At 40.5% G+C, this 144179-nt stretch overlaps 3 protein-coding genes and 1 long non-coding RNA gene across 5 annotated transcripts; 3 read left to right on the plus strand and 1 right to left on the minus strand.

The window, feature by feature from the left end:
• Positions 1 to 7523: 7523 nt before the first annotated feature.
• LOC143612000 (uncharacterized) lies at positions 7524 to 92237 on the plus strand. The gene is made up of 7 exons (XM_077086088.1): positions 7524 to 7934; positions 82636 to 83115; positions 83285 to 83434; positions 89869 to 89979; positions 90794 to 90838; positions 90994 to 91430; positions 91508 to 92237. Exons 1-7 carry the CDS (start codon positions 7652 to 7654, stop codon positions 92135 to 92137), a joined length of 2136 nt encoding a protein of 711 aa, XP_076942203.1. The 5' UTR covers positions 7524 to 7651; the 3' UTR covers positions 92138 to 92237.
• Positions 20807 to 45241, plus strand: LOC143612001 (uncharacterized). Of its 2 annotated transcripts, XR_013149879.1 has the most exons (5): positions 20807 to 20957; positions 21594 to 21704; positions 31121 to 31168; positions 43909 to 44345; positions 44423 to 45241. XR_013149879.1 is itself a non-coding variant. In XM_077086089.1 (4 exons), the coding sequence occupies exons 1-4, from the start codon at positions 20822 to 20824 to the stop codon at positions 44022 to 44024; spliced, it is 411 nt and encodes a 136-aa protein (XP_076942204.1). In that variant the 5' UTR covers positions 20813 to 20821; the 3' UTR covers positions 44025 to 45241. The 2 variants fall into 2 exon arrangements, 1 of the variants encoding a protein (XP_076942204.1); XM_077086089.1 differs by having other exon boundaries at positions 20813 to 20957; positions 43909 to 45241.
• Positions 92238 to 101451: 9214 nt separating the features above from the next.
• Positions 101452 to 102326, minus strand: LOC143612002 (uncharacterized). The gene is made up of 3 exons (XR_013149880.1): positions 102228 to 102326; positions 101660 to 102096; positions 101452 to 101578 (listed from the first exon to the last, which is right to left on the minus strand). It is a non-coding gene; the product is annotated as an uncharacterized LOC143612002 (long non-coding RNA).
• A 21769-nt stretch (positions 102327 to 124095) lies between these two features.
• LOC143611999 (glucan endo-1,3-beta-glucosidase-like) lies at positions 124096 to 128784 on the plus strand. The gene is made up of 3 exons (XM_077086087.1): positions 124096 to 125210; positions 126072 to 126400; positions 128666 to 128784. Exons 1-3 carry the CDS (start codon positions 124156 to 124158, stop codon positions 128698 to 128700), a joined length of 1419 nt encoding a protein of 472 aa, XP_076942202.1. The 5' UTR covers positions 124096 to 124155; the 3' UTR covers positions 128701 to 128784.
• Positions 128785 to 144179: the final 15395 nt, after the last annotated feature.

Here is a 144179-nt window from a genome sequence, read left to right on the forward strand (position 1 = left end):
AGCTTTTCCGTGGCCCGTTCAAAATTTTCTACAACGGCCAAACGGGTATGTTCACCGTCAGCCAGAAAAAATTGAGTATGGGGCTATTCACCGAATTTGACCATTTTTTCGTTCCTGCAGACCACTATCGAATATTTTATGACCCTACGAAAGAGTCGGATAAATTTAAAGTCCTTAGAGCTTTCCCGTGGCCCGTTCAAAATTTTGCTAATACGGTCAAAGGGGTAGTTCATCGTCAACCCGAAAAAGCTGAGTATGGGGCTATTCACCGAATCTGACCATATTTTCGGTCCTGGAAACTTCCATCGTATATATTATGACCCTACGAAAGAATCATATCAATTTGATGTCCCTTAATATTTCCCGTGGCCCGTTCGAAATTTTTCTATTACGGCCAAAGGAGTATGTTCACCGTCAGCCCGAAAAAACTGAGTATGGGGCTATTCACCGAATCTGACCATATTTTCTGTCCTGGAGACCTCTATCGAATATTTTATGACCCTACGAAAGAAATCGGATCAATTTGTAGTCCCTAGAGTTTTCCCGTGGCCCTTTCAAAATTTTGCTACTACGGCCAAAGAGGTATGTTCACCGTCAGCCCGAAAAAGCTGAGTATGGGGCTTTTAACCAAATCTGGCCATATTTTCGGTCCTGGAGACATCCATCGATTATATTATGACCCTAAGAAATAATCGTATCAATTTTATGTCCCTAAAGCTTTCCCGCGGCCCGTTCGAAATTTTGCTACTACAACCAAAGGGTATGTTCGCCGACAGCCCGAAAAGGCTGAGTATGGGGCTATTTACCGAATCTGACCTTATTTTCGGTCCTGCAGACCTCTATCGAATATTTTATGACCCTATGAAGGAATCGGATCAATTTGATGTCCCAAGAGCTTTCCAGTGGCCCGTTCGAAATTTTGCTACTACGGCCAAAGGGATATGTTCACCTTCAGCCAAAAAAAGCTGAGTATGGGGCTATTCACCGAATCTAGCCATATTTTCGGTCGTGAAAACCTATATCGAATATATTATGACCCTAAGATAGAGTCGGATCAACTTGAAGCCCATAGAACTTTCTCGTGGCCCGTTTGAAATTTTGCTACTACGACCAAAGGGGTATGTTCACCGTCAGCCCGAAAAACTGAGTATGGGGCTATTCACCGAATCTGGCCATATTTTCGGTCCTGAAAACCTACATCGAATATATTATGACCCTACGATAGAGTCGGATCAATTTGAAGTCCTTAGAACTTTCCCGTGGCCCGTTTGAAATTTTGCTACTACGGCCAAATGGGTATGTTCACCGTCAGCCCGAAAAAACTGAGTCTGGGGCTATTCACCGAATCTGACCAAATTTTCGGTCTTGGAGACTTTCATCGAATATTCTAAGACCCTACGAAAAAGTCGGATCAATTTTAAGTCCTTAGAGCTTTCTCGTGGCCCGTTCGAAATTTTGCTACTACGGCCAAAGGGGTATGTTCACTGTCAACCCGAAAAAGCGGAGTATGGGGCTATTCACCGAATTTGACCATTTTTTCTGACCTGTAGACCGCTATAGAATATTTTTTACCCTACGAAAGAATCGGATCAATATGATGTCCCAAGAGATTTCACGTGACCCGTTCGAAATTTTGCTACTACGGCTAAAGGGGTATGTTCACCGTCAGCCCGAAAAAGCTGAGTATGGGCTATTCACCGAATATGGCCATATTTTCGGTCCTAGAGACCTCCATCGAATATATTATGACCATACGAAATAACCGGATCAATTTGATGTCCCTAAAGCTTTCCCGTGGCCCGTTCTAAATTTTACTACTACGGCCAAAGGGGTATGTTCACCGTCAACCCGAAAAAACTGAGTATGGGGCTATTCACCGAGTTTGACCAAATTTTCTGTCCTGGAGACTTTCATCGAATATTTTATGACCCTACGAAAGAGTCGGATCTATTTGAAGTCCTTAGAGCTTTCCCGTGGCCTGTTCGAAATTTTGATACTACGGCCAAAGGGGTATGTTCACTGTCAACCCGAAAAAGCGGAGTATGGGGCTATTCACCGAATTTGACCATTTTTTCGGTCCTGCAAACCTCTATCGAATATTTTATGACCCTACGAATGAATCGGATCAATTTTATGTCTCAAGAGCTTTCCCGTTGCCTGTTCGAATTTTTGCTACTACGGCCAAAGGGATATGTTCACCTTCAGCCCAAAAAAGCTGAGTATGGGGTTATTCACCGATCTGGCCATATTTTCGGTCCTGAAGACTTACATCTTATATATTATGACCCTACGATAGAGTCGGATCAATTTGAAGTCCTTAGAGCTTTCCCGTGTCCCGTTCAAAATTTTGCTATTACGGCCAAAGGGGTATGTTCACCGTCAGCCCGAAAAAACTGAGTATGGGGCTATTCAAAGAATCTGGCCATATTTTCGGTCCTGGAGACCTCCATCGAATATATTATGACCCTACGAAAGAATCGGATCAATTTGTAGTCCCTAGAGCTTTCCCGTGACCCATTCGAAATTTTGCTGTTACGGCTAAAGGGGTATGTTCACCGTCAGCCCGAAAAAGCTGAGTATGGGGCTATTCACCGAATCTGACCGTATTTTGGGTCCTGGAGACCTCCATCGAATATAATATGACCCTACGAAAGAATCCAATCAATTTGATGTCCCTAAAGCTTTCCCGTGGCCCGTTAGAAATTTTGCTAGTAAGGCCAAAGGGGTATGTTCATCATCAGCCCGAAAAAACTGAGTATGGGGCTATTCACCGAATCTGACCATATTTTCGGTCCTGGAGACATTCATCGAATATTCTATGACCCTACGATAGAGTCGGATCCATTTGAAGTCCTTAGAGCTTTCTCGTGGCCCGTTCGAAATTTTTCTACAACGGCCAAACGGGTATGTTCACCGTCAGCCCGAAAAAACTGAGTATGGGGCTATTCACCGAATTTGACCATTTTTTCGGTCCTGCAGACCTCTATCGAATATTTTATGACCCTACGAATGAATCGGATCAATTTTATGTCCCAAGAGCTTTTCCGTGGCCCGTTCGAAATTTTGCTACTACGGCCAAAGTGATATGTTCACCTTCAGCCCAAAAAAGCTGAGTATGGGGCTATTCACCGAATCTAGCCATATTTTTGGTCCTGTAAACCTACATCGAATATATTATGACCCTACGATAGAGTCGGATCAAATTGAAGTCCTTAGAACTTTCCCGTGGCCCGTTTAAAATTTTGTTACTACGACCAAAGGGGTATGTTCACCGTCAGCCCGAAAAAACTGAGTATGGGGCTATTCACTGAATCTGACCAAATTTTCAGTCCTGGAGACTTTCATCGAATATTCTATGACCCTACGAAAGAGTCGGATCAATTAGAAGTTTTTAGAGCTTTCCCGTGGCCCGTTCAAAATTTTGCTACTACGGCCAAAGGGGTATGTTCACTGTCAACCCGAAAAAACGGAGTATGGGGCTATTCACCGAATTTGACCATTTTTTCGGTCTTGCAGACCTCTATCGAATATTTTATGACCTTACGAATGAATCGGATCAATTTTATGTCTCTAGAGCTTTCCAGAAATATATTAAACGCCTTAATCGGATATACAGTAATTACAGGTTAACTTTTAATCAATTTGTTAACGAATTTATAGCATCTAATCTAAATTTGGTCTATGATTGCAAACAACAAAATACACACTTTATCACAAGTTTGAGAACAAAGGACTTATATTCAATCATAAAAAGCCAAACTCAACTGTAATTTCGTAAAAAACATAAAAAAAATAAATTTATTAATCTAGGGTTTCTATTCTCATATTTTTTTTTTGATCAAGTTTGTAGCCTTTTATATATAACACAAACCGAACTACATCTGGATAATGGGTAAGCGAGCAACAAGCTGCGCCGCTATCCCCTTTTGAATCTCAAAGCCTATTCTACTATATATAAATCTTTGGTTCCTCGGGCTCTGCGAGTCACTGTAGACCACATTCTACACCCGCTCCAAGAAGCGAACCGCCTCGGGAGCTAGGGATCCAAAAGTGTCGAAGGCAAATGGAATGAACACGTGCTGATTCTCATATTGAATCTGAATTTGTAACCTTACCTGAAATAAATGGCAACGGTTGTGGATAGGAGTCAAATAAACGGCTGTGGATTGGCGATTAGATGGACGTCGATGGTGGATGGGGAGGCAGAACGATCGAGTGTTTATCGGGGCAAAGGGTAGAATAGTCCTCTGAATCATTCAGCTTGATTTTCAATCTGATTGAATAAGTGGTAAACTGAGCGGTTCAGATGTGTGATTTTAGCCTACCAAACACCCTCACATATGAGCGAATCGGATTTGTCAAACAAACACCCCCTTATTCTTCCATAACTTCGAGTTGTCCTTGTGTGTTACCAAAACAGTATTACTACTGTACTATTACTATTATTGTAATTGTATTCACACTAACATTTAATTCACATTTCCAACTAAACTTTTGCTCTAACGACATATTGTAATCGTTACAATTTAACATTTTATGGTCCCACGTTTAAAACCTGAATTAAAAGAGTTTTCTTATAGTTGTGAGTTTCCTCATTGATGGTGTTCCTGGTTGAGTCATGCTTGAAGCGTCAAAATCAATACGGACGGTTGATATCCTGTTTCATGAAAACTTGCTCGGGTAGTGGGGGTCGTTCTGCCGTTTTCTTTTCAAGGTTGCTTTGCCTTTGACTAGTATTTATTCATCTAGCATCATTGTTTTGAAAATTAGAACATGAACAATTAAGACAACGACGAGCAGTTTAAATTGTAACAGGGGCTATTTTTAAGAATCATGTTGGACGAGAAATATATAGTTATTCATGTCTCTTGAATTTGTTTGATCAGTACTATTTGTAATTTACTTGTTGGTAGGAGGTAAGAGAATAATGAAAATGTATTAATAGCAAATGGCTCAAAGGTAAATTAACGATTTCTAACGTTAATAATGAAATGAACATAAATTCAAGTATTTGTACACATGAAAATAATATTAATAACTTGAAAGGAATAATTTATGAATAACAGTAATAGTAATAGTTATATAGATGATGGATGACAACTTTATTAAATTTGATCATGCGATTACGCGAAGAAAAGTTCGCAGAAAGTTATAGAAATTGACAGCTTAATATGTAGACTTTGATTAAAGTATAGAATACTGAAATAATGTTTAAAATCGAGGTTGTAACATAACTAACACAAATCAATGATAAATGTCATAAATGAAAAATAATCTTTTAGGAAAATCAAAAATTTAAAACGGGTCAGTTTTCAGGTTCGGAAATTGACGAATGTCACACGCATGAACCTAAAACCTCCCATTTGAATCATGATTCTCGTTTCTTGGTTAGACCTTGCGGAGCATAAACAATCAATATGAAACATTTGAAATCAAAAGCCTTCCATTCCCATTAATGAGAGCATTATCATATGACTTGGTGGATATCTACACAAAAGAATTAGGATCCCAAACGGCCATGATACCTCCCGAACGAGAAAAATTTTCATTTCTCTCTCATTATAGACAATCCCATTTATTTTTACCGTGACAAACATAATTGATACCGTCCAAATACAAGTCGACTCAGGACGACAACAATCGGGTTTTAGAAACCGAATGAAAATTGTTTTAAATATGTTAAAAACTATTATAATAAGTTATACGGGTAAAGTTAAAATACAAAGGACAACAAAAATGAGAATGGTGAGAAGAAATTCAGTCCATTAATCTAAGATTTGAATGGCTGAGATTAATTTAATAAATAAAAATTGATGAAAAGAGCATGAAGGTAATAACCCACATTTGTTGACTTTCTCACCCCACATGCAAGGCACATGTCAATTCCCCCTATCATTTTAAAATGTTCACAACTTTTTCATACGACATTATTTTTTTAAAAAAAATTCACCATAATAATAAACATTTTTTTATCTTTAATATGAGTATCATATTGTTATATAAAAAAATTAATGGGTTTTTTAATTGTGTTTTTTTTGTTGTTCATTGTGTCATTGTGTGATATGTTGTTTCCATTGTGTTTTACGTTTCAAGTCATTGTGTTATATATATTCACCATTGTGTCTTACGTTTTAGGTCATTGTGTTATACGTATTCACCATTGTGTCTTACGTTTTAGGTCATTGTGTTATACGTATTCACCATTGTGTTTTACGTTTCAAGTTATTGTGTAACATGTATTAATCATTGTGTTTTATGTATTAGATAATTTGTTGTTATTTTATCATTATTTTTACATATTATTATTGCACAACGGTGTTATTAGTATTTAAAAAACATAATGATGAGTTGAAAGACACAATGATGAAAAAACACAATGACGAAAAAAGACACAATGATAAGCGAAAAGACACAATGGTGTGCGGAAAGACACAATGACGAAAAAAGACACAATGATAAGCGAAAAGACACAATGGTGTGTGAAAAGACACAATGATAAGCGAAAAGACACAACGATAAGCGAAAAGATACAGTGACGAAAAAAGACACAATGATAACGAAAAGACACAACGATAAGCGAAAAGACACAGTGACGAAAAAAGACACAATGATAGCGAAAAGACACAATGGTGTGCGAAAAGACACAATGACGAAAAAGGACACAATGGTGTGCGAAAAGACACAATGACGAAAAAAGACACAATGATAAGCGAAAAGACACAATGGTGTGTGAAAATACACAATGATAAGCGGAAAGACATAATGGTGTGCGAAAAGACACAATGATAAGCGAAAAGACACAATGGTGTGCAAAAAGACACAATGACGTGTTTTTTGTTTTAAATTTTATATAACAAAAATCATACTCATATTAAAGATAAAAAACGCTTGTTATTATGATGAATTTTTAAAAAAAAATCATACGAAAAAGTTATCAACGTTCTAAAATGATGGGGGTATTAGCATGTGTCTTGCATGTGGAGAGAGAAAATGTGTACAATTACTTCTATACCCTTTTTCTTTTGGTCTCCACTTGACACATGTCAATTATTTATGGTTTCTCACACTTCTCATTTTTATTACCCTTTGTAGAATAACTTGACCCTAAGTTATACAAACGCCACTATTGTTTCTGTGTTGAGAGATTAGTATTTTTAATTTAGTGTCAGTATCTTAATGAACTTAACTCATACCAACCAAATCCACATTAGTGCATCGTCGCGTACAATGCATCGGGTAAAACGCTAGTTATAATTAAATTTAGCATTTAGTCCAATCCGATGGCTACGGTTGTACGATTTTAAATGCGATTCTTAAATTTTAACAACCACCACAAACTAATTCAATAAATCTTGAAGGTCTTTCAACTTGTTTATTTTGAAAATGAGGAGTTTGTTTTCTGTTATTTAAGCAACAACCTGGAGTTAGCAACTCCAACAAGGAAGGTACACAACAAAACCCAATACTCTTTCTTTCGAAATTACCTTTCATAATTATTCAGATTAAATGACATACATATAATTCGTGTTCGTTTGTATAATAATCATCCTCAGAGTTACAACAATATCCATTCCCTTCTCACGTGAATGCGGCTAGCTTTGTGTCGATAAAGCTGTCCGGTGTGGCTAATTATGTGCCATGGGAGAAACAGATGTGGAGCCTCATATTCAGCCATGATATGCTTGGTTTTATCGATGGCTCGATAAAACAACCTAGGGAAAATATTAATGTTTCCAATACCAAGTATCTGGAGTGGAAAAGGTCGGATGTCCTAGTGCAAGGATGGATCTTTGGTTCGTTGAGTGAGGGTGTGATGAAAACTGTTGTCAATGAACTCATAGCTTTACAAGTTTGGCTAAAACTAAGGAACAAATATGGCCCTGTTGATCGTCCAAGCGCCACCGCTACCATTTCCAAAGACAGGAATAATAAAGGTATATGGTTCAATCATATAGACCATGACAAATTACACTACTCCTGTATTAATCTCTCATATTAATAGTTTCTTGTTTCTTGCTAACTGTTTTTCATGAATTTTCATATGGGAATAGAATTCAGTAAGTACATCCCACTACGAAGAGTTATTCAACGAGGAGACTGGAATAGTGCTCAAGAATTTTTTGGCCGGGACAAAGATGCACTGACTGCTAAACTCAATGATCAAGGACGTAGAGCCCTTCATGTTGCAATCGGAAATCTTGAAAATATTTCGTTTCTTGAGAATCTCCTCAATCAGATAAACCCAGAGTTACTTCCGGATCTGGTCGACAATAAAGGTGGTAATGCTTTGCATTATGCTTTAGTTGTTAACAACAAACTGGCGGTACAGAAGTTGGTCCAGAAAAACCCAAGTTTATTATTCAGTTCCGAGAACGGGTATAAATTGCCTCTCGTCTATGCTGCTCTATGTTCCGACAGGACCACTTGTCTTTATATAGTTCGAAAGTGCAAAGAACATATTAGCCTCATCGAGGAAGGATATCTGAATCCCTTTGAGGGAGATCATGGTAAAAGGATTCTTGATAATACGGTCATGGTCGGTGAAGAGGTAGGTCCCCGCAAAGCCCAGTTGGACCCGCAAGACACACCTTGATGAGGTACGTATGCGCAAAGACCAACTGGTTCCGCAGGACCCACCATGCTCAGAGAGATGAAGACCTTACACGCAGTAAGCCAGCTGTTCCCGCAGGAAAGCCTCCCTTGGTACAGTACCCTGCCTGTTCCCGCAGCTATGGGTACAAGCCAAGAAGGAAGGCTACCCGCACTAACAGTAAGGCTACACGCACAAGGCACCAACTCTTATACTTCAGCAATGTCACCTGAAGGAGGAATGAGCAAGGCGGGAATATTCCCGCCCAAAAGAGCCAGTCCGTACGCTTCTGGAAGATCTTTTGTACTATACATGCCAAGGTATGGACAAAATAGACAAGATCTGACCAAAGCAGCCCATGAACCAATCACAGGGTGACAGCTCACCGACAATAGTACGAGGAGGAGCACGCTCCAGTACAAAATGTCACTGTCAGCCGCTGCCTACCAACCAACCCCCATCGTGGCACGTACACAGCCCATGGTTGGTGAAAAAGGAATACTATACAGCTGGCCATGTCACTATCAGCCGTTGCCTACTCACCAACTCCCATCGTGGCACGTGCGTAGCCTGTAGTTGGTGGAAAAGGAATATTATACAGCTGGCCGTACCTGCTTGGAAACCTACCTTCGGCTATAAATACTCCAACATCTTGGAACGGTATCATTATCTTATATCATCTGATATTATCTTATCTTCTCTAGCTATTTCTCTTAATATACACTTATATTCAGAGCAATCTAGTCTGATTCTCACGCCGGAGGGTGGTCACAAGGAGGAACCCCCCCCCCCCCATTCTCAGTGACGAGCTCACGGTGTCTGTTTTGCAGGTCAAGAAGAATAACCATCTTTGCCGGACCTAACCCTCGTGGGAAACATCTACTTAACCCTAAGATTATCCGTAATCTGCCGGGGTCACTTAGTGTTTCTTCATTGGCGCCATCCGTGCATAAAAGCTAGAACTAATTCTCTTTTTTCAAAACCTCTGGAAAGATGGTTAAGGTTACTCCGATACCAAGGCCAACGAGTGACCAAGAAACTCCGGTAACCACAACCCCAGCTACTGGGGGAACACCGGTGAGTACACAATTTTTACGAACACTACCCCGGCTACCCAAGCCGGGGCAAGTGCAGTAAACAATCCTCCCTTGGGATTCATTGATACCCAGTTGGAGAAGCAACAGACGAGGCTCCCCCGCCAAACACTTGATCAAGTTAAAGCGTGGGCGGAAGCACGTCAGAAAGAATTCCAAGCTGAGTTGGACGAACGTTTACGTTCACTCCAACAGGCTAATGACGAATTCGGAAGCACTCGACAACAGCTCAACATGAGAAATGATTGCGAGTACTTGGACGATGATTGGGAGGAATCCGACAGTGACGCAAACCCTCACCATAGAGCGAAAGGGAAGCATAAAGAAACGGACTTCAAGCCGAGAAGAAATTTTGGAGAAACCTTTAAACCAAGGAACGCGGGGGGAAACCCACGTGACTTCTCCAAAACGTTCAGGCCAACTGTTGCAAATGCGGGAACGTCCAAGTTTGCAAGGGATATTGCGGAAGCAATCGCCCCGAAAAGTGCCAAACAGATGTCCAACATCGGCACTTATGATGGCATATCCGACCCAGACGATCACTTGAACAGATTTGTAGCGGGGGCAACCGTCAGCAACTGGACGGAACCCACGTGGTGTTATATGTTCCAGATGACGCTGGTCGGAGCAGCCAGAGCATGGTTTGATCGTCTACCAGTCCACCACATCTATGATTGGGCGGACTTCCAGCACAAGTTCAGCCAGCACTTCAGTCAACAAAGAAAATATACTGAAGAGCAGTGGACAATCCTCAACTGCGTTAGAGAGGAGGATGAGTCTTTACTAGACTTCATCACTCGCTTCAACTCAAAAAAGCTAAGTCTGGGCACCATAAGTGAAGATCTTGTTCGCGCCGCTTTCATCCAGGGCGCCGAATACCCAGAGCTTATCCGCACGTTGACGGGTAAAGACGGCATGCCATCCACATGGGATGCCATCATGACGGCAGCCAAGCGCTTTGCCGAAACGGAGAAGCAACTGGGTAGGAATCTTCCCCAGAACACAAACCTCTACACGCAGAAGACCAGAGAAAACAACATCCGGACCGCCCGGCAAAATAAAAAGAGGAAGCTTGGTATTTGGCAGTCAAGGGTAAACTTTGACACCTCATCCAGCTCTCGCCCTCTATTAGGCGGAAGGGATAACACGCACTCATCAAACCGAAACCCTAGATGGACGCCACTCACCAAAAGCGTCACGGAGATATTTGCCACCGAGAAACTCCCATGGCCAAAAGCTCCAATGATCCGGCAGCGCCATAACGCGGATCAGAGCAAATCCTGTGACTTCCACGGGACAAAGGGCCACACCACCGAGGAGTGTACATCTTTGAAGGATGTTGTCGAAACATTCGTCAAAGATGGAAAACTTACACACCTTGTGGCATCAATCAAGAATGGAGGGAGGAATGATAATCGGTACAAGGGCAACGGACAAAAGCCTGTTGACATCAGCATCCACATGGTTCATGGTAACGTCAGAGGAAGAAAACGATGAACGACAGAACCATGTGCGTGGAAGGAAGCTGAAGTGCGCTTCCCGCGAGTGCCAGGAGGGCCCAACAAAGAAGGCCCTATAGTCATCAAAAGCCAGCTGGGGCACTACATCACTTCCCGCACTCTTGCTGATAACGGCGCCTCGTCAACAGTCATGTACAGGCAGTTCTTCGACAAGCTAGACGACGAAGACAAAGAACGGCTGGAAACGGTCTATGCCTCGATGGAAGGGTTCGATGGCAGCACAAACACCCCCCTGGGTATCCTATCTTTCCCTGTCACTCTCACGGACGGGAAACACTCCCGCACAGAAGACGTGGACTTCGTCGTAATGAGGAAGCCACACCACACATACGACATTCTCTTCGGGAGAGACGGGATGGCAAGATTCAATGCCGTGGTGTCTTCAGTCCACGGCATGATGGGGTGGCCAACAGCTGAGGGTGTAGCGATGATCACCGGTATTCCCCAGGTATGCATCGCATCTGTCTCATCTAAACCCAAACCAAAGATGGCTAAACCAACCATCACCGAACCAGAAGAATGGGCCTTCAATGGCAAATACCCTGACCAGGCTGTTACCATTGGCCCAACAATCACCGATCCTACACGCACCTTACTCAAACGCTTACTGCAGAAAAACGCTGACATCTTCGCGTGGATACCAGCTGACATGACTGGTGTACCTCGAAGTAAGGCAGAGCATAAGCTCAAGTGTGACCCGGCTTTTACGCCAGTCATACAAAAGCATCGAGTAATGGGGCGGAACAGGCTAACGCGTGTAGAACCCAAGTCAAGGAACTCCTTGACGCGAGCATCGTACGCGTTAGCAGATATCAAACATGGGTTGCAAATCCCGTCATGGTACCGAAATCTAACAAACAATGGCGCATGTGCATAGATTTCAAAGACCTACACAAAGCATGCCCCAAAGATTGTTACCCGTTACCCGAAATTGACCTTAAGGTAGATTCGTTAGCACCGTTTCGCCTTAAATGCTTCCTTGATGCGTATAAGGGATACCATCAAATCCACATGGCCGTTGACGATCAGGACAAAACCGCATTTCGGACGCCCGATGGCACATTTTGTTATCAAATGATGCCATTCGGACTTAAGAATGCCAGGTCCACATACCAACGCCTGATGGACAAAGAGTTTCATGCCCAAATTGGGAGGAACTTGGAAGTTTACATGGATGACTTGGTCATCAAAAGCCTTGAGCCAGAAGCGATGTTGAAAGACATCGAGGAAACTTTCAACACGCTCAGAAAGATAAACATGAAGCTCAACCCGAGCAAGTGTTCTTTTGGAATGGAAGAAGGGAAGTTCTTAGGAGTCATCGTTACCAAAGATGGCTTCAGAGCGAACCCTGAAAAGGTCGAAGCCATTATCAAAATGGAATCACCTACTACCATCAAACAAGCTCAGACACTGAATGGACGACTAGTCGCACTTAACCGCTTTTTGGCGAATCATGCGGATAGATCGTTCCCATTCGTGTCAACATTGAGAAATTGTTTGAAGAAAACGCACTTCCGCTGGACACCAGAAGCGGAAGCAGCTTTTCAAGAGATTCGGTCACACTTGATCGAACTTCCAACGCTCACAGCACCAGAAGCGGGGGAAGAGTTAATCCTGTACCTCTCCGCCACAGACAGAGCAACAGGGGCAGTCCTGCTAGTAGAACGAAAAGGCATCCAGATGCCCATCTACTATGTTAGCCGCGTCTTAACGGACGTGGAAACCCGGTACTCTACTCTGGAAAAATTAGTCTTAGCACTTGTACAGGCTTCACGCAGGCTAAGACAGTATTTCCAAGGTCACCCAATCACCATTCTCACCAACTTCAAACTTGCGAACGTTCTAGGCAAACCCGAGTTGTCAGGACGCCTAGCCAAATGGGCAATAGAATTGGGAGAATACGCGATTAAGTACAAGCCAAGACCAGCCATAAAAGGCCAGGTCTTGGCCGACTTTATTGCAGAAGTTCCCGCTTCGAGGGAGAAAGAGTGCCAGGAAGAGGCTCAACCCTCTCCAGCACAAGACATTGATGATGTCTGGCGACTCTACACTGATGGAGCAGCCAACAATGAGGGTTCAGGCGCAGGGTTGAAACTAACCAACCCAGCAGGCCAAGAGTACACTTACGCTATTCGACTGGATTTTCCAAGTACGAATAACGAAGCAGAGTACGAAGCATTCTTGGCCGGGTTGAGAATTGCGCGTAAGATGGGAGTGAAAAACTTGGAAGCCCACGTGGATTCCATGTTAGTAGCCAACCAAATAAACGGGACGTACACGGCTGTGAACGACACAATGGCCCTGTACCTCGCACAAGAAAAAACCCTTATGCGCGATTTCAACGATTGTAAAGTCATACACGTCAAGCGAAGCGAAAACAAATCTGCGGATGTGTTAAGCAAGCTTGCATCGTTAGCCTTCACCCACTTGGGAAAGGACATCCGCATTGAACTCCTTGGAGCACCATCAGTCTCGCACAAGGAAATTTGTGTCATCCAAACCGGTACGGAAACGTGGATGACACCAATCATAAATTACCTTGTGGCGGGTACACTACCAGAGTCAAAAACACAGGCAAGAAAGATACGCTGTAAAGCACTGAACTATCAACTCGTCGATGACATTCTTTACAGACGTAATTTTCTTGGCCCACTCCTAAGATGCGTGGACAACCAAGATGCTGATTACCTCCTAAGGGAAGTACACGAAGGCATCTGCGGAGTACACGTAGGTCCACGCGCTGTTGTAGCTAAGCTAAACAACGCGGGATACTTTTGGCCGGGGATGCATACGGATGCGCTGGCATACATCAGAAAATGTAGGTCTTGCCAGCTCTACGCACCCAACACGCATCGCCCGAAGAATGAACTTGTTCCACTCACCTCCTCATGGCCATTCCAGAAGTGGGCCATCGATGTGACAGGCCCATTTCCTACAGCAGCAGGGAACGTTCAGTTTCTAGTGGTAGCCATCGACTACTTCACCAAGTGGATAGAAGCAAAACCCTTAGCCCAAACAACCGCAAAACATATCAAAAAATTTATTTGGGAATTTATTATTTGTCGTTTTGGACTTCCACATAATTTGGTGAGCGATAACGGCACCAACTTTGCTGACAAGAAGCTACAAACGTGGCTGGAAGAACTTCAAATCACCAACACCTTTACCTCAGTGGCACACCCGCAGGTAATGGTGAGGTGGAAAGAGCAAATAAGAGCATCGTCGACGGCATAAAGAAAAGACTCTTGGAACATAGATACGGCTGGGTGGACGAAGTTCCACACGTCCTTTGGGAAAACAGAACGCTGAAAAAGGCAAGTACGGGAGAAACCCCGTTCAGCCTCACCTATGGCACTGAAGCCATGGTCCCGGTCGAAATTGGTCTACCCTCACCAAGAGTCTTGACTCAACCAGAAGACAATGATGCAGAAAGACGGTTAGACCTTATGCTAATCGAAGAACGCAGAGACTTAGCCGCAGCGCGTGAAGAAAATTATAAGCGACAAATGCAAAAGTACTACAACACGCGGGTAAAACTCTGCAACTTCAATGTCGGAGACTACATACTACGTAACAACGAGGCTTCGAACCAAGAGCGCCCAGGAAAACTGGCCCCGATCTGGGAAGGGCCATACATTATCAAAGAAGTTTTGGGAAAGGGCGCATACCGGCTCGAAAGGCTCGATGGCACCCCCATCCCAAGAACATGGAATGGAGCTCAATTACGCAAATGTTACACGTAGATCAATTCCAAACTTGTAAAGAAAAGGCCTAGAGCCACTTCTAATGGAAATGATTCTCCTTTATCACATTGTGTTGATAGCCTTACCTTTATACTTATGAACTTTCCACACTGATATGCCGGTATTCACCGCATAAATAAGTGTGCAAAGAAGTAAGTCGTTGCGTGTGGAAGGCGGCAAAACCCGCATAAACATAAAAACGGTAAAAATTTCTAAGGAAAAGATGACGAAAACCTTCACGCAGGTCAGATATAGGTAAAGTTTGGCCATCCTAAGTGAAGGTGACGGTCTTACCCGCACAATCATGATAGAGGAAGCAAAACTTTAACCTATTATCTACCACGTTGAAAGGTTAACTTATCCCAAATACTTAAGAAATTGCTAAGTTAAACTAAAATATGCATGAGCAAAACATATAAGGTTTACAAGGCAAAAGCATTAACAAAACATTTATATTTCATAAAATTTCCAACATTACAGGAATGGCTGGGTATCTACCCGCCTACAAAATATAAATCTATCCTAGCAGTGGGAAGGGATATAAAGGTTCAAGCTTCAGGACCACTCCCTCCAAACCCGCTTGAACCCGCACCATCAGTTGGGTGTGGCGGTTCAAGGAAAACCTTGAGAATAGCTAGCCCATCATCAGCAGCAACAATCTCGTTCACCTTCTCCACCACCGGATGCGGGAAGGCAGCATACTGGTTCACTGCTTGGTCATAAGCAGCTTCAGTGTCCACGTCATAAAGAGGGAAGTTGGAAGGCGGGATGCCCTTCTCAACAAACCCTAGACCAAGCAGGAAACCAGCCTTTTCCCCATCCTCATGAGAAGCGTTGAGGGCTGCGCTCATGACATCGTCATAAGATGTGTTCGTGAGAACCCGATGCACAACCTACAAAATAAAAATATATCAAACTTTTCTAAGTATAAAGAAAAGCGTGAAGAAACTACGGAACTACGCATACCTGCGACAACGCTTCTCGTAGAAGCCATTCTTTGGTGACCAGAGCTTCCTGGACGGCAGCTTGAGCTTGATCACGGGAGCGTTCGGCTTCGTTTTTGTTAAGGTTGGCAAGCAACACATCTTTGGTTGCAGCCTCTTCAACGCCCTTCAGCTTACGCTCAATGCGGTCAAGCATACCCCTCTGGTCCAGTAGCTCTTGGAGCTTCTTGGCATCTTCCAAGGCCAAAGCATCATGAGCCTGCCGGAGCTCTTTTAATTCGGCTTTAAGCTCTTCGTTCTCTGTGCGCAAAGGCTCAGCAACGGCTTCAGCTTTGGTGGCCCTCTCGGTTGCGTTCCGCGCAGTTTCCTTAGCCAACCTAAGCTGTTCGTTAACAGCTTGGGTAGCCTTGGAACGGGCCTCGTGCCGGGCCTGAACTTCAACCTCGAGGTCCTTGAAGACCTTCTCCTTTTCCGCAGCGATGGTCGAAAGTCTCTTATTCTCCTCCCGGATAGCTCGCGCCTGAGCCACTTCCAGGCTATGCGCCGTCTTTAACTTGTCGTTTTCATGACAGAGCAACTCGACGCGCGGCTGCATCCGGGCAAGGAGAATTCGAAGCTCGTTGGTTAGCCTACCCTCCTGGTAGCTAGCCATTGCTTCCCCCAACGCACCACTAGGGGCGGCGTGGCGCGCCCATTCAACACAATCCGCAGCCGTACGGAGGGTCGTTCCCCGGCGGATACTCCACCGTGGAGCATACACCTCGTTGGAATCACGAACTGCAAAAAAAAAAAAAAAAAAAAAAAAAAAAAAAAAAAAAAACAGTTAAAAAGAAAATGATAAAAGGGATAATAGGCCAAAATAACCCCACGCACCTGTAGGGTCGACAACAGGCCGGTAGCTACCAAACCCATCACCGGAACCTAAGGGATATCCATCCAAAAGGTCAAAGAGATGGGAAGGAGGCAAGGAATGGCTAGAAGCCCCAACCCTGAACATACCTGAGGAACCGGCCGTAGTCGCCGGCGCCAGAGGAGGCATGGTAGAGGCCGCCGCGGTAGAGACCAACGGAGGTGAACTCACTGGAGGTGAACTCACAACCGTGGCCGTCCCTGCAGAAGAACCCGCAGGAAAAATCACCGCCGGCTTAGTGAAGGATGCGGTGAAGATGGCACTGACAGCTGGCGGGGATGACGTCACAATTGGAACAGTTGCCTCAACGGGATGAGCAACTGAACCAATACTGCAAACAGGCGCAGTCGCCTGGGTCATCGCCTCGGGTAGGTTGACCAAACCTACCGTCGTGGGTCCAGAACTGCTCCTTCCCGCACCACTCTGGAATGCGGTTGCATCCACGCCCGCATGAAGACAAGATATTAAATATAATGGCGGAAAGAAATGTGGTTAAGATAAATGAAATTTATACTTACGGGTTTTCTTGAGCTTGAAGGTTCTGACAGACGGGGACGAACCCGATGGAGCCGGCCTCTTCATGCTGGTCACCGTCGTCGTACTGGGCTGCTCGGAGGTGACAGCTTTCTCAACCTCCGAGACAGTGGTCTCACCATCACCAGGGTTCCCCGCCGCCTCCTCGCTTTCGGTCTCCGAATCAGACCGGTTCCCCTGATCGGCAGTGGAGGTAACCTTCGCCTTGCCCTTCACGCCGGCAGCCTTCTTCTTCCTCACGAAGAAAGGACCATCTGCGGATTCCTCATCAGAAGATGACAAAATTAGAGGAATTCCAGCAGAGGTTTGAGCATGAAGAGGGCGGGGGTTAAAGAATCCCTTACCTGGCCGCGTGGCACTCAGAATCTCGTGGCCCGGCGGGTAGACCTCCACGAACCGATCCGCTATCTGCTCCAGGATGGGCAACTCGTTCTCGTCAAGATCACGAGTACCCAGCCGAGCGGGACCACCACTCTCCCGCGGTTGCAGAAGTGATTGTAAGTTGTTCCCCTCTGAAAATAAAAAAGAAAGAAATGGTTAGAACAAAAACCCTAAATTGGCAAATAAGACGGAGCATACCGTAAGGGATAGAGTTCAAACCGTATTCGAGGACGATGGGTATCTGCGGCGTCTCTGCCCCGGCATCCTTCCATACCCGGCTCATCCCGAGCATCACCATCCCAGACTCCGCAAAGCGGTAAACCGGAGTCTGGATCCGGGAGATCTTGGTAAACCATTCCGCCTCCTGGTAGTTGGAGGCGTGAAGGTTGGGGAGTGCTCTCCCGTTCTTGAATGTCATCGCAATAGGGACGACACGGGTAGAAATATAGAAGAACTCCCGTTTCCAAGATCGAAGACTGCGCTCGGTAGCACAGATCTTCAAACCCTTGATCCGAGTGACCAAGGTGTACCAGCCTTGGATGCACCTCCAAGAGTAGAAGGTCATCAGGCGGTCGACGCGGGGCTCAACACCCAGAATGTGGCACAACCATTCAAAATGGCGGATCTTAGCGATCACCATTGGGTGTACCTCCGTCAAGTGTACACCGTGTTTCTCCAAAACACGGTATACAAACTTCGTCAATGGGAATCTGAGATTCCCATATATGAAGAATGCGGCATATACCCCTATCTTGCCCTTGGGGGCATCATACACCGCCTGATGAGGCTCTGGAAACGTAGGCTCGAAGGGCTCGAGCATGAACTTCTTGACGATGTACTGATACAGGTCAACGGAAAGAGCACACTGGCACTCGCCAGCAATACTCTTATCGTCCTTGTCAGACGTAGACGTCGGGTTCTCGGAATACACATCAGACTCCTCGGCAGTAGCCTCAGGATCATGAATGGAAGACATGTTTTGGATGTAAAGAAGAACGATTTCAGGAGAATGCTCGATAAAAAAAGTTAGAGTATTCGCCGGAAATCGCTTAGAAGAAGAAGAAGGAGGTGAAAGTGTGAGTTGAGATGCATCCTCTCCCCCCTTTATATACTCATCGAAATGAATGCGATGAATTTAATGCGGGGGAGAGAGAAAAGCGCAGGCGCAATGAGACGACGACACGTGGAAAGCAAGCTGGCAACAGCTGTCGACAGGACGCGTGCCGTAAAATTCGCGCCCACGCGCCCGAAAACTCGCGCCCACGCGCCTGAAAAAGCGTCTAGAATGACCATATACTGTCACGTCGCCATAACTTCCTGCACGTCCTGAAACTGTCAGAAAAAACCGTCAGGAGACGCTAACATCCCTTCAACAGTTTGGACTGTTCTTATCCTTTCACCAACTCTTCAAATTTCAAAAAGATTCAAAAAAGATTCAAGAACAAGAGGGACTATACCCCCTTACCTTGGGAAGCAAAAAACCATAAGACAAGTGCGGGTACAGTGTCAAGGCGAAACCCTTCACATACTTAGCAATTGCAGGGAATTGAAGCCAAGAAGGATCTTATGGGCCATGCTTGCGGAAAGGGTAATAACACCTTTGCATGGCGGGAACGTTGAGAACCAGCTTGTGTGAAACTCCAAGGCGGAATTGGTGGTTTAACATAACTGATCACTATGTCCAAAACTACCAAAACCTCGTGAAGAGCCTATACAAATAAAACTCAACGCTCCCGACTTGCGAAGAGGTTAAACACCTACCCGCATCATAACCAAAGATCAGGCAGAAAAGTCGGGAATTTCTGCAAGTGACATTAGGAAAACTGCGAGAATAATCCTCACGGAAAACCTTAAAAAACAAAACCTCTTTAAAAACCCCTTGCTTAAAGTCCAAAAGTTCACCTCATTAACAATTAATGAGAAGAACAATGGACTGGGGAGACTTGAAGAGGTAGGTCCCCGCAAAGCCCAGTTGGACCCGCAAGACACACCTTGATGAGGTACGTATGCGCAAAGACCAACTGGTTCCGCAGGACCCACCATGCTCAGAGAGATGAAGACCTTACACGCAGTAAGTCAGCTGTTCCCGCAGGAAAGCCTCCCTTGGTACAGTACCCTGCATGTTCCCGCAGCTATGGGTACAAGCCAAGAAGGAAGGCTACCCGCACTAACAGTAAGGCTACACGCACAAGGCACCAACTCTTATACTTCAGCAATGTCACCTGAAGAAGGAATGAGCAAGGCGGGAATATTCCCGCCCAAAAGAGCCAGTCCGTACGCTTCTGGAAGATCTTTTGTACTATACCTGCCAAGGTATGGACAAAATAGACAAGATCTGACCAAAGCAGCCCATGAACCAATCACAGGGTGACAGCTCACCGACAATAGTACGAGGAGGAGCACGCTCCAGTACAAAATGTCACTGTCAGCCGCTGCCTACCCACCAACCCCCATCGTGGCACGTACACAGCCCATGGTTGGTGAAAAAGGAATACTATACAGCTGGCCATGTCACTATCAGCCGCTGCCTACTCACCAACTCCCATCGTGGCACGTGCGTAGCCTGTAGTTGGTGGAAAGGGAATATTATACAGCTGGCTGTACCTGCTTGGAAACCTACCTTCGGCTATAAATACTCCAACACCTTGGAACGGTATCATTATCTTATATCATCTGATATTATCTTATCTTCTCTAGCTATTTCTCTTAATATACACTTATATTCAGAGCAATCTAGTCTGATTCTCACGCCGGATGGTGGTCACAAGGAGGAACCCCCCCCCCCCCCCCTCTCAGTGACGAGCTCACGGTGTCTGTTTTGCAGGTCAAGAAGAATAACCATCTTTGTCGGACCTAACCCTCGTGGGAAACATCTACTTAACCCTAATATTATCCGTAATCTGCCGGGGTCACTTAGTGTTTCTTCATTCGGGTATTTTGGTGAGCTTTTTTTATCCATGTTACATGGTAGACTTTAAGTTATACGTATCAAGCATTTTACTATATTCGTCAGCTATGTTGTGTTGATATATACACAAGCCTCAAGCAAATTTAAAAAGAAGTTATTTGGTATTCTAAATTCTACTTGCAGATGCTGCATATGAGATGCTAAAGGACTACCCTAAACTGGCTGGAAAAAGACACTTTGATTTTGGACATCTGTTGTGGTTTCTTGCACAAAATTCGGACGCACATCCGAGTGCCAAAAGATACAACTTCTACCAGAAATTTGTTTATTCTCGTAAGTTTCTTTTGTTTTCTCTATGTTTAATTTTCTCATATCGGATCTACGTTTTCAAACCATGCTATGCACATAAACTGTATATAAATTCTTTCCGGGGGTCAAGTGGTCAAGAAGTGTTAAAGGTTTCTAGGTCAGCTGCAATCCATCTACAACACACATTCTCCGGGCACGATCTCTGGTTTCGCCTTCTTTTATCCTCTTCGATCTTCCTCCTCGTTTTTAATCTGAACAAAATCGGCCAAGTCCCAAATGGCTACATCTACAAGTGGCAGAAACCCAAGCAGATTTTTCCGTGGATTAAGACGATCCTCCATGGATTATAGGTTATTTGATTAGGATTGTGAGTGTGATATGTTGGATTCTTTGCCACATCTGAGATGGCGGAACACCTACTTTTCATTAGGCTTCATATTAGTCCCAAAAAAACATTCTTTTGGTGAAATCAACTAAACACGCATAAAATTTATGCATCCAGAGCTAATTAACCACCACCAACAACTATATAAGAATGTACAATATTTGTTAAAATAATAATTTCTCAAGCCCCTGAACCTAAAACATAACTTTAAAATAATTATTGTAATTCTCGAATTTGCTTCACCATCTTATTTGCATTTTATTTTCATTTTGAAGATGTTCCTGTAAAGAATTGCAGCTTAGGCAATACGCGTAAGACCCCGGATATTGAGAACCAAGAGACATACAAAGTCAATCATGTCACGTGGACGAGCTACGTATACCCTGGTTAGTGACCCCAAAAGTCTGATAAAATCTACCATAAAAATTCTATTCCATATACATTAATTTATTGTAAACCTAGCCAAACGGTTTGGGCGGGTTGGGTAACGGTTAAAACGGGCAGTGACTAGCTTGGGTTCGAGTCATAACGGAGTTTAGAACAGTTTCAGTGATAAATGACTGGTGTAATTTGTTTTGCGGGCATCCAAGATAAACTCTAATGGTTATATTAAGATGCACGGCAAGAATTTGAGGCTACATTTGAATATTGAATTGATATAACTCACCATAAACGAAAACGTATTTGGCTAACTCCTAAACACTTTATTGATCAAGAAAACTAAACTCCAAAACTAATTACAATCTCTTAGAGCATTCCCAGCAAGCCTCCATATTATTGTGAGTGAGTTTTCTATATTATATAGAGTAGTTGTAAGTTTGGAGAAGATACAAAAACTTTGGAAGTAAATTTGAAGAAACAATGTTCACTCTCTATAATTTTTTAATATTTTCTTAAAGTGGTTGTGAGTGGATGAAAGAAAAGATAATAATAAAAATATCAACAAATATTATATAATTTGAAAAGAAGAGAGAAAACGTAGTGTTTTTATTATAATTATAGAGATGGAGATAAAGATGTTGCAAAGAATCCTCTTATATGCTTCATAATATCTAATCATATATATGTTTATATAGATTAACCTAATTTGTTAACAAAGACACCATATAATTACAAAACAATTAGCAAATACAATAGAATTAGCAAACATAACCAACTATGACCTAGTCATTAATATTGGCCCATCAAGTTCACCGACTTGTGACTTAAAATCCGAACTTACCAACAATCACACCTAATTTCTAACTCGAAATAAGTGGTTCTTCATGTCCATATTTGATTTGTCCAAAATCTTAACCATCTCGGCTGTCTCAATCCTCATCATCTCGGTCTTAATCTCCCGAAATCCTTTAGATTCATTATTGTGTTCTTTCGGCTCTCCTCCTTAACTCCACCACCTGGTGACCATGTCCCGACCATTCCCTCGATCGCATGAACTCACAAATCCACTCCGTGGGTTGTGACTTGTTAAAGCAAAATACTATCAGATAATAAGATTCCACTAATATCCACTTGATCGGAGGATATAATAAAGATGCGAGAATGAAGATGAGGGTATGTAAAAGAGAACCTATGCAGTTAAGAGTATTTCATATATTCTACACACACATATATATAGGTATATATATATATATATATATATATATATATATATATATATATATATATTTGATTTCTTTGAAAAACCACTTTGAATTTTAAAAAATCGAATGAACTCAACGTAACAATTTTTTTTACATATATGTAATATATGTGGGTTACATGTACGTAGAAAATTTACAACATTTTTACGCACCGAATCGAATTTTTACATATATATATATATATATCGGAAGTTTAAATTAGTGTAATCACTATACATCTTTATTCTCTCTCATACTTAATTTGTTAATTATATTTAATCTCAACCACATAATTTAACCTATTTAATCTCTCTCATACTTAGCCTATTTAAAACTTAACAATTTCTCAAATTATCTCCCTCCCCTATATATATATATATATATATATAAGCTAGCGTCGTAGCCGTAGTGATTTCACTAATAGTGGTGCCATGCAAGGACTGAGACCACTTCCTATTTGTGTCTTGATGGTCCTCAAGTTGTCTTGTAGATCTACCTGGAGGGTCGCTCTGTTATGTCGATGTAAAGTATAATCGTATTCACACCAATTAAAGATTAAGCGTATTCACCTTTGTTTATGATGATCATTACAATAATTTATGCTTGTGCGATACCTCAAATCTATAGTATGATACTAACCTTTTGTAAATACTTGATCGACGATCTAGTTTCAGACATTTTGTCTGTTTTACATAGCTTTTACCTCGATACAACATTTTTTTTATAAAACATTTGGACCTATATTTCCTGTGTTTATTTACCATTATGTGCTACGTTTCAAGACGAAACGTTAATGCTAACTTTCTTCTTCAAAAATAAACGTTAATTGACTATACACTTTGTATGTAAATCTTTATGTTTGTTAGTTGCAAGGAAACATTATTTTGACTATACCCTTGCATATGAAAAACGATGTTTCACTTAAATTTGATCAAAGTTTGGACTATACCCTCGACTAGGGTCTGGGCCATAATAATAATAATAACATAACTTAAGCGGAACCTCTACCGAATACAAGTACTTGGAGTTGAACGATAAGGTTGAAGCATCACTTCTACTCTATGTCGCACACTAGAGCTTAAATCGTCGAAACTTCGAGGCTGGGGACTCGTGGCACAGTTTACGAGGTGTGTGTGTGTGTGAAATGTGTGTTTTGTTGTGAGATTGGAATGAGTCATGCACCCCGTTTTATAGGCTGAAATCTCACCAATCATGTGTCACGATAACCTATGAGAATGGTCATCGCGTAGCGCGATGACTAAGCATAGTTCGGGTGTTGTCACGTGGACTTCCACGTGTCACGGAACCATGGGGTTACATCACATATGGACTTTGGGCTTGGTTCACCGTGTAGCATGACGCCGCGATGGGGTTTTGTAAGGCTTCCGTAATGCATCGTGATGGGCTTATTTCTTCTCCATCGTGTTGCACCAAAACTTAAATTTTCTTTTTTGGCCCTTCTACTTCCAAAAAATACCATGGTGGCTTTCTCCTTATAAGGAGCTCATTAGTTTCTTTTTCTACCAATGTGGGACAAACCCACTTTCTTCTTCACATTCTCTTTTACATATTTTGGGTTCCTCATCTTTTCTAAGTCGTCAAATTTGGACCAAAATTTTCGTTATGTTACGTTATGCAATTAGGGGTGTTTCACTTACAAGTCCCCCAGTCAGTCGGTATGATTATTCGATTCGTATCGGCTGACTTGCAAAGTAGTTGATTATGTAAATTTGTATAATTTGAACTCGTCGATGAAATAACTTCTATAACTTAATCTGGTGGCTTCTGTAGCTAGAACGTTGTGATATGAGTAGTCTCTTGGCGACTGGTTCTTCACTTTAAGGTCTTACTTCTATATGTGTGAACTTAATAGCGCATTTCTTTGTTTTGTATCACTTGACTTGTTCTTCATATGTGTTAGAGGACAAGGCTTTGTTTATACTATTACACTTTGTTTCTCACTACCTTGTTAATTACATTTTTCCCGCACGTCTCATTACTACGCCTTTGTCGACGTTTGACCTTTCTTGACTATCGCGTACTGCTCTAGTTCTCGTTCGTATTAACCACTTTGAAGTTACTTGTCGTGTCTTTTATTAACTATCTTCACGTCTTTTTAGGATGTATTCGTATGGATGCAGATATAACGATGCGATTCTTTGACGCATGCCCCTTCTTATTCTTCTTGTGTATTGGAAGGAAAGACTTTGCTTATACTATGATTCTTCTTTTTGTTGAGTGTAGGTATTTTTAATTTATCTTCATAACAACTTTGTTGAATCTTTATTTTGATGCCTTGCTCTTTCCTCCTAACGTGTAGATATGTCTAGCTTTCTCGCCACGGATGTAGCTACTTGTGTTGACCATTTTCATATCTTTCATTGACTCACTCCAGCTGGTTATTAATATAATTTTCTAGAAACGTAGAGAAAGTTGATAAGAATGCTTCTTCTTCCTTGGTAATCATCGTTTTCCTTGAAGTCTTTACTTTTCCCATCATTTCAACACGCAACTCGTGGTTAATAAATTATCACTTTCTACGATGGTTAAGTTTTCTAACTTCATTACTCAGTAGTCATACCTTACCGAAAATCAACAAAAGATCAAAACTTTAAACGTGATAAGGGAGGAACAGGTGCTCCTCTTAAGTGCTCTAACTTTCACCAATCGTATATTTTCATTTTATAATTTACACTCTAAGCTACGCTAAACCCCTTAATCACATACAACACTCCCTCCCTCTAACAAAGAACCCGCCATTATTTGAGTTTTAAGTCAAAGCTTGACTCATTAAAGATCCATTCTTGATTGGGGGGAATGAGATGGACACTTCCATTGATTATGAGAGTGAGATGGGCAAGAATGAAGACATAAGTCGTGTTTTGTGATCTGTCATTTAGGTTATCATTTACCCTATGGCGACAACATGTGAGCAACATAGGATCAAAGAAAGCGACATCCTTGTTTCTTTTCAATGGCTCTAGACTATAGAGAAGTAAAAAAAGATAATAGCCAAACCTATAGTAAAAAGCAACCACATTTTATCTTTTTTATTTAAACCAGAATATAGGAAAAGTAAAAAACAAAAAATTTCAATCTATATCGAGAACGTGTCTTCGTCATGGAATTAACCTGATGATGTTGTTCCTCTTATTGTTTAATGTATAAAAGGTATAACCTTGGAATTTTATTGATGTATTTTACAATAGTTACATGAGCTATATATAATAGTACAAGAAGCATAATTACAGAAAGTGTATCAATATAATAACTCATACAATCAACATAAAATAAAGAGAGATATGGGAAATCATCCCATATCGTTGACACCCCCACCCCTCAAGCGAGCAGGCGGAGGAGATACGTGAAGCTTGTCGCGAAAATCTTCAAAGAGAGGTCTCGGCAATGGTTTAGTAAAAATGTCCGCCACCTGAAGCTTGGTAGGAACAAAACGCGTGTGAAGCTTCCCTAATAAAACAAGCTCGCGAACATAGTGATAGTCAATGTCAATATGTTTGGCACGCTTATGTGAAACTGGATTTTGACTAAGAAAAATTGCACTCAGATTGTCACATAAGATAGTCGGACGACCGGTCGGTAAAGCATTTAAATCACGTAGAAGATGAGTAACCCAAATGAGCTCAGCAACAGTGTTGGCCATGGCCCAGTATTCCGACTCACAACTGGAACGAGAAACTGTGGGTTGTTTCTTAGCACTCCATGATACAAGATTTCCACCAAGAAAAATGGAATAGCCATATGTAGAACGACGAGTTTCGATGCAACGAGCCCAGTCGGCATCCGAGTAGCCCAATAACGAACACGTAGGAGCGTTAGAAAAACTTAATCCATAAGTCATAGTCCCTTTGACATAACGAAGAATTCGCTTAACAAGCTGAAAATGATCAACCGTGGGAGCATGTAGAAATTGACTTGCTTGATTTACAGCATAAGATAGATCGGGACGAGTGATCGTGAGATATTGTAATGCTCCGACCAAAGAACGATAATGGGTTGGATCATGAAACAGAGTGCCAGCGGAAAGAAAAACATCCTGTGTACTCAATGGTGTTGCAATTGGTTTGGAGTCGAGTAAACCGGCACACGTAAGTATATCATGAGCATATTTGGATTGACTTAAGAACAAGCCAGTAGGAGTATGAGAGGCTTCAAGCCCTAAAAAGTAACTCAATGTTCCCATGTCTTTGATAGCAAATTCAGCAAGCAAATATAAGAGACATGAGCCCCTAGAAAATACAAAAAGAGAAGGATCTGATTGACTGCAAGGAAAACCTTGAGAAAGGAAAAAAGTACTTAAGCGTTGAAACCAGGCGCGTGGCGCTTGTTTTAGATCATATAATGCATTTTTAAGACGACATACATGATCCGGAAATTGCAAACTTTTAAAGCCAGGGGGCTACTCCATATAAACCGTCTCACTTAGAAAACCATTTAGAAACGCGTTTTTGACATCCAGTTGATGGAGATGCCATTTACGGGTTACCGCAATAGATAAAACGACTCGAACAGTGGAAGCTTTAATAACCGGACTGAAAGTATGTGAGAAATCAAGGCCGGGTATTTGATTGAAACCTTGAGCAACTAGACGAGCCTTGAGGCGATCTATGGTACCATCGGCTTTGAACTTTGTGCGAAAAACCCATTTGGACCCCACGATGTTTGAAGACGCGGGACGTGGAACAAGATCCCATGTTTGCTGATCATGCAAAGCTTGAATTTCCTCATTCATAGCTTGTGTCCAGTGAGGATTTTTTGAGGCTGTTTTGAAACCACGAGGTTCTTTAGTGGTAAAAAGAGCATGATGCAAGCGGGAGGAATCGACAATGGCGATATTAACTCGATGTTTAGGTTTAAAAATACCTGCCTTGGCACGGGTGACCATGGGGTGGAGGGAGGTGGACGAAGTAGTGTTTGATGGTGGTGGTGTTGTATGCTGGTCTTGGGTTGTAGGGTCTGGGGATTATGGATAGCGGGTCGGGGATTGAGATGATGTAGGAATATTTGGTTGGGCAGCTTGGTTTGGGAAAATTGAGTTTGCAGGTAGGTGAGGTTGGGTCGTGGTTAGTGTAGGTGAGTTAGAATGTGTCATGGTAGTGGTGTAGAGTGTGGGTCTATGCAAACAGGACATGGGCTGAGTGGTTTTGGGTTTGGGGTAGATAATGAGGCAGGGGGTGTTATTGGTTAAGTAACAATAGGGCTGTCTTCATTGTAGGTAGTGAGGAGAAGTTTAGTGAGATTAGTGGGAAGAGATGAGGAGAGAAAAGGATAACATGTCTCATCAAAAGTTGCATGCCGGGTAATATAGATGTGAGAAGTTGTAGGATCCAAGCACCGATATCCTTTATAACTGGAATGGTAACCAATAAACACACAAGGAATGCTTATAGGAGCAAGTTTATGGGCTGAATAATCCCGTAGAAAAGGATAAACACGACAACCAAAAACCCACATATTCGCATAGTTCAGTTTTGAGTTATAAAGTAACTCAAAAGGTGATTTATGTTGTAAAACTTGTGACGGTAAACGATTTATAATATAGGTTGTTGTTGAAAACGCATCAACCCAATATGAAGCTGGAATATGGGCATCAAATAACATTGCAAGTCCGGTTTCGGTGACATGCCGATGTTTGCGTTCGGCCCTATCATTTTTTTGAGGCGTATAGGGACACGAAATCTGATGATGAGTACCATTTTCATTGAATAATGATTGAACATGATGATTCATGAATTCTCCGCCACCGTCACTTCAAAATATTTTTAGTTTGGTGGAGAATTGATTTTGGACAAAAGCAACAAAGGTTTTTAGGACTTGTGGAAATTCACTTTTAAATTTTAGTGGATAAAACCAACTAAATCGTGAGTGATCGTCGATGAAAATGGCATAATAACGATAACCATCCACTGAGGATAATGGTGCGGGTCCCCATAAGTCACAATGAACCAAATCTAAAACATGTAAAGCTCATTTCTCATTAATATCGAAAGACAAACGATGTTGTTTAGAAACTTGACAAGACGAGCAAACACCCGGATTAGGTAATATCGAAGTTACAAACAAACAACCATTTTTATTTAAAAAGGAAATAACATCATACCTAAACGATTGTGCCATAACTCAAAAGATGCGCGGAGCTTAGGAGTGGTGGCTACATGCGCTTGAAAATAAGGACTTAGGATATAAAGGCCATCCTCACGTCTACCGCTGCCCAAGATTTTCCCGGTTAGATGATCCTGGAGCTGAAAAAATGACGAGAAAATAAAACATCAATAGGATAGTCATCAGTAAGTTTGCTAACCGAGAGTAGATTTTTAGACAAATGAGGAATGACAAGAATATCTTTTAAAGGAATGTTTGAAATAGTTTTATTTCCAATATGAGAGACCGAGAGGGTATTACCATTACCAAATGCAACCTTGCTTTGACCTGTGTAGGGTTGAGCATGATCTATATGGTGAGTGAAAGGAGCCATGTGAGCGGTAGCCCCCGAATCAACGCACCAATCTGGCAATTGATCATTAACATTGCACATGGAATGGAAAGCTTGTGCAAGATTTACATTGGTATGAGGAGCAGTGTGTTGTTGAAAAGTGTTTAGGTGAGGACATGAGGAGGCATAGTGACCATTAGTTCGACACAAGTGACGATGAGGAGAGCGTGCAAGATTTGCATTAGTATAGTGAGCAGCTTGTTGTTGAAAATTTGCTAGTTGGGGACACGATGAGGCATAGTGACCCTCGGTTCGGCAAAGCTGGCGGTGAGGAGGGCGCCTACCGCGACCTCCCGAGAAAGTACGCCCACCCCGTCCTCGACTACGAGATGGGGAACTGTTGTTGCGGGAAGAATGCTGCTGAGCATTAAAGGCAACATTAGGCGTGGAAGTACCATGTAACGAAACGAGAAAAAGTTCATGGCTCTCGGCTCGGGAAAGCAGATCCCAAAATGGAGGTAGAGGATAAACAGCCCGTTGGGCAGTAGAGAATCCTTCAAAGGCAGGCCCGAGGCCACAAAGAAACCAATGGGACTTGTCAGACTCGGTAGCCGGTTCAACAATGGCTGCAAGTTGGTCGCAAAAAGATTTAAATTTCTTCCCATAATCTGAAACAGAGAGGGTACCTTTCTTTAACTGACGCAAAGCATCCCAAAGATTTTGAGCACATTCAATTGAATAAAAACTGTAGGCACGCTCAAGAGTTGTCCAGAGATCACGGGCAGTGGTGACCCCAATTACCTCTGCCATGGCTTCCTCGGTTAAAGAAGATTGGAGAAGAAGTAAGATACGTTGATCTTCTTCAATCCAAGTGGCATAAGCGGGGTTTGGGCATGTTTTGCCATCAGTGGTGATATCCGGCGAGGGTAAGAGAGATGTGCCATCAATATGCCCGACAAGTTTTTGGTGAGAGAGAAGGGGATAAGCTTGGTTTTTCCATTGCAAATAATTGGTGGAGGAGAGCTTAATAGTAAGCATATGAAGGAGGGTGGTCATGGATAGAGTTGTTTCAGGGGTTGAAGATGCCATAGGAGATGGTAGAAGAGGGGTAGGGAGAGCGGCGGTGGAGAGAAAAAATTAGGGTTAGGACCGTATTGTTTGGCTGATACCATATAAAAGGTATAACCTTGGAATTTTATTGATGTATTTTACAATAGTTACATGAGCTATATATAATAGTACAAGAAGCATAATTACAGAAAGTGTATCAATATAATAACTCATACAATCAACATAAAAAAAAGAGAGATATGGGAAATCATCCCATATCGTTGACATAATGCAGCGTAAAAGAAAAAAAAATATTAGCCTATGGCGATGACACGTCGTCGGTACAACTAACAAGTTTGAAGAAGCCTATGCAGACAACTTAACTTGTCGTTGCTGTAGGTCTAACCCCGATCGTCATTGACTCGTATATTTGTAGTGAGATTACATATCTATTTCTCTCAACATAAATTTGTTAACCAACATAAAACTTGCATTCCTGTATTAGCAAACTGAATATCATTATAAAACATGATTGAAATTCACTTAACCTATCAATTCAAGACACAACTTATGGTCAAAATTGAACTCTTTGGAAGAATATTAATTTGAGCTACCATTTAATGATTTCTGTAATTTTATTTCTATATATTTAAATAACATAATCTGGTTTCTTGTGCAGTCGCTAAGAAGATTTTTATCAAATTTTGGGATGTTGCACTTCTACATGGTAATTAGAACTCTAATTTCTCCTCCCATTGCAATAGTTTATTGTTGAAGAGGTATGTACCCGCCTCAACACCGAGCAAGGCGGGTCAACCCACAAGATATAGACAAGAAGCTTGAAATAAAGACATTATGAAGGCACAAAGCCAAAACCTACGCGCACGGCGCATATCACATATGCTCACGCATATCACATATGTTCATGCATCACATGCTCAGGCATCATATGCCCAGGCACCACACATGCTCAGGCATCATATGCCCAGGCACCACACATGCTCAGGCATCATATGCCCAGGCACACATATGCTCGCGCATCACATATGCTCACGCATATCACATATGCGCGTGGCGCATCAGCGCGCGGCGCATCAGCGCGCAGCGCATATCACATCTGCGCATGAAACATCTGCGCGTGAGAATAAAGAGAAGACCTCACGCATCCTCAGGATTGGCGCATATCACACATGCACATAATCAACCTCGTCCTTATCCAAAGCAGGATTAGGGCAACCTTGATTGTGCACGTCAGACAACCTTCCAGAAGGTATCTTTTTAAGGAATAAGAATATGCTGATGTTGACAGCTGCCAAATGAAAGGTGGACAACTCAGCATAAACCATGTGCTAACACGTGATTACAACCAATGAAAAAGCACCAGGTGTCCCCAAGGACACGTGGCGCCAAGCAATTGGAGGAGGCCAACAAAACCCTAATTGGGTCTGAGCCCAATCAGTGGAAACCCTAGCACTATAAATACAGCATCAACCCCACAAGGAAGGATCATCAGATATCACCTGACAACATACAATCACAGAGTATTCAGCTATTAAGCAATACACTCTAAATTCCTTACTCTCACATATTATTATCTTCTCCCACAAATACTTATTCTCACACCGGAGGGTTACCCCAAAGAGGACCCCTCTGTCCCTTTCTGAGGGGTAAGTTTACGGTGCTGTTCATTTTGTAGGTGGAAGAACCCGGATCCAAGAGAAACCATCGGTGAAATAGCATAATCACATCCGAGGAAAGTAGATCGTCTACCAGTGAGTCGATCCACGTTTCTTCATTGGCGCCATCCACTGTTACAACGGCAATCAGATCTCATCAGATCTATATATAAAAAAAAATCACCATGGTTTCTGGCGTTCATAACGTTGATCAAGTTCTGGAGGATATTGAACGTGAGGATGTTAATGAGGGACAACAGTTTCTGAGGGTGCCGCGTGATTCTTCGCGCACCACCAGTAACCGTCCCTTCATCACAACTCCTCACGGCCAGACTGAAACTCCTCCAAACGATCTCACGTTACAAAATCTTGCCGGCGCGAAACAAAAAGGACCAATGGGTCCAGAAGATGAAACAAATGATCCTAAGAATGGCTCATAAACGAGCAGCGGCGTCTAATGGACAAGTACAATGAGATGGTCAAACAGAAAAAGCTAGCCGACTTAACACAAAGGCAAGCGCTTGATAAGCAAACTGTTCATGGAACAAAAAGGCCGCGCGCGCCGGAAGAAGGACATTCTGTTCACACTGCACACACTGAGTTCAGTGATGAGGAAGTGCACAGCATGAGGAAGACGCGAGATACTCATGCAGGAGGCTCACAGCTCCGCGCGCCTGTGAACATGGCGCCTGGAGCCAGAGCCGATCTGGATCTGCACATGCCGTACAGCCCACCAGTTAGAGGGCAAGTGGACGTAACCACACCGTATAGACCAGCCATCTTGGTGAAACATTCAAAGTTCACTGCGCGCATCGCACAGGCTCCCATCCAGCAGAAAACCAAGATGCCAAGTGGTTTGGGTAAATATGACGGCACAACAGATCCAGACGATTTCTTGCAAGGTTTTTACAACACGGGAAACCTAGAGAGCTGGACGATGCCAACATGGTGTCACATGTTTGCTCGTTGCCTCACGGGCGCCGCGCGTGTCTGGTTCGAAAGCTTGCCGACTGGGCAAATTGATGGGTTCGAGGAACTATTGGAAAAGTTCCAAGCCCACTTCGTACAGCAGCGCAGACACACGCGCGACCCTGATGACATCATGCACTGCGTGCGCATGAATGATGAAACGATTGAAGACTACATCACTCGTTTCAATCAGGAGTCTCTGGCAATCGGAGGTATAACTGAGCAACTCCTGCGTGTGGCCTTTATACAAGGCGCGCGCAGTGATCAACTCCGCCGAGCTCTCGTAAGCAGAGATGGCATGCCCACCACGTGGGCCAAGTTAATGGAAGCATCGCGAGTTTTCGCGAGGAATGAAAAACAAATTGCCCAAGATAGGGCAAGAGAAAGAGCGCATCAAGCTGAGTCACCGCGCAGCAAAGAAAAGAGGGGCAAGCAGAACTATGTATGGTCCAGGTTGCAACCAACCAGTTTTTCTTCCGCAGAAAAGCAGGCGCAACCAAGCTCACCCCAGCCCCAAAAAGATGTTCGTAATCGCGGGGAGGGTGACAGGAGGGAGGGCGGCAGAGATCCTAACAGACCTCTGCCAAGAATATGGACTCCCCTCACTAAAACGCCTTCACAGGTGTTAAGCACTGAGAACGTCCAGTTCAAAAGCCCCAAGCCACTACATTACAAGGGACCATCAGACAGTGGCAAGTACTGTGAGTTTCACAAGTCCACAGGACACAACACTGATGCATGCCACCACTTGAAGGATGCAATTGAAAAGGATGTGAAATCAGGCAAGCTGGCTCACCTGGTAAAAAACTCAAGACTAGAAAATGAACAACCAGAAGGAGCCTCTGCCAGCAAAAAGTACAAAAGAATCTGTGTAGCCGAGGGAGGAAGGCAAGGGCAAATATCAAGAAAGAGAAGCGCGCAAATCCAAGGAGATTGGCGCGAGCAACAAGTCATCTTCCCGAGAATCAGGGGAGGCCCTTCCATCAGCAGTCCTCTTGTCATCACTACACACATTGCTCATTACGAAGTGTCAAAAGTCCTGGTGGACACTGGCAGCGAATCAGACATAATGTATGAGCAATGTTTCAGGAAACTGGATCCGGCAGACCAAGCAAGGCTTGAAATTGTGAATGCACCGATCTTTGGTGTTTCCAATGAAATCATTCATCCCCTAGGTCAAATACAATTTGAGCTAACTATGGGGGATGAGAAACACAAGCGAGCCGAAGTTGTCAACTTCTTGGTCTTGCCCACCACCTCTTGCCACAATATGATCTTGGGTAGGGGAAAGATTGCCCAATTCAACGCCATACCGTCGCCAGCGCACGGCGCGTTGGGGTTCCCAACACCAACAGGTGTAACTTTTGTATACAGAGATCATTTGTGCGCAGTGACAAGTACTCCGCGGGAGGGGAGAATGAAACTTCCAATGGCAGACAACGCGCCAGAGGAATGGATTCTCAACCCAAAATTCCCGGAGCAGAAGATCACAATTGGCGCAACGATATCAGACGACACGAGGTTGAGAATGAAAAGATTGCTCACAGCATATATGTCGGTCTTCGCGTGGCAACACTCTGATATGACTGGGGTTCCGCGAGACCTGGCGCAGCATTCTCTCAACACCTTCAAGTCTGTAGAGCCAATTGCTCAAAAGAAGAGAGTCATGGGGGATGAGAAAGCGAGGGCCATGAATGAGCAGGTTGAGGATTTACTGCGCGCAAACATCATCCGCCCGATACGATACCAGACGTGGGTAGCCAATCCTGTGATGGTAAAGAAAAGTAACGGGTCGTAGAGGATATGCATTGACTTCAAGGACCTCAACAAAGCGTGCCCAAAAGATTGTTACCCCCTCCCAAACATCGATGCAAAGGTGGACTCCGTGGCGCCATTCAAACTCAATTGTTTCCTGGATGCCTACAAGGGCTATCACCAGATTCAAATGGCACCACAAGATGAGGACAAGACCGCATTTAGAACCGACAAGGGTGTTTTTTGCTACACAAAAATGCCCTTTGGTTTGAAGAATGCGGGCGCCACCTACCAATGACTTATGGATGCCGTTTTCAGCGAGCAAATCGGAAGAAACCTAGAAGTCTATGTGGATGATTTGGTGATCAAGAGCAGGGAGGAAAAGCAAATGCTCAAAGACATCGAAGAAACCCTTGGGCGCCTAAAGGAAGTTAACATGAAGCTCAATCCGAGCAAATGTACTTTCGGCGTACTAGAGGGAAAATTTCTAGGTGTAATGGTCACCAAGGATGGTTTCAAGGTGAACCCTGAGAAGGTGGAGGCCATCCTTGACATGCCCTCGCCATCCACCATGAAAGAAGTCCAGAAGCTGAATGGTAGATTGGTTTCAATCAACAGGTTCCTAGCGAACCATGCAAGCAAATCTACCCCATTTGTCAACACATTGAGGAATTGCTTAAAGAAAAGCCAATTCAAATGGACTCCTGAGGCCGAGCAAGCTTTCAGGGAGATAAAAGAATGTTTGATAAATCTGCCCGCGCTCACAGCTCCACTTCCTGGTGAAACTTTGACATTATACCTATCAGCAGGAGAGCGCACCATCGGCGCAGTATTATTGGTGGATCGCAAGGGAATCCAAACGCCAATATACTATGTGAGTCGGGTGCTGACAGATCCTGAGACGCGCTACTCCATCATGGAAAAGTTAGTTTTATCACTAACACACGCGTCGCGCAAGCTTCATAGATATTTCAATGGTCATCCCATTGAAGTTCTGACTGGTTACAACATCCAGCAAGTTTTGCGGCGTCCCGCACTCTCAGGAAGGCTGACAAAGTGGGCGCTGGAATTAGGCGAGCACACGATCGCCTATAAGCCCCGTCCAGCAATAAAGTGACAAGTCTTGGCTGATTTCATTGCCGAGGTCCCCGAAGGAAAAATTGAAGAGGCTCAGCGCGAGGTAGATCCTCCGCGAGCAAATGATGAAGAAAATGTTTGGAGATTGTTCACTGACGGAGCTTCAAACAATGAAGGGTCCGGCGCAGGCCTCAAACTGGTGGATCCAGAGAATCATGAATATACTTACGCCATCAGGTTGGACTTCAAGAGCACCAACAATGAGGCTGAGTATGAAGCCCTGCTGGCTGGCCTGCGCATCGCGCAAAAATTCGGAGTTAAAAATCTAGAGGCCCATGTTGATTCATACTTGGTAGCAGCACAGGTCAATGGCCTTTATGATGCCAAGGAGAACACCATGCCTCTATATCTAGAGCAGGCGAAAAAGCTCATCGAGCAATTTGACTGCTTCAGAATCATTCATATTCCGCGTAGTGAAAACAAATCTGCAGACGCGCTGAGTAAGATGGCATCAACCAGTTTTGATCACTTTGGCAAAGATGTCAGGGTAGAAGTTATGAGCAACCCGTCGGTGGTAGCGAAGTCTGTCCTGGTAACTCATACAACCCCTTCATCATGGATAACTCCAATAATGGAATTCTTGAAGGAGGGAAAGGTACCAGATGATCGCGCACAAGCGAGGAAGATAAGACACAAGGCGCAGAACTATGAACTGCTTGATGGTACATTATATCGACGTTCTTATCTTGGGCCGCTCATGAAATGCCTAGATGCTGAGGAAGCAAGCTATGTGATCAGAGAGATACATGAAGGAATCTGTGGAATACATGCTGGCCCGCGCATGGTGGTTGCCAAGGCAATGAGCGCAGGTTACTATTGGCCTGGCATGTACTTGGACGCTCTAAAAGAGATCCAAAAATGCAAAGCATGTCAGAGCTATGCGCCAAACACCATGCGGCCAAAGAACAACTTGATTCCGGTGACCTCCGCATGGCCTTTCCACAAATGGGCAATCGACATTGTGGGTCCCCTACCGCAAGCGCCTGGGCGAGTAAAATTTTTGGTAGTGGCAGTAGACTATTTCACAAAATGGGTTGAAGCCAAGCCACTAGCAAAAATCACAGCCGAAGTGATAAAGCAGTTTATCTGGAGCCACATCATATGCCGTTTTGGCTTGCCCATGGAAATTGTGAGCGATAATGGCAAGCAATTCACTGACAAGAAGATATCCAGCTGGCTCAAGGAATTGCGCATCAACCAAATTTTCACTTCAGTTTATCACCCTCAGGGGAATGGACAAGTGGAACGCGCTAACCGAAGCTTGCTGAATGGACTGAAGAAAAGGTTAGAGGGAGAATCCCATTCTTGGGTTGAAGAGCTACCTAATGTCCTGTGGGCACACAGGACATTAAGCAAAACCAGCAATGGCGAATCCCCGTTCAGCCTAACCTATGGAACAGAGGCAATGATTCCAGCAGAAATTGGATGCCCATCCCATAGAGTGCTCATGATGAACAAGATTGATAACGAGCGCGAAAGGAGGTTGGATCTCAACTTACTTGAAGGGCGCAGAGAGGCGGCTATCATCAGTGAGGCCAAATACAAGAAAAAACTGGAAAAATATTACAACCAGCGTGTGAAAGAATGCCACTTTAAGAAAAATGATTTTGTCCTTCGCAACAATGAAGCTAGCCGCGCGATACCCCCGGGAAAAATGTCCCCCAATTGGGAGGGACCTTATCAAATCTCAGAAGAATTGGGGAAAGGCGCATATGCTTTAAAAGATTTGAATGGAAAGAAGATCCCGCGCGCATGGAACGCGGCACAGCTTAGAAAATGTTTCATGTAAATGTCAAGTTTGTAATCAAGGCTTTTTAAGCCATTATGAATAATGATACGCGCTATCTTCTCTTAATGTGGATTCTATTACCTTTTGCATACATGTTTCACACTTCCCTTTATTAATTTTGAGCAATATGATAACATTGTATTGACATCAAAATGAAATAAAACGAAGTAAAACATACATGCGCGAGCTTCAAGCTCAAACGCGTTAACGAGTCTTAACTCTAAAACGTCAGGGCCTTAGCCCAATTGTACTACCTTTTGCATACATGTTTCACACTTCCCTTTATTAATTTTGAGCAATATGACAACATTGTATTGACATCAAAACAAAATAAAACGAAGTAAAACATACATGCGCAAACGCGTTAAAGAGTCTTAACTCTAAAACGTCAGGGCCTTAGCCCAATAATGTGAGCCTTAGCTCAAATCACTCACAACATCCATCCTACATACTGCGCAGCCTGACCATAAAACACCTAAACACAACTAAGGCAAAGCAAATGCCAAAACATAGTTGTTAAGGTCTCAGGTTGGGGTCGCGCATGAAATTGTAGTGGATATCTGAGTAACACATTGACGCGTAAAGGCTAAAAAACTCATAATTCCATAAACGCGCGATAACGTCGCGCAAAAGAGGAATAATGAAAGCGCCAAGACACGTGTCAGCATAATCAAGATATGGCAAAATCACTTACAATATGACAAGGTTTAAGTATAATAAATTCCTTACAACCTTGTTCTTATTCCAACGTGCAAGCATATCTTATATTCAACAAGCAAACATGCGATATAAAGAGATGAATGGGAATGCGCAAGATGCGAAGAAGGGAAAAACAAAATTTCATTCCAAAGCATTGAAATTTACAAGTTTACAAGATGAGATACAAACTACAAAAAAAAAAAACATGAAGGGCTTCTCAAGTCTCCACGTTGACATCAGCCTCTTCATCATCCTCATCATCGCCCTCGGCATCTGGCGCATCCTGCTCCTCATCTCCAAACTGACCATAGTCAAGTTCTTCGTCTTGAATGGAGTCTTCTAGCACAACAGTGTCAGGAGCAGATCCTTTGGCCACGCCAGAGCCGCTAGCAACGCCAGCATTCGCCGCGCCATCAGCGCCGCCGCCAGCCCCCTCGCACTCGTCAAGTAATTTCTTTAGCGCGACGAGATCGGGCTGGTCAGCAAGCGCGGATATCTGCAAATCATAAGCAAAAATATGAGTACAAAGATACTTGGAAAATAAATCAAAGTAATCTCATTAAAAGTTAAAATACCTGCGCAAGGATGGGAATGGGAGTATTCATATACTTCTCCCCCATCGCGGCCATGTCCGCGCAGGCAACGGAGCTCTGATAAGGGTACTCGGATGGGTTCTTCTTCAGCATGCCATATTCGTAGCCATCCGTAAACCCTTCAGCTCGCCCCACCAAGCGCGCGGCAGCGTTGCAGTCCATCACAAGGGCCTGAAACTCGTCTGAGTATTTCATCGCGAAAGCGCAACGAGTCATGCCCTGTGAGACTAGCCAGTGGCGATCCTGCGCGAGGCCAGCAACAGACGTCTCGAGGGCAGGAACCTGAGAGTTTAATAACTCAACAGTTTCCTTAGTCTTTTTTAGCTCCTCTTTGTCGGACGCTGCTGCCGCCAAGATTTCTTCTTTTTCCGCCACCGCAGCATCAAGTGCTTCCTGGCTAGACGCTGCCGTCGCCAGGGCTTCATCTTTATCAGCCTGCGCGGCCGCCAGCTCCCTCTTCAGGCGCGCAACCTCACTCTCCAGTGATGATTTTTCAGTGATACACTGGACAAGAGTTTGGTCACGCGCCTCCGCCTCCAGCTCCAAGTCGCGCGCTCTGCGCTCGTACTTGGACGCATCCGCCTCTGCCGCCTGCAGCTTCTCCCGCGCCGCCTGAAGCTCATGCCCGCGCTTCACGAAGGCGCTGTTGGCACTTGCTCTGTTCTCACTGAGCTCGGCTTGGAGCTTTTCAGCTCTCTCGCGAGCATCAGAAAGATGCCAAGCAGACACCTTAGCCTCTTGCTTGGCTTCCGCAAGAGTATCACGTACTTTTACGTAATCAGAGCGAAGCTCTTGGGAGGCAGCAATGAAGGCCGACCCAGCAAACATATGATCATTGAGCAGGTCGTCGCGAGCGCGGTCCTCCTGGAACCTCCTTTCAGATGGAGGCACAGCATGAGCCCAGAATTCCGCACACACCCCCATGGACTGAAATGTGCTATCTTCAGTAATATTCCATCTCGGGCGGTAAGTGTGATCGGCTTCCTGCAAAAACAAAGAAATTATCTAAGTCATCAAAACATTAAGATGGAAGTCCGCGCAGCGAAGCAAAAAAGAACCTATACCTGTGGGGATGAAGCAGAAAAGTCAGCGCCAGCCCCACGAGAAGGCTCCGCCGCGAAACCTCGTGGCGCTGCAGGGCTGGCGCGGGCGCCATCGGAGTCTTCAACATGAACCTCCTCATCCTCCTCTGAAATAGGTCTCTTCTCCTGCGACCTAGAATCAAAATCGGTCTCGCGAGGAGGGCTGTGCGCAGGAGGAGGTGAGGGAGGTCTCGGCGCCGCCAGGTCGGCGCGCAAAACGGCCTCCTGCTCCTTAGTAATCCCAATAAGGGGAGATTCATCGCTTGCAGGAGCAGGAGCAGATCCAACGGCGCTGACGCCAGCGCCAGGAGTGCCGCCAGAAGCTTGTACGCCAGCTACGGCTTCTATTAAAAAATCAACAACAACAAATGGTTCATGACTTGATCTAAAAGAAAGTCAGAAAAAAAAGAGCGCAATACGTACCTTGGCGCAACTCCGTTCGCGAAGCAAACATCGCCATGAAGTCCATTCTACCCTTCTTTGAGGGTAAAACAGGGGACTTCGAAGCGACCTCCGGCGCAGCCTCGGCATCTTGTTGCGCGGTCGCCGGCTCTACAAACATTTGAGTGAGCAAAGATTCATTAGTAATTCTATCAGAATCGCGCTCATAGAACCATAAAGATAAGCAAAGAATAAGCAAAGTATACCTGTCGAGGGCGCAACACCGCTTCCCTTTTCCGCCGCGGGAAGGGAGGAGGTAGCGCCACCATACCTCAAGTGGACAGGAGGTCTGCCCACTTTTTGAGGCAGGGAAGCCAAGGAAACCCTGGTGGTAAACTCCTGGGTTTTCCCAAATCCCCCCGCCTGAGTAGGAGGATCCTGAACAACAGGGGCAACATCTTTTTTCTGTTTCTTACTGGCCCCTGCGCCAGTTTTCCCCTTAGCTTTACGCTTTAGTTGGGGCGCCTCCTCCTCCTTTTCCTCTTCCGCGAGCTCCAGCTCGTAGTTTTCGAGCGCATCTACAAACACACGCAACAGAATTGTTAGCAAAATTTGGAATTATAACGGAAAATGCATAAGTACAAAGGATTACCAGGCGCATCGCTGTCGAAGACAAACCCCAGATCAACAGGGATGAACATGTCATCAAAGCGATCGGGGAAACCAACCTCCCCAGCGCCGAGCGCGACGGAGCCACCCTCCATATGCTCATCATATGCGGCGTGGATATACTCCTTGGTGACTTCACAAAACAAGTCAAATGATATCAGCAAAAAGAATTATATTCGCGCAGAAAAAAAAAGCTATGAGATAAACTTACATAACCCGTCGACTTGGATAACGGGCTCAAGCGCGCTGTCCGCCCACCTCTTGCGCATACCAACCCCCACCAGCGCCTCCTCACAAATGTTCTTGGCGGGGGATGGTTCAGCGGTCAGCTTATTAACCCAGGCGCCAGTTGGGTTCTTGAGGACACCCACATCCGCAGGCGCAGATGTGATCGCGCGCATGGTCATGCGGATGGGGATCACACCAGCCCTTATATAAAAAAACCTCTCAGACCAGTCATGAAGGCTCTTGAATGACACAGTGGAGCACTTCACCTTCTGACTGCGAGGAATAAAAGAGAACCAAGAGTCTTGGATCTTGGGCTTGTAAAAAAACTGAAAGCGCCGAGGGGTGGGCTCCTCGCGCTGGGATTTGCACATGAACTCAAAGTGAGTCATGCGCACAAGTCCAAACGGATGGACTTGGGATATATGAATCCCATAAAATTTAAGCACCGCACCCACAAACCTTGTCATCGGGAGACGAAGGTTGCAGTGGGTGAAAAAATGGCTATATAGGGATATATAGCCGGCAGGCGGGTCCGCCGCCGTTTGCCCGGACCCAGGCAACATACAGCCAAACAGGGGGGGAAAACCCTGAGAGGCGATGAGGCTGTCAAGATCCGCCTGCCTCAGTTTGCAGGGGATTTCATTCCACCTCTTCACGGCCTTGGTCCTCCCTACCTCCTCCGATGAGCCCTCAGCAGCCTTCTTCCCCTTGCCGGTCTTCTTCAATGTAGACATTACTAACGATTTTCTACGGCAATGGATGGGGGAGATTGTGTTGTCTGAACTATCAGACATACAATTGTAAAATCGAACAGGGGAAACTTCTGAAGAACAGATAGCTGGAAGCAGAACAAAGATAATCGGAATACAAGGAAAGAAAGAAAAGCTCAGAAGAATAAACAAGAAGATGAAGGATAAAAAAAAACTCTAAGGGCTGGCTTTTATAGGCCCAGGAGAGAGAAAAATTCGTGCTGATCGGACTTCACGCGCCACCACTCGCAGGTGTGAGCCAACGCGAGCGCGACACGTGTCCCTGACACTGTGTGAGGGGACACGAAAATAAACTTTACAGCTGCTGCCAGAGTTCACGCGCCACCACTCGCAGGAACGGACCAACGCGAGCGCGACACGTGTCCCTGACAGCATGTGAGGGGACACGAAAGGCAACTGTAGCACCTCGAGCACACGAAAGGTCTGACACGTCTCCATCAATGGCCCACGTCAGCAACAACCAACCACGTACAGGGACGATTCGATTGCAGCCAAAAGGATAGAAATTCGCGCAACGATGAATAATAAGAAGAAAAAGACAAACCCCTACTAAAAGAACAAACTGTTAAGTCTAATATCTATCTTGCCTCGCTCGCGCGAGACAAGACACACATTAGACTGGGGGGGCTTGAAGAGGTATGTACCCGCCTCAACACCGAGCAAGGCGGGTCAACCCACAAGATATAGACAAGAAGCTTGAAATCAAGACATTATGAAGGCACAAAGCCAAAACCTACGCGCATGGCGCATATCACATATGCTCACGCATATCACATATGTTCATGCATCACATGCTCAGGCATCATATGCCCAGGCACCACACATGCTCAGGCATCATATGCCCAGGCACACATATGCTCGCGCATCACATATGCTCACGCATATCACATATGCGCGTGGCGCATCAGCGCGCGGCGCATATCACATCTGCGCATGAAACATCTGCGCGTGAGAATAAAGAGAAGACCTCGCGCATCCTCAGGATTGGCGCATATCACACATGCACATAATCAACCTCGTCCTTATCCAAAGCAGGATTAGGGCAACCTTGATTGTGCACGTCAGACAACCTTCCAGAAGGTATCTTTTTAAGGAATAAGAATATGCTGATGTTGACAGCTGCCAAATGAAAGGTGGATAACTCAGCATAAACCATGTGCTACCACGTGATTACAACCAATGAAAAAGCACCAGGTGTCCCCAAGGACACGTGGCGCCAAGCAATTGGAGGAGGCCAACAAAACCCTAATTGGGTCTGAGCCCAATCAGTGGAAACCCTAGCACTATAAATACAGCATCAACCCCACAAGGAAGGATCATCAGATATCACCTGACAACATACAATCACAGAGTATTCAGCTATTAAGCAATAGACTCTAAATTCCTTACTCTCACATATTATTATCTTCTCCCACAAATACTTATTCTCACACCGGAGGGTTACCCCAAAGAGGACCCCTCTGTCCCTTTCTGAGGGGTAAGTTTACGGTGCTGTTCATTTTGTAGGTGGAAGAACCCGGATCCAAGAGAAACCATCGGTGAAATAGCATAATCACATCCGAGGAAAGTAGATCGTCTACCAGTGAGTCGATCCACGTTTCTTCAATTGTGTTTTAATACACAACATAACATCACGAAACTTTCGATCTTTGAAGGGTAAAGACCTGATTCTTTTATGTAACTTCACAATTAAATTTTTGGTTGCCATTAATTGTATAGTTCCGCATATCAAGCACCTCCACAAGGAAAAAGTGGAACACAATATTTATCTTACCGTACTGAAGTTTATATGTGAGGAAGCTGGTAAATTAGAATATGAGGGTTATAATGATTAGTATAAATATGCACTTATTTTGGCCGTGGAAAATAATACTCCTGAGGTAATAGAGCATATCACCCAATTGTTTCCAGAATCAATTCAGACCTTGAACGATAAAAAGTATTCACTTTTACAACTCTCGGTAATCAACCGCTGTGAAAATGTCTACAAATTTTTGGAGCCCGAAATAACGTATAACAGTGATTTGAGAAGAAAACTCATATCCTCCCACGGTGTTAATATTTCGCACCTAGCTGGAAAACTAGCACCTCTAGACAAACTCAATATAGTAACTGGTGCAGCATTACAAATGCAAAGGGAGATACTGTGGTTTCAGGTGAAAGTGTTGTCCGCTATTCTTTAAAAAATGAAATTACTTTGAATTTATGTGTCGTAACATCTATCGACTTAGAGGAAGTAAGCAAGCTATTGCAGCCCAGAGAGAGGACACATGAGAACGAAGAAAACGAAACACCAAGTATGGTGTTTACAAGAGAACACGAGGATTTGAGACAAAAAGGTGAAGAGTGGATGAAAAAAACAGCTGACTCATACACAATTACAGCTGCACTTATTATTACAATTGTTTTTGCTTCGGCCATCACTGTACCAGGTGGAAACAATGGGGATACTGGAAAAGCAATCTATAAAACAAAGCCGAGCTTCATCATATTTATTGTATCAGATGCAATCTCATTGTTCACATACACCACTTCCTTGCTACTGTTTCTATCTATCCTCACAGCGCGTTATTCATATGAAGATTTCCTCTATAAACTGCCTAAGACATTAATACTTGGCCTTGTCATGTTATTCTTGTCAGTGACAACCATGTTGATAGCCTTTGGTTCAACATTATATATTATGTCAGGGCAAGAGAACATGTGGATCTTGGTCCCAATTGGTGCATTAACATGTCTTCCAATTGCTTCATTCGTGACACTGCAATTACCGTTGCTTGCTGATCTCATCTCTTCAACATATGGTCGTGGAATCTTTCGTAAACGAAGTGAGCTTAGTTGCTTAAAGACCCATGCAGACTAATAAATGAGGCCATATAGTCACAAGTTCCAACGTATCTATTGTAAGTTGTTGGAGTTATTTGACAATTGAAGTTGAATTATGTGTGAGTGTGCTTTGAATAAAGGAAGAAGTGGTTATGCCAACTTCCACGTGATCAGTAAAATAGTATCTAAATTTGTTATGATATGTTTTTGAACATTAGATGTAAGTCCATATGGAGAACAAAAGCCAATCTTTCCACATATCTTAGTGTAGTATCATAAGAGAGAATTACTTGTTTCGTTTTTCAGGTGTACTTTTGTTCATAATTTACAATTAAGTGGATGCTCTTTTAGTAACTTATGCACATAGCATTTATGTTGTAACATCATAATACACCACTTCGGTTAGGTGTAACCCCAAATTTGAAAGCATGTATTTTTCTTTTTCTATTTTAAGTATGGGATGCAAGATATTATTCTATATATACTTAGCATTCTGCCCATAACATGATCATCAGATCATATAGTTGAGCTTGAGTAGGGATGAGATCAGGACCGTATCCGTATCTAAAATCAGTAAATCTTGGTACTCATACCAGTACCCAAATTATATGGTACGGGTACGGGTACATGTACTTTGGGTACGCTACTCTCTTTGGTACCTTTTTTTTTAAATCTCCACTAAATTAGGTAACGGTACGATATTGACAATCAAATATCTATAATACCAAAACCGTAATACCATAACGAGAACCATAATACCGCAACCAAAACAGAATACCAAAACTAAAAATGAAGCAAATCAACCATAATATAAAATCCAATTTCTTTTCCTTTTCTTTGTTTATTGCTTACTTAATTTCTATATAAAAAAAAACAAGAGAGACAATTAATACATGTTATTCAATTAATGTACACAATTACACATATATGAAATAAAATATACGAATACACAATATATGAATATATGAATACACACATATAGATTGAAAATGAATATATTCAACTAATATATATCATGTTTTGAATATCCCGCTTGAAAGTTAAGTTATAAAATGTTAGAAACCTAATAAAAGCCCCTACATATTCTAAACGGGTACCAGTACCCGTAATACCCGTACTTGTACCCGAAAGTACACGTACTCATAATCAGTAAATCTAGGTACCCATACCCATACCAAGTAGACATCTAAGGGTACATGTACGGGTACAGGTACATGTACGAATACTGAATAGGTACGGTACAGATATTTAGGAAAAAATGCTCATCCCTAAGCTAGAGCCAATAGGTTCTACACAACAATCTAGCAATGGGCTCGACCACTAACAAATTATAAACACGATCAAAATTAAAACTAGAACCCAGCAAAACACTATCAACCAATCGAACTACATAAATATATTATACTTGCAACAAATAAAACAACATTATATACCATTATATATCCATATACGTATGTACTACTAGAATTTGTAATTTATAAAATCTTAGTATAAGCAGTTAAATACCAAGCTTTAATAAAATTTAAATACAAATACACTTTTCATTCTTAAAGCTTCATATTTTTTTAAAAATTACCATTACTTATACAAAAGTTACATGTAGTCAGCTTCTATTACATGTCTATATAGTTTTACAAATTTCATTATTCCTACAAAAAATAATCTTATAACCTACCCCTAAATGACCTACTATCACTCTTTTACCTTCTCAAAATGGGAAATTTTCTCAAATAGGAAATTTACCTTTATGGTGTACTTAAAAAAATAAGTATTTATATGGGTACCTACCGTACCTTTACTTACTTTTATTAAGTTTAAAAAGAGAAAAAAGAGACATACTTTTTGCTCTCCCAAAACGTTGGTTTTGTTGGCCATCGTTGTCCCATTTTCCGGTTATACTTTGCTCAATGCTGCTTTGTTTGATATGGGTTCCTTCGGTGTAGACGATCAATTTTGGTTCTCTTGGTGTAGACGAACGATATCGGTGTAGATGATTGATTTTGGTTCATTTGCTGTGAAGACGTGTGACACATCGATTTTATTCAAGTTTTATAATGTTAGTTTGTTATTTTTTATTATGTGTTGCCTTTTCATTCACATATAAATTAATGGAGAGAAAGGTGAAAGAGAAAAAGAAAGTGACAGAAAATTAAAACTGTTTACCATTCAACCATTTTTCTTGAAACATGTGAAAAGGTGATGTAATCATTTGAGCTCATTAATAGAAAAAAAAGAATCTCAACCATCCATTTGATACATCAATGGCTCATATATGGTTTTCAATTCTACGGTGATTTTTTTTAACCATCCATGTATGTGTGTATAACTTAATCAGTCCTATGTATCATTGACTCAAAGGTTATAAGACCATCTCAAGAGATGGTGTTTTGTAGGTGTTTATGTTTTTCAAATGGCAATAGGCCCGCAAAATATATCATCTCTCCTATTTTCTCTTCTCTCTCCTTCTACTCACCTCACATATTTATTCTTAATACATTTTTAACCAATAATCTTAATTACCCTATCTCCTCACATCATATCTTAACTCATCCACATTACCATTTTTTTCTTAAGAATCTCTTATTGTAGATGCTCTTAGGGCCGGCGCAAGTGCATTGTTGGGCCAAGCAAGGGCTTGAGGCCCCATAAATATAAAGGCCTCCAAATTTTCAAAAAATAAAAAATAAAAAATTAATTAATATAGGAGGTTTTTGCAATCACGAGCAATTTTGAGACAGGAGAAAAAATTTTTGAACTGAATTCAATAACTCAGTTTAAATATATTGACTTTTGAGGTTGGTAATTACTTTTATCCCTATTTAATATTTTATTTGCCAATTTTAACACCAAAATTTGCCATAATTAGTCATTACTATCCAATTTATAATCTGTGAGCTTGTATTTGTTTCTTAGAAACTTAGTTAAACATTACACATTAGAACCATTAGTTGAATACTTAAATATTATTACTAACAACTTAATGCCAATTTGAAAGCAAAAAAATTAATTTTGTGTAAACATTGTTCACACACAAAAGATATGTATTTGTTAGAACTATAGCTTTTTTGAGACTTTTGATCACATGTGTGTGTGTGTGGGGGGGGGGGGGGGGGTGAGTTTTCTTTTTTAATCTCAATAGGGGTTGTCGACATTAGTAGCCGGTAATAGCCCCAAGAGGGGTTGCCACCGTCTAGCCTACCTCGGCCACTTAATCACCACTATTAATGTTGATAACCCCTCTTGTGATTAGAATGAAAACCAAACAACCCCCCCCCCCCCCCCCCCAACATGTGATCAAAAGTCTCAAAAAATCCCTAGTTTTTTAAAAAAACACCACGCATACCTTTAAAGAAAAGTAACGCTACCAACTATAAACGTGTTAGTTTATAGTTGTCAATCTCTAACCAAGCTAAAGGAGGAGATTTTATACATAAAAATAAATTTTTGAAAAAGCCTCCAACTTGATTGTTAGCTTGAGGCCTCCTAAAACCTTGGGCTGCCACTCAGTGTTCTAAGTTGTATATGTATTATATCATCGGGGATCCCAACTAGTTTATAAACCTGGAAGTAACGCAAGGTTAGGTTTTAGCGTACAAAAAATATGTTAGGTAGCAACAATACCTACAACAACAAGGCGGTAGTGGTCAGCCATGGTTGCTTATCAACCGTAAATGGCTATGATGATGCTTCGCATTTTGGCGTGGCGGCGTAATTTGCAGCCATCATGCGGACCTAAGCCTCGGGTTGACAATTTAGCATATAAATTTTACGCACCGCTTATGTGATAATTGTTGTTGGTTTCAGCCGTCTATGGTGGCCGTGGCGGCTGATGCATTGCATGTGTTGCGGAAATTGGGGAGGTTATGTGGCTCCGTCTTCGATGTATAAAAATGAAGCTTTTTAATTAATAATGGGTCAGTTTGTGTGAGTAAATGGGAAGGCCAATGTTTGTATTTTTTTCTTTCTTTTGTGTCAAATGGGTTAACTAATTCATCGGCTATAACATAATTTTATAGCACTTTTGGATGTTGAGGTTAGTTTGGTGTATGCTTATGTGTTTGCTCCTCATTTGTGTTGCTGTATTCAAGTAATGTAGTTGATGTGTAGCTTCATATACATGAAATTTAATTTTATAGTATTCTGTTTCTGTGCTTTTATTGTTGTTGAAATATTTATGCTAATCTTTTAATATTACATTTCTATTTAGAAATATCTATGATAATTTTAATGGTAAAAAAATATACTTGGAAATTCTAATGAAATTTATTTAACAAACTAACGGGTATACATGATACCTGACACATACCTGACGGGTAATGTGCCGGGTATGAGACTGAATTTTACAACCGGGTATGGGTATAGAATTAGCAATACCCGGCCCGAACCCGTCCCATTGCCCTCCCTACTCCTAAGTGCAACGTTCACCTCTTCTTACGTGATACGTCGACAGTAGCAATTGTTCCGTTGTTGTCGTTGGTTTATTAAAAGTGTCACACCCCCATACTAGGCCTAGGCGTGTGACTCGATAGTTGGTACCACATTTGTAAATAAATCAGAGTTACGGTTAATTAGCGGAAGACTTATAAAATACAAGGATCAAAGTTATAAAATATTTACATTACAAAAGTTGGAAACAAGTTCCATTTGTGTTTACTTGTTTTAAGTTTACAAAACCACCATTTTAGTTATATTAACATTTAACAAAATTTATCTGAGCCATCGGATTCTTGAGCCTTCGTCCCTTAGCTCTAATCTTGGTTACCTGCAAAATGTTATAAAAATACGTCAGCAACGAATGCTGGTGAATATGCTGACGCGAAAAACATTTCCTTTTACTTTGTTACCCCTCGAGGGTTACGCGTGCCTCGGCCCATCTTGGCTTAGAAATAACAAAGTTAACACAATATCATTATAAATTCGAGCCTCTACCTGGGTCACCCCAGCAAGACACCGCAGCGTCCCGACGTACTTAGGTACCATGAATATACACAAGGTCATTCTCACTCGAACATACTTTGGTTCGGCCCATCGTGGCTGGAGGTCGTGACCAGGCGTGGTGCGATGTGCCCACCGCATTTTACCACAAATGTAAGGATCCAGACAAACGTATACTACAGCCTGAGGGCTAGGCTTTTACTCTTATTCATAATGTTTTTAGAGACACTTAGTCTCATGTAAAGTTTTACACATAACACGTTTATTTATTTGAAAACAAGTTTGTAAAAGTGGGGCGTATTCACCTTTGATCGGGATCGGTTTCCAACACCGTCCTTGCGTAATCTTTCTTGCTATCTCGCACCTATAGTACGAGTATAACTTTTATTAGTCGGATATACAATCCGGCTTAAGACCTTTAGTCTTATTACCTCGATGAACCTTTAGTTCATTTCTTTTACTTTAAAACCTTTAGTTTTAAAAAGCAATATTTATAAACATTTAGTTTATTATAATTCCCAACGTTTATTCTTTTCTAAGAAACGTATTCTTTTTCTTTTATCATATAAGAATATCTTTATTACTTATATAATAATTATAACAAAGAATCATATATATTTCACACACACACACACACACACACACATATATATATACACTTTATTTTCTTTTCTTTGTTATATAATCTCTTTTTATAAACATCGAGCATAAATCCAACTTAGGGCATTAAGCCTTTATAATATTTTATTATTATTTTAGTCGGGTAGTAAGCCTTACCTTTCCTCGGCTTAATATTTCCTAGATACTCGAGCAACACTTCTACGCCGCTTAGCCTTTCCAACACTCGTCTTGATCGCCACTTCACTTTGGCACGCAAATCGAGGCACCAAATCTTCTCGGCACGCACTTCGAGGGGGTCGCCGGGTTGTAAAAACGTCACCACCTTCTTGCTCGGAATGTCGTCGGGGAGTGGTACGAATATCGAGGTATGGCACGTTTATCGAGGAATCGGGGCACGGTTTTCGAGGCAGATTGTTGGCACGAATTTCGAGGTGTAGAGAGATGTTTAGAGAGAGAGATGTAAGCAGATTTTGGTGTGAATTGTGAAGACCCCGGACCTGCTATTTATAGGCAAAATCTTGGATCCTATCGCGAAACGCGATAGTGTAAGGCCCCGTTACCGGTAGCCCTACTTTCGTGTTGGATTTACTCATAAACGTAGTTCTAAATATCAGAGTTAATTAAAACATTCATGGAACATTAAAAACATTCAAACCATTAGTTTAGTCAAGGGCGCTGTGAACTGTAATTGTGAAAAGGTTGGAAGATCTGGCCAAAGAAGGTGATAGCCCTGTAGATTCGTTCTCATAACCATAATTCTTGTCTTATCGAGCATTCATAGTCATTTAAAAACAAAACATAGTCTTTTAAAATAAAACATCATAACAAAATCTTCAGATGCCAGCTTCGTCCAACTCTGTCATGTGTCCTCCTCAAGCTACCTGCCTCATTCTACTCACCTGCGTGCATACTAAAAGTCAGCTACGCTGAGTGAGTTATAGTTAATCACGTACTCATACAATACCTTCTTACATTTCATACTTAACCTCTTAACTTTCTTTCATACACACATAAGTGCATATACTTTCATTCTTACCTTCATACTTTATTTACATACATAATCATACGTTTTAAAGAGCCCTTCGCCCTATAACCTCACAGATATTATAAGGGTCTGGTCCCTGACATCATAGATATTATAAGGGTCTGGTCCCTAACATCACAGATATTATTAGGGTCTGGTCCCTAACATCACAGATATTATTAGGGTCTGGTCCCTCTTCGTTACCATACAACCATGCCTTTCCTTCGTTTGTTAACTTTATCGCATTCACCGTTTACGGTTATTCCCTTCTTAAGCTGTGCACGACTAACTGTATAATAATTATACGTTTCAGTAAACTATCACTACACATATCGTCTTTCTAGTTTAATCATTACCCTCAACGAACGGGGGTCCGGGGGCAGCGCCCCTGGCAGCGGGGTTCTAGGGGCGGCAGCCCCTAGCGGGGTCCAAGGGGCAGAGCCCCTGGCTGGGGTTAAATTTTATTTTCATTAACTGTCTTATCACATTTTCCATTAGCATTTTGAATCATTGAATAATATGCTACTTAAAAGTTCAAGGGTTTATTTGTAATTAAATCATTCTTTTCTAAGTCCAGGGACCATTCTGTCATTCTGTTAAACTTCTAATTCGTTACTTATCCTTAAAGAACTGACTTACCATGACGAACTGGTTCTTGTAACGAATTGGAACCTTTAACGAACTGGACTCTTAACGAATCATTCCATGTAGCGAACCAGTCCAAGTAGCGAATTGGACCTTCTAATTCGTTATCTACTTTAAAGAACTGGTCATAACGAATCAAGGGTGATTCGTCACCCCTTTCCCTTAACGAATTGAACACGAACTGTAATCAGTTCGCTATGTTCCCATGGACGAACTAGCTAGCGAATCACCTTTAATTCGCTATATTCCTGTAGCGAACTAGGGTTAGGTCAGGAATGTCAGAACATTCCCTGACATTCCCCCTTAACCTCGTACCATTTTCCGGCGCCGCCCTTCCGGCGCCGTCATTGCCGGAAAGCCGCCGGAAAAACGCGATTTCGCCAGAAAAACGGGTTTTAGCTCGTTTTTCACCGTTTTTCGTCCCGTTCAATCCAGATCTGAGCTAGGGTGACTCCTAAGCTCATCATAGGTTCGGTTTATACCCGAATCCACCCGGATCTCGTGACTTAAACTGTTTAACGGTGTCGGCTCGTCGTTTCATGATTATATCTAACGGATTTAAGCTCAAACAATAAAATACTATCATTACCTCGGGTCGGTTCTCGGTTTCCTTCTTGATATCGGTTTAGAGAGAGAGAGAACTAGAGAGAGAATCTTAAGTGTGTGTTTTGGATGGTGTAAGGGATATGTGTAAATGAATTAAATGGAGGATTAAGGGTATATATATTTTTGATCATGGGCTTAAGCCCATGGTCTTTCCTTCATTCCTCCATAACCCAAGTCTATAACCCACATCCATTTACCCAACACAAGTCAATCTCGTATTCTATTCAACTAAACCGATAACGACCAGCTATAAAATAAACGAACTTTATTTTATTAATATAACCGAAAGTAGGATGTTACAGATAGGCTCCTTGTCACCCATCACGTAGCGCGGTGTAGCTCCGCATTGTCACCACGTAGGTCTGCCACGTGTTGCTACGTGGCAGACGGTGTGCCACGTGTTAACACGTGGCGGACGATGTGTCACGTGTTGCCACGTGGCAAGAGGTGTGCCACGTTTGGACACGTGGCAGTCTTCTGCCAGATGTGTCGGGACACGTCATCGTGATACGCGATAACGTAGATCCACCCAGCGATCGCGTATCGCTGTTGACCCTTCCAGAAGGTTTGACCAAGCCCCATCGCGATACGCGATGGCTTGTCCTTTGTCCCCATCGCGTAGCGCGATAGGACAAGAAAATAGATTTTTCATTTTTTTTAACTTTGGAGTTAGAATTTGGCAGGATTAGTCCCTTAGCTTTGGAGAGTTGTCATTTTTGGCACAAAATTCCCGTGATGTTACATCCTCCCCACCTTGAAATAAATCTCGTCCTCGAGATTGCTTCACGAGAATAAGTGGGGGTATTTCTTTCTCATTTCAGACTCGAGTTCCAAAGTATACTCGGGTCCTCGTCGGGAATCCCATTTTACTTTCACTATTTTCAAAGTTCGTCTTTTGAGCTTCTTAATTTTTGAATCTTCGATTTGAATTGGGCGCTCAACAAATTTTAAGTTCTCATTAATTTCAACATCTTTTAACGGCATCGAGAGAGATTCATCGGCTAAACATTTACGCAGATTTGAGATATGGAATACATCGTGTATCCCTTGCATTTCCTCGGGCAGTCGCAATCGGTATGCGACGGTACCAACTCGTTCGAATACCTCGAAAGGTCCAACGAATCGAGGACTTAACTTCCCTTTCTTGCCGAAGCGGACTACGCCTTTCCATGGCGAGACTTTCAAAAGAACTTTATCACCGACATTGAATTCTAACGGCTTACGACGGACATCGGCGTAACTCTTTTGGTGATCACGTGCCGTCTTAAGTCGTTCCCGGATTTGGATGACTTTGTCGGTAGTTTCTTGGACTATCTCGGGTCCGGATAATTGATTATCTCCAGTTTCAGACCAACACACGAGCGTTCTACACTTTCGACCATACAACGCCTCAAACGGTGCGGCTTGAATACTTGCATGATAACTATTGTTATATGAAAATTCCATTAGGGGTAAGTGGTCATCCCAACTTCCACCTAAGTCTATCACGCAAGCTCGGAGCATGTCTTCCAACGTTTGAATTGTTCTTTCGCTTTACCCATCGGTTTGCGGATGATAGGCAGTGCTAAGGTTTAACTTCGTACCTAGCGTTTGTTGGAAGCTTTTCCAGAAGTGAGACGTGAAACAACTGTCTCGATCAGAAATAATGGACAACGGTACCCCATGTAGGGCCACAATATTGTTAACATAGATACGATCTAATTTGTCCATTGAATAAGACTCATTGATGGGTATGAAGTGTGTGGACTTTGTTAATCGATCCACAATTACCCAAATTGCATTATGTTGTCGAGCCGTTTTAGGGAGTTTGGTAATGAAATCCATGGTAATCAACTCCCACTTCCATACGGGAAGTTCGGGTTGCTGAAGCAATCCCAAAGGCTTTTGGTGTTCAGCCTTGACTTTCAAACATATCAAACATTTCGGGACATGCTAAGTGACATCCTTTTTCATCCCGTTCCACCAATAGTTTGCCTTAAGGTTATGGTACATCTTGTCGCTCCTGGGATGCATCGTATATTTAGACTTATGGGCTTCGTTTAATATCTTCTCACGCAATCCTTCAACAATTGGTACCCAAATTCGGTTCCCTATTCTAAGAATGCCATCATCACCTTTGACTAACGAGTCGATGGTGCCATTACGTTTTTCATCAGAGATTTGGTTCTCGTTGATTGCGTGAGTTTGAGTGGATTTGATTTGGTCAACAAGATCGATTTGAAGTTCTAGCCTTAACGCTGGGACTCTTTTTGGCTTTTCTTGCTCTTTACGACTTAAGGCATCAGCCACAACGTTGGCTTTACCTTCATGATAAACTATTTCGCAATCATAGTCGTTGAGAGTCTCCATACAGCGTCGTTGGCGCATGTTGAGCTTCTTTTGATCAAAAATGTGCTTTAAGCTCTTATGATCAGTGTACACGGTAAATCTTACTCCATAAAGATAGTGCCTCCATATCTTAAGTGCGAAGATTATGGCGCCTAACTCTAGATCGTGAGTCGTGTAATTCTTCTCGTGTACTTTCAATTGACGAGAGGCGTAAGCGATTACTTTCTTGCGTTGCATCAATACACATCCCAAGCCGGAATGGGACGCATCGCAAATGACAACGAAGTCTTCAATACCTTCTGGCAAGGCTAATATGGGAGCTTGGGTAAGCTTTTGTTTGAGTATATCGAACGCCTCTTGTTGCTTTCTTCCCCATTCATATTTGACGTTCTTTCGAGTCAAGGAGGTTAGGGGAACAGCGATTTGAGAAAAGTTATCGATGAACCTTCGTGTAAGACCCCAAACCGGTAGCCCTACTTTAGCGTCGGATTTACTCATAAACACAGTTCTTACAAATCAGAGTTCATTAAAACTTTCGCGGAATATAAAAACTTTCTTAAAACATTTCATATCAAAACACGTCTTGTCTTAAAACATCATTTTGCCTTTCAAAATAAACGAAACATTAAACTTAAACATCTTGAGTCTTCCGATGCCAGCCTCTTATTCAGTGCCACGTGTCTCCTCAAGCGAGATGCCTCCTCCTACTCACCTGCGTGCATACTAAAAGTCAGCTACGCTGAGTGAGTTCTAGTTAATCAAGCAACTTATCATACAACCACTACATGCATCATATACGTATCCGAAGACACGTAGTCCACTATCTAACCTGCTTACCTTACCACTTAGCCTCTTATTTACACCTACCACCTTACCACTTTGCCACTTTAATAACGTATAACGTTATGCCACTTTGCCACTTTGCCACTTTAATAACGTTTAACGTTATGCCGCTTTGCCACTTTGCCACTTTAATGACGTAGTCACGTATAGGCTTACCCTACCACGTACTATCGTCATGCCACTATCACTCTTACTACACCCTTGCCACTTCTAACACGCTCTACCTCTACTTATCTACAACATGCTTCATATCATTTACATAATAAGCAAGTCACATCATAGCATACATACACACTAATAACCATTTGGCAATCACTGTCCTTGGCGATGCGTGCAATATCCGAAGATCGTTCACGCACCAACAAGTATTATATAATAGCTACCTCGTATAACATCTATAGCATACACTTACCACTTAAGGTAAGTGTATTCACACTTCACATCGAGTATGCACACAGCCCCGAAAACGTAACAAGGAAATGGGGCTAGAAACTCACCTGAACTCTGCTTCTTCCTTCGATAGTTGTAAATCCCTTCTTTAACTGAGCTCGGCTGACTGTATAAGTTACACGTATCAATACTCGCCTGATTTAATCTGGTGGCCTAGTATTAGCTTACTTTTACTTATCGTTTTTAATTTATTTTCTAATCGAACTTGACTTTAGGCGAAGTTAAACCTTAGGCGAACTTAGCTTTAGGCGAAGTTAAACCTTAGGCGAACTTAGCTTGGCAGGCGAAGTTAAACCTTAGGCGAACTTAGCTTTAGGCGAAGTTAAACCTTAGGCGAACTTAGCTTTAGGCGAAGTTAAACCTTAGGCGAACTTAGTTTTAGGCGAAGTTGTCATCAGGCGAACTTAGCTTTGCAGGCGAAGTTCATCAGGCGAACTTAGCTTGCAGGCGAAGTTGTCAGCTGCAGCTACTGTTCGTCCTTAATCATCTTCGTTTCTTAACCAAATAACTCGATTTAGGTATCCACGGAATCGTCTGACCAGCGCCTACAAACCCCAACCATCAAATCGACCTAACATCGATGTTTAAAGGGTGCGATTTAGGCATATAGGTTACGGGTTCTTTTATCAATCGATTAACCCATCAAATCGTAACCATTTTCAGTAAGTTTAGCTTTGTTGGATTCGTTTTTACCATACAAACACAGATCTATCATTTCTATACTAATCCAAACCTAAACGAACAAGTTCTCGATATAAACGTACCGTAAATGAGTCGAACTACGAACACGAGCTGGTCTTGTTGCTTTGGTTCGTCACGACGATCTAGCACCAACGAGCTCGGGTCCTCGCCTTTGGATCTTGGTTCGGGTTGTGTGTGTTTTGGAGTGTGTAGAGATTAGGATGGATAAATGGATGGAATGGAAAGGATTGGGGTTTAAGGGGGTATTTATACTCCTTTAAGCCTATGGACCGAAGGCCATATTTCCTTTTGATCCATATCTAATCCCATCTAATTATCCTACTAAGTCTTCATATTTTGCTATTATTATTATTATTATCATTCCACTAACTCGTTTATTTCACCCGACAAAATAATATATTAAATATTACTTTAGAAATTTCGGGATGTTACACTTCGATAATAGCCGGTCAATCCCAAAAAGCTTCGAATCTCGGTTGGCGACTTTGGAATCTCCCACTTAGAGATAGCTTCAATCTTAGCGGGGTCTACTTGAATTCCGTTAACGTTGATGATGTGACCAAGAAATTGCACCTCGAAGAACCAGAACTCGCATTTCGAGAACTTGGCTTACAATTTCTCGGCTCTAAGAGTTTCAAGTAACGTTCGAAGGTGATTCTCATGATCGGCCTTAGACTTAGAATAAATTAATATGTCGTCGATGAACACGATCACAAACTTATCTAAGTAAGGCTTACAGATACGATTCATCAAATCCATGAATGCAGCCGGCGCATTAGTAAGTCCAAATGGCATGACGGTGAACTCATAATGGCCGTACCTTGTTCGAAATGCGGTTTTTGGAATATCGTCGGATTGAACCTTAAGCTGGTGATAGCCGGAGCGGAGATCGATCTTGGAAAAGAAGCTAGCACCTTGGAGTTGATCAAACAAATCGTCGATTCGGGGGAGTGGGTACCGGTTTTTGATCGTAACTTTGTTGAGGGCTCGGTAGTCTATGCACATTCGCATGGATCCATCCTTCTTCTTGACAAAAAGTATCGGCGCTCCCCATGGCGATGAACTTGGTCGTATAAATCCTTTCTCGAGAAGCTCGTCAAGTTGTTTCTTCAGTTCTTTCATCTCGGTTGGTGCGAGGCGATATGGAGCTTTGGCGATTGGAGCAGTACCGGGAATGAGATCGATTCTAAATTCCACCTCGCGGTCGGGAGGAATGCCGGGGAGTTCTTCGGGAAAGACATCAGCAAAATCGGAAACAACGGGAACGTCTTTGATTTCTTTGGGTTTAGATTCTTCGGTGACGTAGGCCATGAATGCTAAGCATCCTTGATTTAAACATTTGTTAGCCTTTATCATAGAGATTAGGCTAACTTGGCCAGCGTCCTTATCCCCTTTGATTCGTATGGTACGTTTGTCAGGGGCTCGAAGTTCAACAGTCTTGCTATTGCAAAGGATACGGGCATGGTTGTCGGATAACCAATCCATACCCAATACAACATCAAAACCAGCAAGAGTCATGGGCAACAATTGGATGGGTAAAATGTAACCGGCTAATAAGATTTTTCCGTTTTCTAAAGCTTTGGAGATTTTAACAATTTCACCACTAGCGGTCTTGACGCTTAGAGTTTTATTAAGTTTGATTAAAAGTTCGTTTAATAGACTACAAAACTTATAATCTATAAAACTTAAATTGGCTCCTGAATCAAACAAGACTCTAGCATAGGCATTGTTAACAAGGAACGTACCGGTAATGGTTTTCCGTGTGTCGACCGCTTTCTTGGTATCCAGGATGAAAAATCTTGCATTGCCCTTCTTGGGCTCACTCTTCTGACCGCTACCACCCGCACCACCAGTCGCGGGCTTATTATTGGGGCACTCGAAGCTAAGGTGTCCCATCTCCTTGCAGTTGTAGCAAGTCATCTTCTTCATCCAGCAATCAGCCGTGGCTTGGCCAAATTTGTGACATGACTCACAAGGACGGGGAGTTAGATGGCATCGACCCCCATGGTATTTCTTGCAAGTTTTGCATTGTGGGATGCTAGAGCTGAAGCCAGACCCTCGTTGGTCGACTCCCTTACCCTTGAAACGGGTATTTCCATCCTTCCTCGTATCTTGCATCGACACGACCTTCTTATCTTCCTCTTTGTTGCGGATCATTCCGCCCATTAGGTACCCAGCCAATTCCATCGCAGAGTCGGCGGTTTGAGGCAAGTGCGACCTCACCATGTCACGAATTTCCCGCGGTAGCCCCCATATATAGCGTGTAACTTTGCTGGATTCCGGGGTAACCAGCTGGGGCACCAAGCGACAGTATTCGTGGAATTTGGTATTATACTCACGAAGGTTCGTTCCGACGACCATGTGAGCTAGGAACTTGGTTTGGATTTGGTCTGTTTCATGCATCGGACAGAATTTTGACATTAACAGTTCCTTAAACTCGCTCCATGACAAACTATACATAACCTCCCTTCCCCTACTTAACAATAACGTGTTCCACCATTATAAGGCCTCGCCTTTCAACATCAAAGCCGAGTATTGAATCTTCTCTTCATCCGAACACTTGCTTGTGATTACAATCGTCTCCATTTCTTCAAGCCACCTTACAGTCGTGATGGCTCCCTTATCGCCGTGGAATTCTTATGGCCCATAATACTTGAAGTCTTTGAACGTACATCCACCAATATTAAGCTTTTTGAATTCTTGGCGAACGCCTCCATCAACGTTTGATTCATGTACACTCTCATCTATGTGCGAGGGTCTAGGGCGGGGTTTGGAAACAGATTTTCGGGACGGATTTACAGAATGAGAGTGAGAATGTTTCGTTTGTCGAGACTGGGACCTAGCCATTGATTCTTCCCTAATGGCATCTTTTATCATCTTTTGGATTCGTTCCATAAATTTTTCGGGAATTGGATCTTCTTGTTCTTTTTCAGGTCCTTTTCCTTTTTCTTTTTGTTTCTCGGATTCTTTTCGGGAAACCTCAACGTTATTACTTTGTTGAGACATTTATCTTTTTCTTTCTATTCTTTTATATCTGAAATTTATCGAATTTCTTTATTAAACACACATTTATTTCAACATTTGTATATACCATACATGGTATATACAAGGATTATTACAACACACACTTATATATATACATTCATATCCTATGTATATATATTTTCTTATCCATACAACACATTACAAACAAACTACATTACACACATTTATTAGAGCACACACACGCTTCTTCTCTTGAAATACACCATTACCACCATCATTTCAGTCCTTCAGAAATTTCTTGACAACCTTTGTCAGTTTGTTGCATTTGTGAAGAAGCTTCTCTCCTATCTTCTTCTTCTTTTTCCTTTCCTCAGCCATCTTCTTCTTCCAGTCATCAGTCTCGTGCAATGCGCGATCAAGGTGTTCCTCGTACGATTGTGGAATGACGTCGGGGTATCCATATTGTGGCAGTGGGTCACGGTAACCCATGTAGGTTCCTGGACGGATCGTACACGGGATGTCGCTAACAACGCAGGTGCGGAATCCCTGCGCAGGTAGATACGAGTGTAGAGAGTGTAGAGATCGAACACACGAGCAATAAACCAACCACGTTATATTGATAGCAAACACGTGACACGAGGTCACTATTACAGAGAATATCACGTAACACTCTTAGTGAAAACACTGAAACGAAACCTAAAACAAATCAACCCTAAACTGTTTCGCTGAAACAGTTTATATACACGACAACTTCGCCATTGGCGAAGTTGTCAATAACTTCGCTGATTCAACAAGTTCGCCATAGCGAACTTGTTGACAACTTCGCGTGTTACAAACTAAACATAATCAAAACATAATTACATTACAGACTCGATTACAAATGCTAGACTATGAACTACTAACAAACATGTACCAACAGACTCCCCCTTGGCAGTAGCTTCATATCTTGATCTTCAAATCTTGAGTCTTGTAATCTGCACCTCTACGCGTGCGCCCCTTCTCTTACACATACCGACACTACCCGTTGATATTTCCTAGCTTGATCCTTCCAAGCAGGAATGTAGAAGATCTTCTTCTCGTTGAGCACTTTCAAATCAGCCTGCGACAGATTAACAAGATGCATCGGGTCGTAAACCCGAAGTACTTCTTGTTCATCCTCATCTTCCATTACCGCCTCAGCTGTCTCACAATCCACGTACCACCATTTTAGATCTTTGAGCACGTCCTTGGGCATGAGCTTCATCGGTACTTCTTTAAGGCACCGGATCGGTTTGTACTTCATGACCATCCAAGGTTTTCCATCAACTCTCAGACCTCTATCCTTGTCTTCGACAAGTTTCCCTTTTTGTGGTTTCAGTAGCTCAAACTTTTTCTCTTTAACGCACTCTTTCCACACGATCTTCGCGATGATTCTAGCCATGTTGTCTTCACTTCTATTTACCAATCCCAATCTGGCTAAATCTTTTACTTCACATTCTGGTAGTGTGTTTAGAGATCTCAACTTTCTCAGGAAGTACTGAACGCCATCGTATCTCTTGATCACAAAGAGCCGCAGCTGCTCGTCGTATAACCAGCAGATAATACCTTTCTTGGCTTCCGCGTATCCCTTAATATTGTAACTTTTTCTGAACATCTTAGGGACCGCCGGCTTCTTCGTTTTCACGAACCAGTGGGCACAACCCTCCTTCCATTTCGGTTGTTCCTCCCACTCAGCCTCTTCCTCCACGTTCTCATCACCCAAACCTGGTCTCTCGACCTCCGGAATCTCATGTTCCACGGAGTCATCAACAATCTCACCTTCTTCCAACACGTTTTCAACCGTAATCTGCTCTCCAATCCTCTCGATCTCATCAACTGGCAACACATCATCTTCAATCATAAACTCATCATCCTCCTCATCCAACTCTTTCAATGCGTCGATCACATCTTCAACATCAGCATCATCATCAACCGCTACAACGTCGTCACCAGCTGCATTTGTAGACTCCCCCTCAGTTGTGGAAGCCCCAAGAGCCTGAGAGGTTCTTGGCAGCTCACCACCTGCACCGGAAGGTGCATTGGGATCATCGTCATGATCTTCTCTCCTTTTCGTCCTCAACTCATCACCCCTACAAGTCTTCTCCCCCTGAGATGCCAAGAATGCCTTGAAGGCATCTATCACTCTTCCGTGTTCAACTAGGAGAGCTGCTTGTAGTCGATTGGATTCCACTAGGCTTTGAATGGTCTTTGACTGTTCAGCAACAATCCGCTCTAGCGAAGTAATCCTCTCAGAATCTGATGTAGGCAATGGAGTTGGCGGGACATCAGTAGCAGAAGTGACCGCAGGTGGTACACTTGGTAACCCTGCAGTTGTAGTAATGGTCGACTCAACGAATCGTGCAACTACCACCGGTGGATTAAGCGGTTGGGGTGGTAGAGACACAACTGCTGGTGCCGACGTCTCGACAGCAGTAACCTGTGCTGTGGAAGGAATAAGAGACATACCAGACAAGGCAGGTGGAGCAAAACGTACCAGCCTTGAAGATTCTCCAGCTCCCGAACCCATACCTCTCTGTTCTCTTCTTGAACGTCTAAGCACAATCTGCACTGCCTCCTCTTCATCAACTTCTTCCTCATCCTCGTCCACAGTTCTCGGCCTCTTACCCGTAGTCCTTTCCCGAGACACCATAAGTCGTCTCGCCTCAGCAAACGTTTCGTCCAGATCGGAGTCAGCTACCGAAGTAGCTGCTCTAGTAGCATCCATAGACTGAGGACCCGAGACATCCATATCAAACAAACCATGTCCACCAAAAGCAGCATCTAGATCAACATCTTCAGCAGTAGACACAGCATGAGATACAGTAGCTGGCACAGCAGCAGAGACAACAGTAGATACAACAGGCGCAGCTGATACAGCATGAGGTGCTGCCGCCTGATGTGGTTGCGGATCTCTGAACTCGTCCCCTCCTGCAGGAACATACTCCGGGTTGATGAGATACCCGAATAATGGAGTATGCCTGGGACGCAGCTCAGGCTTGCTACGAGTGCTCGAAGTGCGGCACTGCGCAAAGATACGTTTCGTCACGCATTCGACGTATCTGATTGGGCGTCTCTGTGGTAGCGACGGAGCGACATGATTCAAAATCATCTGCAAGAAACGAGGATACATAGTGAATCGCTCGCGCGCCACAGCCCGTCTCTGACGATCGATCTCGTAGAATATTAGCTGACTAAAAGAATATCTGCGGTTGTAAGTCAGCGCAATCATGGCCGATTGCATCGTCGCGCCCATCCCGTCTGTTCCTGCCTTCCTGCCGGACATGCATACAATCAACACATGCATCAGGAAGCGCCATTGATCCAGCAGAAACCCTTTCCTCCTCTGCGAGTCCCCCAGCGGACCCGAATAACCCATCCTCAAATAAGCTCCATCCCGGAAAGGAGCCACGAACTCCGTTGGGTCATCTCTTGTTTCTTCACCGAACTGCAGAGCCAACCGTATGTCTTCCGAGGAAAACTGTATGTTATGACCATTTACGGTTGCTCGCATCACCGGAGGCTCAGGCCTGCAATCATAGTACACTGTCTGCCAAAAGTCTTCAATGTTAGGCAGAGAAATGGGCAGTGTATTAGTGAGTGCGTGAAAGACTCTTGATCGCAGGAGAAACGTGATAATCTCCCTGTAGTCTTCTACGCCTCGTGCGTCTGGATCTAACGTGATGTACTGGTTATGGGCTGGAAAGAATTGTCGTTGCTCATCACCATCATCACCACCAGCACCTCCAACAGCAGCCATATCTGCACAAAACAAAACAAGTTAGACAGTGTGTAAGCAACTCACAAGTTCGCTAAGTACCACAAGCGAAGTTGTGATTAAAACTATACAGGCGAACTTAACAGTGAGGCGAAGTTGGGAACAACTTCGCTTCAACTGTAATTTCGTCTAAAAACTGTTAAGTAAAATGGTATAGGCGAAGTTGATGATAACTTCGCCGAATCACAACATCGCCACAGGCGAACTTGAGTTCAAGGCGAAGTTACGGATAACTTCGCCACAGGCGAAATTAAGCTTCAAGGCGAAGTTATGGATAACTTCGCCACAGGCGAAATTAATCTTCTGGCGAAGTTGTGGATAACTTCGCCTAAACCTTAACTTCACCTGAATCTGAAACGCCGACTGTTCAGATTCAATGGTTTAGATCCGATGTTTTCGGACCGATTTGACGATATAGCAATGAAGAACAACATATTGTAATGGTGTTAAGACGAAAAGCTCGTCCATGAACACGTAACGTAAGGTTGAAAAACTTGGTTTCGAAGGTTCGACGTCGAACCGGGTAAACCTATAACGAGCGAGTAAGATTGGATGAAATTGACAACACATACCACGAGTATAGTAGAAACTAGAAACACAAGATCGAAAACGAATGATAATAACAAGATCGCCGGAATACTTTGGTTTGATAATATGTTCGCCGGAATTTCGAAAATAATGATACTGTTACTGTATCAAAAGCCTTATATAGGGCAGAGTTGGTTCAGGCGAAGTTACGCTTAACTTCGCCTAGGCGAAGTTAATCACAACTTCGCCCGTAATTTCAAAATCAGCCCTTTAAGTTTGAAGAATCTTGTACTTAAGATTATAAGTTTCCAAAAAGAGTTAAACAAAAATGATCAAGACCCAGTAACCAACAATAAAATAATATTACTACAAAAATAGAAAAACTTATAAAATTTTAACGAAATAAGGGATCAAATTTCAGTCTAGTCAGGGACCACTACGTTTTAGAAAAGATCCTAACAGGAATCATACTAACTATGTGACTGGCACTTGGATCCGTGTTTAGCTGTATTATGACATAGAGAAACAGGTTGTAAGCATGTAAATAACTTAAATGGTTTTCATCGTTTCTGTGATACGGATTAAGGTTCTGTTAAGCTCAAAAATTTAAGTTGGCAACAACTCAGAGATAATGATGTCTTCTATCTATTCTCAAAGCGTATTTGGCTATACCCAAGTCACCCCGAGTTAACTTCGACCCATAGTGTCTGATTAACTTGTAGATACTCGTTGTCTGCTTCCCGTTCTCTTCTTACTCCAGACTTGAGAAGTCTTGATTGTTTCTATATCTCATAAGTACTAAAAATATACATTTTTTTTTTTTTTTTTTTTTTTTTATAAACCAAACATTCTTATTGACTTCGGAGTACTAAACTACTGCAAGTCCCGAATCTGGATCACTGCAGTGTCTTGAAATGCTTTCTTCACGGGAATCAGAACACTCACGGGCTCGTGTATGACTGGGTAGTCGCTTTTCTGCCTATCATTCGAAAAGATATGTGTGAAGACATTCAAAACTCTTAAGAAGTTTCCACGTAAATTCGAGTAGTTTAAGTTAGTATCACATACACTTTTACGCACCATAAAAATTACCATGACATACAATGACTGTTCTAAAGCCTTTTAAGCCTAATAACTTCACTAGTTAAGCACACACAATCAGTATATATATCATTTTCCATGGTTGGATCAATTTTCTGTTAAACACAGCAAAGAACTTCTTACGAAGTAATAGACTTGAAAAGTAATTTCATTTCCCAGAAAAAATTTGATTTCAATCGCCCCAATCACGTCAAAGTCGTCAGGTAAACGGCTATCCTGAAGATCCAATGGATCAACTGGACCGACCACATACAAGTATGTGTCCTTCTTACTAAGAATGACCGACTAATTTTCAGCAACTGAAAGAATACACGTCATAACTGCCCCAGTCACTTTCAGTCTTCCGGTTAATGGCTATCCTCATTTTCTAAGTCGAAAACGAGGACCAAAACATATCCGAGGATATGTCCATCAAACTGAGGTAACCGACTAATTTTAAGCAATAATGACACTTTTTTTTTTTTTTTTTTTAAACAAATCAAAGACATGGTTACTCGGGATTGATCATCCAGTTTAGCTCAATTAGGTTATGAAATCTGGATTTATCAAACGCTTTTGTAAACAAGTCAGCAAAATTTTCAAGTGTATCAACTTTTTCGATCTTGATAAGTTTCTTCTCAGCACAATCCCGTATGAAGTGATGACGAATGTCAATATGCTTAGTTTTACTGTGCTTCACGGGATTGTTAATTACTGAGATGGCGGCAGTGTTATCAATTAAAATAGGAGTGAGTAAGAAATTCAGACCATAGTCGCGCAATTGTTGCTGAATCCACAAAACCTGAGAGCAGCAGTTGGATGCTGCCATGTATTCAGCTTCGCAAGTTGAAATTGCAACTTATGTCTGTTTCTTGCACTGCCAGGAAACTAATCTTCCTCCAAGAAACTGACAGCCTCCTATTGTAGACTTCCGACTCTGATTACAACCTCCATAATCAGAATCTGTATATGCCACCAGTTCAACGTCTCCTCCCTTTGGGTACCACAACCCTAGTTTCGGCTTGCCCTTGAGATACCGCAAAATCCTCTTCACACCTTTCATGTGAGATTCCTTTGGGTTTGCCTGAAAACGAGCACAAAGACAAACAGCAAACATTATATCAGGCCTAGAAGCAGTTAAATACATTAATGAACCTATTATCGCCCGATACAGAGTAGGGTCCACATCTGCATCACCATCTAATTCAGCGCCCAATTTGTGATTGACGCAGATTGGAGTGTCATATGGAGAACTGTCCTCCATCTTGAATCTCTTTAGCACATCATGAACGTACTTCGTTTGATGAATGAACATCCCATCCTTCTTCTGATCAACCTGCAATCCTAGAAAGAAGGTTAGTTCACCCATAGCACTCATCTCGAATCGTTTCTTCATGACAGCCTCAAAATCTTGACACATGGATACTTTTGATGCAGCAAAAATGATATCATCCACGTAGACTTGAACCAGTAGGAAGTCACATCCTTCTCTCTTCACAAACAACGTACTGTCAATCAATCCCCTTTCAAAACCATTTTCCAGCAAGTAGTCCGATAACGTTGAATACCAGGCACGAGGTGCCTGATGTAACCCATATAACGCCTTGCTCAACCTGTATACGTGATCAGGAAAGTCTGGGTCAGGAAAACCCGGAGGTTGCTCAACATACACAACCTCATCAACTTTCCCGTTTAGAAACGCGCTCTTCACATCCAACTGAAATACCTTCATCTTTTTAAATGCAGCAAACGCCAAAAACAATCGAATCGCTTCTAACCGGGCAACAGGAGCGAAAACCTCATTGTAGTCAATACCCTCTTGCTGATTAAAACCTTTAACAACCAGCCTCGCCTTATTTCTTACAATAATTCCCTTATCATCTCTCTTACACTTGAACACCCATTTTGTGCCTATAGCATGCACATTCCTTGGTTTTTCAACCAAGGTCCAAACTTCCATTTTCTCGAACTGAGCCAACTCTTCTTGCATGGCCTCGACCCACGAGCTGTCCTTTAAAGCCATTTGATAATTCTTTGGTTCAATTTGGCTTATAAAGCAGGAGTACAAACATTCGTTCAGTATACCCGTTTCCTTAATGCTTGTATAAACACAGGTGTGCTCATTCAAGCTACTTCTGGTTTGTACACCAGAGGACACATCACCTATAATATTCTCCAATGGGTGATCTTTGTGAATTCTCGTGGTCGGAACAGCACCGACATGCAAATTATCTTCCAAATTTGAAGAGATCTCATCTATGGTTGTTTCTGGCTGAGAGTGAAACGGATTAATAAATTCTTCTTCCGTTGAGGCCGCAGGGGTATCGATAGGGTTTGATGTGGAAGGTTGAGATTTCTCAATCATTTGATGTTGCACTAGATTCTCTTCCTCATCAAGTATCATCTTCGTCACTGCTCTTTCGTCTTCTTCAGAAATTTCCAAATCAGGTACGTTAAACGACTTAAAAAGTTTGACATAGTCGAAAAGCTCAGCAGGTCCATTGCTTGGTTTTGGCGGTTGGTAACTAGTAATGTCGGTGTTACAAACCACCTCCACCTTGCAAGTTGTCGTATTGAAGACCCGTCTGTTGGGAGTCCCAACAACATAACCGACTAGGATTCCCTCATCGGCTACTTCACCAAATTTCGAATTAGTCTTCAAAATCGAACAAGGAGACCCAAATGGTTCAAGACCGCACAAGTTGGGCTTCCTTCCGTGCATAAGCTCGTAACAAGTTTTTCCAAGTCTCTTAACGGTTAACACCCTATTCAGAACATAGCAGGCTGTAGCAACTGCTTCAGCCCAGAACATCACAGGAAGCTTCGAGTCTGCCAGCATAGTTCTGGCTCCTTCAATTAACGTGCGGTTCTTCCTTTCAGCCACTCCATTCTGTTGTGGAGTATACGGAGCGCTGTATTGATGTTCAATTCCCTTCTGAAGACAGAAGATTTCCATTTCAAAGTTCTTGAACTCTGTCCCATTGTCGCTTCTGATGTATTTAACTGATTTACTCATGACGTTCTCAACTTTTGTAATTAGATTCTTCACCATCTGAGTTGTCTCGTCTTTTGTTTTCAGAAAATATACCCACGAGTATCGCGAGTAGTCATCAGTTATCACCAAGCAGTAAGAAGTACCACCTAGACTTTGTACATTCACTGGACCGAAGAGATCCATATGAAGTAGTTCTAGAGTACCGGCAATTGAATTGATCTTCTCGGTGAGATGGCTTTTCTTGTGTTGTTTTCCCTTCTTGCATGCTATACATTTATCTTCAAAGTTAAAACTCTTTAAGGGAACGCCCATCACAAGCCCATTCTTGACAAATAAGTTCATCTTCCGAAGATGAATATGTCCCATTCTCCTGTGCCACAATTCTGATTCTGATTCGCTTGCTTTTGTCATTAAACATGATTCTCCAGTGGCCATTTCAGTGGACCTCATATCCATCACGTATGTATTCGTTTCACGTGGAGCTTTCATCACTATCCATTCATCTGGTATTTGAAAACCAGGCTTCAATACAATCGCTTCATTCTTAGTGAAATGGACAGTGTAATCTTTATCACAAATCTGCGACACACTCAGCAGATTGTGCTTTAATTCCTCCACAAAGTTTACATTCTCAAGTGTCATTCTCCCATTCGACACAGTTCCACTACCGGTAATCCTTCCACCGCTCTCACCAGCAAAACTAACTCTTGCTCCCTGAACAGGTTTTAAATCTTGCAACAAGTGTTTGTTGCCCGTCATGTGCCGGGAACAGCCGCTATCTACAATCCAAAGATTGTTGGCAGCCCTGTTCAACTGTTCCTGCACAATAAAACAAAGAGTTAGAATCTTGGGACCCAAGACCAATTGGTCTTGGATCGATACGTCCCGTACCCTGGCTTTCTCAAGTTAGCATCAGGATAATTTCTGTAAGTCCTGTTAGAGAATCTCCCTGCAGATTGAGTGTAATGCCTTCCAAACCTTTGAGAATTGAAAGTGTTATATCTTGTGGTTTGGTTGTAAAACTGAGGTTTGTTTTTATGAAAACTTGAATTCGTTACATTTTGGCATTTTTTAAAGTTTTCATTTTTAGCAGTAACAAAATGACGCTTATACTCAGTTTTATTTGGCTTCACACCTCTGAATCTCGGCTCCAGAGGGCAATCTGCAACTAAATGTCCTAACTTGTTACATCTAAAGCAACATCGACTCTCCATTTTCTTGTCAAATGTTGGTTTGGATGTAGAGGCAGTGTTACCAGCCGTTCGTCTCACATAAGGTGGGACGTACGGATTGAGTGGAGAACTCTTTTTAGAAACTTTATTTTTATCTCCATCGGTGGGTAACCCTACCTTATCTTTTGTCTGACCAGATTCAGACAACTTATCCGAATCCGATGAGACTGGACTCGAAACAGAAATATTCACGCTAGAAACAGGCGAACTAGTTTCGCCACAGCTAACACTTGGTTCAACCCTTGTAATCTTGATTGGAGTTGTCTGAGGAACTTCGAAATCAACAGATTTCTGAACACTCGGATTAAAAGTATAGTTGTGGTTAAAGGGTGGTGGAACTTCGTGATATCCGATTCCTCCCCTCTTTGCAGAGGTACCTGGATCACTCACGAGGTGATCAAGGATGGCTGAGGAATTCCTGAACTGCTCAAGTTTGCGGTTCAGTTCCACCACCTTCACCTGGTGGTCAGCAATCTGTTTATCTCGATCAGCAATCAATTTTGTTTTTTCCTCTAAAACTTCATAACTGAGATCAATTATTTCAATTTTCTCAGCAAGTTTAATTTTTAAGCTTTGAATATCTTTTTCACATGCTTTTATTTTAATTTTATAGCTTGTTTCTCTTGCTTTCGTAAAATGGTGATCTTCTTTAATAGTTTTAAAGTCAGCATCTAAACGGACATACTGATCAGTTATCGTTTTAAGTTGCTCAGACAAATTCTCACAACTAGTACAAATATTCTTAGTACTTACCTCGGAGCGATTATCCTTGTCATCTGCCATGAAAGCTGTTTCTTCTTCAGTAGCTTTCTCATTTTCATTAACCTTCTCACATTCTTTAACTTCAGCCTCAGCCATGTTCGCTTGCTCACCAGAACCACTTGAATGCAGGTTCCAGTTATACTCACCTGCTTCTCTGGTCAACATGGCGTTAATCTCTCTGTTAACTCCAGAGTGTTGTGTAGGCCGACCTTGTCCTCGTTCAACCCTCTCATTTCTGCATTCCTTGGCAAAGTGCCCGTACTGTTGACAATTATAGCACCTTACCTTGGATTTGTCGAACCCGGGCCTACCACCAACAAACTTTCTCCCAGTTTTGTTCATAAACCGTTTCACACGCCTCACAATCATTGCCATTTGCCATTGCAAATCCATCTCCTCCAGATCATCAGCATCGATCTGGTCGTAGTCCTCATCCAGTACAGCAGGGTCCACAATCTTCCCCTGGATGTAGTTTTCGTAGGAAGCAATAAATGATGCATAGACTGCAAACTGCTCTTCAGCAGATTTTACACTCATAGGCATCTTGGAATAATTATTGCTTGATGCATTTGCAGAAAAACCACTTGAGGATGCTTGAGGCTTTGAAGTACTTGATCCTCCAGCTACGAAACATACATCACCATTCATGTTCACAGAAACGTTTCCTTCATGAGGAGAGTCAGGACCTGACTCCCCTTTTGAGTAATAAGCAGCAGATTCAGGCCTCGAACTTGAGCCTGAGTTAACCTTTGCACCATACATACCAGGGTCTTGTATCTGATCTGTTGGTGTTTCCTTTCGAACCATATTAAGCTCATAAGTTCTGAGCTTGTTTACTGCTGTTTCCAAATCATAGTTTGGAAAGTCTCTGTCTTCCCTCATAAGAACGGTGTACATTTCCCACTTCGGTGGGAGAGCATCGAGAAGCTTTTCAACAATCTCTTCTTCTCGGTAGGCAATCGAATAATTGCTAAGCTCTGTCATTAGATGATAGTATCTGGTGATGATATCATCCAGAGATTCGTTCTTCAAAAATTTGAAGACGGAGAACTGGGCTTTAAGAGTTTAATCTTTGAGGCGCGGATACCCACGTTCCCTTCGAATCTGTTTTCAAGAGCATCCCAAAGCTCTCTCGCGGAAGTGTACTTTCGGAACGTATGGAGAACCTCTTGAGGAAGTGCCATTGTTATAGCTGCATGGGCCTTGCTCTCGGCCTCATACATTTTCTTTTCTTCGTCCTCCATCTTACTGTACTTCTTAACCACGTCACGGCCTTCGTATTGCATGGTTGGAGGGATATATCCATCCTGGATGCACACCCACATTTTGGCATCCTGATATTTAATGTATTGGATGAATCTGTCCTTCCATGCCACGAAGTCTGTTCCTTTCATCAACCTCGGGGCCTTAGTGGCTGACCCCGCCTCTACTTCCATCTTGACCAAATCGGAGATGTTGATTGACGACATCCTCGCTAAAACCTGAAAAACCTGAAACACTTAAAAAAAAATATTAAAACAGCTCAGTAGGCGAAGTTAAGAATAACTTCGCTTGAAAATTAACTTCGCTGAAAAGAGAACTTCGCTGATTCTTAAATTCGCTTGAATTGGCGAAGTTAAAAAAATAACTTCGCTTAGGTCTGGCGAACTTATGAGATAAGCGAACTTGGGTGAAAAGCGAAGTTGCGGATAACTTCGCTAAGGCGAACTTATGAGGTAAGCGAAGTTGTGGTTAACTTCGCTAATCCTTATATCTTCGCCAAAACCCTAATTCCAGCGACGGCAACTTCGCCTGAAGAATGGTAACTTCGCCCGAAGAACGGTAACTTCGCCCGATGAACAGGGAAGTTTGTTCAGATCTGATTTCGTCAATCCAGCAGCTTCCGATCAATGCAATGGCTTGAAAATGACTGTCAAGCACTAGCAAAACTCAATCCCAACAAAAACACGTCCCGCGAATAGGTCAAACGAGACGATTTCTACACCCGCGTGAAATCCCGAACCTCACAATCGAGCCGATTGCTCTGATACCAATTGTAGGTTCCTGGACGGATCGTACACGGGATGTCGCTAACAACGCAGGTGCGGAATCCCTGCGCAGGTAGATACGAGTGTAGAGAGTGTAGAGATCGAACACACGAGCAATAAACCAACCACGTTATATTGATAGCAAACACGTGACACAAGGTCACTATTACAGAGAATATCACGTAACACTCTTAGTGAAAACACTGAAACGAAACCTAAAACAAATCAACCCTAAACTGTTTCGCTGAAACAGTTTATATACACGACAACTTCGCCATTGGCGAAGTTGTCAATAACTTCGCTGATTCAACAAGTTCGCCATAGCGAACTTGTTGACAACTTCGCGTGTTACAAACTAAACATAATCAAAACATAATTACATTACAGACTCGATTACAAATGCTAGACTATGAACTACTGACAAACATGTACCAACAACCCAGCGTCACCATCTCGAAGTGGTTTCTTGGTTCAGGATACGGGACGTAAGTCTGATCAGCTGCAAGGTAGAGGTATGTCTTGGCGGCTTGATTTTGCTCACGAATCTCATCAACTTGTTCTTGAATTGAAGGAATCCTTCCTTGAAATGGCGGGAAGCTTGATGAAGCTTGGTTCCTTAACTGCTCAAGATACTGCACATACGGATCGACAGAACCGTAACTTGGATTGTTGGAAGTGAGTGATCCATCAATGGATGTTGATATCTCATTAGGGTTGTCAGGATGCTCTTCTTCCGGTTCGGTTTCTACCATAGGATCCTCCTCTTCGGGATCCTCCTCTTCTTCCTCCATAGGCTCTTCCTCCTCTTTCATATACTAAGCGGGTTCGTTGATTATCGCAGGCATCTTGAAACTCTCGTAAGGCATCGCCACCCTCATTCTTGGTTTACGGGATGATCCTTCGCCATTGTTTGGTTGTGAGTTGACTTCATGAGCGGTAGAGCTTCCAGTATGCCACCTTCTCTGGTCAGAGTGGCACTGCATCCAATCGGAGGATGGGGATTTTGGTTCTTCCTTTATGGGTCGGTTTGAAAGGAAGGTATAGGATGGGTGTGCATTTAGAAAATATCCGGTTGGGTAGTATTGTGGTACTTGTGGTGGTTGGTAGGTGGGAATTTCCGAGGGGTATGCTGGTTGATACATAGGCATTGAGGGTGGATGATAGCTCGAGTGTCTTGAGGGTTCGATTCTTGGTGGTGGCGGACTATCGGGTAGTTTGATTGGGCATTGTTCAGTTCCGGGGAAGTACACCGGTTTGGGACGTTCAATGTATTGGTCTCGGCTAAAGAAGGACTCAAAGTAATCTTCATCCATGACGTATTTTGGGAACTTGTAGTATTTTCTTGCTCTTCTTGCTTCACGATCATAATACTCCATTAACTTATCATTCGACATCTTTAATGGGTGGTTTAGAATATAAAGAGGGAAAGAAAAGTTACCAGCCAATCTTATCCCTATTCAAATAAACAAATAAATTATTTTCCTATGCTTGGATCGAAGCTTGGGTATTGTTTTATGATACCCAATTCGCTAAGATCGATGGCTCTAATACCAACCTTGTCACACCCCCATACTAGGCCTAGGCATGTGACTCGATAGTTGGTACCACATTTGTAAATAAATCAGAGTTACGGTTAATTAGCGGAAGACTTATAAAATATAAGGATTAAAGTTATAAAATATTTACATTACAAAAGATGGAAACAAGTTCCATTTGTGTTTACTTGTTTTAAGTTTACAAAACCACCATTTTAGTTATATTAACATTTAACAAAATTTATCCGAGCCATCGGATTCTTGAGCCTTCTTCCCTTAGCTCTAATCTTGGTTACCTACAAAAAGTTATAAAAATACGTCAGCAACGAATGCTGGTGAATATGCTGACGCGAAAAACATTTCCTTTTACTTTGTTACCCCTCGAGGGTTACGCGTGCCTCGGCCCATCTTGGCTTAGAAATAACAAAGTTAAAACAATATCATTATAAATTCGAGCCTCTACCTGGGTCACCCTAGCAAGACACCGCAGCGTCCCAACGTACTTAGGTACCATAAATATACACAAGGTCATTCTCACTCGAACATACTTTGGTTCGGCCCATCGTGGCTGGAGGTCGTGACCAGGCGTGGTGCGATGTGCCCACCGCATTTTACCACATATTTAAGGATCCAGACAAACGTATACTACAGCCTGAGGGCTAGGCTTTTACTCTTATTCATAATGTTTTTAGAGACACTTAGTCTCATGTAAAGTTTTACACATAACACGTTTATTTATTTGAAAACAAGTTTGTAAAAGTGGGGCGTATTCACCTTTGATCGGGATCGGTTTCCAACACCGTCCTTGCGTAATCTTTCTTGCTATCTCGTACCTATAGTACGAGTATAACTTTTATTAGTCGGATATACAATCCGGCTTAAGACCTTTAGTCTTATTACCTCGATGAACATTTAGTTCATTTCTTTTACTTTAAAACCTTTAGTTTTAAAAGCAATATTTATAAACCTTTAGTTTATTATAAAAAACCGACGTTTCTTCTTTTCTAAGAAACGTATTCTTTTTTTTTATCATATAAGAATATCTTTATTACTTATATAATAATTATAATAAAGAATCATATATATTTCACACACACACACACACACACACATATATATATACACTTTCTTTATTTTCTTTTCTTTGTTATATAATCTCTTTTTATAAACATCGAGCATAAATCCGACTTAGGGCATTAAGCCTTTATAATATTTTATTATTATTTTAGTCGGGTAGTAACCCTTACCTTTCCTTGGCTTAATAATTCGTAGATACTCGAGCAGCACTTCTACGCCGCTTAGCCTTTTCAACACTCGTCTTGATCGCCACTTCACTTTGGCACGCAAATCGAGGCACCAAATCTTCTCGGCACACACTTCAAGGTGGTCGCCGGGTTGTAAAAACGTCACCACCTTCTTGCTCAGAATGTCGTCGGGGAGTGGTACTAGTATCGAGGTATGGCACGTTTATCGAGGAATCGGGGCACGGTTTTCGAGGCGGATTGTTGGCACGAATTTCGAGGTGTAGAGAGATGTTTAGAGATGTAAGCAGATTTTGGTGTGAATTGTGAAGACCCCGGACCTGCTATTTATAGGCAAAATCTTGGATCCTATCGCGATACGCGATAGGCTCCTTTTCACCCATCGCGTAGCGCGATGTAGCTCTGCATTGTCACCACGTAGGTCTGCCACGTGTTGCTACGTGGCAGACGGTGTGCCATGTGTTAACACGTGGCGGATGATGTGCCACGTGTTGCCACGTGTCGGGACACGTGGCGAGAGGTGTGCCACGTGTGGACACGTGGCAGTCTTGTGCCAGAGGTGTCGGGACACGTTATCGTGATACGCGATGACGTAGATCCACCCAGCGATCGCGTATCGCTGTTGACCCTTCCAGAAGGTTTGACCAAGCCCCATCGCGATACGCGATGGCTTGTCCTTTGTCCCCATCGCGTAGCGCGATAGGTCAGAGAAAATAGATTTTTCATTTTTTTTAACTTTGGAGTTAGAATTTGGCAGGATTAGTCCCTTAACTTTGAAGAGTTGTCATTTTTAGCCCAAAATTCCCGTGATGTTACAAAAAGCTAACACAACATAAACAAAATACAAAATACAAATACGAAAGACTAATAATGAAATGGGCCTAACAGTTCACCTCTTCCTGCGTGATACGTCGACAGTAGCAATTGTTCCGTTATTGTCGTTGTAGGATTGTGTTGCTATTTTCTTTTTGGTAATACCTCTCATTGTTGAAAAAGTTGTGAAAGTAGGTTTGCATATTAACTTGATGTCCTTCTCTTTAACCAGTTCCAGCCCATCCATGCCCTTTATAAACTTCATAGCCCCTAGACTTGCCTTCTACGCTCCCTGGCTTTGAAAATCTTAAACATATCATGCTCCCAATTATTTGTTTCTAGACGTTCATACATCAGTTTATAGGCCATGTTCTTGGCTTATAATATTACCTTCTTCCCCTATATTTTGGCCTTTTGTATGTCTCCTCAATCCCACGTGCTCTTTGTCATTCGTGTACCTCAAAAGCTCCCTAAAGCTTCCTTATTTATCCCTTATCTTATCTTTTTCAACCTCATTCCACCACCAAGACTTATTATGCCATCTTGTGTTTATCTTGTTATAACCCCGAGAGACTCTTTCACTTCTTGGGTAATCTTTCTCACCATAGCTTCCCACAACAGACTTGAGTCCCCATCAAGTCGAGCCAAGGTCAACGAGATAAGCTTATCCCTAAACAGTGGAAGCTTATCATCCTTCAAATTTCCCCATCGAATCCTAGGTGTACATTTTCTCTCCCACGCAGTTAGTTTATTTTCGAAACCTATTTCTGCTACCAGCAATCAATGTTAAACCCTATAGTCCCTCCCCCTGATCTGCCCCCTTACCTCATCAATTGATAGTCGATCCGGGTGTTGTTTCTCCCATCGGTAAAAGTGATCAAATGTGATTCCCTTTTCCAAAAGAAGTTTATCATACCTAGTTCGTGAGCCACCCTAATGTTCATAAGATCTATTCTGGTTTCGTTCGTATCGCCAAAAATGAAACACCCATGCACGGCTTGATAACCATCATTATTCTTACCAATATGTCCATTAAAATCACCTCATATATAAATTCCACTTCCCTATGTATGGCCCCCACAACTGCGTCTAAGCAATCCCAAAATTATCTTTTTTGTTGATCCCCTAGTCCAACATTTGGTGCGTAAGTGGAAACTGTTGTCACCACTTCCTCTCCTAATACTAATATTAACACCATAATCCTATCACTATGTCTGATCATCTCCACCACACTAGTATGTAGTTCCTTAGCCACTAAAAACCCTATCCCGTTGTTAGTCTTGTTAGACCCCAAGTACCATAATTAAACCCATTACACTCACCCCTTCTATGCCCTTTCCATCTAGTCTCCAGAAGACATGTTAATAGAACGCTATGTCTTTTAAGCAGATCAACCAACTCTAGTAACTTACTATATAGGGTTCCTACATTTCAAGATACCAAACGAAATGTGTACCACCTATCTTTACCGTTACCTACACCCCTCGAGTATATTTAAAGGATCAAGTTATTCTACAAAGGGAAACAAAAATGAGAAGGGTGAGAAGAATTTGTAACCACACAAAAAAACCCCTAAAAAAATTTATAAAAATAAATAAATAAATCATAACTGAAAATTTAATAAAAAACGAAAAAAGTAAAAATACAAAAAGTTCCACCGTCTTTATCGTTCTCATAAAAAAAATAAAAATAAAAAAACAAAAAATAAAACAATGGTTAGTGAAAAACTATAATGTTTCCGCGATCAATCCCGTTCAAAAAAAATATAAAAGAATACAAAAAATACAAAAAAAATTGACAAAAAGACACAATACCGAGATCAAAGACAGAATGACGAAAATGAACAAAAGACATTGTTCTTTTTTTTACTTAACATTGTTTCTTTTTTTTTCTTTATATTATTTTATATTACTCAACATTGTGTTATATTTTGTTCGGCATTGTGTTATATTTTGCAATCTATTGTGTTTTTTTTAGTTACAATTGTGTCTTTTGTTCATTTTCTTCATTGTGTCTTTGATCTCGGTATTGTGTCTTTTCGTCAATTTTTTTTTGTATTCTTTTGTATTTTTTTTAACGGGAATGATCGCAGAAACATTTTAGTTTTTTAATTTTTTTCGTTTTTTATTTATATTTTGGGTTATTATTATTATTATTTTGAATATATTTTAAGAGGTTTTTTGTGTGGTTACATATCCTTCTCACACTTCTCATTTTTGTCTCCCTTTGTATTTTAGCTTTACCCTATATTTAAATGTCAAGTTTGGTGCCGCTAATTCGCCATTGAGCCACTTGGCGACACCTTACTTGTCCATTATATTTTTTTTACCATTTTGGCATCGTAACAAATGTAATGGAAGCTAACCGAATGACAATTTTGTTTTTTTCTTTTGTTTGTTTTAATTTCGAAATTATAAAGAACGTGACAAAAACCGACGAATTTGCTTAGATTCAATGTCTCAACGCACGGGACCAACTACACTTGATTTTACAAACGCCTGAGTTTACCGGGCGACACCACCCCATTGGTCCACTCAACTTTTATAATTTTTTGCTTTTTTTAGCTCCAAACAGTAACAAACGTAGCCGAACCCGACCAAATTCGTTTCCAGTTACCACCTCAATGTCTGGGCCCGACAATGCTTAGGTTTTATCACCGCCCGGGTTGACCGACCAAGCACATGTCGTTTTAATAAATTATTTTTTTATATGTTAATTTGACGAATATTTTTTTTTGGACGCTAAGGTTTTACCAATGTTGTATATAACGTAAAGAACGTAAACAATACTAACTGAATTTACATCAACTAATTGACATAACATTCGGGCTCTATCAACGCTTGAAGTTTACCAATTACCTCAACGCAATGCGCATAGTGAGAATCTATTTATTTAATAATTTTTAGCCAAATTATAGGATGCCAGGAACAATGAATATAAAAAGTAAAAGTTATTCATTGCATGGAAAAAGTGGAACGAGATCAGTAGAAGATTATCACAATAAATTTTCATTAAATTCTGCAAGACCAACATACCGTAAATTTTATTCATTGCACGGAAAATGAAGGGAGCTTAGTAGAAAATTATCGTGGTTTAACTGTTTTTATGTCAACCTCTCAACAATCGAAAGGGTGGTAGTAATGATGTTGATGTTTAAAAGTTGGCTAATGAGTGATATATTGCCAAACAGAAGCATATATTTCCCTACCCTAGTGCTTGGGAAATTGATCGGGTTTGTATTAAGTGGTTTCCGGTACAGATTCATGTGTTTTAAATTATATATATTTTTTTATATTTTTTCCCTACACTTTTGAATAGCTTTGAATTTATTTTATATTTAAATTACATTCATGGTTCATATAAAAAGTTTTAAGGGTTTTAAGAGTACATGAGAAAAAAAACTGAATAAACCGATTAAACAATTATAACAATTTAGAAAAATAGTGATGATTAAAATGGATTATTCTTCTTTTTTAAGTCAACAAATTGTGCGGGTTAATTATGTTATTTAATTCGTTGACTAATTGATTTAAATATTAGCAGAATGAAAAGTAAATTAAGTAGGCTTAGATCTGAATCATGTGGGCCGTGATACGTATTCTTGAAGAGTCGTTCAATATAAAGGAAAAGAATAAAACGTAGGCCAGAAGAGGCAAGCACGCAAGGAATCTGGTCAAGAAAAGTATCTACGGGAAGAAAAAGATAAGCATGCTAATATATACAACAATTAATTTATCTCATGAGACACACATGTCAATTAGTTAAAGTTAACGAGCTTAAAGCTGAATTAATCTCTTTTTTTCGATGAATCGTAATATATATTTTATCTGTTTCTCGTTCTTGAATATGAATAGCTAAACTTGTTGCACTAACTGGGCAAGGATGAATATTGAAGTTGTTTGACTTGTTTTGGGTTATTAACGTAACTGTGTGACCGCTTGCTATTTAAAAGCTTGATCTTCTGGTTTATTCTGTGTTTATTTACTGATTTGTTCATGTGTTGTTGATATAATTTCCATGTGTCTTGCTTGCATGATTTTGTGTCGTGAGTTAGTTATTTTAGAAAAACATCAAAAGTCATATTTAGCCAAGACTCGATAAAGGTTGAGTACCGAGAGCCAGAATAGTGTCCACGGATTCGATATCCGAACTTGCTAGACTATGCTACTACACGATCGACACATTTGTTGGCTGTTGTGTGAAGCGTGGTTTGGTATTTCACATTTAAAACCCCATTTTGTAAACTTTTTATATATTAATATATATATTATTTCACATATCACCAAATGAGGTGTAGTCGGTGAAGAGGACTAACACGTCTAAAAGCAGAGACTTTAGCACAGATGGTTTGGATTCCCATCGTAACATCAACTATAATTTGTATTATATGGAGGATGAAGATCCAATGTAACCGGAATGCTACATGGGAAGGAACAAAGAAAGTGCGGGATCCTAAAAAGTTTGAGGCTCGCAAATTGGAAGTATTAAGGGGAGAATTTGCAAATTTCAAATATTTGCAAAGCGAGAATATGTGGTTGAAGGAAAATCTAAGCAACGAGGTGGTCATGATCGAATGAGAAAATATTCGTTGAAAGGAAAAACTTAATGAAGAAGAGGCCAAGCGGAAAATTTTCGGTATCACATTAAATATCGATCGTCTTTCCTGAACCAATCTCGATGTGGTGTTGACGAATTGAAAAATTGCCAAAACAAAAAATATGGACTAACTATATAGTATTTTTTTTATTTACATTTCTTATTTTTTGTTTTTGGTGCAATGTAATCGTTTAAACAATGTAGGTGTTTTTTTACTCTTTAATTTACTAATAGTTTTAGTTTATGATTTATATATATATATATATGTGTGTAATTGTTTCTATTATTTAGTTTATGTTTTTATTTTATTTTATAAGTATTATAAGTTGTATTAAATAAAAAGAAAAATAGAAAATAAAGAATGATGGTGCGTGTAGTAGAACATAAATTAAATGACGGGGTTGAAACGCGAAGAAAAAACTGAGGTGACATTGAGAATCTTAAATGAAACTCTAGAGCACTCAATTGGGAACACACAAATGAAACTCTAAAAGAAAGAAGAATCATAATACCGGATCAAGACGCAAGGGATAAAGGTAATGGTTGGCAAGATTGCTTGAGAAGTGGACACATTAATATTCAAGATTACATGGCATAAAAGAAAAGCTTTAATAGTTGTACATGGTACAATAAAATAAATAATCCAAGCACAAAAACAAACTGTGATGCTATAACTTGGCATTAATGAGGTGGTGGTTCATTGATAAAGACAGTCTTTATACACCTAAGTTTAAGAAGAGAAGAGTGGAAGACCTTGAGTTCATGTATCATACATAACTAGGAAAAAGTAGTTCACTTAAAAAAATGCTATATGCTTGGTAATTAATATATATTGAAATTCATTACTAGCTCACAATCAAATGAAATAAAAGAAGATTACTAATATTCACGTTAAAGAAAATAGTTGAACTTGTTGCCTTTGGGATGGGAATAATTAAAAATCAGGCCCACAATAAAGAGTTGTTTGGGCTGTCGGTTGGGCAAAAACGAGACACCGACATGGCAGCAGTTTTTGAAACATTGATCTTTTTTTAGAACAATTCTCATTAAAACAGCATAACTAACAAGATAAGGCCCGAAACAACACACCTATTAAAAGCAAAGTTACAACAATTTTTCCACGACATAGACTTAACTTAACGTAGATCAATTTTTGGAACGCTGATGTACCCAGCGAAACAACTCAACTCGCTTAGCAAAACCACAAGGGTTGCCGCGGTGTAGCTGCCCATTGAACGCACTTAAAAGAATTACAAGACGATTTCCTGATTTATAGGATACTAATACACATGTCACACTAACAAACCCTAGGACCACTACTAACGAACTCCAACAAATATTAATAAATCTAACTAATAATATAATTCTCTAAAATTCCGTCTCAAGCCATGCAACAATAATATAAAACAAATACTTAACTAATATGATAATTCTCTTTTGAGTTTTTGAAAAAAAAAACATAAAACAAACATAATAAAAATGAAAAATGAATAATAATAATAATAATAATAATAATAATAATAATAATCGAATCTTGGATGAACACAGGGCCATAACCAAAGTTGGACTTTTTGTTTTACGTTATTTAAGCATTAACCAATCTGAAGCATAGACACACATACTCGTCTATTACCTAGTTTCTTAATAACAATCCACTATAATGGCTGCCTCAAGCAGCAACTCCAACAAGGAAGGTACACAACAAAAACCAATATTCATGCTTTTGAAATAACCTTTCATAATTATTGGTGTACGTATAAATAATATGTGTTTGTTTGTATAATAATCCATCCACAGGGTTACAACAATATCCACTATTCTTGCTAATTTTTTTTCATGAATTTTCATATGGGAATAGGATTCAACAAGTACATCCCGCTACGCAGAGCAATTCAAATGGGAGACTGGAAGCAAGCTCAAGAATTTATCAACCGAGACAAAGATGCATTGACCGCTAAACTCAATCTTGAAGGGCACAGAGCCCTTCATTTTGCAATTAGAAATCATAAAAATATTCCGATTCTTGAGAATCTCCTCAATCAGATAAATCCAGAGTTACTTCCAACTCTGGTCGACCGTTACGGCCTTACTGTGTTGCAGTATGCTGTAACTGTAAACAACAGCCTGGCGGTACAGAAGTTGGTGGAGAAAAACCCAAGTTTATTATTCAATTATGGTGCATCGCCTCTCAAATATGCTGCTGTTTATTCTGACAGGATCACTTGTCTTTATTTAGTTCGAAAGTGCAAAGAACATATTAGCCTCGTCAAGGAGGGACACCAGAATCCCTTTGATAGTCGTCCAACTCTCCATGCTATAATCAGTGCCGGGTATATTGGTGAGCTTTATTTGGATATGTAGCATATATAGTAGATTTAAGTTAACACGTATCAAGCATGCATACTACTATATTCTCCGATTATCTTGTTTTCATAAATTAACCAGGCCTCAAATAAATTTAAAAAATTATACTAAATTTATTTTGATATTCTAAACTCTACTTGTAGATGTTGCATATGAGTTGCTAAAGGACTACCCTAAACTGGCTGGAGAAAATCGCTCTGATTTTGGGAGAATCTTATATTCTTTTGCACAAAAGTCGGACGCATATCCAAGTGCCAAAAGATACAACTTCTACCAAAAATTTGTTTATACTCGTATGTTTCTTTAGTCGCTCTGTATTCAATTTTCTTATATCAGATATACATAGAGGTGCACAAAAAACCCGAACCCAGAACCGGACCCGAAAAATAAACCCGAAACCGGTTTTCTTAAAACCCGGGTTTTAAATACCCGAACCCGACCCTACCTGTCGGGTACGGATAGGGTATGACCTTCAATGTTGAAACCCGAACCCGATCAAAAACCAATAATACCCGAAACCCGGTTTAAGCTATACCCAAAACCCGGTTCAAGTTATACCCGAAACCTGGGTTTTTTGCATACCCGAACCGGGTTTTTTACATACCCGGATATTAGTGTTTGTGCACATGTTTTTGGGTGGCTGTCATAGATCTATAGTCATTTTTCAACGGATCTTTTTTGAAGCAGATATATGATATAAATACTTGTTTAGAGAACAACAACAGAAAACACATACAATATATGTTTTTTGTATAATTGTTTAATTAATTGTTTATATATGTTTGAATGAACTTTGAAGTATGTATGCAAAAAAATGGATTTATGATAAAAAAAAATGTAGTATGCCCGTTGACAGAAGAAAACTGTAGAAAATGGGTTTTTTTTAATACCCGAAAAATATGGTATTCAAAACCCATAAAACGAGACTTTTCAATACCCAAAAATAGGGTATTCAAATACCCGGGTATTGAAGACCCGGCTCAATACCCGACCCATACCCGACACACAGGGTATGATTTTTCAAGCCATTACCCGACCCAATTATTGCTAATACCCGATCATACCTGAACCCGATTCCATACCCGAACACGGTTTTTTCTAATACCAGATTTGTGCATCTCTGGATATACATACTCAAATAAAAAACGAAGGTTAATCTTGAATTACTAATTAAGTTAAGGGTTTATTTTGTAATGTTTCATTTTAGTTATTTGAATTATAATATGATTATGAAAGGTTTCGTCTTAGAGGGAAAGTATAGTACTTGTTTTGAAGAGCAAGTTTAGTAGATTTATAAATATGGGTCTAGGTTATTGTTAATTGTGTGTGTGTGCCAAGGAAAAGTGTATATATATATATATATATATATATATATATATATATATATATATATGGTGAGGATCCTAAGAGAACTTTTTAAAATTGAAAACTTTAATAACCATTTTTTGCAAAAAAAAAACCTTTAAAAAATTACAAAAAAAATTATAAAATAAAAGTAAAAAAAACACAATAATTTTTATTTTTCATCTCAATTTCATAAAAAAAAACTAATTATACACATATGTATATTTTTATTTAATCTCTATTTGCATAATGTACACATATGTGCATTATCATTTATCTTAATTGTATACATGTGTATAACGAATAACATGTATAACATTAAAAATATACATATTATACATATATGTATAAGTTTGCTAAACCGATATTTTTTAGTTTTATTATGAAACCGGAATGAAAATAATGATTTTTGGTTCTTTTAATTTTTTTATTTTCTCTTTTTTTTATAATTTTTTTTATTTTTCTTAAAAACATTTTTTTGTGATCCAAAATGGTTCTCGAATTCACAATTTAAAATGGTTCTCACATGATCCTAATGTTATATATTTGTATGAGTGTGTGTGTGTGTGTGTGTGTGTGTGTGTGTGTTTAATCATTTCAGAAGTTTTTTACAGTAAGAAGTGAATGGTTAACTTCATTAATCCTTAATTCCATTCACTTTCTTATTGTGTAGGTGCGTATGTACGTGTAACTACGTATTTTTGTGTATGTGTATGTAAGTTTGTATGTGTATAGGTACGTAGGTTTGAATGTGGCTCGGTACGTTTGTATGTGTGTAGGTAGGTTTGAATGTGTGTAGGTACACATGCATATGTGTGTAGGTAGGTTTGTATGTGTGTAGCTAAGACATAAATACAACTAACCTACATACATTTAGGTAACATCATAAGAAAGAGAGTGAAATTAAAGATTAATGGAGCTACACCTTCACTTCTCGCACTTCTCGTTGTAATATCACTTATCGCGAGATCCATCATATATATATATATATAATGATCAAATGCATTTGATCCTTAACATTCTATCATTTCTTCCACTTTGACGATCATTGGTTCTTCTTTGACCCGTTTGGCTTGACCCATGATATTGACCACCTCGGTTTTGACAACCATCTTGGTCCTCATAGTTTCGGGCTTGACCTCCGGTTTCACGGCCTCTTCCACGCCCCTGTGAACTCGGCCAACCCTTACCTAGGCTACCGGACTGATCATACGACTTACCTTTGTAATTACTTTCCGACTGACTGAAAAGTAAATAACCTTGTGAATTTGAAGCGGGTTCTCTCCCTCGTAGACGCTCTTCAAACGCCTTAAGTCTTCCAACAGCATCTTCAAACCTCGTACAATCAATATCAACACTTTGTTCGATTGAGGCTGCAAGTTGGAAATACTTATCTGGAACTGCATCCAATAACTTATTCACCAATATATCTTGCTCTAGCACGTGACCTACACCCATTGCCTTTGAAACCATACATGTCATTTTTCCTACAAACTCGTCAACAGTATTGTTTTCCGCCATCTTGAGTTTATCAAATTCAATTTTCAACGTTAGCAGTCGAGCCTTTTAAACTCGCTCGACCCCAACATATCGTGCTTTCAAAGCCGTCCATATTTCTCGGGCATTCTTGTATTGAGCAATTTAAAGAAGAATATCACCTTCTATTAATTGAAACAAAAACGCTCTTGCTGTTTTATTCTTCTTCGCATCAATAATCGCACCCTCATTCGGTTGAACAACTTCCCATAACTCTAACTCTTGATCATCTAAGATCGCTTCTACCACAATCGCCCATGTGATGCAATTAGTTATGTTAAGCTTTGGAACCTACAACGATATCCCCCCACTCGCTTTGGATTGGATTATCGGATCTTCTTTGTCACATGTCGGTATTGAACCCCCATGCTCCACTTCGAATACAAACCAATCAATTGGCCCTTAACAACTTTTCAGAAATGCACTTGTTTACTTGCAAAACCCGGTTATGACTGTCTCTCAAAAAATCGAATCACATACAAAATAAGCTTAACTTGATCTCTTTATTTCTTTTCTTTTTTTTTCTAGCTGTTGCATTCGAAAGAAAAAAATAATAATTCAAGAAGCAAACCTCTAGTTATTTATGCCTGTACCGGTATTGTTGAGACCGGACCGGACCGAACCGGCCGGTCAAACCGGTCTTACCGGGATTCGGCCCACCGACCTGTCCGGTTCTATAAAGTTAGCTCGGCTCCCACGAAACCAACCGGTTTTCTATATAAAAAATTTATATATTTTTTTTTTATTAATCATTTTTTCAGCTTGAGCCGTCCTTTTTTGACCAAAGTTGTTCATCCAGTCCAACCAAACCGACTAGACCGGTTGAACCAGTGAACCGGTAGGCCATTCGATTCGGTGTTCGGTCTGGTTATGAAAACATTTAGGTCAAATAATATTAGTTGTTGGCTTTTGTAAACTTAAAGACCAATTAAATGCAAGAACCTCCTTTTCTTTCTTTTTACATTTTTCTTAAAGCACAAAATCAAATCGATCAAATGGTTTAAATCACGCCGCAACAAAAACTCACAAGATCCGTTTGTCACCACCGAAAACTCCCGACGAGAAAGAAACACCGTCGGAATACACAACCACAACTTGGTTGTTGTTTTGAGACTCCCGATCACTGACTGCTTAATCCGCTTCACCGCCGATCACAATTAACTCGATTATTGATTTCTTGAACTTGGCTTTGATACCAATTCAAGTCCCGGATCGATAATCAAACACGAACTAAGCGAATTACTCTCGTTTATATTAATTAGAAAGTTTAACTCAAAAAACTGATTACAAACTATCAAACCCTAACTCGGTTTGACTCTTGATGAACCCTAACTCGGTTACATCAACCTCATTATCTCTAATGTCTAACCATAACTCAGTTTATATAGACTAACTTAATTTGCTAGCTAAGACATTACCAAATATAATAAAACCCTCATTCTTGAATTAGGCCTTACACTTAGAACAAAAACAATTGAGCCAACACTTAAAGTACAGAAAATGTTATTTTGTATTATTGTTGGTACTTGTTATTGCTGCACATGTATATCAAAATTCACAACAAAGGAATTGAATAAAAAAAAATTTCATTTACTCTTGCTATTAGTTTTTTTTCGGTTCTGTAATATCATTCTTCCTCCGTATATGCAAGAATGGCGTCAAGAGCTAATTAATCTTCATTGAGATGGCAGACCTACATTTTTTCCGGTTAAACTGATCCAATGATATGGAGTGCCATGTTAGAATCTTTGCCTAGTTGTCACCACCTAGCTATTTTCCTCTTATTTTATTATTTTTTAAGGGATATTGGTTTTTAATATTCTCAACTTTCTTCCGTTGGTTAATATCACTCCCAGCTTTCAATTTTTTATCCACCACTCCCAACTTTCACTCTATTTGTTTCTGGCACTCCCGAAACTTAACGGACCTTAACTCTGTTAGTTTTTTTTGCTGACATGGCATTATTCTTGCTGACATGGCATTGTTCTTGCTGACGTGGCTCTTTCTAATAAAATTATGATAAAAACTAATAATAATAATAATAATAATAATAATAATATTCCCATCACCAACCCCAACCCCAACCCCTGTTTGTCTTCTTCATCTTCTCCCCCACCAAACCCCCACCCTCAATACACACAGCCACCACAATCACGCCAACAAGCTACCACCCTCAATACACACAGACCGCCACCATCGTACAACTCCTAACGGGCATCAGCACCACTGTATAACTCGTCTTTTTTCTTGTTCAATCGGTGCTCAATCGATGTTAAAGAAGACAAGATTTGAAACTTAAATAGCGTCTCGAATTGGGGAAACTATAGTGGCGGTGGTGGTGGAATCGATGGCGAGGGAAGTGAACGGTGGTTAAGGGTTGTGTTGGGATGACAAGGTGTGATGAAGACCATGGCGGCGGCCGCCTCGATTAAGATGAATGGTGGTTGAGGGCTGTGTTTGGGATGACAAGGTGTGATGAAGACCATGGCGGCGGCGGCGGCGGCGACGATTAAGATGAACACGAGCAGGGTCGGTGCGGTGGTTGTTGGATGGCGACGCCGGGACTGGTGAGGGTTGAATCAATTGGTGGCAGGGTAGGGGTATCTGGTGTTGTGTTGATGAAGATGATCAGAGATGAGGCTCAAATTGTTTAATATAAGTGTATTAATTGATGTTTGATGATAAGAAAGAAAGTAATTTCCATGTAGGCAAGACACATCAGCTGAGTTAACTAAGAAAATATTATAAAAAAAGTCACGTCAGCGTCTTCACTAACGTCGTTAGTCTTAAGTTAACAGGGGAGTGATAAAAACAAATATGGTAAAAGTTGGGAGTGGTGGAAGACAAAGTGAAAGTTGGGAATGTCATCTACCAATGGGAGAAAGTTGGGGTATTAAAAACCAATATCCCGTTTTTTAAACCGTGTAAACAACACTAAAATATATGGGCAGGCCCATAAACGAACCGAACCGTTCGGTGAGAAGTTCGTTTATTTAATAAATGAACTAACATGAACAAAAAAAATTGTGTTCGTTTAAATAAACGAGCGAACATGAACACATGTTATGTTGATTCATTTATGTTCATGAACGTTCATTTATGTTCTTTATGTTTGTCTGCTTATTTATGTTCATTTACATATTAACAGAAAATAATTAAATATTATCTGGATCAGTCATCTATTTAAAGGTTGTATATTTGTTAAATCGTGTTCATTTAAGTGTTTTCATTTATGTTTGTTTATGTTCATATATGTTCGTTTATCTTTGTTCAGTTATGCTCGTTTAGATTTTAAACAAACGAACATGAACATAAATATTTGTTCAATTAAGTGTTTGTGTTTGTTCAAAGTTAAATGAAACAACACGAACGTACATGCCCTTGTTCGTGTTCCTTCGATTTGTTTACAGACTTTCATTATTCATATAGATGAATATATCGGTCTCAATCTCTAGGCTCTACCAATTTTATTTGTGTTCTTTTGTGTCCGTGAACCGTTCGTGAACATATTCATTTCCTTGATGAATAAACACGAACATAAAATCTCGTTCCTATAAGTGTTCGTGAATGCAATATTTCCTTAAAAAACGAACATGAACAAAGCCTTGTTCGTGTTTGTCCGGTTCATTTACAACCCTATTTATTGGTCTAGAACTAATTTATCCATATCCACAACTATATAAAAAAATAAAACAAAAAAACAACTGGTTTAGAAGTATAATGCTGGCTTTTCTTTGACATATCTTTGTTTAAAAAAATAATTTCTCAAGCCTCTAAACCTAAAATATAATTTTGAAATAATTATTATAATATGTATTTGCTTCACCATCTTATCTGCATTTTGAAGGTGTTCCGGCAAATAATTACAGCTTAGGTGACACATGTAAGTTCCCGGATATTGAGAACCAAGAGACAAAGAAAGTCAATCATGTCAAATGGAAGAGCTGCATCTACATTGGTTTGTGCCCCCAAAAGTCTGATAAAATGAAAATAAAAATCCTATTCCAAATATTTTAATATTATCGTAAACCTAGCAAAACAGTCTGGTCGGGTTGGGTAACCGTTAAAACAGGTAGCGAACAGTTTGTTTTCGAGTCAAAACGGGGTTTAGAACAAATTTAATTAAAAATGTCTGGTGTAATTTGTTTGCGGATATAGTGATAAACTAACTCATAAGTCGTCGCTATATATCACATATGTTGTCATGTCATGGTTCTTTTATGACATGCCATTACCATAAAGGTTCGTCACCATTGGTGGCAAAAGTTGGCGCACCAACCCACTAAATTACCCTAATTGAACTCGAATCTTAGCACCTATCCACTAAATTACCGAGAAGCCAAAGATGAGCCATAAAAAATAATCATTTGCTATGGTGTTTTAAGTTTTCTTGCTTCATTACTCACTTACATGAGTCATACCTTACCAAAAAGTAAACGGTAGATCAAAATTTCCAACATGGTAACAAAGTGCCCGCCATAATTTGAGTTCTAAGCTAAAGCTTCTTATCAAAGATCCATTTTAGATTAATCATGAGAGTGAGATGGACATATAGATTAATCATGAGAGTGAGATGGGCAAGAATGAAAACATAAGCCGCGTTCTGTTATTCATGTTATCATCTACCCTATGGCAATGAGATGTCATCGGTATAGGGTCAAAGAAAACGTAAGCCTTGTTGCTTTTGCCATTAATGTTGGTTTTTTGTTTAAGATTATTTTAATTTTATTTCTTTATATTCATATAATACCAAAATTTGGTTTCTTGTGTAGTCGCTAAGAAGATTATTGTCAAATTTTGGGATGTTCTTCTACATGGTAACTAGGACTCTAATTTCTCCTTCCATTACATTAATTTTTAAATGAAATACAAGATTATGCTTTTATGCAACTTTCGATCTATAAAGGGTAATGACTTGATTCTTTTATGCAACTTCACAATTAAATTTTTGGTTGCCATTAATTGTCTACAGTGCCGCATATCAAGCACCTTCACGAGGAAAAGGTGGAACACAATTCAAGTCTTGCCATGCTAAAGTTTATAAGTGAGGAAGCTGGTAAATTAGAAAATCGTGGTTATGAAACGTATGAAAAAGCGCTTATGTTGGCCATGGAAAACAATATTCCTGAGGTTATAGAGCATATCACAGGATTGTTTCCAGAATCACTTAAGACCTTTAAAGATAAAAGATATTCACTTTTACAACTCTCGGTAATAAACCGTTGTGAAAATGTCTACAAATTTTTGGTGCCCGAAATAATGTATAACAGTGATTTAAGAGAAAAACTCATTTTATGGCACGATTTTAACAACATTTTGCACTTGGCTGGAAAACTAGCACCTCTAGAGAAACTCAATATGGTTACCGGTGCAGCATTACAAATGCAAAGAGAGTTACAGTGGTTTCAGGTGAAAATGTTGCTCCCTGTACATGAAAATTTAAAATTACTTTGAATTTATGTGTCCTAACATATATCAACTTACAGGAAGTAAATAAACTATTGCAACCCAATGAGAGGACACAGAAGAACGCAGAAAACGAAACACCAAGTATGGTGTTTAGAAAAGAACACGAGGATTTGAGACAAAAAGGCGAAGAGTGGATGAAGAAAGCAGCTGATTCATACACAATCACAGCTGCACTTATTATTACAATTGTTTTTGCTGCGGCCATTACTGTGCCTGGTGGAAACAATCAGGATACTGGGAAAGCAATCTATAAAACAAAGCCGAGCTTCATCATTTTTATTGTCTCGGATGCAATTTCATTGTTCACATCGACTACCTCCTTGCTAATGTTTCTATCTATCCTCACAGCACGTTATTCATATGAAGATTTCCTCTACAAGTTGCCTAAGAGATTAATATTTGGCCTTGTCATGCTATTCTTATCGGTGACAACCATGTTGATAGCCTTTGGTTCAACATTATATATTATGTCTGGGCAAGATAACCTGTTGATCTTGGTCCCAATTGCTGCATTAACATGTCTTCCAATTGCTTCATTCGTGACACTGCAATTACCGCTGCTTGCTGATCTCATCTCTTCAACATATGGCCATGGATACTTTCGTGAACGAAGTGAGCTTAGTTGCTTACAGTCCCATGAAGACTAATAAATGAGGCCATATCTTCACAAGTTCAACGTATCCTTTTTAAATAATTGGAGTTATTTGATTTTTCAAGTTTATGTGTGAGTGTGCTGGAATAAAGGAAAAGGTGTGTAGGGTCCCGTTTTGTATATTAGTCTTTTATATTTGTTTGATCTATTTATGATGTATTTTATTAGCTTGTCAGTTTGTTTAATTATATATTTGGGCCCGAGGCCATGTATTGAGAGCCAATTGAGCCATTATAATGAAAGCCTAGTATGACATGCCTTCACCTATATAAGGTGAAGCATGCATGTACATACTAGAGATAACCTTTGAAAATAATCTGGCCATATCCTCTCACCAACTCTCTCGCTACTTCTTCTTTCTTTCCATTTCGAGTTATAATCAAACACCAACAAGTTCTGAGATATCGGTCGGCTACAAGTGATTTCCGCTCGCTTGTAGTTAGAGATAGATTCAAGAATTAGTTGTTTGATCCGTTATTAGGACCTATAATTGGTATCAGAGCTTTCGGTATACAAGTTGTAGTTCTTGTGTCACAACCTTGGATTTTGGTCTTGTTTGCGTGTTTAAGACTTGTTTTCAAGTGCTAAAGTGAGTTTTCGGGTTCACTAGTTGTAGTTGTGTTTACAAGATTGAAATAAGTGTGTTGAAGTGTTACAAAGGTATTCGGGTTTGAAAAGGTGTGTTCTTGAAAATGTTTCTATTCAAGAAGTTCGTTTGGTTAATCTTGGAAGTTTGTGTTTAAAGATCAACAATGTCTTCATCGGTTTCTTGGTAAGATTAATCGATTTTCCATAAATGGCAAAAATACTTGTCTGAAAATCCGTGCATAAAGTGAAAATTATAATTTCTGAAAACCAATCGAATAGAGTTTCAAACCATTCGAATGGATTCATAAATACATTAATTCATGCATACATTCTTTCATACTTTCATACTACATACATAACTACCTTTACCATCTCAGATATTATTAGGGTCGGGTCCCTTCTACCTCAGATATTTGTAGGGTCTAGTCTCTTCTATCTTAGATAATAGTAGTGTCTGGTCCCTTTCTTTTCTATCTCGGATATTATTAGGGTCTGGTCCCTTTATTCTATCTCAGATATTATTAGGGTCTGGTACATCCTTCATGTTCCATACAACCATACATTTCATACTATCATTCATACGATTTCATACATACCCTGCTTTTTCATTCATACATACTTTATACACAATTGCATATTCTAACATTTACCTTCCTTAGCTATACGTGCAATATCCGAAGATCGTTCACATACCGACAAGCATTCATTCATAACTTCGATAACTATTATACATATCATATATGGCATACACTTACCACATAAGGTAAGTGTATTAACTAGTCACATCGAGTATGCACATAGCCCCGAAAACATGACAAGGAAATGGGGCTAGAAACTCACCTAAGTCCTGCTTCTTTCGGAATTGATTGTAACACCCTTCTTCAGTTGGGCACGCCTAACTGTGTAATAATTATAAGTATCAATTAACTACTCTAACTATATCATCTAATCGAATGACAGACTGATTCTAATCGAATGATCATTCTAATTGAATGACAGTTTCAATCGAATGACCATTCTAATCGAATGACATTTCTAATAGAATGACTGTTCTAATCGAATGACAGTTCTAATTGAATGATAGATCTAATAAAAGAAATTTCTAATTGAATGACAGTTCTAATCGAATGACAGTTCTAATCAAATGACCATTCTAACCGAATGACAGTTCTAATCAATCAAAATTTGTAGCTAAATTTCATAGCAAAAACCATAGCCAATTCTGGTTTGCAAAAGTTGTTGCTGAAAGTTGGTAGCAAACTTCGTGGCTAAAAATTATGTAGCAAAATTATGTAGTTATATATCATAGCATAATTTTGTAGCTAAAAAAACGAAGGAAAATTTTGTAGCTAATAATTCGTAGCTAACAATTCGTAGCCAACAATTTTGTAACAGAATGTAAGGCCTTGGTCCCGGTGCCCTGCTTTAGCATTGGATATACCCAAAACATAAGGTCAACCATTCATAACATAAGTCTTAGAATTAAATCAATATAAAACATGTCTTTGAGCTCAAACATCATAATTTAAGTCTTCAGATGTAGGCACCTTTATTCTTCTGTCATGTGTCCCTCTTCAAGCCAACTGTCTCATTCTACTCACCTACGAGCAAACTAAAAGTCAGTTACGTTGAGTGAGTTTGTAAGGCCCCGCTCCCGGTGTCCTACTTTAGCGTTGGATTTACTCATAAACACAGTTCTAAATATCAGAGTTGATTAAAACTTTCACGGAATAAATAAAACTTCAACATTCATTACAAATTCATAACTTGTCTTTAAAACACAACTTAAAACATGTCTTTTAGTTCAACATTAACTACTGAGTCTTCAGATGCCAGCTTCTTATTCATCTACCATGTGTCCTCCTTCAATCCAGTTGTCTCATCCTACTCACCTGCATGCATACTAAAAGTCAGCTACGCTGAGTGAGTTCTAGGTAATCAGGCAACATACAATACATTCACATATTTATATATACGTATCCGTAGATACATATTACATACTTAGCCTGTTATCTTTCTTTCATTCATACATACATACTTTCTTTATGTTTTTCATACTTTCATACATTCATACTTTCATAATACATACATAACTATCTTTACCATCTCAGATATTTTTAGGGTCTGGTCTCTTTCTTCTCTATCTCAGATATTATTATGGTCTGGTCCCTTCCTCCTCTATCTAATCAACCATTCCTATGCTTCTTCATACATGCATTCTATTATAGACGTTCATATATATTTTTACGCATTCATACATCATTCATGCATCTTATATAAGACACCTTTCATGGCGATACGTGCAATATCCGAAAATCGTTCACGTATCGGCAAGCTTAAATTCATAACATAAGTATGATAACTATCACATCAATCATCATAGCATACACTTACCACTTAAGGTAAGTGTATTAACATTCACATTGAGTATGCACATAGCCCTGAAAACATAACAAGGAAATGGGGCTAGAAACTCACCTGCGACCTGTTACGTTCACCGTTAATGGTCATTCCTTTCTTTAGCTGTGCGCGACTAACTGTATAGCAATTGCACGTATCAATTAACTATCACTACCCAAACCGCGTTTCTAGTTTAAAAATAACCCTCAACGAATGGGGGTCTAGGGGCAACGCCCCTGGCAGCAAGGTTCTAGGGGCGGCAGCCCCTGGTTGGGCTTAACAAAATTTCCATTAGAAAAATATGTTTTATTGTTAACTCATTAACCATTTAAGGTATCTTTCATCAATTAATAAAGTTCAAGGGCTTCTATGTAATTAAACCATTTATTCTAAGTCCAGGGACCTTTCTATCATTCTTTCAATCTTGATTCGTTATCCAGTTCGTTAACGAAGGAGGGATAATATAACGAATGGGTAATTCTAACGAGTGCACTTATTTGTTACTTCATGACGAATGGACCTTTATAACGAATGAACCATTATAACGAATTGGCATAGCGAATGGTTGTTCATTTGTTATTCTCCCTTAACGAATGGGCATAACGAATTGCCTAACGAGTGTAGCTAATTTGTTATTCTTTCGTTATGAAATACATAACGAATTTGTTACACGCGCCTAGTGTTAGGTATGAAACATTCTCTAACAATCTGACATTCCAACATTCCCTTATCGCCGGCGCCGTCATCGCCGGAAAAGCAGGATCTCGCCGGAAAAGCGAGATCTCACTCATTTTCCACCGTTTTTCGTCCTGTTCGATCCGGATCCGATCTAGGGTGACCCCCAATCTCGTCTTTCAATCGGTTTATACCCAATTCCATCCGATCTCGTAGGGATGAGCGTGGGACAGTACCCGTATCTGTACTCGTACCTGTACCAGATTGTACTCGTACCAAAAATCAATAAAAACACGTACCAATACTCGTACCAAATTTTTCATTATGGTACGGGTACAGTTATTGGTACGGGTATTTCAGTACAGTACTCGTTTTTGTACCACTTTGCCTTTTTATTTCCAAATCTTCAATGATCTTGAAATAGGTTCCGATACAAGTAACAAACAACCTGAATTAGTCTGGATATCGGTACTTTCGCAGGTACGTGACGGGTACCAAATTAGTACAAGTACCAAATTGTCTGTCAATTCAATGATAAGATAGTATTGGAGAACCCTAATTCGGTCCCTGACTTTAACTGATTTATTTGTTGGTTCGAGTTTTGGATGTTATTATTTAATTTTGAAGAAACGGTTGGTACTTGTTCAATAATAACATGATTGGAGAATTTATTTTATATACTAAAAATGAAGAATCTCAATCAAACCTTTATATACTCAAAACAGGTACAAAATACCAAATGTACTCGTACCTTACCCGTACATGTACCCGATTGTATATGTACAAAAATTCAACAAAAAATGAGTACCAATACTTATACCGAATAAGCTAAAGCGGTACGGGTACGTGTACGTGTACGGTACGAGTACGGGTATTTGGGACAAAATGCTCATCCCTATGATCTCGTGACTTTAATGGTTTAGGGTGCCGGCTCGTCGTTTCCGACTAGATCTAGCGGGTTTTGATCCATATAATATCATAACAGAATTACCTTTGATCGATGCTCGGTTTCCTATTGGGTTCGGCTAGAGAAAGAGAGAAAGATGAGAGAGAGCTTAAGTGTGTGTTTTTGATAGTGTATGGAATGAGTGAAAATGAATGGAATATGGGTTAATTAAGGTATATGTATATCATGGTTCATGGGCTTAAGCCCATGCTCTTTCTCCCTTTCTTATTAACCCAAGTCCATTACCCATATTACTTAACCCAACACAAACCCATCTCATAACATCTAATATTATTATTTTATTAACCGCACGGGAAACGAGATGTTACAGAGTTTTAGTTAATCAGGCAACGTACAATACATTCACATACTTATCTATATATGGACATACTCGAGGGTACATATTACGTACTTAAACATTTTTGCCTTGCTTCCATACATACATTCATAGATTTATTCTTTCAATCTTTCTTTACCTTACATAATACATACATAACTATTCTTACCCCATGACTATTTATTTATATTATTTGAGGGGGAGAGGGTACAAAAGTATTAAGATTAAATTATTGTTAAAACTAGTTAAGAAAATACAAGTAAATTAGACAATTTGATTTTATTGATATAGATGATATGAAAAATCTCCTAGGCTAGAATCCTCTAAGTTGAAGTTATCAGTTAATCGGGAAACATTTGTTATGAAACTGGGATCATAAAATAGACACTTAAGAGAAAACTCGAACAGGACCTCTGGCCTTTCTCAAGATGACACTTATGGGTTTCTAATGAGTTTTTTAGCACACTAGTTTTAAATATTAGACTCCCTTAAGGTTACCTAATAAATTATGAACGAGTACCTTTATACGAAATTCTACCTTACAGCGCGAAAATCAAATGTAGTTTAATAAATTCAATCGACTCGATAGATGATGTTAACCAATCAAACCTAGAGGTACTCCTTACGAAGAACTAAATCTAGCAAGTTTAATCAACAATGACCTATCAGATAATCCATCACCTTACAGCTTTCTAGATTAGCAACACATTTTTATTTGTTTGATTAATAATATTGTTCCTATGATCTTATTATAAATCAATCACAAACTAGCTAGTAAAAAACATACAGTAGATAGATGACCTAACAAAATCCAATTATACATGTGAAACAAAATCTAAATCCTTTTTGCACACTCACACATGAACTTGAAAAATCAAGTAACTCCAATAACTTAAAATGGATACGTAGGAACTTGTGACGATATGGCCTGATTTATTAATCTGCATGGGACTGTAAGGAACTAAGCTCACTTCGTTCACGAAATATTCCACGACCATATGTTGAAGAGATGAGATCAACAAGCAACGGTAGTTGCAATGTCACGAATGAAGCAATTGGAAGACATGTTAAGGCGGCAATTGGGACCAATATACACATGTTCTCTTGCCCAGACATAATATATAATGTTGAACCAAAGGCTATCAACATGGTTGTCACCGATAAGAATAACATGACAAGGCCAAGTATTAATCTCTTACGCAACTTGTAGAGGAAATCTTCATATGAATAACGTGCTGTGAGGATGGATAGAAATAGTAGAAAGGAGGTGGTGGATGTGAACAATGAGATTGCATCCGAGACAATAAATATGATGAAGCTTGGCTTCGTTTTATAGATTGCTTTTCCAGTATCCTGATTGTTTCCACATGGTACCGTAATAGCCGCAGCAAAAACAATTGTAATAATAAGCGCAACCTGTGTATGAATCAGCTGTTTTTTTGTAAAACTTGGAGCAACACCAACTTGAAGGACTCGAATAACTAATACGAAAAGTTCAAGGGTGGTACGGAAGATCTCGAGTGGCGGTCTGGTGGAGATATAAAGTTCAGGGACTAAGTTGAATAACTTGGTGTCATAGTTATCTTTTATTTATTATTAAATAAATTAGAAGTCTAGTTTAATTATGTTTTCTAGTTTGAGTATGATTAGAATTGTGAGTGTTTTATAAACCCATCAAAGGTTTTATTTTGGTAGAGAATAGCAGGAGAGAGTAAAAAGTATTTTGTTCGTGTTTCTTATTAATGAAAAGAATTGCATAAACGTTTTATGCAATATCGTATTTGGTGATCTTGATTCACTTGTCTAAGGTTTAACAAGTGGTATCAGATCCTAACGATCCAGGCTCGTGTTTCCGAACGGTGGCAAGTCTTGATTGCAGTAGTAGTTCCAATCAAAGACATACGAGGCCAAGAAACCGATCGCGGGAAAGAACGGTTCAAGAATCGCTATAGGAAGAAAACCGAAGGTCGATCGAGATCAATTCGCAGTACGTATCCGAAGCAAGGAAAGCATCTGGGAAGAAAGCCAATTCGTTTGTTGTTGAGATATAAATAAAAGAAAAGGTTGTGTTTTATTTTTGTGTGAAGAGAATTCATCACATTCGTTTTGGTCACAAGAAAAGTCAAAACACATTATTATATGGTTTGTGTCCACGTGACTTGATATATCTCCGGTCTTTCTTTTAACAAATTCTGGTGCGCGCACTTTGAGGAAAGAGAAAGACCATATAATCAAGAAGTTAATTTTTTGACTTAGTTACCATCCCAAGTTTGTTGTGATTTTTTTTCACAGCCGAAGTCAAGGTCATTGGTATTTTGCAACTCCGATCAGGAAGTGCTAACCAGATAGGAAACTGAAACAATGACATAACTCCAAGTCGTAGGAGGAATCAAGAAGTTGCACCAGAGCAACTACAAAGAATGGTCGACATGCATCAAGTCGTATCTTCAAGGTCAAGATCTTTGGCAGGTAACAAACGGTATTGAGACAAGAAACGATATTAACGGTAGTATCGCAAAGTGGCAGGTGAAAGCGGGTTGGACGATGTTTATCATCAAGACAACGGCTTATGATGATGTTCTTGATCACATTCAAGATCTTGAATACCCAAAGCAAGCGTGTGATACGCTAGAGACCTGATGCTCGATTGCAACTAGTCGAAGGTGAGTTAATGACGATTTCCCAAGGTGATCTTCCAATTTCACAATATTTTCGTAAAGTTGAGAATTTGTGTCGCGAGATTGGAGAACTCGATCCACAGTCTCAGGTTAGCGATGCTCGTATGAAGCGGATACCCATCCATGGTTTAAGGACGGAGTATCGTAGCTTTGTTACCGCTATTCAAGGGTGGGCGACCCAACCGAGTATTACCGAGTTCGAGAACATTCTTGCCGGACAAGAAGCCTTAGCAAAACAGTTAGCCAGGGTGTCGATTAAAACCGAGAGCGAAGACTTGTATGTCGGAAGAAAGGAGAAGCATCGGTTTAGTAAAAATCATAACCGTTATGACGAAAAAGGTAAGAGTAAATATCAGGAGAACGAGAAACGTGACCGACCCAAGAAGAGAGAATGGAACCGAAAAGTTCGAGTTGAAAACTCTGAAGAAGATTCATCAGATGAAGAGAACCAAGACAATGAATCAAGGTACGTACCAACCAAAGCAGTTTCCTTTTAGGTGCCATAAATGTGGACAAAAAGAGCATATGGCAAGGTATTGTCGAGAGCCTAGGGAGGAAGGTAATGCAGCTGTTGTTAGAGAAGAAGAACCGTGGGAAGTGGAGGCTAATATGGCCGAGGTTCAAGGAAAATACGCAGTTGACACCGAATTCAAACCGAACCTGGTAGATGAATGGTTTGAAGGAGACTCCTGTTGGTGGACAAGTCAGGAAGCTGTGGCAGAGTCGAATCAGTTGAAGGTAACCATGGAATCATCTATTGTTATTTTGAGTCTAGATGATGAGGAAATTGTGGTTGAAGAAGAAAATACAGTTGATCAAGACGTAACTGTGACAGTAATTGAACAAGACGAGAGAGAAACCGTGTTGGATGAAGTGCACGATAAGGTAGTTCTGTCTCATGTTACGGGTTGTCATGGTGGAATTGAAAACGTTGAAGATCAACTAGCCAACAAAGTTGATGTTGGAGTTTGCATGAGGTTCATGCAAAGTTCAGGTGATCCGAATGAACGAACAAATGAAGGAGTTGAGTTCGAGAGGGAGCATGCATTGAGTGGGCATGGAAGAATTGCTTTGAGTACCATGATAGTTGGTCATGAAGTTGAGAAAACAAAAGTTGTTTATTATCCAAAAGTTGGTAATGAATTTCTAAACGGTGATAATCTTGACGCGAGTACAGTTGTAACCGGGAAGAAGAAACCCGCGGGTTGGGTTATGAAGTTGAATCCAAGAATTAACCTCAAAGAGGTGAGAGCGTTATAAGGTGTGAAAGATCTTGGAGGAACAATGGAAATTGGTATTGAGAGAGTGTGTAAAACTTGGAGCAACACCAACTTGAAGGACCCGAATGACTAATACGAAAAGTGCAAGGGTGGTACGAAAGATCTCAAGGGGGCGGTCAAGTGGAGATCCAAAGTTTAGGAAGCAAGTTAAATAACTTGGTGTCATAGTTATCTTTTATTTATTATTAAATAAATTAGAAGTCTAGTTTAATTATGTTTCCTAGTTTGAGTATGATTAGAATTGTGGGTGTTATATAAACCCATCAAAGGTTTTATTTTGGTAGAGAAGAGTAGGAGAGAGTAAAAAGTATTGTGTTCGTGTTTCTTATTAATGAAAATAGTCGCATAAACGTTTTATGCAATATCGTGTTTGGTGATCTTGATTCACTTGTCTAAGGTTTAACATTCTTTTCATCCACTCTTCACCTTTTCGTCTTAAATCCTAATGTTCTTTTGTAAACACCATACTTGATGTTTCGTTTTCATCGTTCTTTACTGTCCTCTCACGTTGGCCCACTAGTTTGCTTACTTCCTGTAATTAAGTTGATAGATGTTACAACATATAAATTCAAAGTAATTTCATGTTTTCAAGTATAGGAAATAACATTTTCACCTGAAACCACTGTAACTCCCTTTGCATTTGTAATGCTGCACCAGTAACCATATTAAGTTTGTCTAGAGGTGCTAATTTTCCAGCCAAGTGCAAAATGTTGTTATCATAGTGCCAGCAAATGAGTTTTCGTCTCAAACTACTGTTATACGTTATTTCGGATTCCAAAAATTTGTAGACATTTTCACAGCGGTTGATCACCGAGAGTTGTAAAAGTGAATTCTTTTCATCGTTCGAGATCTGAAGTGATTCTGGAAACAATCCGATGATATGCTCTATTAACTCAGGAATATTGTTTTCCACGGCCAACATAAGCGCTTCTTCATAATGTCTATAACCATCATATTCTAATTTGCCAGCTTCTTCACATATAAACTTCAGTAAGGTAAGATATGATTTTTGTTCCAGTTTTTCCTTGTGGAGCTGCTTGATATGCGGCACTGTAGACAATTAATGGAAACCACAAATTTCATTGTGAAGTTACATGAAAATTATTCAGTGTTATGCTTGGTATTAAAACAATTCACTTATTAACTATTGCAATGAGAGGAGAAATTAGAGTCCTAATTACCATGTACAAGTGCAACATCCCAAAATCTGAAGAAAATTTTCTTAGTGACTGCACAAGAAACCAAATTCTGTTATAAGAATATTAAGAAATAAAATTACATACGGTTATAGCGGTTGATGGCAAAAGCAATAAGGCTACTGAAGAAACACTAACCGGACCCCGGGCAGATTACTGGTAACCTGGGGGTTGGATAGCTGTTTCCCACGAGGGGTTAGACCCTTGGAAGATGGTTCTTCTGATAACCTGCAAAACAGACACCGTGAGCTCGTCACTGAGAAGGGGGGGGGTTCCTCCTTGTGACCACCCTCCGGCGTGAGAATCAGACTAGATTGCTCTTTAAATATAAAAGTATATTAAGAGATTGCTAGAGCAGATATCAGGTATATTATGATGATAATATGATAATGTCATGTCCTTCAGATGATCATACCATTTGGGGTATTTATAGCCGAAGGTAGGTTTCCAAGGAGGTATGGCCGGCTGCAACAGTGTTCCTGTTCATCAACAGTAGCCTACGCACGTGCCCTGCTGGTAGTTGGTGGGTAGGCAGCGGTTGACAGTGACCAGGTCTGCTGTATACTATTCCCTTTCCACCAACTGCCGGCTACGCACGTGGTATGACAGTAGTTGGTGAGTAAGCAGCGGCTTAATAGTGATACAGTACAGGAGCATGCTGCTCGCCATACTGTATCAGTGAGCTGTCGTATCCCTGATCAGATCTTTCGCCCATACCTCGTCAGGTACAGTAAAAGGTCCTTCAGTATACAGACTGGCTTATTTGGGCGGGAGTATTCCCCCTCCCGCCTCTGTGCGGGATTGCTCCCGGCTTTGCTCATTCCTTCAGGTGACACTGAATGATCGAGAGCTAAGTACCTAGTGCGTGTAGCCATGCTGCGCGGGTGGCCTTCCCTCATGGCTTGTATCCGAGGCTGCGGGAACAGGCGGAGTCCTTCACCATGGGAGGCATTTCCTGCGGGAACAGCTTGCGTACTGCGCGTAAGGACGTCACGTCTCTGAGCATGGTTGGTCCTGCGGATCCAGTTGGTCTCTGCGCAGACGTCCCTGTTTAAGGTGAGTCTTGCGGGACCAACTGGGCTCTGCTGGGACCTACCTCTTCAAGTCCCCCCAGTCCAATGTTCTTCTCATGCGTGTTTAATAAAGTGAGGTGAACTTTTGGACTTGAGCAAAGGGTTTTGAAAAGGGTTTTGTAAGGTTTTCCATGGGGATTCTTTCCGCGGAAGTCCTTGTCACTTGCAGAAATGCCCGAGTTTCCTGCTTGGTCTTTGGGTATGATGCGGGTAGGTCTGTAACCTCCTCGCAAGTCAGGAGCATTGAGTCCCAGTTGTATGGATTTTCCATGAGGTTCTGGTAGTTTTGAACATAGTGATCAATTATGTTAAGACCACCAATTCCATCCTGGAGCTTCAAACAACGTAGTTCTCGACGTTCCCGCTCTGCGGGGATGTTATTTCCGTTTCCGCAAGCATTGCCCAGAAGATCCTTCTTGGTTTCAATTCCCAGCGGAGCGCTAGGTATGTGAAGGGTTTTGCCTTAACACTGTACCTGCGCTCGTCTTACGGTTACTTTACTTCCAAGGTATTCCTGGCGTCAATTCCCTGCGGGTGCTAGGTATGTGAAGGGTTTTGCCTTTACACTGTACCCGCACCCGTCTTATAGTTACTTGGTTGCCGAGGAATACTTGGCTTCAATTCCCTGCGGGTGCTAGGTATGTGAAGGGTTTTGCCTTAACACTGTACCTGCATCCGTCTTACGGTTACTTGTTTGCCAAGGTTTATTTGGCTTCAATTCCCTGCGGGTGCTAGGTATGTGAAGGGTTTTGCCTTTACACTGTACCCGCATCCGTCTTACGGTTACTTGTTTGCCAAGGGGTAAGGGGTATTTTCCCGCTTACCTTTTAATATTTTCAAATTTTTTGAATTTTGAAATTCGAAGAGTTGGTGAAAAGATAAGAACAGTCCAAACATATGAAACGTCGTGCGACGGTTTCTTCTGACTGTGTCAGGACGTGCAGGAAGTTATGGTGACGTGACAGAACATGGTCATTCCAGACGCTTTTCCTGGCGCGTGGGCACGATTTTTCGGGCGCGTGGCCACGAAATTACTGGCACACGTCCTGTCAGCTGTTGCCAGCTTGCTTTTTGCCACGTGTCATAGTATCATTGCACCTTCGATTTCTCTCTCCTCCGCATTAAATTCACCGCATTAATTGCGATTAGTATATAAAGGGGGAGAGGCCTCTTTGTGATCCACACTTTCACCTCTCCTCTTCTTCTTCTTAGTGATTTCCGGCAAATACTCCCCTTTTTCAGGCAAGCATTTTCCCGAAATCACTCTTCTTTCTGCAAAAATGTCTTCTCATGATGCTGAAGCTGTAGCCGACGATAGGAGTACTGCTGGCGAGTGCCAGTGTGCTCTACCTGTCGATCAGTACCAGTACATCGTCAGGAAGTTCATGCTCGAGTCTCTCGAGCCTGAGTTTCCTGAATCCCACCAGACTGTGTACGATGCCCCCAGTGGCAAGATCGGGGTATATGCTGCATTCTTTGTTTATGGGAACCTTAGGTTCCCATTGACAAAGTTTGTGTACCGTGTCCTGGAGAGGCACGGGGTGCACCTGACCGAGGTGCATCCGATGGCGATTGCCAAGGTCCGGCACTTCGAGTGGGTGTGTCGGATTCTGGGTATTGAGCCCTACGTGGACCGCCTGATGACCTTCTATACTTGGAGGTGCGTCCAGGGGTGGTACACCCTGACAACCCGTATTAAGGGTTTGAAGATCTGCGTGACCGAGCGCAGTCTCCGATCGTGGAAGCGGGAGTTCTTCTACATCTCTGCCCGCGCCATCCCCATTGCTATGAAGTTCAAGAAGGGTCAAGCGCTTCCGAGCCTTCACGCTTCCAGCTACCAGGAGGCGGAATGGTTCGCGAAGATATCCCGGGTCCAATCTCCGGTTTACCGGTTTGCGGAGTCCGGGATGGTGCTGCTGGGGATGAGCCGGGTATGGAAGGATGCGTCCCGGTTTCCCATCCTTCTTGAATATGGTTTGAACTCTATTCCTTATGGTATGTCTTGTCTTTCTTGCTGATATTAGTTAATTTTCTAACTGTTTCTTTTTCTTTCAGAGGGGAATAATTTGGAGTCGCTCCTGTTCCCGCGGGAAGCTGACAGTCCCGTGCGGGTGGGCACTCGTGCTCTGGACGACAATGAGTTGCCCATCCTGGAGCAAACGGCGGATAGGTTTGTGGAGGTCTATCCGCCGGGCCAAGAGATCCTGAGCCACCGGCGGCCAGGTAAGGAGATATTCTATCCTGAACCCCTCAATGCTGTACCCGTTGCTGGAAATCCTTACATCCTGTCTTCTTCTGAGGAATCCGCAGATGGTCCTCCCCTTGTGCGGAAGAAGAAGGCTGCTGCCGGCGTGAAGGGGAAGGAGAAGGCCTCCACAGCTGATCCAGTGGTTCTCTCTGACTCGGAGTCAGATAGTGAAGAGGTGGCGGGGAAGCCCGGTGGTGAGGAGACCACTGCTCCGGAGGCTACGACCGTTACCTCCGGAGAACCAACGAAGACGACGGTGACCGGTACCAAGAGGCCGGCTCCATCGGGTTCCTCCCCGCCCGTCCGTACGTTCAGGGTCAAGAGAACCCGTAAGTACAATCATAGTTTGTCTTTGTAGATTTATTACTTCATAAATTTATCTAACACTTTCTTCTTTGTGCAGGCGTGGATGTTGACGCATTCCGGGGTGAGGCGCAGAGGAGTACCCTTCCGCCAATGACGGTAGGCTTGGTCAGCCTTCCTGAGGCGTCGACCCAGGCGCCTGCGCCTGCATCCGCTGGTCCAGTTGCTCATTCCTTTGAGCCAACTGTTCCGGCAGAGATGACGTCACCGCCGGCTGTGAGTGCGATTTTTACAGCATCCTTCACAGAGCCGGCGGTTACTGCTGCTGCTTACAAGGCGGCGACCACGGCGGCGACCACAACGGCGACCACGGCGGCTGCCGCCATGTCCGCGCCACCGGCACCGATGGCCGGACCATCAGGTACGCGCAGGGCTTCCCGTCGATTTTTGCCACCTTCCCGTCTGCCTGACCTGTTGGATGGATTTCCTTTAGGTTCAGGTGATGGGTTTGGCGGCTATCGGCCTGTCATTGACCCTACAGGTGCGTAGGGTTCCTTTCTTTTTCCCTTATGTTTTTTATCATCTTTTCCTTACTGCTTTTGTTTCTTTTGCAGTGTCGGATTCCAATGAAGTGTATGTTCCTCGATGGAACATACGCCGAGGAACAACCCTTCGCACACCTGTGGAGTGCGTGGACTGGGCTCGCCACGCTGCTCCTCCGGGTGCGTTGGGGGAAGCCATGGTTAGCTACCAGGAGGGTAGGCTAACTAATGAGCTTCGGGTTCTCCAGGCCCGGATGCAGCCGCGCGTCGAGCTGCTTTGTCGTGAAAACGACAAGTTGAAAGCAGCTCGCGCCAAGGACATATCTGAGGCGCGTGCTCTTCGGGAGGAGAACCAACAGCTGGCGGCAGCTGCCGCCGACAAGGAGAAGGCCTTCAAGGCCCTCGAGGTTGAAGTTCAGGCGCGACTCGAGGCCCGCTCCAAGGCTGCCCAAGCTGTGAATGAACAGCTTCGGCTGGCCAGGGAGACTGCGCGAAACGCAACCGAGAGGGCTGCCAAGGCTGAAGCCGTTGCTGAGCCTTTGCGTGTGGAGAATGAGGAGCTGAAAGGCAAATTAGAGGCTCTCCAACGCGCTCATGATGCCTTGGCAATGGAAGATGCCAAGAAACTCCAGGAAATCCTGGACCAGAGGGGGGTGCTTGACCAGACCCAGCGGAAGCTTAAGGGCGTCGAAGAGGCTGCCGCAAAGGAGGTTTTACTTGCCAACCTTAACAAGAGCGAAGCCGAACGCGCCCATAACGAAGCTCAAGCTGCCCTCCAATGGCTTCTTCGAGAAGCGTTGCCTCAGGTATGTTTAGTTTTATCTTCACGCTTTTCTCTTGTGAGAAAAGGTTCTAATACTTGTGTTTTCTATGTAGGTTGTGCGTCGGGTCTTTTCAGAGACCTCTTACGATGATGCTATGACCGCAGCCCTCAACGCTTCTCATGAGGATGGGGAAAAGGCCGGCTTCCTGCTTGGTCTAGGGTTTGTTGAGAAAGGCGTCCCGCCTTCCAACTTCCCTTTGTTCGATGTGGATACCGAAGCCATTTATGACCAAGCATTGAATCAATACGCCGCCTTCCCGCATCCAGTGGTGGAGAAGGTGGACGAGGTAGCTGCTGCTGATGATGGGTTAGTTGTCCTCAAAGCGTTCCTCGAACCACCCCGTTCTTCTAACGGAGCGGGTCCAAGTGGAAGCGGCCCTGAAGCTTGATCCTGAAGATCCCTTCCCATTGCTAAGATAGACTTGTATAGTTTTATTCTTTTAGGCGGGTAGTTACCCGGCCATTCTTGTAATATATTCTTTGAAATATTAATCTTTTTGCGTATAAGATTGTTATTTCCTTCTTTGGGTTCCTTGCTTTATAAACTTATGACTTGCATACTTAGTTTAAATTAGCAATTTTCCAAGTGTTTAGAATAAGAACCTTTGAACGTGGTTGATAGTGGGTTAAAGTTTCGCTTCCTCCTTCGTGATTGTGCGGGTAGAACCGTCTCTTGCACTTGGTAGGATGGCTAAACTTTAACTTATATCTGACCTGCGTGTAGGTTTTCCTTACCTTTTGAGGATAAGTTAACCTTTGAACGTGGTTGATAATAGGTGTGAAGTTTTGCTTCCTCTTTCGTGATTGTGCGGGTAGAACCATCACTTGCACTTAGTAGGATGGCAAAACTTTACCCTTATCTGACCTGCGTGTAGGTTTTTCTTACCTTTTGAGGATAAGTTAACCTTTGAACGTGGTTGATAATAGGTGTGAAGTTTTGCTTCCTCTTTCGTGATTGTGCGGGTAGAACCGTCACTTGCACTTAGTAGGATGGCAAAACTTTACCCTTATCTGACCTGCGTGTAGGTTTTCCTCATCCTTTTTCAGAATTTTGTTTTGAACCGTTCGACGCGCGGTTGTCGATAGGTTAGTGTTCATTTTCCTTTTATGATTCATGCGGATAGACCGGCACTTTCATTTAATGGGATAATTGAACTCTTCTCCTTCAACTGACTCTGCGTGAAGGTTTGTCACGTTGTTGGGTTCGTGCGGGTAGGACCGCCTTCCCATGCAATGACGACGTAATTATGCGGTGAAAACCGGCATATCAGTTCAGAAAAGTATAAATGTAAAATCATCAGCTTCGGTGTTCTTAAAGAGAATCATTTCCATTAGAAGTGGCTCTTGGCCTTTTCTTTACAAATTGGAATTGATTTACATGCAGACTGTGTAAATGAGCTCCCTTCCATGTTGGGATGGGAGTGCCATCGAGCCGATACGCACCTGGTTCGGGATCTCGTTCTTTACGCAGCATGTAGTCTCGAATTTGAAGCTGGAATTGATTCGTGTTTTCCCCAGCTGGGGTTCTATACGCACTCGCCTGCTCAGCCTTTATTACGCCACGAGGTGCGCGAGCGTCCCATCTCTGACAAATGCTTCGACCATATCCTTTACATCTATGCATTCTTCAGTGTTGTGGCCCTTTGTCTTGTGAAAGTCACAGTATTTGCTCCGATCAGCATCGTGACGATGTCGGATTATTGGAGGCTTTGGCCATGGGAGCTCTTCAGTGGCGAATATCTCAGTGACGCTTTTGGTGAGTGGCGTCCATCTGGAGTTCCGGTGCGACTGTACATTATCCCTTCCGCCCAACCGATGTTGCAAGCCGGATGAGGTGTCAAAGTTTACCCTTGACTGCCAAATGCCTAGCTTTCGTTTTTTATTTAGTCGGGCGGTGAGGACGTTGTCTTCTCTCGTCCTCTGGGTGTAGAGGTTTGTGCTCTGTGGGAGATCTCTACCCAGTTGCTTCTCTGTTTCCGCATAGCGTTTTGCTGCTGTCATGATGCCATCCCATGTGGATGGCATGCCATCTTTACCTGTTAGGGTGCGGATGAGCTCTGGGTCATGTGCGCCCTGGATGAAGGCAGCGCGAACAAGATCTTCGCTGATATTGCCCAAACTTAGCTTCTTTGAGTTGAAGCGAGTGATGAAGTTTGGCAGAGATTCGTCTTCCTCTCGTATGCATTTGAGGATTGTCCATTGCTCCTCGGTATACTTCCGTTGCTGGCTGAAGTGTTGGCTAAACTTCTGTTGGAAGTCTGCCCAGTCGTAGATGTGGTTGACCGGTAGACGATCGAACCATGCTCTAGCAGCCCCAACCAGCGTCATTTGGAACATGTAACACCACGTGGGTTCCGTCCAATTGCTGACGGTTGCCCCTGCTATGAACCTGTTCAAATGATCGTCTGGATCAGATATACCGTCATATGTGCCTATGTTGGGCATTTGTTTGGCACTCTTTGGGGCGATTGCTTCAGCAATGTCCCTTGCAAATTTGGACGTTCCTGCATTTGCAACGTTTGGTCTGAACGTTTTAGAGAAGTCTCGTGGACTTCCACCTGTGCTTTTTGGTTTGAAGGCTTGTCCAAAATGCCTTTTCGGTTGGGATCCCGTTTCCTTACGCTTCCCTTTTGCCCTATGGCGAGGGTTCGCGTCGGAGTCGGATTCCTCCGAGTCATCCTCCCAGTAGTCGAATTCGCCGGCCTGTTGCACGGAACGCAAGCGTTCGTCCAACTCAGCCTGGAATTCCTTTTGTCGTGCCTCTGCCCATGCCTTAACTTCATCGAGAGTCTGGCGGGGGAGTCTTCGTTTCTCAAACTGGATATCGGTGGATCCCAGTAGGTGATCATTTACTGCACTTGCCCCGACTTTGGTAAGTGGGGTAGTGTTCGTAAAATTTACTTCACTTGCCCCGGCTTCGGTAGCCGGGGTAGTGTTCGTAAAAACTGTGTTGCCGGTATTCCCCCTAGTAGCAGGGGTTGTGGTTACCGGAATTTCTCTAACCATCTTTGTAGAAGTTTGAAAAAACTGGAGAAAATTGTAGTTCTAGCTTTATGCACGGATGGCGCCAATGAAGAAACACTAACCGGACCCCGGGCAGATTACTGGTAACCTGGGGGTTGGATAGCTGTTTCCCACGAGGGGTTAGACCCTTGGAAGATGGTTCTTCTGATAACCTGCAAAACAGACACCGTGAGCTCGTCACTGAGAAGGGGGGGGTTCCTCCTTGTGACCACCCTCCGGCGTGAGAATCAGACTAGATTGCTCTTTAAATATAAAAGTATATTAAGAGATTGCTAGAGCAGATATCAGGTATATTATGATGATAATATGATAATGTCATGTCCTTCAGATGATCATACCATTTGGGGTATTTATAGCCGAAGGTAGGTTTCCAAGGAGGTATGGCCGGCTGCAACAGTGTTCCTGTTCATCAACAGTAGCCTACGCACGTGCCCTGCTGGTAGTTGGTGGGTAGGCAGCGGTTGACAGTGACCAGGTCTGCTGTATACTATTCCCTTTCCACCAACTGCCGGCTACGCACGTGGTATGACAGTAGTTGGTGAGTAAGCAGCGGCTTAATAGTGATACAGTAAAGGAGCATGCTGCTCGCCATACTGTATCAGTGAGCTGTCGTATCCCTGATCAGATCTTTCGCCCATACCTCGTCAGGTACAGTAAAAGGTCCTTCAGTATACAGACTGGCTTATTTGGGCGGGAGTATTCCCCCTCCCGCCTCTGTGCGGGATTGCTCCCGGCTTTGCTCATTCCTTCAGGTGACACTGAATGATCGAGAGCTAAGTACCTAGTGCGTGTAGCCATGCTGCGCGGGTGGCCTTCCCTCATGGCTTGTATCCGAGGCTGCGGGAACAGGCGGAGTCCTTCACCATGGGAGGCATTTCCTGCGGGAACAGCTTGCGTACGGTTACATACTACTTTGAATGTGATACATGAGATAGTTATGTAATCTGACACTTTCTCTCATTTATTTTTGTTGATGTATGAATGTTTATTCTGTTCTTATAATTCTTAATATATTATTGGCCTATTGGGTTTAAAATAACCATATGTGACCATGTTTGAATGAAAACCAATAATTTGGTAATTATTTAAAAATAAGAATAAATATTTTAACATTTTTATTTGCGTGGCAATATCTTTTTACGTCATGATATATACATTTCCATAATTAGTATAAAATTAGTATAGAAATGTATTTTATTTAGATGTACCAATACCAATTCTCTTATATTATTTAAGGTATATAAATTGGTTGTAGCTCAATGGTAGAGACCTCACTTTATAAGTGAGAGGTAGAAGGTTCAAACCTTACTATCACCAATTTATATGGAAGATATGAGGGATGACCCTAGCTGTTTCCTGCCGGGAACAGCTACATACGGTTACAGCGGCTCAACTAATTAAAAAAAGGTAGCTTGGATATTCTTCCAAAGAGTGCAACTTTGATCCTGAGTTGTGTGTTGAAAACTAGAAATAACAGGTTAAGTGAATTTCAATCATCTTTTTATAGTGGAATTGAATTCGGTTTGCTAAAAGTTAAACATGAATGCGATTTTATATGTTGAGAGATATAGATGTGTAATCTCACTACAGTATCTGAAGCTATGATGAAGAGGGTTTTAACAAAGAAATCATGTCGTCGGTCTAGTTCGAATTGCACCGAGGACAGGTTGTTCGCGTATGCTTCTTCAGATTTATGAATTTGTGAGTTTTCTCGACGACATATGCTATTTAGTTACTTTTGTACTTTTTTAAATAGCATTAAACAATTAGCGGAACAACGTCATCAGGTTAACCCTACGGCGAAGACACGACATCAATATAGTGGATAGGTGCTAAGATTTGAGTTTAATTAGGGTAATTTAGTGGGTTGGTGCCCAACTTTGGCCATCAATTGTGACGAACCTTTATGGTGATGACATGTCGTAAAAAAAAACATGAGACGACAACATATGGGCTATATAGCGACCACTAATGAGTTATTTCCTCAGTATACTTGCAAAACAAATGACACCAGGCATTTATGGCTGAATTTGTTCTAAACCTCATTTTGGCTCGAACCCACCACCCGTTTTAACAGTTACCCATCCCGACCTGACCGTTTTGCAAAGTTTACAAAAAAATTAAAATATTTAGAATAGAATTTTTATGGTATATTTTAACAGACTTTTGGGGCACAAACCAGGGTAGACGTAGCTCTTCCATGTGACATAATTAACTTTGTCCATCTCTTGGTTCTCAATATCCGGGATCTTACGTGTATCGCCTGAGCTGGAATTCTTTATAGGAATATCTTCAAAAATGAAAATTAAATGTTAGGGGGTGTTTGGTTGAGCTTCAAAAAATTGCTTATTTGCTTTTTGAAAAACAAAAGCTATATTTAGTAAGCTTCATATTAAAACTTCGAATGCTCCAAAATGGAGCTTTTCATAACTGCTTTTGTTTTTTGAGCAAACATCGGGCAAGCCAACAGACATAAGTTTTATTCTTGTATGGATGGTTTCACCAAGAAAAGCCAACAGGCATTGGAGCTTAATGCTACTGCAATTGCTGCTGCTACTCCACTACAACTACTAATGTTATTATTTGGTGGTGACGGTAACAATATGAGCAGTAGCAGGAGAAGCAGCAGCAGCAGCAGTATATATTTGTTGTACTCCATCACTTGCCACTCACTATAAGTTGCTCATATGTAGTGCCAAGTTAGACGGAGTGCTTAGTTGGCAACAAGATCCGTCATCTGATATGGATGGCAAAATATCTAGAAACATTAACATTCATTCTTAACCCGTAAAAACAATTAATATATGGTTGAACTCACCAAAAAAAGACTCCCATTCATGTGCATAACAGGTTGGAAAATACTATGTTTAGAAAGACACAAGACATCTAAACATGGTTTAAAAACGTGGATCCGATATGAGAGAATTGAATATAGAGCAATAAAAGATACATACGAGAACAAATAAATTTTTGGTAGTTGTATCTTTTGGCACTCGGATATGGGTCCGACTTTTCTGCAAGAGATCTTAAGACATGTCCAAAATCATTGTGATTTGTTCCAGCCATTTTAGGGTAGTCCTTTAGCATCTCATATGCAACATCTGCAAATAGAATTTAGAATACCAAAATAAATTTAGTATAAGGATGTTTTTTTTTAAATTTACTTGAGCCTTGTTTATATATCTACACAAGAATACAAGATAGCTGACTCAAATGCTTAATACATGTTAATTACTTAAGGAAAATTGGATTTAAATAATCTCACCTTTAATGGATTGGTCAATAATAATCCCACCTCCGGTATTTCCCGCTGGCAGTCCCACCTTTTCAAGGTTTTTTGTTTTATGATCCCCGTTAAAAATAATTAACGGGGTTAAGTTTTTGCTGATGTGGCGAGTGACATGGCTTTTTCAATATCCTACATGGCTTTTCCCTTTATGTTCCCCCCCCCCCCCCCGATTACTTACGTGTAATACTCACCATTTAAACCCCAAAATTAACTATTGAGCCCTAATTAGCTATTGAATCCTCACCCACGACAAGTGTCCAACCCGATCTCGTTATACATGCAAACGGCCATATTAAATCAATTAAACGTAGCCTCATAATCCTTGTTCCATCGCTAAGAAAACCCCGTAACAAATTGGATTATGTTCATCCGCGCAACGTGTTCTTGTTGAACTTCTGTCCGTCAGTAATTTATTCTAATTAACCATTCAATTAACGTTGTTTAAGGTAATTATTTGTATGATCTGGTCGCCTTGATTTGTTATACAAGAACCCCAACCTTAATTGATCAAACATATAGCGTTTTATCATATTGAATTTCTAGGGTTCTTGTATAATTTGAGTTATCTGGTCTGCAGTTTATAACTTATCAGTATTGGTGTTTAGTAATATGAAACTTTAATAAATTATTTTAAAATCTCGATTCCAGTCAATCTCAAAAATAATTAGGGTTCAATAGATGATTTTGGGGGTTAAATGGGTGAGTATTACACGTAAGTAATCGGAAGGGGGGGGGGGGGAATAAAGGGAAAAGCCATGTCACTCGCCACATCAACAAAAACTTAACCCCGTTAATTATTTTTAACGGGGGATCATAAAACAAAAAACCTTGAAAAGGTGGACTGTCAGCGGGAAATACCGAAAGTGAGATTATTATTGGCCAATCCATTAAAGGTGGATTATTTAAATCCAATTTTCCATTACTTAAAGAGTGTAGGGTAATATTCTATATTAGTATTATGATTGTGTATGTATTTATATATGCTTTTAGCTGCTGTATTATGTACCTCAGTGTGTTTATTTTGTAATGATAAAATGTAAAAGTTGGACAAAATGCTTAATACGTGTTAATTACTTAAAGAGTTAAAGTTACCATGGATAAGAAAAGGCTCACCAATATAACCGGCCATGATTGTATCGTGGAGAATATAAGAAGCATGAAGTCCCTCATACGGATTCGGGAATCCCTCCTTGACGAACCTAATATGCTCTTTGCACTTTCGAACTAAATAAAGACAAGTGGTCCTATCGGAAAAGATAATAGCATAGAAGAAAAGCGAACCATCATTGGAACCGAATAATAAACGTGGGTTTTTCTCGACCAACTTCTGTACCGCCAGGTTGTTGTTAACCATTATAGCATACCACAGCATGTTAAGGCGTTCATTGTTGACCAGATCTGGAAGTAACTCTGGGTTGATCTGATTGAGGAGATTCTCAAGAAACGGAATATTTTCATGATTTCTGATTGCGAGATGAAGGGCTCTGTGTCCTTTATAATCGAGTTCAGCAGTCAGTGCATCTTTGTCCCGGTTGAAACATTCTTGAGCTTTATATATTCCAGTCTCCCTGTTGTATAGCTCTGCATAGCGGGATGTACTTGTCGAATTCTATTCCCATATGAAGAGTCATGGAAAAATTAGCAAGAAACAAGAAACTATTAATATGAGGGATTAAATATTAATACAGGTTTAGTGTAAATGTGTAATATACCTTTATTATTCCTGTCTCGGGTGATGGTAGCACCGATGGCGCGATTTTTACGTTCAGTAGGGGAATACTTGAATTTTAGGCAATCCCAAAGACCAAAAGCTGTGAGTTGATAGCGAACACCTTCCATCACATCTTCACTCAACGAACCGAATATCCATCCTTGCACTAGGGCGTCCGACCTTTTCCACTCCAGGTACTTGGTATTGGAACCATTAATATCGTCCTCAGGTTGTTTTGTACCTTCCGTGATGGAGTTGCTGCTTAAGCTAGTCATTATAATGGATTGTTATTAAGAGACTAGATGCCTTAAGACGAATGTTTGATAATAGATATGTATCTATGAACCATGTTTGTTGCTTTAATAACATAAACAAGCGACCAAGTCAAGCCTCATTTTTAAAATAAACAAGTTGAAAGACGTTCAAAATTTATTAAATTATGTTGTGGTCTTTGTTAGAATTTAAAATTCGCGTTTATACAAATGGAATGACGCTTACATTGTAAATCTCGTACCCACTGCAACAGTTCCGACTAAATACTAAATGTAGATATCTATACTCGCTAATAAAAACTTATTCTCATATTAATTATCAAAATTTAAAACCAATACTAATTTGAAGAACGAAAATAACTAAATAGAAACTTCAATTGTTTTAAACAACACTGTAAAACCTCGGCGTGTTGAAAGTGTTTAATAAAATTATTGTCTTTTGTATTTCGTTTAATTATATATATATATATATATATATATATATATAAGGGAAGGTCCATGTACATTTTGATCTTAACATGAGTACGTAGAAAATAATGCCAATTTATTTAAAAATACGAACGTAAGAAACAATACCAACTACAATACCAATCTATATAAACAATGGCTTATAATAACAAAGAAAAGAACCTAAAAATTACAAAAAAAAAATCAAAATCAAGAACAAAATAATAACAACATATACCAGCAAATACTTATATTAGCAAAAGAAAACATCTAATAACAACAACAAAATATAAATAAGCAAATACTTATAACGTCTCATAATCGAAAATTTAGCAAATACGAACAAAAAATAGCAGCAAACACCTATAAAAATAAACCTAATTATAAGAACAAATTGGTTCTCACCGTTTTCATGTTAAGAATAAATGTATTTGATCTTGTTTATATATATATATATATATATATATATATATATATATATATATATATATATTTGATGTATATAAAAATATACATCTTTTTAGCATTAAATAATCTCTAAAAACTGCAACTTCTATCGTATAATATAGTTAAAATAACTACTTATCATGTTAAAATGTATTTTCAGGTGAATCCAAGCCTCAAACGAAGAAACAAAAAACAAAAAAAAACCAAAGAAAATAGCAAAACATGGGGCTGTGCTTCAGGAAACATGGAGTTGTGCTTCAGGAAACATGGGGCTGTGCTTTCAGGAAACATGGGGCCGTGCTTCTGGTCACTTTTCAGAAAAGACAAAATAGTGAACAGCTGGACACGGGGCCGTGCTTTTGGAAGCACGGGGTCGTGCTTCCCTCTCAGAAACGACAAAAAGAATTAGCACATGTTATTAAAAAGCACGGGGGCTTGCCTCAGGAAGCACGGGGCCGTGCCTACCTTCCAGAAACGACAAAATAAATCTGGCACATGTCATAAAAATGCACGGGGGCGTGCCCACTAAGCACGGGGCCGTGCTTCTCACTCCAGATTGCCTATAAATAGAGGCTCTTATGCCATTTGAAGAGTGTGCCTTGAAAAGAGTTCTATCTGATTCTCTTTTATAAAAACATACACTAACACTCACATAGAAGGTTTAGTGAAGAGTTTGAAGGCTTGGAGGTCATCACCATCAACCATCATCATCATCTATCATCATCATCATTAAGAAGGAAGCTTCATCTACATTTGGTTAGATTGTTCCAAGTTTAATCATTTATTTGTTATTATCATCCATCTTAATGTTTATCATCATGCTCATTATGAGCTAAACTCCATTTACCATCTAAAATCTATGAAGAAACTTTGTTTTACTTGATAATTATATAAAACATGTGGTTTAGTTTGGTAAAGTACATGGTTATCTTACAATTATCTTTTGATGAGAAATGTTTCACCATCTTAAAATACTAATTCAAAGTTGGTGATTGTCAATTATATTGGCAATCATTCATGATCGATTCATGTTCTTGAAAGATAGAAACACTTTGATACATTATCGAAACATGGATCCTTATATTGTACTTAGAAATGATGAGATATAAGTTATGATGTATTTCTCTAAACCTTGGTAATCCGAAAATGGCTTTGCTTAGGATATCAAATTAGTTAAAGAAGTCATATGTTAATGGAATGTGTAATTATAACCTACATAAATCAACCAAGGGGAGGTTGTGTGAGTTAACTACAACCACCCGAAGTTGTTAGAATTGGTATTTGAGAAATCGAAGTCAATTCTAATCATTCTACTTTACCAACTGCTTGTCTACTTAAATTGACATTCTCGGGGTAGCATGCTATTAAGCATAGGATGGACTTGAAAATATGCATGCTATTATTCATTATGTCATAGAATATGTTCACTCCAAAATGAGGATCATAATTCTATCATATATTATTAGGACAAGTCTATCACATGTTTAACTATTAATTATCAAGGGACAATGGAGTGGATTCTAGATATTAGATGGTAATCTTCGCATAATTGAATAACTCGTTTAGAATCTCTTGTCTTGGTCACCTATATATTATATATATAAGTATTTACATTTTATAAAAAGTTCAAAAATTAACCCCAAAATGATTAAAACCTCCGATTAAAGTAAAACAACGATTTATTATTAGAAAACTTTGTGTCCACGGATCGATACTTGGTTCTTACCAATACTATTCTACATATACGATAGGTACACTTGCCTATTTTGTGTGTGTTTAGTCTTTGTAGAAATCACTTTTATAAATTTAAAACACGATCTTGTGCAAAAGCTAAATATCCAATCTACCATCCTGTTATATTTTACAAGCCGCACGCGCAAGCACACCAATATTCATCATTATATATTCATCTACAGGTGGAAATACCTTTTTTTATTAATTGGTCTTTTTTTATATTTTCGAACGGGAATCTGTTATATATTTATTGAAATAATTATATGTTCACATCTAAACAAGTTGGAATTAATTAAGACCACTTGGGTTATTTTATTACTACAAAGAACTCGTACTCACTTATAATAAACAACCACTTGCCGATATATTAATCCTTCGTTGGTGTCCATTTATTTTTTAACATCCCGGACCATCGGGATCCTGTCAGGGCCGTCTTTAAGATTTCAATTGCTCAAGATAAATGCAAATAAATTGTTCTTATATAACTTTTTTCCTCAAAACTGATTGTTCGTTGTTGATTTATTTCATTACTACGTTCAGACCTAATAACATTTTAGTAGATTAATGTTCAATTAATGAACTTGTTCAGATTTTAGTTTGGCCCTTATTCATGTATTTTGTCAACCACTTTCTGCCCAATTCGTTAATAACAGTTACAAAAAGTACATATATTATATATAACTTTTTTTGAAAAGAACACCAAGCCCTTTTCAAGACCATGCCTTAAACGGTAGTCGAGCCATGTATGGGGTCTAAGACGACCCTGTCACCTGCCAAATGGATCACCTTACCGTCTAAAGAACAGATTGTGATGACCCAATCTACCCATGTAGGAGGGAATCTGAAACTGGGAAAAACTACTATTAAGATTGCTTCTTGCGAGACTTCTATTAAGATTAGATGATTGGAAAAGATGATATTGTAGTTATACGAGAACCAAAGCTAAAATCAAGGGATTATTACAATTACAATGAATACAAATTTTTTACTAATAATCTGGACTTGATATTATGCACAATGTAAGCATGGATATTAATTCAAACTACTTGAATTTATATTGTCTTGATCTTCAATATGTCCCCACAAGATAGTCGGTCTTGTAGTGAGCCCAATCTTGGTCATGAGATAACGAACCATGAACGTGGAGTCGGTTTGGTAAGTGCATCAACAAGTTGATCGTCTCCGGAAATATGAGTGACACTAATTGATTTGTCATGGACTTTTCCACGAACGAATATGAAGTCAAGGGCAAGATGCTTCTTACGGGAGTGAAAGATGGGATTGACGGAATATTGGGTGGCACTCAGGTAGTCACAAAAAATGGTGGGGATGGTGGTGCGCAAGAAACCAATTAAGTTCACGTAGTAAAGATTTTAGCCATAAGACTTTGGTGGTTTCCGATGCAACTGCTCTAAATTCGGCTTCTGGGGAGGAACGGGCGATGGTAAGTTGTCTTTTAGAGTTCCATGTAATTGGGTTGGAACCTAAGTAAGCAATGTAACCTGTTGTACTTCGATAGCTATCCTTGTCACCGGCCCAGTCAGCATCTTCTCTGAAAGCATGCAATTGGTTTGGTGAATTATAGCGAAGCAAAATACCTTTGTTTATGGACCCATGAAGATATCTGAGGAGCTTGAGGGCATTCCAATGAATGGTGGTAGGAGAATACATAAATTGTGATAATTTATTTACCATGAATGCCACATCAGGTCAAGTAAGCGATAGGTATTGTACAGCCCGATTAGCGCTCGTATTCAGTGGGTGATGTAAGGGATGTACCACGATGGAGTATGATGGGTTCAGAACATGTCATTGGTGTGGTCATCGGCTTGCAATCACTCATATCGGCTCGTTTAATGATGTCATAAATGTATTTAGTTTGGAATAATAGCATGCCATGAGGGTGTGGAACTATTTACGACTACTTAAAAGTTGAAAGGGTCTCAAAAATTTGAGGCCCAAACATTATTCAATTGTGTTCTTTCATTAGTGGGCAGCCCTACTTCTAGGTTTGATAAATGTGGTAAATGTTATCGCGAGTCATTCGCGATTGACTCGGTAAAAATTCAAATTAAGCTTATCTTAGACAACGTTGAACACAAGCTTAAGGAAAGCATGGAGCCCATTTATTTAATTGAGTTCTTACCCCAGCTTCGTGCACAAAACTTGAACAGGCATATTCAAACGAGCCTAGTATTTATATAAATACAATATTATTTGTATAGTACAATAGTTATAAAAACATAAAAGGATAATCAAACAATCTTATAAATTATAATTTTCAAATAGCATTGAACTCGAGTTTAGACTATCTACATGCCAAACATAATACACGTATTGTTGTATTACATTTTCACTGGTCCTTTAAAACATACAATTTCTCTCCACCACTTTTTACACTTAGTTTTCATATTAAGCTTATTTTATAATAAACATATTTTCATTTCTTTTTTCTAAAACATATTTAAAATAAATAAAAATAATGTACAAGTTATTAAAATATACGATGTGGAAGTAGTTAAAAATAACTCAAAATCAAATTATAAAAATAAAAAACATCTCTCTTGTACAAGGGCTAATCCTTGCCCTTTAAATTGGTTCCTCTCACAAGGGTTATAGGCTATACTTATATCATGATCTTGGATCCACCTAGGATATGGACACCCCCTATGGCTACATGTAGTAGTCATGGAACACCATGGACGTTTTGGGTGCCACATAGGCTCCACAACAACAGCAACGTGAACCTCATAATTAATACTTAACGAAATTTTTAGTTAGCCCATAACACAAATGCTAATACCGGGTATGAGAGACTCATTTAGCAGTTAGCACAAGCTTGACTAACCTTTACATCCCAAAAAGATATTAAGATATACTTGTTAATTAAATGTAGTAATGGTGGAGAAGTTGTCTGATATTACTTTCCGCCGATATCATGTTTAACGTTATTAGTTTATTTGAAGCGGGATGGAATGTTGTGTCCGGTGCACATGGAGGTTAACTAAAATTAAAATATATTAGAGCGTTCTCAACCCGTTCCCCATCTCTATCCTTATAATTACACTAAAAAACACTACATTTATCCCTCCTATTTAATTAAATAATATTTTTATACATTTATCATTACAGTTTTCCCTCTCCTCTACTCACAACCAATCCAACAAATATTAAAAAATAAATAGGGAAAACAATGTTTCTCTAAATTTATAAAAAATCACTACATTTCTCTCTCTACCCTATAATTTACACTCACAGTCACTCATCACCCCACCCTATAATTTACAAACTTCCCTCACATGTTTATAGGGAATGGGATGAGAATGCTCTAATATGGTAAATATATATGGTATATATATTTTGACATTTTATGTGTCACAAGAGTGACCAATAATTAATGAAAATTTGGAGGTAAATGGGAGACATGGGGAATCTATGCTGTGACTGAGATTTCTAATTATGGTGAATAGTATGTGTCGGTGTGTGTATATATATGTTCATCATATAAACCACAAAGTATTCAAGTAAAAAAATTAAAAGGATAAATGTGGACAACATGTGTTGTGTAGTGTAACAAATGTGACCAACACATGTTATAACTTATAACTTATAAGTTTACATAATATCGATTTTTTGGAAACTAAGTTGGTTTTTTCTAAACATTATTATGTACATATATGGTTTTAGGTTTTATAACCCGCGCTGGAAAGTGGAATGATAGACAAACAGCGTGTTATTGTATTGGTGTCGTCGGCATCAACAATCAGTTCAGCTTATTTGAGAAGAAGATATTGGTTACCGGTTAGAGATTTTAATGTCAATTAATACAGTGAAAATACATTTGAGAATTGAGAATGCGATAAATGGTACTTATCACAATATGTATAAGTAACATAAGATGTATAATATTGATGTTAAATGTGACACGTTAAATGTATAATATTTATAGTAAGTGTGATGCGTTTAAAAATGATATACATTTATTGTAATATCCTTATTTTGTATAGTGATTGGATACATTTATTGTATTATCTTGATATGTGTCGATAAAAAAAGGTATTGATTAAATTGTATTACTTAACACCAATAGGAGAGGTATTGAGAAGAGAGAAGTTTGTTAAATTTGTTTCACAAGTTTATTAAACTATCGATATAATAATTATTATGAATTCGGTACTAAGGAGGAAACTTAAGTTGGCTCGGGGGTTCCAATGTTCCATACACCACCCTGACAAGTGACAACAACTTTGAGGTGCGGTAGAAACTTAGTTCAACGGTAGCTACTCTGTCTATCATTAGCCAAGGAGCTAGCTAGGTAACAAACATGATGCAGTAGGATCTTTTACTTCGGTAAAATCTTTGAAATTTGGTTGAATTTGATACTGGGTAGAGTTCCCGATACTGATGTTATCGCAACGATTACACCTTAACTGCTATAATTGTGTTATGATATCTACAAAACATGTCCTAATGGCTTTAGTCATGAATATATCGTTGAATATTGAGAATGGCCTATCATGTCTATGAAAATGCATGTTAATTGGTTGGTAATAATAATTAATCAACTAATATCGTTGTAAAACATACTCGAAAATAATTAATTTTTATGATAGTGGACGTTGAAAATTTAGGCATAACCTCATGTTAGACATCAACCACAAATTGTAGTTTTTGGAATTATGCACCTTTTAGAAGTAAAAAACAAGTAGTTGTCCAGACGTCCAGTAACCGTATATAGGCTATATGTCAAGTAGGTTTTGGACTTGGGAAGATTGGACCTGAGCCAGAGCCAGAGCCAGAGCCAGAGCCTTATGACTAACTTTCGATGAACAAGTCAAGTAAAATATATGTCCAACTAGTGTTTCACTCTGCGCGTTGCGCCGGAACAGGTCGGTAAATCCGGCGATAGTAAAACGTAACCATTAAGTCAGTAAATCAACGTGAATTCGGTCGGTCTCGGTTACTCCGGAACTAAAACCAAAATATTCGACGTTTATTTTTCCACCATGTGGTAAAAATCCAGACATTGTTGGTCTTGGGCATTGGGATAGTAACTCGACACGAATTGATTCGGTTTAGGTTACGTTCGTTACAATATATGAGCTAAACCCTTAGGGGTGCAATCGAGCCGAGCCGAGCTCGAGCTCGACTCGTTTAACTTACACAGAGCTCGAGCTCGAGCTCGGCTCGTGAGTAGATTTTCAAGCTCGAGCTCGGCTCGTTTACCATTTATTTGTTATTTTTTAAATAATATAATTATTTTTATATATTATTTTCTATTATAACTTTCTGAATAAAATAATATAATATATATATATATATATATATATTATTTAGTTATCTTTATTTATATTTTATAAAAATATATATTAACAATATATATATATATATATATATATATATATATTAATTAATAATTATTAAATATATAATTTAAAAAATTATATAAATGGCAGGCTTGTTTAGGCTTGCGAGCCGGCTCGAGCTCGATAGGTGAAGCTCGGGCTCGGACTTGTTTATTAAACGAGCTTACTTTTAGGCTTGAGCTCGGGCTCGGGCTCGATTAAGCTCGGCTCGTTCAAGCTTTTTAACGAGCCAATCTCGAGTAGCTCGCGAGCAGCTCGGCTCGTTTGCACCCCTACACACCCTCAACGTAAAGTCACATTCCAAATACAATAAGATAAACAAATGAGTGAACTCCCATACATATCAATATATCATTACAACATCATGTGAAATCCAAATTAACTACAAAAGATCACTCACTACACCCCCTTGGATTTTACTAATCATCTAACCAAAATGAAACCCATGTGAATACCCTCCCAATGAATATTTTTCCCAATATATAACCATAACCATCCCTACATGATCTAACTGACTGCATTTACAAGATTCATTTAAAAGTTATAAAAAATCCAACCACATTTCAAACAACCCGACCCGACCCAACTACCTACATTAAAACCCCATCTCATTACCATCACTTTCCCACCAAAAATGGCATCATCACATATCCTCCTTCTCCTCATCCTCTCTACATTTCTCAAACTCGCAACGAGTGGCTCAATCGGCGTAAACTACGGCCGAGTGGGTAACAACCTTCCACCCCCAGAGAAGGTTGTTACCCTCCTCAAATCCCAAGGCATCAACCGGGTCAAAGTCTACGACACTGACCCGGTTGTCCTCACAGCATTATCCAACACCAACATAAAAGTAACCGTAGACCTCCCAAACGAGTTCCTCCGAACCGCAGCCTTAAAAAAATCATTCGCCCTCAACTGGGTCAACCAAAACATCGTTCTCTACCACCCGCACACCCAAATCGAGGCCATCGCGGTAGGGAACGAAGTATTCGCCGACCCGAAAAACACAACCGGGTACTTAGTACCCGCAATGCGAAATATCCACCAAGCGTTAATTAAATTTAACCTCCATTCGAATATTAAAATATCTTCACCCGTGGCACTATCCGCTTTACAAAACTCATACCCGTCATCATCCGGGTCATTCCGACCCGAATTAATAAAACCCGTATTCGAACCCATGTTTCAGTTTCTAAGACAAACCGGGTCGTATCTGATGGTCAACGCATACCCGTTTTTCGCGTACGAGTCAAACTCTGACGTCATCTCGTTAGACTACGCGTTATTCCGGCCAAACGCCGGCGTGGCGGATTCCGGCAACGGGTTACGTTATTTTAATCTTTTCGACGCGCAAATTGACGCGGTGTTTGCGGCGGTGGCGGCGGTGGGGTATGATGATATACCGGTGGTGGTGACGGAGACGGGGTGGCCGTCGAAGGGTGATGGGAGTGAGATTGGGGCGAGTGTGGAGAATGCGGCGGCGTATAATGGGAATTTGGTTAGACGGGTATTGATGGGTGGTGGGACCCCGCTTCGGCCGAAGGCGAAGCTGACAGTGTTTTTGTTTGCGTTGTTTAATGAGAATAATAAAGATGGACCGGACTCGGAGAGGAATTACGGGTTGTTTTACCCGAATAGGGAGAAGGTTTATGATGTGCCGTTTAATTTGGAGGGTTTGAAGGATTACAGGTACGGGTGGTGGTACGGGTGGTGGTACGGGTGGTTAATATTTGGGTTGTTTTGTTTTATAAACTTGTTTAAAAAAGTAGTTTTGAAATGAGAGTTAAAAAATAAAAATCGAATTTGAAATAGGTTCGACAAATTCGATTAGAATTTAATGAAAAAAGTAAAATTATTTTAACTCTAATTTCAAAACTAATGTAAATTTCAATTTTTTAATAAAAAAATACATGTTTACAAAAAAAGTTGGGAGAAAAAATAAATAATTTATTTTATTCAAAACCACAACAAAGTTGAATTTTTAACAACAAAAAATACAAGATTTCTAAAATAAATTGACAGGCAAAAAAAAAAGTAACATATTGCAACTCTGATTCCAAAACTGCTTCAAACTGTAAGTCTTTTTAAACAAAGAATTTTATAAAACTTATTGACTGCAAAATAAGTTATTTTAACTATTACAAACTTAAGATTTTTTAACAACAAAAGAAATACAAGTTTTATAAAACAAATTTACAAGCAAAAAAAAAAGTAACTTATTATAATTCTGATTTCAAAACTACTAAAATTTTAACAACAAAAACAAAAAATACAAGTTTTATAAAACTTATTGACAGCAAAAATAATAATTTTAACTATTATAAACTTAATATATTTTTGCAAAGGAAATACAATTTTTAGAAAACATATTGACAGGAAAAAAACTAATTTATTTTAACGATTATTTTTACACTACTAAAACTTACACTTTTTTCATAATAGAAAAAATAAAAGTTTATAAAAAAAATTGACAAAAGTTTAATAAATTTATTAATTTTTATTTATAAATATGTGTGTGTATAATAATAATAAAATAAATGTAATTTTCAGGGACAAACAGTCTCCTGCGGTCGGAGGTATGGCGGGAGGTCAAGTTCGGGTATCAAGACCAATAAACGGTTCCAGGTCAGGTTCTAGGTCCGGGTTATGGTGTGTAGCAAGTGATGTGGGAGAAGAGAGGCTACAAATGGCTCTAGATTTCGCGTGTGGGGAAGGAGGTGCTGATTGCCGTCCGATTCAACCTGGTGCCACATGTTACGATCCTAATACGTTAGAAGCACACGCTTCGTTTGCGTTCAATAGCTATTTTCAGAAAATGGGTCGGGCTGCGGGCTCGTGTTATTTCGGTGGGGCTGCTCATACCGTAACACAACCACCAAGTACGTACTCAATTGCTTTACTACTTACAATAATTATAAAATATTTTACCACATTTGTTATGTGGTTATTTTATAATGTTAGTTTGAGAAATGTGTATAGTTTATTTTGTTAGATTACGTGAATGAATGTTTTAGAAAATGTATATATTATCCTAGAATTTAAGAAAAATGAAGTATCAAAAAAAATAAAAAAAGATAGAAGACAATAAAAATTAAAAGTGAATTAGTTTTATACACCAGGGTTGGCTGGTTTGTGAGTTGAAATGTGTAACTCAACCATGATCCATAGTATTAGTCATTTCAAAATTTTCAACCCTAACTCGCACACATATAAATTTTGGTCGACCCTAAAATGCCCCGTTTAACCTATTTATCAAAAAATAAAATAAAAATTTAAAAAGTAATGGATTTAATTTAGAGTTTGTAGAATATTCTTTTTGGAAAAATATTAAAAATCTTGAAATTGAACTGGAAATTGCAAACGTATTGAAAATGGAAAACGGGAAAAACAAAAATAAAACCACAATTAAAGTTTATTTTAAAATATATAAACATGTAACCTGTTTTTTTACATGACAGCCCCAATCCGGCCCAATTCAAGTCCCGGATCGATAATCAAACACGAATTAAATGATTAACTCTCATTTATATTAATTAAAAAATTTAACTCAAAAAACTGATTACAACTTTCAAACCTTAACTCGGTTTGACTCTTGATGAACCCTAAACCCCGGTTGCATCTAGATTATCCTTAACTCAATCACTCTTGTCAATTGACCAAAACATTTTTCTTCTTTTTTATTTACACGATTTGAGTCGTCTCAACAATTGGTTTCCTAATGTTTTGTTGCAATGCAAAAATATTTTCTTTTAAATCATATGGTTTTTAAAAAAATTGAGGGTTGAAACTTGAAGCCAATGTAAACTTAAATACAAATTTTTAATGCAAATCAAACTTTTGTATATTTGGTAATTAAAAGAACATAGAAGACCGTGAGTTTTTGGAATTACTAGATTTTCTGGCATTGGCTAACGTGCGCACTTAGTTGTGCTTGATGGGTTGGCCCACCTCTGACATGGTAATGGGGTGGACCAAAATTTATGCAAGATGCTTTTGGTGATGGGCCTATGTATATTCTTGTCAATAGTCACTTTATTTGGAGGTTAAAGTTGAAATAATAATATTTTTATAATTATACCAATGATAAAACCATACCATCATTTTTAAAGAATTTCTAATCATCATTCAAAATTAAGAACAGATAAACCCAGATAGAGAATAATAACATAAACCGAGCTACATTTGAATAATAGGTAAGCGAACAACAAGCTGCGTCGCTATCCCATTTTGAATCGCAAAGCCTATTCTACTAAATATAAATCTTTGGTTTCTCGGGCTCTGCGAGTCACTGTGGACCACCTTCTGCACCCGTTCCAAGAAGCGAACCGCCTCGGGAGCTAGGGATCCAAAAGTGTTGAAGGCAAATGAAATGAACACGTGTTGATTCTCCAAACACGCTATCTCATGTTTAGCAACCTTTTAAAGAAAAAAACTTTCTTTTGAAGGGTTTTTTTCTTTTTTCTGTTCTTTTTTTTTTTAGAAAGCTATGTTTCATTTAAAAAAAGATACAGTGTTTACATCAAGAAATGAGACAAACAGACTGTGTCGTAAGCCTTTTTTGAATATTAAAACTCAATCTTTTAAACACTACATCAATTAAAAAAACAAGTATTGCAAAGATGCAAATTATCAAGAAAAAAAACCACTTACAAGTCACAAAAGGTTCAATAAAATACAAGTTTGCAAAGTAATCAAAGCTACAAATCGAAACAAGACACTAAATTGGGAAATTTTTGAAGTTAAACATATGTCAATCCTCCCAATTCAAACTCGGCCTCTGACTTCTATGCTTTATCCTAAGTAAAGATGTCGCTTTGATATCATTTACCACTCTAGTAATCGATATGGGCAACTTCTTAATACCAAATATAAAAAATTTTACCACTAAAGAAATAACACCTACAAATAAGAAAAGTGTCAAGCTTCAAATGTTGTACTGATTTTACTCACAGAAGTTAAGAAAGAACTATTTTGGAGTGAAAAGTGGTCAAAATTTAGTAGACAAAAGGTGTTTAAGATCTTTGTAATGGAAGATAATAAGTATAAAGAAGTCATTAACATTTGCTTTTCCTGTTGCTTTATTTCTTTATTGACTATGTTGAAGGGCTAATAATTAAAAGTAATTTTAATTGTTCTTATTGCAGAATTTGGAAAATGTGAGTTACCCAATGGATACTAAAAAAGGTTCAAGAGATGTTAGTATTAATATTAGATTTGTATCTTCTCTTAATTTAGTTGAGTTGTGGTGGGTAATCTAATTGATTATTTTTGCAAATTGTCATTTGATTATATTAATATTAGTAAATTTAAAGTATCAAATTCATATCAACAATTCCATTCAATTGAGTATAATGTTTTTTTTTTACATAAAATTTTTCCACTTAAAATCCCCTTAACTTTGCTTTTACCATACCACTAGACTAATGGCTACTGGTATCGAGTATAAGTTTCGTTTCGTTAATTGTAATTCTGACTTGAAATAATTGTAAAATAAAAAGAGAAAATCATAAAAGTAATGGGATGTACTTGTATAGCTCGAAGAAATTGAAGGTGATCTTCCGCCTTAGGCCACGTGTAGGGGGCGAATTTGAGGGTGAGAAGAGGCATTTCTTTGGTGAACATCACCCCCAGGCTACAAATGGCCGCTCGTCCTTTCTTTTCTTTTACTATTATTATGTTCAAATATGTGTAATATCGAATAATCGCATTTGTCGTTGTCTTTGTTTTTATCGGGCACTGCGTATCCTTTGATCGTAAATGAGTTCCTCATCGGGCAAGAACGGGATAATGGGTTCCTTTTCTTGGCACCAAGCAAGCATATCGAGTTCTATCAAAACTTCGGGATGCATAACCTATTTATATTAACTTAGGGGGTCAAAATAGTCAATAATACCGTGTTTACACAGTCATAAACAACTATAAAGATGTTTCCCAACGGTAGAAAACAACTAGATTATATCTAAAAGAAATAACATGTTAACTGATTATTAACCTATAGAAAAAAACCCGGTTTTTGCTCACAAATTCCAAACCGATCCCTAATTTCAGTTTCATATAGTTTCTTATGTACCTGTTAACAACTTGTTTTGATTTTGATTTGATTATCAGATTAATATATACACCTCTAAAGGAACCCTACGAAGTAAGATGTTTCTTGTCTAGAGTATAATTCTTACACACATTAGTACATATTTTCTCTCACCTACTTGATCATCGACGTTACGACCTTGAGTCTAAAGATCTACCTTTTAGCATGTTCCAAGCCTCGAATAGCAGAGACCACACAACTTAACAATCAAAACCAAAACCAACCGGACATATCTAATGCCTCAAGATCAATACTAACACTTTACCTTTAAAAATTTTCCAAGAACGCATAACGCATTCTTACAGTAATCTATTTAGTTATGTGTTATTCAGTATTGAAAACACATTTTTAACTAAATGATGTAAACGTTACAAATGTACACAAGTTGCTTACATCATGACACAACATCCTCCAAGACTTACTCAACAAATGAGCAAATACTTCAATATAAAGGTGTACAACCATCACGCAATAAAGGGTGTCCTGTAAAAATATATTTGACTAGTACTATAATGACCAAACCACCAAATGTGATTTCAAGAGATGACTAGGTTAGGTGGGTCAACTAAACCAGCCGGAGTTAACGGTTCGTCACACGTTCGGTTACATTTTTAAGTTTTTAACGCAAACTTTCTTTCTTAATCGCTCAACATGCAGTTTAACTTTACACGATCAGCTCTAACTTACAAACCCCGACCAAACAAAAAACACAACGGACGATTCATATCTGAGGACCCAAGAAAAATATTTCTTGGGGGTCGGTTTGAAAAATCCACGCGGTCGCTTTCAATTTTCTTGGGGTGCGGTTTGAATTTTAAAGTAAAATTAAAAAAAAATCAAGGGGTGTGGCGATCCCATGCTAAAGTATTGGGTCCGCCTCTTATTCAGATGGGTTTTGATTTAGATCTGTCGCCTTATTATCACAAACAGTATTTAGATCTGCAAGCAGTCCATGGGCATGTGTCTCAGGAATTGGCCCACCAGATTAAAAAAAAACTTATCACAGCCCAAATCACTACAATCTGGGTTAAGCCCACATGGACAAGCATATGCATGACTGCATCAGAGTACTAGCCACTAGAAGTGTACACCGTACAAAACTGGTTTTAAACTCAAACTGAACCGGTTTAGTTAACGGTTGGTCAAAACCAGTTTTACTCAAACCGGTTTACAAGCAAGATAGGCCTGTCTGGTCATGTCAGTTCGGTCCGGTTTATAAACCGGTTTTCCTCAAACTGGTTCGATTTTAAAACCGGTTTGAAAGATCTTAAGGGGAACCGGTCCTGAAACTGACATGTTCCCATCAAGTTCTTTGTCCAAAAATAATGACATGCATGAAAGAGTCACATGCATGAAAAGTTAAGATTCCCGAAAATGTTTTACATGCATGAAAAAGTCTCACATCAATGCAAGAAACATTTAACAAAAATTATACAAAAAATAAAATATTACATGTGCTGAATTTAAAGTTACAATCTACGTAATTATTTAATGTCTATGCGGATGGCGGATTAGACAGCCACCCTTGCCACATCCAACTGGTCTTGGATGTCATCGTAATTGTACATGTCTATGTCTATGTTCTGGATCTTGACATTCATCATCACTTGGTGGATTTGAGCCTTCGGGTTGAGTCAACTGTAGGTCCAAGCTCATTTGAACCGGAGTTAAATGTTGGTAACGCGGTTGTTGTACGCTAACATCGGTATAATCATAACTCTGGAAGTGTCCCGGGTTGTTCATGTACATCACATGGATCAAATTACTAGTAGGAGTGCAGGCAAACAAAGAGGATACCCAATTATTTTCTTCATTGTTGTTAACATTCAACTGGGTACCTTGTTGAATGCTTGATGATCCATGTCCAACATTTTGAAACGAATGTCGATAATCGGCTTGCCAATCAAGTGTTGCCCCTCCAAAATTTAAGGGACTCTTCCCATAGTCAGCAGTAGGGCCTTCAAAATTCGAGAGACCCGCCCCATAGTCGGCAGTAGGGCCTCCAAAATTTGAGGGACCCGCCCCATAGTCGGTTGATGCCCTTCCGAAATTCGAGGGACACGTCCCAAAGTTGGGTATGGGCCATCCAAAATTCGACGGACCCTCCCCCTCATCATCATCATTAACAGGGTTCGCCCGAGGTCTTTGTCGACCACGACGCCCCCGAGCACGCGGAGCACGTTGGGGGAGCGTGTTATCATGTCTCAAATCCGATTCATTAGTCTGTATATATGAAGGCTGATCAACATGATTAACAGATTGAATTAGCTGAGAAGCCATGCCGTTGACCCCTCCAAAATTTTCATAGTAATGCTCAGGGCCCATGTTCTGCATTCTGATGGCTTCTTGACTAATGTGGCATAATCCATCCACCTACAAAACCAAAAATTAATGAAAACCCAAACGCATTACTTATTTATTAAATTTAATTTTACATTAGTAATTATACTAACCAAGTATCTTGTCGTTCCACCGTGATCATCGAATCCACTATGTACAACACCAGGGACGTGCCTCGGGTCCTTTATATATAACACAGTATGTCGATGGAACCAGTCATTGTAAGTATGGAGTGCCATAGGCGTGTTGGTCGGCACTCCTTGCACCTCATTTGCGTGTTTATGGTTCCAATTTTCGACATACTCGGCATGAAACGCAGACCAGTCTGTGCCCAACCTCCCTTTCCGTACTATCTTACAGAGTATCCGAAGCACTTCACGTGATAAAGGGATAGGGTCAGGGACCTCCTGAATATATCCAAACTGTCTCATCACCCTTTCCACCGAATGATATTCAACGACGTTCCAATAAATTAGAAAACATGATGACCTCCAACTGTTTATGCCTGTTAGACATATTTGCGGGAGTCTATGCATCACGTCCCGATAATGCATCTAATCAAACTGTTAAAAATAAAAAAAATGTTAATATTTAGTATTTATAATCTATTTAAAAAACCTTTATAGTTAACGAAAAAAATACTTCAGCCTCACGTAGATTTTGTAATGTTGTTTGGTGGGCTTTCAACATGTGTGAAGAAGCTAGGTCAGCTCGGCTCGTGGGTCGGTCTTAGCTCGGCTCGTTAGCTCGTTTATATTAAACCCTAAATTTTAATATCTATATATAATAATGCCATATCAAGAAATAAGTAAATAAAAATTATACGTTTATTATGTCACTCGATACCTAAAACCTTATAAAATAATAACTAAAATAAAACATATAAAGTTATATATTCTCTAGTTTATAAATTTTATATAATATGTATATTAAAATTATAATTTTTGTCTCTTGTATATCAAAATTTGTAAAATATAAAATTAAAAATAAAATAAAAAAATAATTTTTTTTAAAAAATAATTTTTTTTAAAAAATTAAAGGAGCGCGGCTTGACGAGCTTGAGCTCGATTTCTCAGCTCGATTAAGAAAATGAGCCGAGCTCTAGCCAGCTCGATTAAGTTCGAGCTCGAGCACTGTAACACCCCGTAACCGCAGCGGAAACGTAAACGGGATGCAACAGACACGTCTGATATCAACAGCATTGCTTATAAAGAAAACACCACTACATTAAATTACATCATATTACATTGTTCCGAGTTTAGTTATCGTCTAGGCGATAGCACATAAGTTTTACCAACAATACGTTAACATATTTAATACAAAAAGATCATTAAGCTTCCACAAAAAGCACGCATCTTCAAGCATGTAGCAATTATTCCAGTTTGGGAGTACCTAGAAAGCATGTAAAGAAAACGGGTCAACTACGAATAGTTGGTGAGTTTCACTAATTTAAATAAACAGTGACAAATCATTATAATAATCATATATTAGCGATGTAATTATGTGAGCCCACAAGTGAAACCTCTGACTATCCACAAACAACCTCGTGGCATACTCCGCCCACGAACCTGCCCCAAACCGCTATGCCTAACATTACATAGCAAAGTAAATAACAACAAAATAGACATGTGCAACTGGCTGGGAAACATCAGCAAATCCATGCCGGACCAGTTGGGTTTGTCAGACCAATAGTACTATTCACACTCTAACAGCTTTCAGTTAATCACTCGTGTTGCGGGGCCTTACAATGTTAGCAACTCAGACAATTACCATCTTAGTACATTTCCGTACGATTCCCGTACAATAAAATATATATAAATACACGCAAATCCATGCGTTCAGTATGTACTTAAACATTTCAGTAGTAACATGCTTCCGCCCCGAGAAAATATTTAAAAAAAATTCAGAAAAAAGGGGCTCGTGAAACTCACCTTATCGCAACAAGTAGGTATCACAGTACACCAGCTATTAATCCGGATCTGTAATACGATCCCTAAGTTCGTTACTATACAATCACTATTAATATAACTTTAACCGTGTTAACCGGTACATCTGGGGACACTGTTAACCCAGTACTGTAACCGTTCCGGGGGCAATGTTAACCCAGAAACACTTCTCCGAACTCAGATTGTGATATCGTTTAGAGTTCACTAGTCAAAATTACTATTAGTCGTTTTTCCCGTTTTGCGTGCCTAGCACGGTTATCCGTTTTTACGTTTCAAAAATGAGTTTGGTCACACACGACCCGAAAATAGTTGTTGACTGATAATTTAATTAAAGTTGTGAATTTAGAGCTCGGTTTAGACGCCCCGATTGGCCGCGGGACCCGTTTCCGTCTTTGGCGTACCAGAAACTGTTAAATCGGTTAAAATTACTCAAATCATTCGAATTATTTTCGGATGATTTACATTTGACTCAGTTATATGAAAATAGTTCATTTTTAGGGTTTTTATACACCAGTCAGCTCGTTTAGGCGAACTTTACCGGTTTACGCGTTTTAAGCCTTAAAAGTTTGTTTTTATTTTCTCTTTAGCACAAATAATTATCCGTTTAGTCTCGGATCTTGAAATTTTGCACAAATCACTTTTTGACAGTGAGGAATTTTATAAAAATATTTCCAGAATTAATTTTGATATTTAAAATTTATTTATCTATTTTTAAACACCATTTAAACACTAAATACGTCGTAAATACCAAACGACCTTAGAAAAATCCCAAATTTTTCCTGGATGACCCCTGCCATCCACATAGTCCCCTGTAAATTTCCAGAACCAAAATCTCTTTTTACATGCCATTTTCACTAAAACCGAGCTATAAAACCCTAGAACTCGTTTAACCGAAAATCCTACTTAGACTTCTCCAACGGACCTAAAATTTTGTGTGTTTTACATGTTAAAAAAAGCTTATCTGGAATTTTCCAGAATTTTTCATGATATTTAACTATTTTTCATCATTTTTAGCCAAAACCGATCATTAAATTCACCAAATATTCATCCTTTGTCCAAAAATTACCAAATTTCACAGAACTCATATTTTCATATATCTAACACCTCTGTAAAATTTTGTGACCTAACTCTAAACATATCACAATCTGTCCAAATCACAAACATCATACAAAAACCGAACTACCTTGTGTTTCTAGCTTCAAATCGCAAGGATCTCGCTTTCTTGCCTTTGCTAACAACTAGATGCAACACCTACAAGCACAATAACACCACACCAAGCAAGTTACACCCACAATCAAGCCATTTCTTTCATGGTTTCGGTTATGATTTAAAAACAAGGATTTAACCGTAAAAATTCGTTTTTGGTTCGTTTAACTCCTTTCTTGGACCAAGATCCCTTGTATAACCCGTATACATCACTTGATCATGCAAGAATCGGTTTTCATCATTGAAACCTCATTTTCTTGCAAATAAACTCAAGAAACGAAGATGGAAACGTAAATAACTCGACCTTTACCTCGATTTTCTTGCTACAAACTCGGGTTTTAGATCATGAAGTTGAGAGAGGAGGAAGATTGTTGAATTGTTTGTGTAAAAAAAAGAATAACAAGACAAGGGGTACTCCCCCTTGTCCGATCGGTGTAGATAGGGGGGTGGGGTGGGACCCACTTCTCCATTTCTAGCCATTCATTCAGATTTCTGAGATCTGGATAATGTTTTGGATAATCTGGTTCAGTTCGTTTTTCGGTTAAATGTTTAATTCGGCTTAAAACGAGGCTAAAACGGTCGTTTTCGACCTAAAAAATGATATTTATATAAAACCGATTTAAAGACTTTAAAAACATAAACCATGACATTTATTAACTTAAAACATCATATTATTAATAATTGCGCATCTTTTTCGGCTTGATCGATCGTCTCTTGCTTGGTTTGGTATTAAAGGTTTCGTTTAACGTACCGACGTACCATTAAATCGAAATTCTTTTTCTGTGCTTTAATTCACTTATCCCGAAGCTTTAATACTTCGTAAACATCACTAAATATCATATATCTCGTCTATAATGTAATCCTTGATTCGTTCGGGTTTCAACAACCGTTAATCGGTTGATCGTATTTCCAATACGATTAACTGTATAATCGAGTATAATCCGTACTGTGAATCATACATACTCGTATAAACGCATTATAATTCACATATTCATTATTAAATAACACATAAATAATATATACCGGTTAGGGTATACCTGATTTTGCCGGAATCGTTACATTCTCCCCCCGTAACAAAAATTTCGTCATCGAAATTTTACGCGTCGACTACTTCCTTTTGAGGAAATAGGTAGGGGTATTTCTTCCGGAATTCGTCCTTTCGTTCCCATGTATATTCTGGGCCTCGTTGCGAATTCCATCTAACTTTGACCAACGAGATCTTATTGTGTCTAAGTTGCTTAATTTTCCCGTCTACTATTTCTATGGGTTCCTCTACGAAATTGAGCTTATCACTTATTTGGACACCCTCTAAAGCTAACACCGATGTCTCATCCGCCAGACATCTTTTCAAGTTCGATACGTGAAACACGTTGTGAACTGCACTCAGTTTATCTGGTAGTTCTAATCGGTATGCTACGGGAACGATTTTTGCAGTAATATTGAATGGTCCAATATATCTCGGGGCTAATTTCCCCGCCTTTCCAAATCTGACTACACCCTTCCAAGGGGATACTTTCAAATACATTTTATCACCTTTCTCAAACGACAACGGTTTTCTAAGGGTACCGGCATAACTCTTCTGCCGATCCCGCGCGGCCTTCAGATTGTTCCTAATTTCAAGGATTTTGCTGGTCGTTTCCTGGACCAGGTCTGATCTAATAACCTGAGTGTCGCCCACTCCAGTCCAACAAAGTGGTGATCGGCACTTCCGACCATACAATGCTTCGTAAGGCGCTGCCTTTATACTGCTATGGTAACTGTTATTATAGGAAAATTCAACGAGTGTGAGATGTTGATCCCAATTTCCCTTAAAATCCAGTACGCATGCACGAAGCAAATCCTCCAGGGTTTGGATGGTCCCCTCAGACTGACCATCGGTCTGAGGGTGATAAGCTGTGCTTAGATCAATGCGCGTTCCCAGCGCTTCTTGGACAGCTTGCCAAAGATTGGAGGTGAAATGGCTATCCCGATCGGAGATGATCGAGATGGGTATCCCATGACAAGGCACAATTTCATTTATATAAATCTGAGCAAGTCTCTCAGTGTTATAATTATTTCTAATCGGGATAAAATGTGCCGATTTGGTTAATCGATCCACGATTACCCAAATCGCATCATGTTCTCGGGACGTTTTAGGAAAATGTGTCACAAAATCCATCGTGATTTGCTCCCACTTCCATTCGGGAATTTCTGGTTGTTGTAACATCCCCGAGGGTTTCTGGTGCTCCGCCTTAACTCTCGCACAAGGCGTACACTTACCGACATACGATGCTATATCCTTTTTCATACCCGGCCACCAGTAGAACTCCTTCACATCCTTGTACATCTTATCCGATCCCGGATGTATGGAATATTTCGATCTATGCGCTTCGTCCATGATTAATTCACGAAGGTCATGGAGGGTTGGGATCCAAATCCGATTTTTGAAATAGAGAATTTCGTCCACGCGCTGTTCGAAATTCTTCTCATTGCCGTAAAGTCCCTCCTTTTCCAATTGTTCCTCTTTCAACGCCTCACGTTGAGCGACTCGAATCAGGTCCGAAAGGTTCGACCGGACTATCATTCCCAGTGCTCGCACTCGCAATGGCTTAACCCGATCTTTCCTACTCAAGGCATCGGCTACGACGCTAGCCTTGCCGGGGTGATAACGGATGTCACAGTCATAGTCGCTTAACAACTCGACCCATCTTCGTTGCCTCATATTCAGTTCTTTCTGATCGAATATGTGCTGCAAACTTTTATGATCAGTGAAGATGGTGCACTTCGTACCGTAGAGATAATGTCTCCAGATTTTAAGTGCAAAAATAACCGCTCTCAATTCTAAGTCGTGAGTAGTGTAATTTTTCTCGTGTACTTTTAACTGTCGGGAAGCATAGGCTATAACCTTATTATTCTGCATCAACACGCATCCTAACCCTCTACGCGATGCGTCACAATACGCGACAAAACCATCGTCTCCATCGGGGAGACTTAAAATCGGCGATTGGCACAATTCTTGTTTTAGCGTTTGAAACGCCGTTTCCTGCTCTTCCCCCCATTCGTACTTTCGATCCTTTTGAGTCAGGAGAGTTAAAGGTTGGGCGATGCAGGAAAAGTTCTCTATAAATCGACGATAATATCCAGCCAAGCCTAAGAATTGGCGGATTTCCTTTGGCGATTTAGGCGCTTGCCAATTCTTAATTGCTTCAACCTTACTCGGATCAACGTGTATTCCTTGATGGTTTACAATGTGACCGAGGAATTGCACTTCTTGTAAACCAGAAGTTACACTTGGAGAATTTTGCATACAACTTCTCCTGATTCAGAAGCTCTAAAATTATTCTTATGTGTTGCTCGTGCTCTTCTTTACTTCTCGAGTAAATCTAAATATCGTCAATAAACACGATGACGAATTTGTCGAGGTAGGGTTTACAGACTCGATTCATGAGGTCTATGAACACTGCCGGCGCATTTGTTAGCCCGAAAGGCATAACCAAGAACTCGTAATGGCCGTAGCGAGTCTGGAATGCGGTTTTTGGGATATCTTCTTCCTGAATTCTAACCTGATGGTATCCCGATCTAAGATCTATTTTTGAGAAATAGCTCGCACCTTGCAGCTGGTCAAACAGATCATCAATTCGGGGAAGAGGGTACCTATTTTTTATTGTTAACTTGTTCAACTCCCTGTAATCAATGCACATTCTATGGCTCCCGTCCTTCTTTTTCACGAATAGTACAGGTGCACCCCATGGGGAATGACTAGGACGTATAAATCCTTTATCCAACAATTCTTGCAACTGATTGGATAATTCTTGCATCTCGGACGGTGCAAGTCGGTAGGGTGCTTTAGCAACAGGGCCAGCTTGAGGTATTAAATCGATTCTGAATTCAACCTGTCGGGTTGGCGGTAATCCAGGAAGTTCTGGGAAAACTTGTGGAAATTCGCATACCACCGGAATATCATCCACCCGTTTCTCCTCAGAATCTGTGGCCGTCAAGCTCGCTAGATACGCCACGCATCCCTAGCGTATATATTTTAACACCTTGAGGTGGGATATAAATGGTATCATTGTGTCTGACTTCTCTCCTTGCACTAACACCTCTTCGTCATCCGACATCCCGATCTTGACGATTTTCTTTTCACAATTTATTTCCACTTTGTTACGTGCCAACCAATCCATTCCCACTATTACGTCAAAACTACCTAATTCTACCGGTAATAAGTCAATCAGGAAGGATTGATCGTTCAGAATAAAAGGGCAATTCCGAACTATCTGATTAACTATCATGGTTTTACCGTTAGCGACTTCTACAGTATAAGGTTCTATGGTTTCACTAATCGGAAGGTTTGCTATCGATAGGAACTTAACGGAGACAAAACTTCTATCGGCGCCCGTATCAAATAATACAGAAGCGTAATGATCAGAGACGAGGAATGTACCTGTCACTGCGATGGGGTCCTGGCGTGCTTCGTTCGCCCCCATCACAAATGCTCGGCCTCTCGCCGGATTGGACGACGATGCCTGACCCACGGTTTACCTCCCATTTCCTCCCTGGTTCAGTTTCGGACAGTATCTCTTGAAGTGATCTGTGCTGCCTCATTCAAAGCAAGCACGGCTGGTGGTCATCATTTGGTTTCCTTGTGGGTTTTGTTGTCGGGCTGGTTGGGTCCTATGTGGCTGCGCACGGATCGGTTGCGGTTGTCGGTTCAAGTTGTTTAGGTTTGTCCTACAACTCGGTGCGTAGTGCCCAATCCTGCCACACCGGTGGCACACTACTCCCTGGCACTTGCCACTATACTGGTAACCGCATTTCCCACACTTAGGGAACGTCCATTTCTGTGATTCCTGCCTTCCGCCCGAACTAGTCATGGCGTAGTTCTGGGCAGCGGGCCGAGCACGTTTATTTTGCTGCTTCTCTTGGATCCTATTGTCATACGTACCTCGATTTCCCCCAGCAGATTCTCCTGCCACCTTCAGTGTCCCACTCCTCACGAAATCGTATGTGACGATACCAGCTTGCGTCACCGCACCCTCAAACGTCTTGTGTCCCCCAGAGTTGACTATACTTCTTACTACTGGAGTTAGTCCCCATATATAGCGCTCAACCCTCTTTGACTCTGGGGTGACCAACCATGGCACCAATCTCGACAATTCATTAAATCGGTTCGTATAACCCAAGTGGTCTGCCCCCTGCATCTCCAGGTTCCACAACTCGTTTTCTAACTTCTGCAGTTCGTTTTTCGGGCAGAAATGTTCCAGTACAAGGGCTTTGAGCTCTGCCCAGGTCATGCGGTTTGTCGCTGCCTGACCGCGAGTTTGCACTATTGTGTTCCACCATGTCAAGGCATGGTCCGTGAACGTGCAGGTATCATACTTAACAACGTAATCCTCAGGGCAGTTGCTGATGTTCACAACAGACTCTATTTTCTCAATCCACTTAACCCACCCATTTGGTCCCTCAGACCCGCTAAATTCTTGGGGCTTGCACAACATAAAATCTTTGATTGAACATCCCTTTGTTTCAGGAGTCGGTTCAGTGCGGTTCGTTTCTACACTAGGTATAGGACCTTTACTGTCTGTAACGACCACCCTAGGCGGTGCGTCATTACTCGGATTCGGGTTACCGTTCGGTGGAGGGTTATCATTTTGTTCCCCATCATTATTGGTGGTCGTTTGATTGCTCGCAGGGCCTGGATTGGTCGTATTATTAATACTGGCGGCGATGCGCGATACTATATCCGGTATCGCCGCCTCTAGCTGTCGAGCAATCAGACGGTCCACATCCACTTCTGACATCTGAGCTGACCGTTTTGGTGCCATTCTACACAACATTAAGAAAATACATATAATTAATACAAATTCCAATATCGATACACAACACATATTCCATTCATTAATACACAACAGTACATATTACATAAACATCAGTACACATTACATAAACATCAGCCCATAGATTAAGTTTTCATACATCAGTCCTACATCGGCATCATTTCGACATAACCCGCTATAGGTCAGTGCTTGAATGATACACCAAGAGTATCTACAATGATATTCCCAAAAAAAAGAGACCCCCTATGGGCTAGTGGTTGTACTATAACTACCCAAGATTCACTCTATGTTAGCATAGCCACTAACTGCTTACACAGAGTATCAAAAAGCGGACCCTGACTACTACCACCCTAACATAACCTAAACATGGTGGTATACCAACCACACCAACACTGCCACCATCACCACCAACACCGCCAGCAAACCCCGGATCCGTGTCTCCATCCGGTCAATCATCCACTGGGAGTATGCGTCCTCCCTCCTCAGCTGGCCAATCGAGTACTGGCTGTCCAGTACGCAGTCCGCCAAGTGTCTCCTCCTCTGGATCCCCACCGTCAAGGCGATGGTGTGCTCAACCACCTGCTCGTGGAGCACTCGGAGCCATGCAGCCTCGGAGGAGGGACGCTCATCCCTCTCCAGCCTAGGGGTACCCCACACGGGTGGAGGCACAGGCTCAGGCTGGGGGCGGGAGGACTCGCCCCTGTGGTAAGTGGGTCTGGGTGGGGTAGAGGTAGGTGGGACATAAGGGACACTGATCCGCGCCGTGAGGCGGGGACCGGGTCTGGGAGGGGTAGGGGTGACCTGTGGTGCGGGTGGGGTGGGGGATCTGACAACCCTAGTAAGGGAGGACAAGCTAGCACTCCTACGGCTAGTCTCACTAGGCTCAGTGCTGGATGCTAAGCGTAAGCTCCTAGAGTTCCCGGAACTGGCCTCCTCCGGGTCCTCCTCCACTGACGGACTACGTGATCTCGACATCCTTACCTGTACACAAGTTAGCAAACATATAGTTCCTTCCATAATGTAAATCATAATTAATATACACATATTTATACAACTTTGTCACATAAAAATATTATCATATACTTACACATATGTTGCCGGTTTTACCTATTAATGTTCCCCGTGACTTCCCCTGAATTCCCTCGTGCGGACAAGTCTGTTATTATGTTCCGGACCATAATAACTCACTTGTCCATCCAAGTTCATCCAGATCTCGTCACTATAAATTATTAGTTGATATTCAGATCCTATAATACTTGAGCTACTGGTTATATTTTAGGTATCTTTTAAAGACATCCTAATTCTTTATAACCAATGGCTCTGATACCAAGTTCTGTAACACCCCGTAACCGCAGCGGAAACGTAAACGGGATGCAACAGACACGTCTGATATCAACAGCATTGCTTATAAAGAAAACACCACTACATTAAATTACATCATATTACATTGTTCCGAATTTAGTTATCGTCTAGGCGATAGCACATAAGTTTTACCAACAATACGTTAACATATTTAATACAAAAAGATCATTAAGCTTCCACAAAAAGCACGCATCGTCAAGCATGTAGCAATTATTCCAGTTTGGGAGTACCTAGAAAGCATGTAAAGAAAACGGGTCAACTACGAATAGTTGGTGAGTTTCACTAATTTAAATAAACGGTGACAAATCATTATAATAATCATATATTAGCGATGTAATTATGCTGAGCCCACAAGTGAAACCTCTGACTATCCACAAACAACCCCGTGGCATACTCTGCCCACGAACCTGCCCCAAACCGCTATGCCTAACATTACATAGCAAAATAAATAACAACAAAATAGACATGTGCAACTGGCTGGTAAACATCAGCAAATCCATGCCGGACCAGTTGGGTTTGTCAGACCAATAGTACTATTCACACTCTACCGGCTTTCAGTTAATCACTCGTGTTGCGGGGCCTTACAATGTTAGCAACTCAGACAATTACCATCTTAGTACATTTCCGTACGATTCCCGTACAATAAAATATATATAAATACACGCAAATCCATGCGTTCAGTATGTACTTAAACATTTCAGTAGTAACATGCTTCCGTCCCGAGAAAATATTTTAAAAAAATTCAGAAAAACGGGCTCGTGAAACTCACCTTATCGCAACAAGTAGGTATCACAGTACACCAGCTATTAATCCGGATCTGTAATACGATCCCTAAGTTCGTTACTATACAATCACTATTAATATAACTTTAACCGTGTAAACCGGTACATCTGGGGACACTGTTAACCCAGTACTGTAACCGTTCCGGGGGCAACGTTAAACCAGAAACACTTCTCCGGACTCAGATTGTGATATCGTTTAGAGTTCACTAGTCAAAATTACTATTAGTCGTTTTTCCCGTTTTGCGTGCCTAGCACGGTTATCCGTTTTTACGTTTCAAAAATGAGTTTGGTCACACACGACCCGAAAATAGTTGTTGACTGATAATTTAATTAAAGTTGTGAATTTAGAGCTCGGTTTAGACGCCCCGATTGGCCGCGGGACCCGTTTCCGTCTTTGGCGTACCAGAAACTGTTAAATCGGTTAAAATTACTCAAATCATTCGAATTATTTTCGGATGATTTACATTTAACTCAGTTATATGAAAATAGTTCATTTTTAGGGTTTTTATACACCAGTCAGCTCGTTTAGGCGAACTTTACCGGTTTACGCGTTTTAAGCCTTAAAAGTTTGTTTTTATTTTCTTTTTAGCACAAATAATTATCCGTTTAGTCTCGGATCTTGAAATTTTGCACAAATCACTTCTTGACAGTGGGGAATTTTATAAAAATATTTTCAGAATTAATTTTTATATTTAAAATTTATTTATCTATTTTTAAACACCATTTAAACACTAAATATTTCGTAAAAACCAAACGACCTTAGAAAAATCCCAAATTTTTCATGGATGACCCCTGCCATCCACATAGTCCCCTGTAAGTTTTCCAGAACCAAAATCTCTTTTTACATGCCATTTTCACTAAAACCGAGCAAGAAAACCCTAGAACTCATTTAACCGAAAATCCTACTTAGACTTCTCCAACGGACCTAAAATTTTGTGTGTGACTTTTACATGTTATAAAAAGCTTATCTGGAATTTTCCAGAATTTTTCATGATATTTAACTATTTTTCACCATTTTTAGCCAAAACCGAGCATTAAATTCACCAAATATTCATCCTTTGTCCAAAAATTACCAAAATTTCATAGAACTCATATTTTCATATATCTAACACCTTTGTAAA

Source organism: Bidens hawaiensis, unplaced genomic scaffold, assembly GCF_021521415.1.
Source record: "Bidens hawaiensis isolate Kalapana, Puna unplaced genomic scaffold, B.hawaiensis_p1.1 tig00032906_1, whole genome shotgun sequence".
NCBI classification, from domain to species: domain Eukaryota; kingdom Viridiplantae; phylum Streptophyta; class Magnoliopsida; order Asterales; family Asteraceae; genus Bidens; species Bidens hawaiensis.

What these genes read in the sequence shown, in the direction of transcription:
- LOC143612000 (XM_077086088.1), top strand. Translation starts at nt 7,652, where the DNA reads ATGTGGAGCCTCATATTCAGCCATGATATGCTTGGTTTTATCGATGGC. An exon ending in AATCAGTGCCGGGTATATTG is followed by an intron (nt 83,116 to 83,284) that starts GTGAGCTTTATT and finishes CTCTACTTGTAG; the next exon opens with ATGTTGCATATGAGTTGCTA. An exon ending in TTGGGATGTTCTTCTACATG is followed by an intron (nt 90,839 to 90,993) that starts GTAACTAGGACT and finishes AATTGTCTACAG; the next exon opens with TGCCGCATATCAAGCACCTT.
- LOC143612001 (XM_077086089.1), top strand. Translation starts at nt 20,822, where the DNA reads ATGCTAAAGGACTACCCTAAACTGGCTGGAAAAAGACACTTTGATTTT. An exon ending in GACGAGCTACGTATACCCTG is followed by an intron (nt 21,705 to 31,120) that starts GTTAGTGACCCC and finishes TTTCTTGTGCAG; the next exon opens with TCGCTAAGAAGATTTTTATC. An exon ending in GGATGTTGCACTTCTACATG is followed by an intron (nt 31,169 to 43,908) that starts GTAATTAGAACT and finishes TTAATTGTATAG; the next exon opens with TTCCGCATATCAAGCACCTC.
- LOC143611999 (XM_077086087.1), top strand. Translation starts at nt 124,156, where the DNA reads ATGGCATCATCACATATCCTCCTTCTCCTCATCCTCTCTACATTTCTC. An exon ending in GAGGGTTTGAAGGATTACAG is followed by an intron (nt 125,211 to 126,071) that starts GTACGGGTGGTG and finishes TGTAATTTTCAG; the next exon opens with GGACAAACAGTCTCCTGCGG. An exon ending in TACCGTAACACAACCACCAA is followed by an intron (nt 126,401 to 128,665) that starts GTACGTACTCAA and finishes TTCTTATTGCAG; the next exon opens with AATTTGGAAAATGTGAGTTA.